The sequence below is a fragment of the Lycium ferocissimum genome, unplaced genomic scaffold, assembly GCF_029784015.1.
Source record: "Lycium ferocissimum isolate CSIRO_LF1 unplaced genomic scaffold, AGI_CSIRO_Lferr_CH_V1 ctg653, whole genome shotgun sequence".
In the NCBI taxonomy this organism is placed as follows: Eukaryota; Viridiplantae; Streptophyta; class Magnoliopsida; order Solanales; family Solanaceae; genus Lycium; species Lycium ferocissimum.
Genome location: NW_026726392.1, coordinates 109,941 through 233,640, shown reverse-complemented (window position 1 = coordinate 233,640; position 123,700 = coordinate 109,941). Strand labels below are relative to the sequence as shown.

The 123,700-nt window shown below is 36.6% G+C and overlaps 16 protein-coding genes and 1 long non-coding RNA gene across 33 annotated transcripts; 10 read left to right on the top strand and 7 right to left on the bottom strand.

The window, feature by feature from the left end:
* Positions 1 to 9,217: 9,217 nt before the first annotated feature.
* LOC132045344 (uncharacterized) lies at positions 9,218 to 15,099 on the bottom strand. 9 transcript variants are annotated; one of them, XM_059435904.1, is made up of 6 exons: positions 12,014 to 15,099; positions 11,704 to 11,845; positions 11,481 to 11,522; positions 11,179 to 11,368; positions 10,330 to 10,515; positions 9,218 to 9,581 (listed from the first exon to the last, which is right to left on the bottom strand). In XM_059435904.1, the coding sequence occupies exon 1, from the start codon at positions 14,502 to 14,504 to the stop codon at positions 13,263 to 13,265; it is 1,242 nt and encodes a 413-aa protein (XP_059291887.1). In that variant the 5' UTR covers positions 14,505 to 15,099; the 3' UTR covers positions 9,218 to 9,581; positions 10,330 to 10,515; positions 11,179 to 11,368; positions 11,481 to 11,522; positions 11,704 to 11,845; positions 12,014 to 13,262. The 9 variants fall into 9 exon arrangements, with proteins under 9 accessions (XP_059291887.1, XP_059291884.1, XP_059291886.1 ...); XM_059435901.1 differs by lacking the exon at positions 11,704 to 11,845 and having other exon boundaries at positions 11,481 to 11,564; XM_059435903.1 differs by lacking the exon at positions 11,704 to 11,845.
* A 114-nt stretch (positions 15,100 to 15,213) lies between these two features.
* Positions 15,214 to 31,603, bottom strand: LOC132045343 (galactan beta-1,4-galactosyltransferase GALS1). The gene is given in 3 exon segments (XM_059435898.1): positions 15,214 to 15,767; positions 29,201 to 29,975; positions 30,451 to 31,603. Coding segments are annotated over 2 exon segments (1,401 nt in total). The 5' UTR covers positions 31,491 to 31,603; the 3' UTR covers positions 15,214 to 15,767; positions 29,201 to 29,614.
* A 2,956-nt stretch (positions 31,604 to 34,559) lies between these two features.
* Positions 34,560 to 36,076, top strand: LOC132045367 (uncharacterized). The gene is made up of 2 exons (XM_059435957.1): positions 34,560 to 35,110; positions 35,277 to 36,076. Exons 1-2 carry the CDS (start codon positions 34,663 to 34,665, stop codon positions 35,834 to 35,836), a joined length of 1,008 nt encoding a protein of 335 aa, XP_059291940.1. The 5' UTR covers positions 34,560 to 34,662; the 3' UTR covers positions 35,837 to 36,076.
* A 654-nt stretch (positions 36,077 to 36,730) lies between these two features.
* On the bottom strand, positions 36,731 to 42,875 carry LOC132045368 (chlorophyll a-b binding protein 7, chloroplastic). The gene is made up of 6 exons (XM_059435958.1): positions 42,389 to 42,875; positions 42,143 to 42,309; positions 40,771 to 40,917; positions 40,070 to 40,202; positions 37,985 to 38,077; positions 36,731 to 37,205 (listed from the first exon to the last, which is right to left on the bottom strand). The coding sequence occupies exons 1-6, from the start codon at positions 42,515 to 42,517 to the stop codon at positions 36,903 to 36,905; spliced, it is 972 nt and encodes a 323-aa protein (XP_059291941.1). The 5' UTR covers positions 42,518 to 42,875; the 3' UTR covers positions 36,731 to 36,902.
* Positions 42,876 to 44,019: 1,144 nt separating this feature from the next.
* On the bottom strand, positions 44,020 to 44,704 carry LOC132045369 (calvin cycle protein CP12-3, chloroplastic). Its single transcript, XM_059435960.1, has one exon. It carries the CDS (start codon positions 44,500 to 44,502, stop codon positions 44,137 to 44,139), a length of 366 nt encoding a protein of 121 aa, XP_059291943.1. The 5' UTR covers positions 44,503 to 44,704; the 3' UTR covers positions 44,020 to 44,136.
* A 1,488-nt stretch (positions 44,705 to 46,192) lies between these two features.
* Positions 46,193 to 49,936, top strand: LOC132045356 (uncharacterized). Of its 6 annotated transcripts, none has more exons than XR_009412400.1 (4): positions 46,193 to 46,772; positions 47,055 to 47,210; positions 48,640 to 48,748; positions 49,406 to 49,936. XR_009412400.1 is itself a non-coding variant. In XM_059435936.1 (3 exons), the coding sequence occupies exons 1-3, from the start codon at positions 46,638 to 46,640 to the stop codon at positions 48,667 to 48,669; spliced, it is 321 nt and encodes a 106-aa protein (XP_059291919.1). In that variant the 5' UTR covers positions 46,193 to 46,637; the 3' UTR covers positions 48,670 to 49,399. The 6 variants fall into 6 exon arrangements, 4 of the variants coding, with proteins under 4 accessions (XP_059291919.1, XP_059291918.1, XP_059291917.1 ...); XR_009412401.1 differs by having other exon boundaries at positions 48,637 to 48,748; XM_059435936.1 differs by lacking the exon at positions 49,406 to 49,936 and having other exon boundaries at positions 48,640 to 49,399.
* Positions 49,937 to 55,366: 5,430 nt separating this feature from the next.
* On the top strand, positions 55,367 to 59,312 carry LOC132045363 (mitotic spindle checkpoint protein BUBR1). 2 transcript variants are annotated; one of them, XM_059435948.1, is made up of 11 exons: positions 55,367 to 55,589; positions 55,673 to 55,732; positions 55,840 to 55,984; positions 56,066 to 56,223; positions 57,598 to 57,679; positions 57,768 to 57,834; positions 57,906 to 57,960; positions 58,308 to 58,476; positions 58,577 to 58,662; positions 58,788 to 58,865; positions 58,946 to 59,312. In XM_059435948.1, the coding sequence occupies exons 1-11, from the start codon at positions 55,390 to 55,392 to the stop codon at positions 59,007 to 59,009; spliced, it is 1,164 nt and encodes a 387-aa protein (XP_059291931.1). In that variant the 5' UTR covers positions 55,367 to 55,389; the 3' UTR covers positions 59,010 to 59,312. The 2 variants fall into 2 exon arrangements, with proteins under 2 accessions (XP_059291931.1, XP_059291930.1); XM_059435947.1 differs by having other exon boundaries at positions 57,598 to 57,688; positions 57,771 to 57,834.
* Positions 59,313 to 60,526: 1,214 nt separating this feature from the next.
* LOC132045355 (bZIP transcription factor 50) lies at positions 60,527 to 62,732 on the top strand. Its single transcript, XM_059435933.1, has 3 exons — positions 60,527 to 60,897; positions 61,856 to 62,079; positions 62,296 to 62,732. Exons 1-3 carry the CDS (start codon positions 60,569 to 60,571, stop codon positions 62,541 to 62,543), a joined length of 801 nt encoding a protein of 266 aa, XP_059291916.1. The 5' UTR covers positions 60,527 to 60,568; the 3' UTR covers positions 62,544 to 62,732.
* Positions 62,733 to 64,115: 1,383 nt separating this feature from the next.
* On the top strand, positions 64,116 to 70,838 carry LOC132045354 (pyrophosphate--fructose 6-phosphate 1-phosphotransferase subunit alpha). The gene is made up of 19 exons (XM_059435932.1): positions 64,116 to 64,304; positions 65,206 to 65,378; positions 65,764 to 65,876; positions 66,208 to 66,282; positions 66,366 to 66,479; positions 66,575 to 66,642; positions 66,798 to 66,881; positions 67,617 to 67,670; positions 67,883 to 67,963; positions 68,057 to 68,150; positions 68,239 to 68,312; positions 68,495 to 68,605; positions 68,704 to 68,748; positions 68,841 to 68,897; positions 69,389 to 69,493; positions 69,576 to 69,692; positions 69,809 to 69,912; positions 70,121 to 70,286; positions 70,405 to 70,838. Exons 1-19 carry the CDS (start codon positions 64,215 to 64,217, stop codon positions 70,528 to 70,530), a joined length of 1,851 nt encoding a protein of 616 aa, XP_059291915.1. The 5' UTR covers positions 64,116 to 64,214; the 3' UTR covers positions 70,531 to 70,838.
* A 1,002-nt stretch (positions 70,839 to 71,840) lies between these two features.
* On the top strand, positions 71,841 to 76,169 carry LOC132045346 (pentatricopeptide repeat-containing protein At1g25360). 3 transcript variants are annotated; one of them, XM_059435908.1, is made up of 2 exons: positions 71,841 to 74,732; positions 75,504 to 76,169. In XM_059435908.1, the coding sequence occupies exon 1, from the start codon at positions 72,199 to 72,201 to the stop codon at positions 74,614 to 74,616; it is 2,418 nt and encodes an 805-aa protein (XP_059291891.1). In that variant the 5' UTR covers positions 71,841 to 72,198; the 3' UTR covers positions 74,617 to 74,732; positions 75,504 to 76,169. The 3 variants fall into 3 exon arrangements, with proteins under 3 accessions (XP_059291891.1, XP_059291893.1, XP_059291892.1); XM_059435910.1 differs by having other exon boundaries at positions 71,841 to 74,876; XM_059435909.1 differs by having other exon boundaries at positions 71,841 to 75,093.
* Positions 76,170 to 83,977: 7,808 nt separating this feature from the next.
* LOC132045375 (uncharacterized) lies at positions 83,978 to 86,102 on the top strand. The gene is made up of 4 exons (XM_059435966.1): positions 83,978 to 84,458; positions 84,608 to 85,218; positions 85,348 to 85,637; positions 86,036 to 86,102. The coding sequence occupies exons 1-4, from the start codon at positions 83,978 to 83,980 to the stop codon at positions 86,100 to 86,102; spliced, it is 1,449 nt and encodes a 482-aa protein (XP_059291949.1).
* Positions 86,103 to 87,268: 1,166 nt separating this feature from the next.
* Positions 87,269 to 88,550, bottom strand: LOC132045361 (uncharacterized). Its single transcript, XR_009412402.1, has 3 exons — positions 87,838 to 88,550; positions 87,601 to 87,733; positions 87,269 to 87,516 (listed from the first exon to the last, which is right to left on the bottom strand). It is a non-coding gene; the product is annotated as an uncharacterized LOC132045361 (long non-coding RNA).
* A 1,291-nt stretch (positions 88,551 to 89,841) lies between these two features.
* Positions 89,842 to 92,630, bottom strand: LOC132045364 (uncharacterized). The gene is made up of 3 exons (XM_059435949.1): positions 92,019 to 92,630; positions 90,260 to 91,084; positions 89,842 to 89,943 (listed from the first exon to the last, which is right to left on the bottom strand). The coding sequence occupies exons 1-3, from the start codon at positions 92,367 to 92,369 to the stop codon at positions 89,887 to 89,889; spliced, it is 1,233 nt and encodes a 410-aa protein (XP_059291932.1). The 5' UTR covers positions 92,370 to 92,630; the 3' UTR covers positions 89,842 to 89,886.
* A 601-nt stretch (positions 92,631 to 93,231) lies between these two features.
* LOC132045334 (mogroside IE synthase-like) lies at positions 93,232 to 95,967 on the top strand. The gene is made up of 2 exons (XM_059435889.1): positions 93,232 to 94,138; positions 94,515 to 95,967. The coding sequence occupies exons 1-2, from the start codon at positions 93,479 to 93,481 to the stop codon at positions 95,253 to 95,255; spliced, it is 1,401 nt and encodes a 466-aa protein (XP_059291872.1). The 5' UTR covers positions 93,232 to 93,478; the 3' UTR covers positions 95,256 to 95,967.
* A 7,845-nt stretch (positions 95,968 to 103,812) lies between these two features.
* On the top strand, positions 103,813 to 108,905 carry LOC132045340 (protein FAR1-RELATED SEQUENCE 5-like). Its single transcript, XM_059435894.1, has 2 exons — positions 103,813 to 106,095; positions 108,344 to 108,905. Exons 1-2 carry the CDS (start codon positions 104,020 to 104,022, stop codon positions 108,506 to 108,508), a joined length of 2,241 nt encoding a protein of 746 aa, XP_059291877.1. The 5' UTR covers positions 103,813 to 104,019; the 3' UTR covers positions 108,509 to 108,905.
* Positions 108,906 to 110,018: 1,113 nt separating this feature from the next.
* On the top strand, positions 110,019 to 111,973 carry LOC132045342 (cell division control protein 2 homolog D). Its single transcript, XM_059435896.1, has 8 exons — positions 110,019 to 110,272; positions 110,472 to 110,613; positions 110,692 to 110,753; positions 110,851 to 110,962; positions 111,032 to 111,125; positions 111,249 to 111,318; positions 111,400 to 111,538; positions 111,632 to 111,973. Exons 1-8 carry the CDS (start codon positions 110,046 to 110,048, stop codon positions 111,722 to 111,724), a joined length of 939 nt encoding a protein of 312 aa, XP_059291879.1. The 5' UTR covers positions 110,019 to 110,045; the 3' UTR covers positions 111,725 to 111,973.
* Positions 111,974 to 112,248: 275 nt separating this feature from the next.
* Positions 112,249 to 118,914, bottom strand: LOC132045341 (protein PIN-LIKES 3-like). The gene is made up of 10 exons (XM_059435895.1): positions 118,777 to 118,914; positions 118,190 to 118,377; positions 116,751 to 116,830; positions 116,543 to 116,667; positions 115,103 to 115,224; positions 114,711 to 114,944; positions 113,972 to 114,064; positions 113,255 to 113,355; positions 112,709 to 112,947; positions 112,249 to 112,403 (listed from the first exon to the last, which is right to left on the bottom strand). The coding sequence occupies exons 2-10, from the start codon at positions 118,322 to 118,324 to the stop codon at positions 112,279 to 112,281; spliced, it is 1,254 nt and encodes a 417-aa protein (XP_059291878.1). The 5' UTR covers positions 118,325 to 118,377; positions 118,777 to 118,914; the 3' UTR covers positions 112,249 to 112,278.
* Positions 118,915 to 123,700: the final 4,786 nt, after the last annotated feature.

Sequence of the window (123,700 nt, the reverse complement as noted above, 5' to 3'; positions counted from 1 at the left end):
CTAAATATAAAAAGAGACGGACATAACCAAAATAAGATAAATTTCAACAACAATTGAGAAATTAAGGGAAAATATAAGACGAAGAGAAAAAAAAAATGGAGACTCACTAAGGAGAGTATACAAATCATAAAGACTAACTAAATTAAGTAATCAAATTAATCAAATCATAAAGACTAACTAAATTAAATAATCAAATTAATCATATTGAGCCTCATGCATAGCACGGGCAAAGTTTGCTAGTATATATAGAAAAGAGAAGGAAAGAAGAAGGAACGTAACGTGAGGAAAAGTTTAAATTACACATTTATGGAAAATTTTATTTGGAGATGGTCAAACATTAATTGTCAACAAAAAAGGAGTACAATTTTCTGTCGATTACATTGACCTCTTCTAGATTGCTATGGCTCAAGAAACTTCCTCTTTGGTATTAAAAATTATGATTGGGCTCTTTTCCATTTTCCTTTTCTTCATTTTCTCTAAGTTCTACCTTAGATTAGCGACACATGATATGAATTAGAATTAATGGCTAAGATTTAATTGACTTAAGCAAGGTCCTAACCATGATTTACATAATCAATAACTTACCCATAAATATATTAAAATTATTTTCTCTCTCTTCCTATTTTACTTTTCTTACGCAGTAAAATATCTTTTCTCCTTTACCCGATTATTTTTCCCACTTAATTTTATCCCTACGTAGAAATAGATCCCATTATTCAATTGGTGATATTTTTCATTTTTTTCAATTATGATACTTTCTAATTCACATAATATAGACCCCCATTATCCAATTGGTAATTGTATATTTCTGAAAGAGTTGTCCATATTCCGGAAAATATCACAATGGAATTAAATAGGAAGAGAGATAAAATATTTTAATATATTTATGGATAAATTATTAATTATATAAATCATGGTTAGAGAGACTTGCTTTTGTCAATTAAATTTTAGCCATTAATTCTAATCCATGCCATGTATCTCTAATCTGATGTAGAACTTGGAGAAAATGAAGAGATGGAAAATGGAGAGGGAGTCCAGAACCAAAATGACCCAAAAAAAAATTTTTAAACCAAAATACCCCAACAAAAAAAAAGTTACAAAATTACCTTTAATTAGCGCAAGAAATACAGCGGTAAAATACTTAACCGTAACGGCCCCGTTAAAAAAGAATTTTTCTCTCACCTATAGCGCAGTAAAATACTGCGTTATAGGACCCAAGATAAATCCCGTCGGGTTCACCACTGGTCCCTCCAATGGCAAAAAAAAAAAAAAAAAAAAATGAAAAACGCCATTGGAAGCGAAACCGAGGTAGTCCCCACATCCAAAGACATCATTTTCTATTAAATTTCGTCGGGAAAGTTTAGATTCTCGGTATATTCAAGTCAAGGAGTAAGATTCTAAGTTCGAATTTTGGAAAAAAGCGGCATACAACTCGATTAAAATAACTCTACAAAAAATCTTCGATTAAGGTTTTCTACTATGAACTTTTGTTATTATTTTGTTATATACATTATATTCTAAGCATGCTCAACATTTAATCCTTGCTATTTTCCAAAAAAAAAAAATCAATTTTTTTTTTGTTCTTGTTCGGATTGAGCAGTGGCTTTTGCCACTGTTCCTTTTTTTTTTTCCTGTTTAATTCATTATTTGTTAAATGTTTATGAATTGTTAATTTGTTAAATGTTTATGAATTGTTAATTTGTTATATGTTTATGAGTTGTTAATTTGTTAATTGTTTATGAATTGTTAATGAATTATTATTTTGTTAATTGACTATTTGTTAAATATTGATTATGAATTAATTAGTTGTTAAATATTGTTTATGAGTTGAAAGAAGTTGATTGGTAATGAATTATTATTTTGTTAACACTTTGTTTGGATGATTGTTATGTATTGTTTCATAATGTATCGCATTGTGTTGTATTGTATAGGACCAAATCAATGGTTACACAAAATTGGACCTTTCGTCGTTACATAACAATAAAATTAAAGTAACAATCAAAGCAAACATTGTATTTAAACTAACAACATAATATAATATAATAGGTAACAACCATCCAGACAAGTTGTAAATGATTATGAATTGTTGATCTATATTATTTTAAAAGCATGAATATATATGTTAAATAAAAAAAGATTATCTAAAAACAATAGTTAAAGTTCTTCTTTTCATAAATAAATAAGTTAACGAAAAAAATGTAAAGTTTGTAGGAAAATATGTGGTCGACGAATATACTCTTTTAGAGTAATTTTATCGTAGTTGTGTTGGCTATTTGGTCAACTAAAAATATATCACATATTCAAAATAGAGTTCTAAACAAATATTACTGTTGAATTTCGATTCCCAAACTAATTAACTTAAAAGTCTTTGCCATCACATAATTCAAAACTAATTAACTTAAAAGTCTTTGTCATCACATATGTGTCCTTACTATCACATATTAAATTTACTGCATATCCCATGTTAATTATTCACAAGATATAATACTACATAATTCACATCCCTACAAATTATTAATTAGTTAATATAATTTATCTTTCGTTTCAAGAATAATGACTAATTTAGTTTGTACAGACCGGACTCTTTCATGGATCCGAATATTCCCCCTGGGCCCGATGTTCCCCCGGGGCCAGATGATCACCCGGGGCCCGATGATCACCCGGGGCTCGGCCCCCATTCACCCGGGCTCGGGATAGATCGCATTGTCTTTGCAAGGCAATCATAGGTCGAGGAGTTATTATCGGTACTATAGAGATATCTACTAGGCTCCGTCTCCGTAGGCTGCAGAGAGCATAGACTCTTTTACGCGAGCACCCCCCACACCCTCGCGTCTTGGAGATATTGTTTCGGGGTGGCATCTACCGTTGCGTGTCCGTTGGTCGGGTACAGCATGATTGGGCGCTCATCACAGCCATGGTTGAATGGTTGAAGCCAGAGAAACATACCTTCCATCTTCGCACTGGTGAGGCCACGATTACACTTCAGGATGTAGAGGTCCTCTTTGAATTGCGGGTAGATGGAGAGCCACTATACACTCGGTACGAGCCTCCTCCTGGTCAGACGTGGGCGACAGAGTTGACTAGGCTCACTCACTTCTTGCTTGATGCCAAGGGCCATATTTCGGGACAGAGTCGGGTTCAGATTAGTGCACTCTGCACTTATTTGGAGGGTCTGGATCCAGTTGTGGACGGCACCCCGCAGGACGATGTTAATCGTCATGCCCGTTTGTACCTGCTTATTATATTCGGGGGCATCTTGTTCTCGAACTCATCGGGTGCCTTTGTCAGTTTACGTTAATCGATTTTCCTGGAGCATCTGGACCGCTTGGGAGACTCGGTACCGGGCGGTCTTTTTGACGTATCTTTACAGATGCCTGTGCCGAGCGTCTATTGGTGTTGTTAGAGATGTGTGTGAATTTTTTGCTCTTCTCCAGGTAATATTTTAAGTGTGTGTTCCTTTAATGTAGACAAACCTTTTGAAACGACGACTTAAAAATCGTATTTTCTAATATCGCTTACAGTTATGGGCGTGGGAGAGGATCTTTTTGCCTTTTCGGCCGTACCTAGGCATCACCTCGAGATTGACATGCCTTATGCGAGGAGGTGGACAACGGGTTTTGACCGGGATGTGGATACGCGCCACGCATTCTTCCATTCGGGACCGAACTTGATCACACTGACGGACGATGCGGTAAAACTATTTAACTTTACATTATTAATTTAATTAAACGTCTTTTCTACTTGGTGATCACCGATTTGTATTTATATGTTATGCCGGCTATTTATATGGACGTCGTACGCTGCTATATTAGATGGTTTGCCAGCCTTTTGCAGGGCAGGTCAGGAGGTTTAGAGGTCGCGGTGTCCATTGATACACCTGAGTCCATTGATACACACAACATCGTAGAGGACCACACGTCCGAGCGTGTCTTACGACAGTTTGGGCATACACAGAGTATACCCCCACCGACGTACGCTGCGAGCTCGACACTATCGGGGACGATCGGGGCCGCCATTGATAATGATTTTACTGGCTTTTATGGATGTCCGGCTCCACCGTTGGGAGAACGAGGTTGGGCAATTTAGAGGTGGTCGGCCATTTGACTCCCCATTGAGGATTACGTACGTATTGTATTATCGACCACACGCCGATTGATCGTTAACCCGACTTTGTATCCCCCTAGGGATGTAGGATACTCAGCACTCGCAGGGCAGTATGAGGCATTGGTAAGTTTATCGTATTTAGATTTATTTAATTGCATTAATTGTTACGTTCTAAAAAATAATTTTTTTATCTTGTTGAACACAAATGCGGTTGGTGGCGACAACTGTATTTACGCATCTTGGGGTTAGGGCATATGCCTTACCGGGGCTTGCGTCGGAGATGGTACGGATATCCGAGGGATGGTATCACGGCAGGCAAGAGATTAGGCGCGGGGAGGAGCACTGTTCGGAGGTTAGTGTCGAGCGAGCGCTAGGAGGAGGACCGGGTGCTCCGAGAGGAGGAGCCGTGGCCGAAGAATGACGCCTTTGCCGCCGAGGGACGCCGCGCGCGTAGAGGAGGCGGTGCTGCTGCTAGAGGACCTGGTGGTGGAAGACACCATCGAGTAAATGAGGCAGATGGGGCCGATCCCATTCCAGAAAACGTTCCCGGTCTAGTCTATCCCGCCGGTGTTCCGAGCCGGTGGCGACACGCACAGAGACTCACCTACGTTTACGCCCGGCGCTAACACACTTGCGAGATAATTGGGTCTTCATCACAGCCGAGCCAGAATGCATATATGGAGGAGCGTGATAACGTTGATTGGGCGGCGTTACGCGCTTTATTAGCTGATGAGCGGCCTGTGAGGAATTTAGAGGGAGCCAGGATTTTTGACTTCGATGAGTTTTTGATCCCGGTTAATATTTAAAATACTTATTTGTTCATTTAAATTTTTTATTTTAAATATATATGTTACTCATTATTTAGTAATATTTTATATTTTAGGATTCGGCGCCAGCGGGTTCACCAGAGCCACCCACTCAGGCGTTTTCTCATGGGTCTGCTGAGTCAGCGGTGTCTTCTCATGTGACTGTCGAGCCACAGGTAAGCTTTTTATTAAAATTTATTTTATTCAATACAAGGTCAATATTTAATATACATATTTGATTATTTAAAGTACTTATTTTAAATATGTACGTTACATATTATTTCATTTTTTTTCATATTTTAGGATTCGGCGCCAGTGGGTCCATAGGAGCGACCCATTTAGGAGCATTCTCATCACCGCCGAGAAAAGGCAGGTGTCTTCTCATGAGACTACCGAGGCGCGTGTAAGTTTTTTTTACTTAAAATTAATTTTATTCAATATAAGGTAAATATTTATTTAATTTTTATAACCTTTACTTGGACTTCGAACAGCATCTCGTCCAGGAGACTACCTCATATTCACCACCAGACCCATCTCAGGAGCCTACTCAGGCGCCCGTTGACACACATGTTTGATTATTCAACAAACGTTAATGTATTCAATATAAATAGAAAATGGTACTAATATTTATATACTTTTCAGGTTCATCCTTTGGCGCCTGCGGTGGCGACTCCCGACGAGGAAGAGTCCGAGTTTCCATCCAGGTCATGATGAGCTTCTCTCGCAGTGCTAGCGGGACCCGGATCCGAAGAAGCACATTCTAGTCAAGGTCGAGGGCGTACGGGCCGGGGAAAGAGGAGATGATCGACTTGGGCCGAGTTACATTAATTGCGAGAAAAAGGGCGATGGAGACAATGGCGAGGGCGGTGGGGATGGTATGAGCCTTAGCCCTAGGGATGGTCTCCGGCATACTACATGTGGGACCCATCCTCGATAGTGTATATACATTAGTGTTGTACAATTTATCGTAAATATTATATATTTTTTGCATATTTATAAATATTATCTTAGTCTTTATTATTGTTTATAGTTTCATATCCTAAATTGATAATAAAAAAAAAACACATTACGAAATATAGTTAAGCATTAATTTAAAAATAAGACGAAACCTAAAAGATAAATAACGTAAAGCTAATGACTACAAGTCTTCAAATAAAAAGAACTTCGGTACTTTTCAGCTAGCCACTAAAACGACAATCCAAAGTATTGCGTATTCTTGATGTATTGAGCCTATCTTATTAATTGTATAAATATAAATAGAGTTCTATATAAAATATTGAAGTTCCGGAGTCTCAAAGCATGATTAATATACAGCTAAACTACGTAAAAAGGAGTGAAAATGTAATAAGAGGCTGTTTTTGAAAAATGGTGGTGTCCTATAGCGCAGTATTTTACTGCGCTCAGGTTAAGTGCTTTAGCGCAATATTTTACTGCACTAAAGGTAGTTTTGTAACATTTTTTTTGTTGGGGTATTTTGGGCCAAAATGATTTTTTTTGGGTCATTTTGGTTCCGGACTCATGGAGAGGAGCTCAATCCTAAAAATTACAGTATATATCCCCTCGTAATAGCTTCTACTCCCCTGCTCACTGCAGACAATCACTTTTTAAAGCATGTTTCATCAAATAGATACTCCCAGCTGTTTTGATACATTAATCGATTAGCTCATATTTTCTAAGAATAAAAATGTGTAGTTTAATTTTCTTAGCATGAAATCAATATGTCAACAAAGGTTGAAATATAAAAAAAGGAGGGGAGGTCAGAAAGAAAAAGATTAAACTAAATGGGAGGTCTCTTCTCTTCATTTGAAGTCAGTGTACGTAGAGGAAAGGTCAGGTAGTTTACTCGTTTGATTTGGTTCTGAGTGAATAATTTAGCATTTATTTTACATTCCAACCACATAAATTCTTTCATAAGGATAAATCAATTGCTTCACCGCTATGAACCAAACAATCATTCAGTAAAATGTAAAGGGCAATTCGAATTGCCCTTCTTTTGGGGTGGTCATTAAATTTTGTCCCTTCATATTTAAAATCTTTAAATTTACTCCTTCGGCTAAAATCCGCTGTGGGTTTTGAGTTAACCCCCACTCGGTCAAAATTTTAAAAAAAAAAATTAAGACGAGTTTAAATTTCGCTTACTTTTTGCGTACATTGTCAGAAGGAATTACCAAAGTTATCTGGGACTAGGCATACTTATATTATAGGCAGACTTGGCATAAGTATGCGATGCCGGTAAGATAAACTGGTAATTTCACTTCACAAGTTTATCTTGAATCCGAGCATACTTATTGGCAAACTTTTAATGGGCAAACTTTTAGTTAAGCCTTAACTAAAGGTTTTTCTAGTTATGCCTTGTATGAGACAGGACTTTTAGTTAAGGCATAGCTAAGTATGCCCCCATAGGCATAACTTTTCCTTAAGACATAGATTTTTGTCTTATAAGGCAAATTTTTAGTTATGCCTTAAGGAAAAGTTACATCTTATGGGGCTTTTAATTCTGCACTATGGGGCATACTTTTGGATTTGTGCCTTAACTAAAAGTGTTTTAGTAAAACTCTTTAGGAAAAGGCTTTGAACAAAGACCCCTTATAAAATACAGCGAGGCATAAGCTTGTTAAGGAATTACCAAAGTTATGCGGATCCGTCTCTTATACCAAATTACGCCTAAGGCATGAGTATGCGGTCTAGGCATAAACTTTGGTGATTCCTTGGCAATTGTATGCGGTTCGGCATACATTTAAACCTCGCGTTGCAGATTTTTTTTTTAATTTATGGCAGAAGGCGGGGTTTCGAACCAGGAGCCTCTGATTTACGCGTGAACGCTCAAGGTTGCAATGCGAAGGGCAAAAATTAAAGACCAAAGAATATAGGAGTATAATTTAAAGACCGCAACATATGAAAGAGAATAAAGATACCCCAAAAGAAGGGCAATCCGCGCAAAAAAATGAAATGTAAATGTGTTCAATAGTTGGGCAGCAGAAGAGGTCCAACAGTGGATCCAATCCAAACCCTTTTGGGCTTAAGTAAAAAGAGTCATCTATGATGGAGTGGGCTTTCTACTCTTTCACTAAACCAGGAATATCAATTTTCGATGGTTTAGAGTCTGCATATGTTTTCTTTTCTTTTTTCTTTCGTTTGTTCATCAACCATGGAGATTCTGCTTGATTACGGTATCAACTGTCATCTGTCTGCTACTCCCTCCATTCCAATTGATGGGGCACCATTTGACTTTGCACATAGTTTAAAAAAGAAGGGAAGATTTTTGAAATTTGTGATCCAAAATAAGCCTTAGATATTTGTGTAGTTATAACTCATTTCATAAAGTTAAATTATTTTTAATATAAAAATATGACATTCTTTTTGAGACAAATTATAAAAAAAATTGTGCTACATAAATTGAGATAGAGGGAGTACTAATTAAGACATTTAAAACGTTCTGTCTCTCTGAGTATGGGTTTTAATCTTTCTAGCTTTTGTTTAGATGAAGACAGATAATATTTGTAATCCGTATAAACATGTGACTTGATTGTATTAAAAATCCTGTTAAGTATTACTTTAACATGCTGATACTAACGGAACATGAAACACCATAATCAACACTTGATGACTAATTCAATAAATTCTGTCATCTCTAATTATTGTTAGGAGGAAGGGAAATTTTGGATTCTTATATAGTAGAACTTGGGTATTTACTGCATGCTTTCGTGCGGTTGTGAATCAAATCAAATCTAAGATTTGTGTTCTTACGTAATAATAGCACTTCTTTTCGCTTTATATACATTGACCGATAATTTAATAAGTTGCGTAAAATATAAAAATACAATTATAAATTCATAATCCTGAGGTAGCTCATAAACAAAATTATTAAAGAAACAACCTCAAGATGCATTTTAAACTTTGTGATTCGCACCTTGTCACTTATACTCACAAGATAAAGGTATAATTTACATGATATTGAAAACTACATCTAACCATTAAGCTTAGCTCAACCTTTCATAAAAATATCAAGCCAAGTGACCTATATATGCACAGTTACATTAGGGAGGTAGCCAGGTGGAGCAACAGGATTCATCCGAACCCCGAATCCCCTTCGGGAGAAAATTACACTGTATATATAATTAAAATTACTTTTTATGCATATATAGTAGTTGTTGAATCTTGTTGAATTGTTTGTGTTTACTTCTTTATATTTTGAAACCCCTTAGTGAAAATTCTTGCTCCGTCACATATTACATGCTTTATACATAGATATCACCGAACCAATCCAAGAAGACAAATGGGAGGAAAGAACACCAATGAGGTAGAAGTTATGCAATAATAAGCAGAGATAGTAAAAAAAATAGATGATCTTACAAATTAATCTTTTTCAGAAAGGAGTTCACTTTGCAAATAAGCTAGTGCATTCATTAAATTGGTTCAATGTAGCTTAATTACAGAAGAAAGTAACATGTTATGTGAGAAATCACATTCAAGTTCTATGTAAATTGGGTAAGACACTGCCTTGCAAATGATCAATCTTGAAGTTGGAATCCAACATTCTCCTCCTCTTCTAAAGCAACCATTTCAATTTTCTCCTTCTTATGCCTTGCTTTTGTTTCTGTTTCAAAGCTATTCTTTTTGGGGGTTTTTCTCCGTGTAATTCTTGAATTTGCCACACAGAAAAAACAATAGCTGCTATACAGCGAAGCAAGTCAACTTGAATCCCAGTGAACTAACAAACACATAATTTTATCATAAAGTTGATAAGTAAAATTACCATCAACTCAAATTAGTCCTCATGTATCAAACTCATGTTTCCTTTTCCTACTCTAAAACTAACAAATCTGCATAGAGATATCGGTAGGCCTAAGGAATTATAAGCTCCAATACATAAAACATTTTACAAAAAGCCTATGCCAAAGGGAAAATGATCTACCAAGCAGCTATTCTAAGATGTCTTCTATAAGGATCTATGATTTTTACAATCTTACTTTTCTTATCATTAAAAATTCCTTGTCTAGAGCTCCAAGCCTCCAATAGGAAAGTGTCTAAAGGATGAAGTTTGAAAAACAACGTTGAATGCAGAGTATAGCATCTCCGTGAGATAGCCAAATGAATACAAACAAGGTAAACTACAAGATATAAGTTCTTTTTACTCGCAATATCATATGAAGCCAGCAACTTGAACTTAACAATATACGATAGATCAGGCACAACTAAGTAACTGTGACAAATGTGCTGCTAAAAGAATGTTAAGTCAAAAAGTATCATCTACTCAACATAGTTGTCAAATGGAAGGTGATAGAGCACATGACTACCCATTCAAGATATGAATTATTAAGCTAAGAAATACTTATCTTTAAAAAGTATTCAAGACAGGTTGGTTCTGCCACACATCAAAAGAACTTGCATGATAAAAGAGAATAATTTTTAAAGTAACTCTTCCCCATCTTCTACTTCTATCTTTAGAGATGTTTTATCAACGTTGAAAAAAAAATTAGCCTTCGGAAATTCTGTGTGCAAAGCATGTGCCAGAATATCAATAGTGGCTCGTGATCACACTGTTTCAAGTTCAGGAAAGATTTCCAACACTTCCCATACGTTGCAGAAAGGCTTTGACATATACCTTCAAGCAATTGCAATAACAATCCAATAAATATCAAAAATCGCAACTACTTCTGCCCAAATCGAAATTAAAACAGGGAGAAAAATTTACACAAAAAACCACATCTCAGTCTACATAGTTTCAGAAACTAAAATTTAAGAATTTGCAAAATTACAGGACAATACTTAACCCGGACCCAACAAAATTAAAAAGTAAAAAGAACATGTTCAAACAAAATTCAAGCCAATAATATTTGGCAGCAGCACCACAATCTTGTAGGGCCCTGATTTCTTATAGAGCTTGCAGTTATGAAGACATTAGTACGAACATAATCTAGAGGACACTTACGACCAACAAAAACAACATTTCTCATGAGAAGTATTCTGTGAGGACTTAGGAATATTTATCCACAAAAAGTTTATTGGAATTTCAAATATTAAGTCATTAATTTCGGTTACCAATAATTTTTCTTAATAAAGTTCTCGTGTATTTATTATTGGCTAAAAGCTAAAAGGTGATGGAACAAATTTGCATCTTCTGCTAACCTTGTCAAGCTCAATTAACTTTGTTTACAAACATTGTATTAATTTCCATAGAAAGTTGTATCTTAACTTATTTTCACTAAACTATTATTAACTATCAATTTTTTTCCTAACAATTTCAAATCGGAAAAAGTGAACTTACATATCGGGTGCCAAAGTGGTGAGAGATAGGTTGGACTATGGGCGATATGGGTCTTTGAAAGTTATGGTACTTTTCATCTTCATTATTTCTTCCTTAAATGCAACTTTTTTAGATGGATTTCATTTGCAATTGTCATAATGAATGATGAAGAAAATTGATGGCTAATTCCTTTCCTCTATAACAATATCAGCTGGCAAAAGAAAAGGGAATATCAGAAATCAAATACTCCTAATTTATAGAGGAAAATTTTGATATAATTCAAGAGCTCTAAATGTATTAGTAATACACCAGTGGAAAAATACCTCTTGCTAAAAGCCTAAAACCTCTTCTTTCCTTTTCACTTCCTATAAGAATAATTGCAAAATAAATTCATTGCACTAATATTTCTGCAGCAAAAACATCAATCCATCACTCTTAAACAAACTTTCTATGTAAACCAAATATTAAAATAGTAATAGCGTAAAGAAATCCAAAAGAAGGAATATAGAGAGGAGAAAGAAAAAAATGGAACATATATAGAGAGACCCGAATGAATTGGATCCCCTAAGCCCCAACAGTCGTCAATACTCAAAAATCAGTTTAACCCTTGATTATTAGATCCATTTATATCATTAATTAAAGTCTAAAACATGGTTCTGACATTGAGGAGATCCACCTGCATTTCATTCTTCAGAATGAATGATATGATTCAAATTAGAAAAACACGGAATTAAACAATACAAATAGGATAGATAGAAATTAAGGGAGAAATATGAGAGAAAGGTTAAAACTAACAATCAAATATGCATTTAACTATTAGAATAAACCAAGGAAGAAATGAAACTTGAACTCATACTTGGATTCACTCATCCAAAGTAGTCAAAGGGTTCAAAAAGAAAGAGGAATTCTTAAAATCCTCACAAAGAGCACTTGCTCAATTTTTCATACATCAACACAATCTAACCCTCATAAAATGACATAGTGTAGTATTTATACTAGGTTAAGAATAAAGACTAATAATAATTATTACAAAATTGCCCTTAATGAAATAAGGGTCGGGTCTTCTTAGTCTTCTTTGGCATATGAGCTTGTTTTTTAAAAATAGCCCCTTTGCACAAATGACCTCTTTTTCCATGTTCCGTGTATTCTTCCAAGTGGAGTCTTCTACTTCCATTTTAGCATCCCTTCAAGCCTCAAATCCTCCTTCCATGCATTTTCTAAGTACTTCAAGCAATATTTTGATACAAGGTCGGATCCGCAAGCTTGATAGCTATCTTGGGGTGTATCATTCCCTCCTTCTTTGAAGAAATTCGTCCTCGAATTTTTGTCTAACATGATAAATTTAACAAAACCCAAACAAGATCCAAGGACTAGCAAGTGTAATCTCCAAGACGGGTTAGCAATAATAACACAAACAAGAGAAGCATCAACAAATTTTTCCCAAAATGTACTCTTATGATATCACCAAGCATCTAGAAATTCAACAAAGGGCATGTATGACACAAAAGATGCAAATACTTGGCTATCCACATAATTATGAACGAAGGGTGAATAAATAAAACCAACAATCTTAAGAGAACAAATTGTGAAGTTCATGTTGGCTCTAGTGATCATAAAGAATAATTCTCCCTCTAATTCAAGTGAAGAATCTACTTTCTTATACATGAATGCATTATACTCAATATTCCACACTCTACACAACACGCCAATCCATGTCCAAGAAGAATGTACAAAAACTACTCCGGGATCAAATACAAAAGTATCCCCCACACAAGACTCAAAAAATATTTGAACCATATCTAAGCATGAGTCAAGAATCAATGACATGGAATAATCACAAGAAAAGGTTCTATTTTTAAGCTCACGTATGCCATGCCAAACTTCATATGTATTCTTCTTACTCTTTAAAGTAGAAGCTCTAGCATAGTCCATCCCAAAAGTATATTTAGAATCGGGGATAGAGTAAGTAAAGAAACTGATATTAGAGCTAATATCTCTTAATTCACTACCCTTGACCCTCAAGTGTCCCTCCTTCTTTAAGAATCCTTCTTCACTCTTGAAGGATTGCCTCTCACATGATTTGCTTTCATCAAACAAATCATGAGTTAGCTTGCTAACATCCAAACATGTAGAATCTTCCAGCAACTCTTCACACAACATATTCCCAAAATTATGCACTTTTCATATTTTAAAATACTATTTTCACCAAGTGCAAATAAGTCAAAAAGAAAGGTTTCACTTAATATAAACTCATCAATGATGCCCCCATTTTCAAGCTCACTTTTGGATTCATCAAAATTAAGCACAAGATTAAGATTAGAACAATTCAAAGGAGTATCATGTTCTAAGCAAGTGTTATCTTCTTTCAAAAGACAAACATTTTCATCATGACATGAACCACCACTTGAATCAAGAATGTCATAATTCAAGAGACCACAAGAATCAAGCAATTCATTTTTATCTTCATCAAACAAAGGTGGAGAGTCATACAAAGAGTCACTATCAATGCCAACATTGTAAGAATAATCTTTAGTTGGATTTCTCAAATAATCAAGCAAATCAAATTCTTCCTCAACCAAAGGATCATCCTTTTTCAAGAGAGAAAGGTCCATATCAATAAAGGGATAGTTACCACAATCTTCATCCAAACCTATGTTCTTAATGGAATTCATGAAATAGAACAAAGAATGAATTTTTATCATGTTGTCTTTCTTTTCAAGCAAAGTACTCTTTCTAGTCTTGCCAACACATGACATTGCACTTGCATTCTTCAAACTCAACTCAAAGTTACTTGCACAACTAGAGTTCATGCCTTTGCAAGATAAGGAATCAAGACAACTAAATTCACTTGCAAAAAGACAATCATCCTCTATCAAGTTAGCAATAAGAATAGTGTTTCTATGAGAAAATGTAGCAATAGGATCATGAATTAAACAATTACTCAACGAAGCACTTTCAAGCCCACTAACGTTCTTAAATTGCACATCACTAGTTTGTAACTTCACAAGCTCACAAGAAATAGCTTCATTAGCTACACAATTGACATCAACTAGTGGATGCCTATAACAATCACTGTGGTTCATATTGCAAGAAGACGAATTATCAAGATTACACAAATACAAGCCACCACTCACATTCAAGGTGTCAACAATATTACCATTCTCATCACAAGTGTCAACACTAGGTGGACACAAATTGATCTTGCTAGAAGATTCAATTCGATCATCAAAAGGATCAACTAGTGTATGAGCACTCTTATCACATGACATTGCACTATCATTCATATCACAAGTGTCAACACTAGATGGACACAAATTAATCTTGCAAAAAAGAACCAATTCGGTCATCAAAAGGATCAACTAGTGTATAAGCACTTTCATTAATAACATTATAAACACTTGAAGTATTAGGGATAGCTATTTTACCTTGATTCTCAAGAAAAGGATCTTCTTTACCTTGACTTCCCAATTTCAAGTTCACTTGACCAATTGAAGAAATGGTCTTGGCCTCCATTTTATCTTTCAAGCATGGGAAAATTTCGGATTCTTTAGGGGCACTCCCGCTGGATCCTCCAATAACGATTTGCTTCCAAAAGTACCTACACAAGAGACATCACAAATAGGAGAAGAAAAGATTGAAATTGTTAGAGTTAGAAAAGTGTGTATAAACTTTCTCACATCACTTCACACATTCTCTCCTTTTTCCTCTCTTAAGTTGCCACTTTTCTCCCTTACTTCTCTCAATCTTTTGTCTCTCATCTTTGGGGAAGTTAGGGTGTACTCCAAGAATACCCTTTGAAGGGTTAGGATGGCCCTTCAAATCAATTCCAAGCCTTGGACTTAGAGATCTATCTTTTGACTTCTTTGACTACTTTATTTTGGATTGGTAACAAGACTTATAGCTCACCTCTTGAGTAGTTCTCAAGCCAACACTTGTTTCATTAATTTCTGTGGCTTGAACTTGTAGGACTTCTTGATGTGTCATCGTAGCGAGGACTTATAGAAACTTCTACTTGAGTAGATTAAGAAGACACATTTCTCCTCTCTTCTTGTAGGCTTCCACAAGCTTACTCCTTTTGTGGTTTTTTGATAGGCAATTCCTTAAAGAGACGTTCATTAAAACTCCAACGCAGTTGTGAACCATGAATCTTCTACGCACATCTTCATAAACAAGATCATAACCACGTTTATACCAAGGAGATCCCAAGCATAGGTCACAAGTGGCCAAAGGAAACACATATGGTGAATTATAAAAATATTCTCCTTTACTAATATATACATTATCCATTACTTCATTGATCCGTGTCCCATTGATGAACTTTGAAGTAGACAATTGATAACATAGTAGCCCCAACCTTTTTACAACCGCGGGACTAATAAGATTTTCCGATATGTTTCTTCCCACCTCAATAGTGTATCCCTTTTGATAGTTGATGGCCACCTTAAATCTACAAATCTCTTCTTTCACATCAATTACCCTTAGATCTTGAGGATTCTCATTCAACTCATCATAACAATATTCATATGATATTCTACTAGTATGAGAGTTACGAGAAGGAATATACTTCAAAGCTTCATAGCCATCCATCTCTCCCATATAACTCCTTGTACCTATTAAAGACATTTTAAAACAAAGAAGAGTGGTTAGTATAAAACAAGGGCCTCACAATCACACCCTCACCTTTATATGTGGTACTCAATCAATTTCACTCAATTTTCGCTTGTGTATCACTCAAAGGCCGATGGCTTTTGTGACCGCACTTAATTGATCTCACCACTCAAGCCTTTTCGCACAAGTAGCCTATATCCTCAATCTCAAGAACCACAACTTTAACTGTCCTTTGAATGAGCTCCAAGTATCGGTTCTGAGTGGAGTTTATGTGACACGAAGAACGGACAAATGAAAGCAAACGGACTTGAATCAAACAATTAACAATGAAGCAAAAATGAGAAAAGCAAGCACAAAATGATAAAGGCACACAAAATGAACTAGACAACATTAATATGGACTAATACCGATGTCGGCTTCTTGAAATAATCAAAATAAGATGAAAAGGAAATGAAGATAACAAACTAGAAAAGGTTATATATTAAATTGGACAGAAATTGGCTCCTGGACTCATATAGACTAATTAGGGCTATTTCTGCAAAATGGAAATTAGAGCGGTTCATCTTCTTCAAGTGAACTGGACTAAAAATGGATCCATATGCACTTCAAATCTCCCCCAAACAGCTCCAAAATTTGGATATGAACTATTGCCGGTGTTGCGGTTCTTTTGATATATTACCCACTCGATTCGATTCACGTTTGCGGCAACCCGAAATTTGAAATGGAAGCTCCGAGCTCTTTCAATGGTTATCAATGGAGATTTCAGCCTAGTACCTTAAATGGAGACCACGAAACCAGTATGTTCTTCCACCTAATGGTCTCCAAATCATTGACAATTCAACACAAAGAGGTTCGGTGAAGCTTCTCGACAACAACTTCGAATAAACAATAAGACCAACAACTTCAAAGAAATATATATATTAAAGCTTCGTCGACCTTCAATGGAGTCCAGTTTATAGGTTTCTCAGATCAACAAGGAAAACCAGAAGCTTAGCTCTTCAAACGCCCATATCTTTTCTCAGCTCAATAAACTAGTTCCAAACTTTCAATCCCATTCCTAAAGTTGATTTAAAAAAATCTAGGTCATACCCGTTTAATTTTCGAGCAAAGCTTTCCAGATCTGGGTTTGAACTTCAAGCTAGAAAATACAGGTAATGAGTTCAACAACTAATTAGCAGCTCCATCCACTAGTAAACCTCACAATTTACTTAGATTCGGGATTTTGAAGTCGACCAGTTCGTCGTGGGTTCTTAATGGATGCTAAAATCCTTTTTGAATATCTCAACAATAAGAAAAGATTCAAATAGACTTACACAACCAGCTACTCAATCACATAGACACAATTTTAGATTCAATATTGATGTAAACAAGTCAACTAGATTTTTGGACCTTTTCAGTAAAGAACACCAAAATAGATTTTCGATAAATTACTATCAACAACACGGAAGAAAAGAACAATTTTTCAAATCTTTTTTTTTTTTTTTTTTTTGTAGTTCCCAAATCCTGAGACTAAGATTTGTTGGAACAAACCTAAACTAGGCTCTGATATCAAATGATATGATTTAAATTAGAAAAACACGGAATTAAAGAATACAATTAGGATAGATAGAAATTAAAGGAGAAATATGAGAGAGGTTAAAACGAACAATCAAATATGCATTTAACTATTAGAATAAACCAAATGAAATAAGGATCGGGTTTTCTTTGTCTTCTTTGGCATATGAGCTTGTTTTTCAAAAATAGCCCTTTTGTATAAATGGCCTCTTTTTTCATGCTCCATGTATTCTTCCAAGTGGAGTCTTGTACTTCCATTTTAGTATCCCTTCAAGCCTCAAATCCTCCTTCCATGCATTTTCAAAGTACTTCAAGCAATATTTTGATACAAGGTTGGATCCGCAAGCTTGATGGCTATCTTGGGGTGTATCAATGACGAAGAAACACTTCATTTTGTCTCTTCCAAATGTCTCCTTTACTACCCCTCTTTTATGTTGTGTATTGTAAGTTTTGACTTGACCCCATAATTAATCATATTGACGCGACACATAATGTGGCTGCCAAATGCAAATGCATTATGGAGTGCATGACAATATTTCGAAGCATCACAATTAAGAATTCTCATTCATGGTTCTTATTCCCTTTGTGGATGGTTTAGAAAAATGATCTATCATCTATCAACTAAACGCTAAACACAAACATGCCTAATTATAAGCTTCCATTCGAACAGAAATTATCAAATAATTAACACAATTTAAACACCTATCCCATCCTTATATTGTCTCACAAATTTTTTAAAAAAAAAAATGTTAATCAGACTTTGAAGTACTATTAATTATTGAACCACACAAAAGAGGGGCGAAAAGGTAGCATGATTTGGTTGTTGAGTAACGTTCTTAGCACAGTGAAGATCCGATTCATAAATTGTGTGCGCAAGCCAATTTGATCTCAAAAATTTATATATATTTTTTTAATGAAAATAACCTGCAGCCGCTACCTCACAGGTGGTGCGCACAGAGGTAAACCCATAACTCCCGCATGGCATAGCCAAGTTATATTGGTACACGTGAATTGCATTCTTAGGCCCTGATATAGTACTAAAGCACCATATGCATCACTTGAGAACAAATGAAAGTGGCTAATATTATCTTCTCCCTAATGCAACAACTTTGTCAATTAACATAAATAATAAAGGTGCTAACCAAATATGAAATATGCATCACTTGAGAACAAATGAAAGTGGCTAATATTATCTTCTCCCTAAAGTAACAACTTTGTCAATTAACCTAAATAATAAAGGTGCTAACCAAATATGAAATTCAGGTTTATCAATTAACATCATAGACTAACTATTTTAGCATGTTATTTCTCAGGCATTTACTAATAATTTCAAGTTGCTCATAAGGGCTTGTGTAAGGCTCTTACTCAGATGGATGATATTAGAAGAACCACTACATTCTTCATCACATATAAATGAAATTCCATATGTCAATCATGTGCCGTAAAAGATCTGAACTGCTTGACGCCTAGAAAAAGTGTATTTCACAGGGATACCTATTAGATGAAAGAGGAAAAGAAATATAAACTATTAGATGAAAGAGCAAAGAAAAATAATACCAAACCTGTATCCGTCTCCTAGTTTGCACAATTATCATGATCTGATCTAAAGAATTTCATACATGGAAAACATGTGACTAAAAGGAAACACTTTTGGATCTCCTAAGTAAGAGAAAATTAAAATAACACACACAAAAGACACATATGAAATTAAACTACATAAACAGGGAAGGATATTTTACCTGTAACTCCTTGCATAAATTGGTCGAGGATAAGCAAAATTGCAAGCGGCCTTGAGGGAAATAAGAATCAAACAGAAGCAGAAAAAAGGGAAGAGATGGAGGCTCTTTGCTTTCATCAACAGATGTCATAACCGGTTGTAAGCAAGCGAAATAAGAAGAGAAGGGAATGAAGGGACTGTTGGTGGTAAAAATGTAAAGCGACGACTGAGTTTTCAATTTTAAAGAGAATCGGTTACCCTGGGGCACAGTTGTTTGACGGGGGGGGGGGGGGGGGGGGGGTGTAAAGAGCGAAGAGGTGTGTGTTTGGTGTTTAGTTTTTAAGGTGTCTTTTTGTTTTTTTTTTTCCCCTCAAAAATCTGTAAAAAAAAGATAAATACAAATATTGGATTTCTGTGATGCCACGTCAGTAGGCCTTTGGCCTGCTTTTATATATATATATATATATAGATTTCCTCCATGCGTTTCAATAAGTAGATATAGTTTAAGTGCCTACATCATAGGATGTCAAATATAATTCTTGTGAGCATAGAATGTTACCGTACATTTTGTTACTTCTACTTTAGATTATCATGAGTTGGTAACAATGGAGTGAAGTTGAGGCAAAAAAAGAAAGGCAATTTGTAGAATTGCCCTTCGCTGGGGTGGTCTTGGTCTTTAAGTTTCTTCCTCAAAGTGGTGGTCTTTAATTTTTGCCCTATGTCTTTTTAATTCCAGGTGCCTAAGGCGTACGGAGCGGGTGTCGCGTGTGTCGCTTCATCAATTTTTTTTTTTTTTTTTTACAAAATGTACATATATAAAAAATAAATAAAACGAAAATACAAGATAAAAGTACTAAAAATGACACTGCATATACACAAAGTTGCGCGCGGCCTGGTGGTTGGGCGCTACAATTTTGCGTGGGAGGTCGTGTGTTCGAACCCGCTCGGCCTCACCTTTTTTTATCTTACTCTCTTATTTAAATCCTAAAAGAAACCGGTAAAAGAAACTCACACAGTGGCACTTAAATGAGTTTTATTATTAATATGATTTGAATTATCTTTTTAGGATATTATATCATTATAGTGATTTATTCACTTGTTCACTCTTTTACATGTTGACAGTGTTTATGAAACATCTTGCGTACGCCATTGAAGGTAGAATTTGGGCCTTAAAGCAAAATTTGCATGGCCAGATTTATAGACCGCCAATTTGAAGAGCAAAAATTAAAGATCACCCCAAATGAAGGGCAATCCGAGGAAAAAAAAAAGAATACTTTTCTTTTTAACCTTCTTGGGGCTTGGGCTACATGATGTGGACCTAACCCATCTCATGGGTCACTATGGCAAAGCTCACTTTAACGAGTTTATCCCTCAATAATTCACCCAAATTGCTAAATTTTGGATGGGTTATATACCCGAATTGACTATTGGAAGAGACATAATCATGTGATTTCTGAACTCAAGAAGGCGGCATAATCTCGTGGTCTTAACCAATGGGCTAAAGCTTTATAGGCTATACTTGTTAACCATAAATGTTATGACTTGGATGATCATGCAAGGGGATCCTAGGGGGCAATTGGCGCGAATGCCCCTCTTTTGGGCTGGTCTTTAGATTTTGCCCCTCAAAATGGTGGTCTTTAATTATTGCCCTTCCGAGCAAAAGCAACATAGTAAAAAGACATTATTACCCCCGGCCGTTACATATAAAAACAAATATCGTTATTCTCAAATCCTTGCTTCTTTCATATCGTTAACCCGTGCCAACTTCGTTCCCAATTTTTCACATTATTCAAATCGTTGTTCCAAGCCGTATTTCTCAATTGATTTCTTTGCTACAACATCCGTAAAAGGTACAAATCTTAATTCAACTCAATTTAACGATTTTATTGAGTTTAGATTGTTAATATTTGAAAAAAATCATCTTCTACGACCTCGATTATTAAGAAACGGATGACATACAAATTCCAGTTGAAAATTGCGCATGATAAAATTAATCAACAAAAATAGAATTGATTGGATTTGTTGCTTTGTTCGATTTTAATTACTTTATACCTTAATTAAATTAGTATACAATGCTTATTTACTTGAAATTGTAATAATAATAAATTCAATTTAAATCGAGCAATGCTTATCGATTTAAACTTGAATTAAGGCAAGACGTGTACGGGAGGCAAAAGGTCAATTTACAAAAGCGTACGGTATCTTGTTACTGGGCAACTTTCCGAAACCAATTTCATAACAAGTATCCGGAGAAGGCAAAATTTACGGTTTATATAGAAGTATAAATTAGTCCGGTTCGTCAATCCTCTAATTGCAATAAGCGGCTGCAGGCATTTGATTTAAATTGGATGAAGGTAGAGGAGGTTTTCAATTTTTTTATTTTTTAAACCAAAAAGTTATTGCATTATCATCGACAAAACAAAAAGTGCTCATGCGGAGGAGGCAAAAGTTCAATTTACAAAAGAGTATAGTATCTGTCATTATCGGCAATGTTATGAACCAATTTCACAACAAGTATGCGGAGAAGGCAAAATTTACAGTTTATATAGAAGTATAAATTAGTCCGATTGCATCGATCCTCTAATTGCAATAAGCTGGCGAGCATTTGATTTAAATTGGATGAAGGTAGAGGAGGTTTTCAATTTTTTTATTTTTTTAAACCAAAAGCAGTTATTGCATTATCATCGGAAAAAACAAAAGTGCTTATGCGGAGGAGGCAAAAGTTCAATTTACAAAAGAGAATAGTATCTTAGTTATCGGCAATGTTATGAACCAATTTCATAACAAGTATCTTTGGAGAAGGCAAAATTTACGGTTTATATAGAAGTATAAATTAGTCCGGTTGTCAATCCTCAAATTGCAACAGTTGCGGCATTTGATTTAAATTGGATGAAGGTAGAGGAGGTTTTCAATTTTTTTATTTTTTTAAACCAAAAACAGGCATTATCATCAGCAAAACAAAAAGTGCTCATGCCGGAGGAGGCAAAAGTTCAATTTACAAAAGAGAATAGTATGCGTTATCGGCAATGTTGTGAACCAATTTCATAACAAGTATGCGGAGAAGGCAAAAGTTAAGTTTATATAGAAGTATAAATTAGTCCGGTTAATCCTCTAATCGCAATAAGCATTTGCGTGCATTTGATTTAAATTGGATGAAGGTAGAGGAGGTTTTCATTTTTTTTATTTTTTAAACCAAAAACGAGTTAGTGCATTATCATCAAAAACAAAAAGTGCTCATGCGGAGGAGGCAAAAGTTAAATTTACAAAAGAGTATAGTATGCCGTTATCGGCAATGTTGTGAACAAACTTCGAACAAGTATGCGGAGAAGGCAATACTTCTATTTAGAAGCCATTAAAGTAAAATTCTACAAACCTACGGATACTTACACTTCATTACACATACATTTAAATATATATATGTCCACAAAACATAAAATCCTAACTTCATAAGTACATCAGTTCTAATTTCATGTGTACCCATTCCAAATTGCCCCATCGTCAATTTGGCCAGTGTGCTGGAATAACCTCTGCCTTACAAATCGTAATTCTCTTCGCAGATCATCATTTTCTCTGCTTAGAGCACCATAAAGAGCCCTCGAAAATCTATGTCTCTTTTGATATCGGCAATTTCATGAGTAATTTGCAAATTTGCAATATTAGGATGAATTTGGTTATGAAGATGGGCATGTTCATGTGCTTGCCGTGGACACCATTAACATGTACAATATGTTGATTTTGGTTCATTTTGTATGTGATTATATCGATTTTCGAAGTAAAGTGTTTTTTTTTTCCTTCTTCCAAAAGTTGTGTTGGTTTATATAGAAGTATAAACCAACGCGAACCGTTGGATGGATTTGATTTAAATTGGATAAAGACGGAGAGAGGTTTTTCGGTTTCATGAAAATAATCAAGTTGCAATCTCATTGGAATAAACTGTTGCGAAACGGTTACTCCGTTTTGAAGAATCTTTAGTAAGCGGCGGGAACTTGTTTACAAAATGGTAGAGTATGCCGTGTCGGCATACATCATGACTTTACATGCAAAGTCTGTGGGAAGGGCGGGAACTTAAATTTTCAAAACTAACAACTTAAATACATTTCATTTTGGTTTTTCTCAAGTGAATCTTTCTTTATGCGGGAAGTTTAACAAAAAAATGACACCAAGATGCATCTACGTAGCCTTCACGGCAAATGGGACGCCACCTACAATTATGTTAATCATGAAACCAAGCTAATACTTGTCAATGATGGTGTAAATTTTCAACAATTCACTCGACGAGATATTTGCGGGGCATACCTGAAGATACTCGGCAAAAAGAGACCAACATATGGTTTGACACCGGTGAGAAAACATCCAAAGGGATGCGTGTAACAAACGACATTGATCTTCACACTTGCTTGTACCGCTCAACAACAATGACAACTTTAGAAATTCCGTTTCATATTAGAGTTCAATTCGGTGCGGAGAACAACCCATTACAAGAACATCATAATGACTCTATCCTAATGACGGAAGGACAAACCATAGAGGAAATTGACAAACAACTTTGCATTGCTTATGAAGAAGACATGTCGAAATTGGCTTGGATGATGAACAACACAACCACATTGGACATAACCTTGGGATTCCACGAGCGGAGCGAGATAGTAACTCCTAACCGGACACCTCGGCGGCCTACATGGCAATCGCCAAACATTGAGCAAGTTGTAAACAATGACCTTTCTCGAAAGCATCCAACTTCAATGAATGTTGTATCACTTACTCACGAGCATGACGATTGAAGAGGCGAAACACTGACCATGCAACAAAAGAAAGACACTCGAAGGAAGAGGATACAAAATGATACACAAATTTTGACACCTAGTGCGTCGATTGATCAAATAGAAGTTGGCATTTTATTCAAAGACAAAGATCTGGTGAAAAAGTGCATGAATAACATTGCAATTACTCGTCGTCAACGGTACAAGGTAGAAAAGTCATGCACGCGACGGTATTACATCGGATGTGTTGAACTTGACTGCGTTTAGCGTTTCCACGGTTCAAGGTTCGGAGGATCGAACTTTTCAAAGTAGTTAACTTTGAAAAGAGACATAGTTGTTCAATAAATTTCATCGCATCGACATGAGGAATGCAACTTCAAAAGTCGTAGCGGAATACATTACGGACCTAGTACGCCATACCTGCTACGAGAGATAACACCCAATTTGTCATTGAAGAAATGAGAAGCGGATATGGCTTGCACATTGGTTACCGCAAAGCATGGCGTTCCCTCCCGACACGCTTATAATGTCATAAGAGGAACGCCGAGAAAATAACTACACACTTCTACCGCAATATCTTCACATGATGAAATTAAGAAATCTGGGACGGTTGCTAACATCAAATGGGTGCTGACAATAAGTTTAAGTATGCTTTTTTTCGCTTATGGAGCATCGATTGAGGGTTGGAAACACTTTATGAGACCCGATAATAATGGTGGATGCTGACATTCTTGAAATCAAAATACCGCGGTGTGCTCGTAAATGCTTGTAGATGGAAACAACAACATATTTCCTCTAGCGTTTGGTATTGCGGACTGCGAGAATAATGAATCCTACGGGTGGTTCTTCGGACACGTGAAAAAGGTGTTTGGCACGCGCGAAAGACCTGTCGATTCTTCCGTCGCCACGCGTCGATTGCGGCGCAATCAAAAGAGCGTATCCGGATACCCGGCATGGAATATGCATCTACCACGCTGGAGAAGAACTTGCAAAAATATTTCCCGTACGAAGCGATCCATCGTTGTTCTACAATGCGGCAACTACTGAAACGGGCGAGTTTCGTACCTATGTCACGGATACAACAAATCGACCCAAAAGGCTGCCGAGAATACATAGAAGAAGAACCACCGAGAAGATGGGCACGTTCGTTCCACACCGACGGGCGTTACAACGTACTCGCGACGAACAATGTCGAGACAATGAATTACGTATTGAGGAAAGCAAGGGAGTTGCCAATAATGGCATGTATTGATTACATCGAGAACAAGGCTGAAAATTGGTTTTTCCGAGAGAAAATTGGATACGAACGGAACGATCACCGTGACGACATGTTGGGCTGAAAAGATTAACGAAAAGATAAGTAGAGGCTTCATGAAAGTAAGTACATTTTCCCAACATACGGCTTCAATATTAGTTTGGTGAGCAATGCATAGTTTAATTTTAACCAAACACAAAAGTTATCTTTGGATAAAGGAAGAACTATGACCCCGTTTTTATACTTCGTTATGGGAAGGAAAGGATTCTTATTTTAACTAGCATGGAATTATGCGGTAAGGGCATAATTATGACAACGCTTTTATACTCACAATGAAAGTAAGTAGATTTTACCAACATACACTTAAATCTTAGTTTTATGAACAATGTATAGTTTAAAATCAAACAAACACAAAAGTTATCTTTGACAAAGGAACAAGCGTGACCTATTTTTATATCTTACAAGGAAGGCGGACTCTTATTTTCAGCAGGAAGTATGCGGAAAGGGCATAACTCTCGCGTAATCGAAAATTGCCGAAAAAATATCACTCATTTATATTGTCAATTTCCACGGGTAGAAAACATAACTCCGTCAAATTTGTTGTGAAAGATGAAGGATATCAATACAATGTAGAACTTTGAAGAATATGACTTGTGAGTGCTTGGAGTTCAAAGCCCGACGAGTTACCGTGTACACGTACGATGGCGGTTATAGACAAAGAAGTTTGCCAAAATCTACATATTGTGCGGGGATCGGTTCAAGAAACAAGCACGCGAGACATACAAAGGTGAAATACTATCGGTTGGAAATCAAGACTCATGGATTATTCCACAAAACATTATGGATATTAAAATAATGCCTTTGATGTTAAAATAAGACACTGGAAGAAAACAAACAAAAAGATATCGCCCAAGAAGAGAATCGACAAAGTACACGTACGGATGTGGTAGATGCGAGTTCTTTGGACACAGGGCAACACAGTAACCACGATCCGGCTCTCGATCCATATTCGAACGATACGGGGAAGAGAGAAATTGTCATCTAACATCACGCTCTTATACATGGTTTATATGAATTGATCTTATGATTCTTGACGCATGTCATGCTTTGCTGAAAGAAATGGCAAAACTTTGGTAGTACTAAGGCGAGACTTCAAGCATCAATCACACATTTATTCTTCGTCCATTCTTTCTTTTATTATTTTCTTTTACTAAGTTGTTATCTTCTTGTTGTTGATAATAAAAAACTATATAAGAAAGAGATAAATGTCCACTACATGAAATCTACAATTCTCTACCATAAAACATTGAGGAAAAAAAAAAAAATCATCAAATTTAATTATCAGGTTTATAATTTATGCCTCTTGTGGCGGGTATAACGATTTTTTGCTTGGGGAAACAAAATTGGTATCTCAAATACTACATCTGGTAAGTTTAATAGATGTATGCCTTGGGACATAACAATATTATTCTCTCTTGTTTTTTCATGTTTCACATTTATCTTGGACCGGCGGGTCTTTCGCTTACAAAATAAATAAGTATGCGGGTAGCGGCATACTTATGGGCTTTGTTGCTTATATAACATTTTAAAATCTTTGGAAAATTGGATAAAACATTCGGCACAATACAATTAACACTAAGTAAAATATTTCATTCATTCATAGAAAAAATTCATTCATACTAAAACAACCATTATGGCGTCTCAACTAATCCCGATAAAATGCGTTATTTGTTCGAGAGAAAAGTTAAAAACGTTTTATCTTTGTTGGCGATTGATTACGGTATGGGTGGAACTACTTGTTCATAAAATGAGGAACTATCCGACCCCGGCAAACTCTATTAAATAACCACCATAAATTTGGTTTTCAACAAAAAAACGATTTCACAAATAATCCCCATAAATGCATTTTGGGTTGGTCAAATAACTTCAAATGGTTTGTCTTTGTTGTTGGTTATGGCAAGTTTTCTTAACTTAAATTACTGCTTGGAATGGGCGGAACTTCTATTTACATAATGAGAAACTATGCCGACCCGACAAACTTCTATTATATAACAACCATGAAGTTGTGATGGAAAGGGTATAACTTGGATTTTCAACAAAATAACAGCTTTTATGAACGGAGAAGTTGAGATTAAAAATGAACACCATCAAATTACAAAGGTGGTTAAAGTTGAAATTTATAACACAAAACAAACTGTACAATCTTATAACATTTACAAAAAACACAAGGGCGCACCAAAAAAAACAAAATTACATAGTGCAAAAATAACTAAGACAAACTATTTTTTCCTTTCTTCACAGATCTTGCTCAACTAAAACAATCTATTTTTTGCTTTCTTCATGAGATCTTGCTCTCTTTTTTTCATGTCATACTCACAAATACACATAATAGAAGAAAGAACCAAAACACATAAGATTGCATAAAAACAAAAATTATTAACAAGAAAACACCAAAAAACAAAGACACACATAAATTAACTTAATTCATGAAGTTATGCGGAACGAGCATAACTTTATCTTATCGACAAACTTTATCACATGTAGCATAACCGATTTCAAAAACCAATAACTCTCTTAGGACCGGCATATGTTGCCTCGGACAAACACGATCTTCATGAAAACACGAGGTTACTAAACAAAAAAAACACCAAAAATCTTAAACTAAAGCTTATAATCGGAAAACATATAAACTATCATAAAAAACCAAAAAATCATAACACGTACAAAGTAACTTAAATCACGAAATTATCTTAGGAATAGGCATAAATGTAGTTTCAAAAAACAAAAATTCGCAAGCAGGAGCGGCATATGCGCCTCGCACAAACACATTCTTCACAAAAATCGATTATTAAACAAAAACAACGGCAACAACATAAAACGGTACATTCCTGAGTAAAACTTCAAAGATTCAACGAAGAGAAAACCAAAACGCATATCAAAATCAACTAAAACATATTACGACATTCATAATACGACATTCAAAAAACCAAAATATATACATGGGCAACGAAAACTAAAGTTCAAAAAATCATACGGACACTTTAACAAAACACTATAATTTTAAATAAAAAAGGATCAATTAAATATAAAAAACGACGAAGACAAAGATATCAATTCAACAAACAACAATTTAACATAAAAACAAATATTGAAAGGAGCAAAAGATCCAAATTCGTACTTAAATTTTAGAACAGATAAGACAGACACAAAATAGAGGAGGAACGAAGAAGCAAAAAAAGAAAAGAAAAGGGCAAATGACAAAATAGAAAGGATTTTAATGGGGTAAGAGTAATTTCGTCAAAAAATTAAACAGGTGGCAGGGGCAAAAATTAAAGAAGGCATAAATGAGGGGCAAAATATAAAGACCAGCCCAAAAGAAGGGCACTCCGCGCAAAAAAATGGATCCTAAGTGGGGCAAGTTGGATGCATCATTTTAAGTGGAAGGATTAGAGAACTAATTAGGTACTTCCTCCATTTCAAAATAAATGTCTTTTTTAATTTATGCACATTCCTTAAGAAATTACTCATTCCTAAAAATTTAAGAGTATTTTTACTAATTTATCCCTAATTAGTACTTAGAAAAAGAATAAGGGAAAGTTTGGAAGAATAAAATTAATTTCTTCTTAAAATCCTAAAGTGTCACTTATTTTGAAACAAAATAAAAAGCCTAAAAGGACACTTATTTTGAAATTGAGGGATTATTAAAAAAAAACTAGTACACATGACAAGAAAAATTACATGTGAGCCTTCATCATTTGTTGGGCGATTTTATGTTATTTTAAGAAAGAGCAAATCGGCTACCCATATTCAATCATTACAATCCATCCAAATTAACAATAATGATCTTTAATAGGGGTTCCCCAAATTAATAGAGATTCATGTTAATATTTATACCCAAGTCAGTACGAAATAATATTCCCTTATTGCAAACAGACAAAAGAACAACTGGTGAGAGCTTCTTTACATCGGGGTTTCTTTCTATAGCTGTGGGCATTTAATTTTATTCTAGAAAATAACTTGTTTAAATCCACAAACTGCTACTTCAATGAGAAAAAAACAATCACTAGAATGACAAATCAAAAGCAGGAAATGAAATGAAAAAGGAAGAACTGAAAACATAACAGTCATATAAGAAGATGTAACGATTACCATTTACAGACAAATCTCCTGGTGGGGACTTGGACGGCCCCTCATCTCTCCCTTTTCCCAAATCAACCAATAAACCTAACTTCCCCTTCTGGCAATTTGTGGATACAAATTATTTCATATTAACCAGTTAAGTCAGCAGAAGCCAAGTGTGGTGAGCCTCATGTCCCAGCCCCACAAAAGTTGGAGAGTTACTGGCAAGAATTAGGAGCAGGGCACACTTCAGCAGCAATCCACATGATACGAAAGAGGAAAAGAAGAGCTCTGTTACTCTACTACACAACACTGTTCATCAATTCCAGGATTTAGAATTCAAGGTTGTTCCTTCTCTTCATTGTGGTAAGATTCTATATAATCAGGTAAAATGATTTAATACTGTACTATGTAATGGCGAAAGAAAGAAATAATGTACTGATCCTATGAGTTGGTGGTATGGTCGGGAGCTGCATTAATGATGCTGCGCTCAAAATCCTTGATGGTTTGGATGAGTTTCTTCATGTTGTCATCGTATACATATGGTAGCTTATCGAACAAGGTAATGTTATGCTTAGCGGATATGGGTACAAACTCACGACAGAGCTCCTCGTGTACAGTGATGGAGTTGTGATAATGATAGTAGCGGATCTTGGTTTCTGTCTGGTGCAACGTTCCTCCTACTACATTTTCTGACATGTGTACACCTGTTGCATATGCATTTTTTGCCTGTATGGCATACTTCCGATCTCTCCTAATGTTAGTTCTCGAGTCCCTGAACAGTAACTTCTCAAAGCCCCATTGCCTGTAACAACCACCATATATGAGTAAAGGAAAGGCCCAGGGTTATCAAATGGGTAGTATGAAAGAAAGGGCAAAGAACATTAATTTCATTGCTGATGTGCTGGTCTATCCCACAATTCTTTGAGACTTTGACAAATTATAATAGTACAATGCAAACTCTATTCTTCTTTCGCTAACACAGTAGTCTTACTAAGAAGGAAGTGTGAGTGTGTGACGATGCAACAATGCTATGGCATCTTTGACAAGATCAATCAAGTTTTAGTTCCTGATTAGCTCTAATTGATAAATGCATTTACAGAATGCCTTCTGGTTCCCCAAGAGAGACAATTGGAAGCAATTAATGAAGCAGCGTGGTAACAGTAGCAACAGCTATTAGGATAACAAGAACAACAATGACTAAAGGCATATAAATGAGAACAAGGCAGATTATTAATCAGCTCAGTGATGAAGTAGTATCTATAGAAATTGTAGAATACCTGGAATAGTCCTCATGAGAGGAATCATTCAAGCAGAGCATGCTGGACATGGCACTTTGCTCAATGGTGAACTGAGTATTGTTGGAGAACTCTCTTAACACAGATTCTAGAGTAGTGTTGCCATCGGGAAGATACATGTACTCGTCCACATCAAAGTAGAACGTCCAATTGGCAGCGTGTCAGTAGCTATGGAGACAATCATTCACCACCAAAAACTGGTTATAATAGTAGCCATCGAACTCGGACTGGTCCCTTATGTCCTGAAGCGTGACTCTACCAGCACGTATCCACAGCTCCAGCACCGCCCTTACCTCGGGCGACACTCCACCTGCGTCATGAAACACGAAATGGGAGCTGGGCCCGAAAAACCAGGCGTGATAGGCCATCCACTCCCTCATCCTGGACGCGCTCAAATTCCCATACAAGGACGAACCACAATACAAATACTCGTATTGATATGGGGGGCTGAATTTGGACTCATTGTAAGACCCAGGCGCTTCCTCCAATGCTGTGATTTTCTCGTATCTTTTGGGAGACTCACCGTAGTAAGCATAGAGAATGAGCTTCCCTCCCTTACTATCAGCGTTAGGATTAACTGAAAATGTGCAGTTGACAACAACGACAGTGTAGACAGGACCGTAGCCCCAGTCAGGGAGGATCTTATAAGCCTTGGCCTTGAGGTTCTTAGAGGAGTTGGCATTGTCATTACTGTTGGGAATCCACTCACATTCATACCAGGGGCGGCCAAAGACGTGAAGGGGCTTGGAAGCGAGACCCACGATGGCGAAGGTGGTAGGACCGCCGCGATAGGCGCCCATCTGGACGAAGAGAGAGGCGGCACTGCCGTTTCGTTTGTTAGGATCAGTAATGGAGAGTTTAGAAGTGGGAGTGGGAGAGGCGGGGGAAGTAAGGATGGTATCATAGTAAGGTTGGAGATTCCAGATGAGCATGACAAGGCTGAAGGCCAGCAATGTGGCCACCAATGGCCTCGTGTCGAAGCACAAGAACATTTTTCCGGTGCCTGTTGGGTCTTTAGCCATTAGGGAACTGCAAACAGAGTGAACTAGCACTAGTAGTATAGTGAAGTGAAGAGACAGCAAGACAAGTGTCTATGGGAATGGTGGACCGACACTAATCTTTGCAATCAGATTTCTCCTTCACGCTTTCCTCCTTCTACAACAAGGCACTTAGATCTTCTCTTTATTACCATTTTTGCCATTTCCCTTTCCTCATCATCTGGATATCGTGTTTAGGTTTATTATATTTGCTACGGAAAAGGGCCAAATATACCTCTAAAAGGGCTAAATATACCCTTCGTTATACTTTGAGTTCAAATATACCCCTCCCGTTATACTTCGGGTTCAAATATACCCCTCCCATTATATTTTGGGTCCAAATATATCCCTCCAGTTATACTTTGATCCAAATATACCCCTGCCCGTTAAAATTATCCAAATTGGACACCAAATCGACAAGACCGACAACTGACAATGAGATAGACACCACAATATGTGGCGCTGCCACCTCACCGCCCAACTCATTTACCACTCTCTTCCCCTTCTTCACTCACCACTACCGTCTCCTCTCCCTTTACAACCACTGCTACCATTAGCACCACCGCACGAATAATCTAAATTTCTTAACTCTGACGACTTCGTAGTTCTATAGCATTGCTGGACCTCACTTTTCCGATCAAACACCACAAACTTCTCGATTTTCTCAGATGAAAAAAAATCAAAGTGATTGATTTCTTCAATATTCATCAATACTAAAATATACAATTTTGCAAATGCATATATATAAATTGTATATATATAAATCAACTCATTTATATTTATATGTATAGACCATAGGCGATGGTGGCTTTGGAGGTCGAACACGACAATCACTTTATTTATTCACTTTTCATTAAGAACATATCTTCAACAGTAAAATACAAAGGAACTTCCTTTTCTTACCTTAATTTCGACTTACAGTTAATCCAAATAAAAAATAATGTAACAATTTCGACCTTCTTCTTCCTACGGCTTGATTTTTCTATAATGGGGTTATTATTATTGGTAAAAGGTATGTATGGGCTTAAGCACAGTGAATAAATTAGGGTTGATGTTGGCCGAGGGAGTGAAGGTGGAGATGGTGGTGTGGCGGGGCTAATGGTGGCAGTGATTGTAAAGGGAGAGGAGATGGTAGTGGTGAGTGAAGAAGCGGAAGAGGGTAAATGAGTTGGGTGGTGAGGTGGCATGCCACATTAGATTTAGTATCCACCTTGGACAAGTTTAACGGAGGAGGGGTATATTTGGACAAAAGTATAACTGGAGGGGCATATTTGGACCCAAAATATAACGAATGGTATATTTATCCCTTTTCCAATAGTACAGGGGTATATTTGGCCCTTTTCCGTAGTTGCTATCAAGAAAATATACAAGTACCTCTACCTTTGTGTTCTTACAATGTGTGATAAATTGAATATTATGGTGTGTCAAAAAATTCTGTTAGTAGAATTCTGGAGGTCTGGAGAGTGATGACCTCCCTAAAGTTTAAGTAGGAACATCCGATTCTGATTGACCACGAGTTAAGAGGAGATGTATATAATAATAAACGTAACAGAAGTTAATAATTGATATACAAGTTTATTTGACAAAGTTAGGGAGCAAATGATTAATGCCTTTATTACGGAGGAAAATTTTCTATTTGCCTAATCCAGGGGAAAAGAGATTAATTATGCATTGACCCTAACTCTTATTTAGAACTTTTATATTTATTTAATTATTCAGATTTAAATTTTAATATGATGTCTTATTTGTTAAAAAACTAGTTTTAAAGAACATTTCAGTATTTCATGTTCTTCTCTTACTAGTTACTACTGCTGCCAATACAATTGAATGGCTACTTCATAGTTTAGACTTCGTACTAAATTAGTGTCACGTCAAAACAGATGCAAGGACTGAAAAAAGAGGGGGATGTCTAACGAGAAAAATGACAACATAGTAATAGCATCATCGTCTAATATACTATAGTCTTTTTTTTTTTTTTCTATTTCTGGGGAGGTGGTTGGGTGGGGGGGGGGGGGGGATCGTTTGGCATTAACAAGAAATAGAGATCTTCAGTTTTTGGCCTTGTGGGCATTCGAATATTTGAGAATGAAAATTACTATAATGACATTAATATGTAACCAAAGTGGGAAGATGACAATCAACGATGGAAGACAAAGTGATAAATGCAAGCTAAAGAACTTTAAAAAGATCAATTTTCAACTTTCTGATCCTTACAGTAACATTGTGCATATATATTGGAAGTACATATGATATAGTTAAATGTCATTTATTATCTTCATATCAAATACACTAAAATGAAGAAAAAATGACAGATATGCTGTAGTAATAAATCATCTAGAATTGGAATTAGCAATAATTGGGTATCATAGGGAACACAAACTCCAACCAACTACTGTAAATCATTAATCATATAGAAGATTCGACAGCAGAGAAGAGGAATGCTCAAAATCTACCATCTACAGTAATAGTATTTAGCTTTTTATGCAAATTGGAATAGGATAAAGATCTTGATCTTTAATCTATAATTTATACGATGCCACTTAATGAATTTGGCGAACTCTTTTAAGCAATTTCCTAAAAGAAAAATAAGATTATGGCCTTGTTAACATTTTCTACGCCTCTACTTTATAACAGAATAAGTATCTTCCCAGAAAGTGATTTTGATTCGTGCATGGCTTTTATTGTCTACTGAACTGTAGTAAGAAAGAAAAAGAAGCCACGCTTTGGTTGGAAAATATTGCTCCTTCTTGTTGCAGGGAATAAAAGGTACTGGGGAGGGGCCTAATTCTCCCTCAAAAATCAAACTTGTCCACTACCAAAGAAATCCTTAAAAGCTAATCTTTGACTTTATCAAGCAAATGCAATTGCATCATTTTGGTTTTACTTGATAAATCAATCAATTATTATGCCTCAATTCCAAATTAGTTGTATCAAACTTTAAGATTCATCTATATCTATTCATTCAAAAGATTCGTCGAATTAGATTATTTTTACGTTGTCAATCAACCTACTGTTTCCGTATTTAATTTAACTTGATAATTTAGACGAAATTCTCCGTAGCCGGGCAATCCAACCAAGCATAAATATATGAGCTAGCTCACACTCAACTAACTCATTAAGGTTCTTCAGAATTTCACTTTTGGAACCAAAGTAGAACATGATGAACAGAACCAGCACAAAACCCCTGAGGAGATCAGGGACATCTCTAGTAGCAACGAAAAGATTGAATAATACCTCTTCGTTCTCAATGGGACAAGCTCCACTCTCAGCTGCAAAGACCAAGGATGGTAACCAGCCATCTCCCACTCCAACCTACATAGAGTTCCCAACATCTCCCCAGCCACCTGATGATCACACCGGGTATCATGCTAATCACAATGGAACCATTGTTCATCATACTCACTCAAAGCACCCACTTGCAGAGATTACTCTCTCGGAACTATTTACTTGCTCAGGTTGCAAGGAGTTTGGCACTGGCCGTAGGTATGCATGCCAAGATTGTGATTATCAGCTTCATCACTTCTGTGCCTTATCACCACCCTCTCTTAAGGCTCATCCTTTCCATGGCCAGCACCAACTCGTCTTCCATGCTAAACCCAGACAAGGTACACATGTTTCCTACACAAAGTGGTGCTTTTTTTTTTTTTTTTTTTTTGCAAGATATATGCTTCTACAAACTTAAATGCATACATATGTTGTTTGGCATATGTTCTGTGGTATGGTTTTTCCCATCTCCAGAATTTTCACATGATCTTTTTCTAAACAAATCAGTTAACGCTGGAATAGCGTGGCCAAGGTGTGATGTCTGCTCCAAGTCCACCAAAGGATTCACATTTAGATGTAGAGTCAACTCCTGTAATTTCCAGATGCATCCATGTTGTGCCATGCTTTCTACCGAGATTAAATTTCCCAATCATCAGCACCGACTAAAAGTCTTACCACCAGGAAACGCTTTGTTGGGTGGCGCTGGTGGTGGTCATGATCAAGCAGGAATTGTATGCGGTGAATGCAAGCAGAAAAGATCATCAGGTCGCGTGTACAGCTGCACAGTCTGTGACTACCATCTTCATGCACTGTGTGCTAAGTCCATGATCAATGGCCTCCAAGAATATGGAATCAAGCCTCCTGAGAAGCCCAATATGCTTGGGACTGCTGCTCGTGTTGCTTCTCAGGTTTTTATCAAAGCTATTGGCGGTCTTATTGAAGGATTTGGAGAAGGGGTCGGAGAAGTTCTGGTTCAGAATATTGGGAGAGGAAGAAGAAGGAGTAACAGAAGAAGAATGGATGAAGCATGCCCCAATCCACAGGCAGCACCATTCCCTCCCAAATAATATTTCCAAACCCCTTCCCCTCCATTTTCTTTCACTCTCAAGAAAGTGGAACAAAATGCAAATAAATATTCCTTATCATTATTATGCTTAAAAGAACATAAGAATTTCTTTGTTAAATTGTTTAATAGCTTAACTTGTTGAAGCTTTTTAATGATGCAGAATGAATAAATTTCTAGATATTACAAAAAGGATGCATGTCACATAATATATAACAAGAAGTAACATTTTGCTTCGCTATCATTACATCGCATCATAAACAGAAGTTATTTGGTTAATTCAAGAACATGAGTCTTTTTTACATCCCATTATAAACAAGACCATATAAGCAGAGGCAATTTTATGCTTAAAATTTGGGTTACGTGAACACATGGTCACTTGACTAAACTCGATATATTATGTGTATAATTCTAAACATATATCTAATATTAACTGAAGGAACACATGGTCAAATTAGGCTGAGTAGAGCACTGGTTAGGGAGGGACTATGTATATTTCCTCAAGGTCTTGGGATCGAACTCGAGCTCTTGCACGTTTTTGTTTTTTGCTTTTATTTTCTAAAGCAGCCTTTTAACTTTCATTTTTATATTATTCTAAATCTTTTTTCTTCTATAATTCTAATTACCCAAAAGTAAAAAACGTGTTTTTTTTTTAATATTACATCTAATGACTTTTTTTTCTCCCTATACTTCTAATTACCCCAAGTCCCAAAAGACAAAAGAAATATAAAAAAAAACCATTGGCGCTAAGCTGCAACAAACCAAAAGCAAAAAAAATCAAAAAATCCCATAGCTAATGGTGAACCCATTCTCTTGAAATCCTAGATTCGCCTCTGCATATAAGCTTAATTTCCCTGGGTATGGACAATCTCGAATACTCTTCTGGGCACAACATGTCTTAACCTTTTCGAGGTATGATATTATTTTCCAAAGAGATTTCAGATAAATTAGGAGCTCTCATATTACAGCCTTAAAACATAAAGAATACAGAACAATTATACCTGGGAGGATGCAAAACCACAGGCTTAACCACCACTGTCAACTTTGGGTAGGTGAATTTTCTAAAATATTTACAGAGACTTTAGAATTGAGAGCAAGTTATTGTGGAGTGGATCTGAGATATGCTCCAGCAGGTTTTGCACTGGGCCTTTACCTGTAAGAGCCGCTTGGACATAAAAGCCTAACCAGGCAACCATAGCAAGGCGCCCGTTTTTTATTTCTTTCACCTTTAGCTCTTCAAAAGCCATTGGATCTTTAGAGAGATTCAGTGGATCAAAAAGAACGCCTCCAGGATAATTGACGTCACCAGGCAGGTAAATTCCTAAGGGTTCCAAAGCCTCAATCCCACAATACCTTGCGTATTCTGGTCCAACCTATAACAGAAAAGTATGAAAGAACAGTTATTGCAAGAAAAGAAAAAATCAAGTCAAATTCCCATTGTTCATGTGAAAGAAACCATTTCCTAAGTCAAGTTCAAACAAGATAGTAGTTTCTTTTGTGAATGGTCAAACTACAGACTACAGTTACAGAATTTACGGTCCTATTTCTTCTCTAGGCATGGGATTGTCTCCATGAGAATTGTTTCAACATGTTCACCAGCTACAGCACACAGGCAGGCATATTAAGAGGAATAAGTAGCAAACTGTCCCTTGAATGCAAAAACAGACACTTAATTCGAACTTAAGATCAACATTTGCACTTTATCTCAATGCCCCATTAAAAGTATTCAACAGAATATTCACTCTCAAATGCATTGATCGACTGAACAAAATGGCTGAAGGAAGCAGCCATCTATTAATCATATTTAACCAATCAAGCATAGCTGTATGGGTGCAATTTGAACACAAAGCTACATTGTACTTCTTTTCTAGAAAGAGCTTGATCTATAGGGTTGCTAACTTGCTATCTTAATCTTGGAAAACTGTATCATGAGCTAAAAACTCAGATTACCTTCAGCTCATAGATTCAATGTACTATCAACCATCTCCATGACTGCACAATGCCTACCTTTTTCATACAATGAGTGCATTGCAAGAGATAGAATGCACCTTTTACAAGAAGAATTCAAATAGTAACCAGAAAGTGTTTTTCGCACTCAACACATTTAATTAATTACTAGAAAGATCCACATAAAGCAAGTGTTTACACTCACCATCAAAAGGGCTTGGCAAATGGCTATGACAATGACTCCTTGACTTCCAGCTAAATGGAGTCCAGGGATCCCTAAATAGTCAAGTGTATCTCCCTGGAAAAAAATGGAGAGAAATAAATAAGAGAAAAAAGACACCTGCAATAAGCGCTGGATACAGAATTCATAAGGTTATTAGGAGGTCAATAATCTAATAGAACAACACTTTGATAAGAATATGAAGCAGGTGGGTGCTAAGAATTAATTATTGAAAGGAATACTTGCATGTTAAACACTGGATTCCAAAAGCGGAAATTTCATAAGAAAATCATATCAGAATTTAAGTGAAATTTTCTATGACAACTTTGTGAAATCATTCCAAATTATGTTTACTCGGAAACCTGAGATCAAGGAAGCGTTGGATAATAATTTTGCCAAGAAATAGTATTCTAGTGGACGTTTGGCTTATTATAAAACAAATCCATTTCATAGAAATAGTTGGAAGACATTAAGTTACTTTTGGAGTATGTTACTCTAGTTTTTATCTTACTTGCAGCATTATCAAGTCATCTGATTCTCACCTACTTGCACATTTGACATGAGTTGTTTGGGTCGACAGACAAGGGTCGGATAACTGGAGAGATGAGATTGGTCCAAGTATGTCACACCTCATACAAGTCTAGACACAACCACAATCTAAATCTTTCTTATAGCATTTTTACAATGGAAAACCCCATGACAGTTTCACTACTTTAGTGATATAGAAATTGTATATTCAATAGGTTAAATTTTAAGGAACTAAGTGCCCTTTGTTAGCTCTCTCCACCTTCTTCTTTTTTTTTTCTTTTTTTTTTTTTTCTGGTACTCTCCATTCTTCCCTCCAGACTATTCTCTCCTACTCTCCTGTTCTTCCATTTCCCTGGCTGCTAGTCAAATTCTTCTTCCTCTCATCCTCTTCTCTACTTAAGGCACTACTGCTTCTTCTTTCTTCCTCCTTGTTATTTATTTCTAACCGGCTGAAATCTTTCTAAATTCCTCTTCTTTCTATAATTTCTCGAAAATCCTCTTCCTGAAATCCTTCTTGCTATTTTAACATTTTTGCATACCGCCAGTTATCTGCCATTGCTTTCCACTCCTATATTTGACTTCTCATCTTTCTCCTTTCCCCTTTTTAGTTTCGCTCTTCTGCTGCCAGCCACTTATACTTCTATACATATGACAAAACTTATGTTGTTCTCCTCCTCCGCCTCTTTCATTCTTTGCTTTGCTATCCTTCTCTGCTCTCCTTCTATTCTCCAACATTTCTTCCTTTCTACTCCCTAGTATTCTCGCTACTGCTGCAGCTACTTCATTTTTGTCTACTGCTTCATTTCCATCTTACTCATATTAAGCAGTGAGGTTTTCAACCCTCATCCCTTCTTTATTCTTATTGAATCCAGGTATTGCTCCTCCTAAGTATCAGAACCCTATCTGCATCAGATTAATATTTCAAGAAACTAAAGAGCCTCATGCCTTCAAAGGATAAAGCAATAACTATTCCGCAATCCCAAAATAATAGGGGTTGGTCATAGGAATCCCCTATCTCTGTTCTGCTCTACTTGATCAAATCCTTTAAAGGCTATTTGCATTTATAGATCTGAGTCCCAGGAAACCTGCTTATATACCCTTCCCATGAAGAAGTCAGTAGTAGCTGCTAATTGAGCTAAAAACTCCAAGCTACCAACTAAATCAATGTCTCAAATGAAAGAGATCACCATAACTAACTATACGCTCCAACAGAAGAAAACTGATTTATCCTTTCAGCAGTCAAAATAAAAGGTGCATGATAAGTAGAGACAAGTGGACCGAAGCTTGTTAAGAGAACTTTGGCTTGGACCATCTGAGTGCATCAAATAGAAGGAAAGCTTAGAAGTTTTGGAGAAAACACAAGTAAAGAATCTAACAGTCGTTAGCAGACGGTAGGAGAAAGGGTGATCATTTGGTCCCTTAATTTAGAGGGGAAAGCTCAAGCATGGGATCATTTGGAACTCATATATCAATAGCTAAGGGAAGCATCATCTATTAACCAAGGGAAGTCTAGCAACAGCACATGTATGAAAGATAACCAACCTTAAGCTTTGAGTAGCCCACTCGCCACCAAACAGGTTCCACAAACTGAAAAAGTCCCGTCAGGTTTAAAATTTCTGGAATCAAAGCACCAAGAGCAGCCAGCATAGCCCAACGGCCATGCAATATTTCATAACTGTGAAGTAACCATAACAACTGAAATAAGTTCGAATGGAATTTAACGGAGCTTCTGTGTGGTTTCTGAACAAATAGTTTGTATGAGTGTGTGTTTGTTGCTACTTTTAAAATTCCAAAAGCTCCCCCAAAAGATTACACAATGGGATCTCTGAACATCCACGCTGGAAAATGTTCAATCTCTCATCCCAAACATGTCTGGCAGTAGAGCAACTTCCATGTCTATGCATGGCCCTAAACACTGACCAGGTACGCATTTTGCAACCCTTTGCCCCCCTTCTCCTCAAATACCGATTTCTAATACATTTTCTATTCCAACTAAAAGAGGATCCGAAATGTGTCCAATCACCTAATCCTAACTTTCGGGGTTATTTCTCAATAGGTTATTGAAAGCACTGACTTTGTTCATTTCTTTTATGGGAAGCTCCAGTCTTTAAAAGGATAAATGTGCTGAAGAAGCATAAATGGTCACAAATCATTTAATGGGACATGAAGTAGTACATCACCATTATCTACTTAGAATAAAAGCAATTTTGAACTAGCTAATAGAAGCAAAATCTAATCCATACTTAAAGTACTTTTGAAGGGCCACGGGATCCTTGCTCAACCCCCAGATATCAAATCCATAGTCCCCTGGTAGCTCCCCATTAAGATAAGCAGGGTAGTCATAAGAAATTGGACCAAGCCAGCGGGGGCGATCTTCTCCATACCAGATACTGCAAAGTAGAGATAATAGATCACAGGTTAGTGAATTCCCTGCAGTTGTGAAAACAAAGTGGATATGCATTAGTGTATGCAGACAAAAATTTCAAGCATGGCCAGGTGCAACTTCAGAGATTTATACAGTATAATATCTAGCAAAATTGTGGTTGTCTCCATAAGGGATAAACATTTTCATAGTCACGAAAAGTACATGGTCTGAATGCAGTATTGCATTACTTATAAGAAAGTCTTGTTTTTCTCCACCATATTATACTGATTCACTTCCAGCAGCAAGAGACTGCACGCTGAAGTATACATTTGAGAGTAATTGGATGATATCTATCTCAACGAAAGCATTTTTTGGGGGGTGGGACTACCAAAAGAGTGGTAAGTATGTCAAAGCTGGAAATAACTTATGGCAAAAAACATCTACAGTCAAGTGAAATACTTACCCCCTGTTTGGATGGTGGTTTCCCGTGGTTCATTAATGTATGGTTTTCTATGAAATCATGTTTGTTTCCATTGTTCTTAAAATTATGTGGTATGGTGTTGTAAACCCGTGGTTCATCCCATGGTTATATAACCATGAAAAGTCCCAATTTTTGTAACCACGGATTTGGTGATTTTTCCGTGGTTACATATTTTATTTCTCCATTATAACCCACCCTCCACCCCACTCCACCCCCATCCCTGCCACTCACCCCCTACCCCACCCCCGCTCTACCACCCACTCCCACGTCAACTACCCCACTCCTCTGCTACCCACCCTCACCACCCCAACCACCACCCACTATCCCTCACCACCGCCCAACCCCACCCCACAACAACTCACCCCCACCCTACCACCTACTACCCCCACCCTCATCCCACAACCACCCACCCCTCTACCACCCCCAACACTACCCCTCACCACCACCCAACCCCACCCCCACCCTCATCCCACAACCACCTACCTCACACCACCCACCCCCAATAACTACTTATTTTTTAAAGTTTCTATTTTATTCTTTACCTAAATTTTATTAGTAAACTTACGAGTTATTGTACAGGACCATAGAGTCAAACCAAACAATACAAATATTATTAAACCACAACAAACGATACAGTCTATGCAAACATTGTGTTCATTAATACAGTACAGTACAATACAACACCATACCATACTGTAGGAACCACGGGAAACAACCATCCAAACAGAGGGTGGCGCTGCTTACCACGTGATAGGGATAGAATGATTACCTATCGTTTCTTGCCATTTGTGCAAGTGCGTTGAACTTTGCGGAATTCTGTACCGCAACCTTCTTTTTCTCTTGCAAGCGTTTACGGAGTGTTTCGCCGAAGCTACTGTTGGCGATAGCTTTGACGGCGGTGAAAGGAATCGCTGAGAATACCACAACACCCGCGAGCTTCAATGAAGAAAATTGGTTAGTCTTGGTATTCAATCGCTACCGGAAGAAGCAAACACAAACAGACACACACACACACCTCTTGCCATGAAGCTTTGTGGCGCGAAAATGAATCGAGTACACTTGGACTGCGATAAAACCTTTGGTGGTTTGAGACTATGAAATCGGATCCAATGAAAGTGGAGGATGATGGATGGAGCAGGGTCATGACTCCCACTATCTCCTTTGCGCTTTGCTATACATTCATTCAGCACTCTTGTTATTTTTGAGAAGATCCTGACGTGGTTCCTTCCGAGCCTCTAAAACCGTAAGTAATTCATAATTATAGTACACCCAATCAAGGCCCTTCGGATTCGACCACCTCACACTAATTCAACTGGTTAAATGAAGTATACTTATCACACAGGGTTATTTTAAGTTTCGAATTATTTTTTTGATATATTGAAAAGATAACAAATTCCTTAAAATCTTTCAGTGATTTGAATTAACCACAAGGAAAAGAAAATCTATTTCCTTGAACCCAACTTTTAAAATGATCAAATCTTTATGTTCGTGACCTTCAATTGCCAAAAAGTCTGTATATTTATTCGCAGCCTTGTTGACAATTAGATAAGCCTGAAAACAAGTTTGTGTTCAGTTTTTACCTCTAATTCTTTATATTCCTTTTTTTCTTTTTGCTAAGTTTGGCTCTTGTTTGATGTTACATAACTAGATAATGAGGTTTGAAGTTGACTTCATCTTGAATAATTCAATAATCAATTGCCTTGTTTGACTTTGTAGTTTGTATCGCATAAAAATCGTCATGATACTTTCACTTATCTAATACTTCATTTGCTTTATGAAATTCAATTAGAATCTATCATAAATAAGCAGTGAAGGCATAATATAACAATTTGGGAGAACCTGAAATGATCGAAGTTGAAGAGCCGGTAGATAGAAACATAAATTTCACGTTGAAAAGCCATTTCAAATTTAAATATTCTAATTTGTATGAGAATGTCACTAAATCGAAGTGTCAGCCCACAAATTAGAATTTATCTAAATTTGGTTAAACATATAATTATACGAGACGAAAGAAAGAAGCAATTAGTGGTTCCAATCATGATAAAGGAATATTTATATAGTCAATTATCTATGTGGTTTGACGTTAGCATTTTATTTTAGCCTCTTAAATATATACTTCAACAAAACTAGATCAATATTTAATTTAATTTTTTTTTATCTAGAGCTGAAGTTTAACTACTTTAAGTACCTTTACAGTAAATCATCTCAAGAATTATACGTGAAACATACGTGATGAAAGAAAAACTTATACCTAAGGGAGAAAGTTTATTATATGTACTTCAAAAAATGGCTAAACTTACCCATATAATTTGCCTATACCGTTGGTTTCGTTAGAGTAAGAAGTATATTGAACAAAAGTCGTCTAACAGGGGACAAATTTATTCGGAAAGTATAATGAAAGGATAAATATAAATTAATTTTGAAAGTAAAAGGGTAAATTTAACCTTTTGTTTTATAGACTTGCTCAGTGCACCAATACGAAAAAACGTTGGAGTTCCGTCCTCGGGTGCGTCAGGAGTCTGCATTTGCTAAAGGGGAAGATAGAACAGCGACATAAACTAAACCAAGGATGTTATGTTAATAAAGTGAGGGCCAAATTGAGGGCTTGTTATAATAACTTTAGTGATCATAAGTAATGCTCGTAACTTGTGAAGATGAAAGCTCGGACTCTCCATTTATTAAGTAAACTGCTGCAGTACGCAGGAGATGAGAGAAATACAGTAGAGATCAACTAGAAGTACAACAATGAAAGAGCGTAATTAATTAATGTTCATAGATACGGCACTCATCGGTCTCAGGGTTATCTTGACAGTAAGGTTCAAGGGGATCTTGATTGAGCTGAAGCTTGATGCGCAGATGGGCCTTAGCCTGACTGACTTCTTCGACCTCGTCCCATGCCACCTTGCACTCGTCGGACCTGGCGTCTTCCCCGCACACCTCCTTAGCTTCCTTCACTTTCTTCTCTATCATCTCCGTCAGCTGTTTCTCTCTCATCTGCGTCCCCTTATACTTGGGTACTCCCGCCCCTCCGCTCATCATCACTTTTTGCACCCCTTTCCTAGTGGATCTCAACCCACTTCTACTCGGAACATGAATTAGCATTAATGATGCCTTCAAGTTCAGCGCCATCACTATTAACTGAGGTGAAAATAGCTGAGGTTTTGGGATCGGCAGATCAATTAAAAGATGTGTCCTTTTTGGTTTCTGGATCTATCTGGAAAAGAAAATGTGCAGATTTCTTGTGAAATTATGACAATGTCATATCTCTATCACCATTATTTCCTCAGGACACGAAAACAAGCAAACAGCATCACTGCTCAACTAACATAAAACGACATATCCAATATTTCTGTGTTTTGGAGATAAGGTTCCCACTTTAGGTTGGACCCCACGGGAACTGTTCTTCCAACTTTGGCTTTTCCACTCCCTTTTTTCATTTTCTTTTTCAAAATTCGCCCCTAGTTAGGAGTGGGCATGGTACGGTATTTGAAATTTCGATACGGTAATTTCGATTTTCTAAGTTCTAAAAATATTATACCATTACCGTACCAAATTAATTCAGTATGGTTCGGTATTTTAAAGTTCGATTTTGGTATTTTACAGTACGGTAAATCGGTACCATAATTTGTCCCACTTTGCCTTGCATATACTCATATCGTAGAGAATTATTGACTTCCGGTACTTAAGAAACGTCCTAATAAAGACACTTAAATCAAGATAGAGTAGTCAAAGTTCCAACGTTTAAAAAATTAGTTTTCTAATAATACTAGTTAATATATTTGTTAGTATAGAATACTAAGATATATGAATTGTATATGTAATTATATACTTCGGTATGATATTCGGTATTTTCTTTATGAATACCGAATACCGTATCGAATACCAAAAATTTTAAAAATGCTAACCAAATATCGTATCTAATACCATAATACCGAAATCGCGATATAAATTTTTTTGATTTCAATATTGTAATCGATATCTATTATACCGTGCCCAACCCTGGGTGTCCATCAGATAGAGCACTTCTTAATGATTAATGGCATGTTTACTCATTCATAATACTCTCCTTGAAAAGAAAAGTGAAATAGTAATAGTTTTACTATATCACCCCTAATTATTATAAGTCATGTAAGATTGAAAAATGAATTGAAAATAATTAAAATGTTAATAATAAGCGTAAAGTAGATATAAATAAATTATTTCTTAATTTTTCAAAGTGGACTAGTTCCTAGCTTTGCAATTAAATCCTTGAGTTTTACCGTCTCAATTTATATGACACTCTTTCCTTTTAAGTCAGTGCAAAAAATATTGACATCTTTCTATATTTAGGAAAAAATCAACTTTAAATTCACCCTTTTACAATTAATGAAATGATTTCTAACCACACAAATTTATATGATTTGGTTTAGAACCAAAATTTAAAAGTATTTCTTTATTTTTAAAATTCGTGCCAAGTCAACCACCTTCATATAAAATGAGACGGAGGGAGTAGTATTGTTCTAAAAGGACAGTTCAGTTCATGATATAGTAACCTCTCCAATACATGCAAAAATCTATATCTATATCTATATCTATATCATATATATATATAAAAGTAGGCAAAGGGCCCGCTGACGTGGCATCCCAGAATTGCAGGGTGTGTATTTATCTTTTTCCACAATTTTTTGTCAATTAATTCTATTTACTCAATTTTTCCATAAAAAAAGGTGACCCGGCGCTTAAAAAAATTTGGCCAAGCGTCGCTTCCTTCCCCTTCTCCTTTTTCCCTCGCAGCCTGCCCTCTCATTTTATGCAAAAGTCTTCTAAAAACGCCTTAATCGCTCTGATTACCTTTCTCCTCTTACATCTCATAACCGCCATTATTTCTGTCAATCATATCCACAGCAGCCACATCCTCTCTGAACAAGGCTCTGAGTCACTATACAACCCCTTATATGAGTGCCCAAACCTGGCATTCTCACTGGATGGCCATGGACTTGGCTTCGAAACTTCTAGGTGCTCTTTCCCTAACTTTGTAATGCTAGGTATATTAAATCTGCAAAAAATCAATCAAATTTCAGTTATAACTTTACAAAAGATGCGCCTTTTAAAATTCTCTAAAAACCTTTCACACCGAAATCTTCACCCTTCAATAATAAACACTCAACAATCAACAGAGAAGATTCAAACTCAACATCAAACTTATATCCATCTTCTTCTCCACGTCATTCTTCCGATTCTAACACCACCGATTCTCATTAAAACCCCAAAACGGAGTTTAGTTAATGGAGTTCAGTGGAGGTTTCTGGTTTGGGGCCCAAATTTTCCAGTCAGTTTTCAAGGTTTCTGTCGATTTGAGGTCTCCGATCGTGCATCCTTCATTCCTATCGAAACTAGCAGATTCAAGAGATTCACTTGAGGTCCATTCTTTCTTCTTACACTCTCTTTTAGATCCTGCTCATCGGAATGCGATTATATGACTGCATTTGAACATGCTTGCAAATCTGATTTCATGAATCTCTTTCTTGCCTTATATCTTTGACGAATGACTTTGGATCTTATTGATACTCTATTTGTTACCCCTGTTTCATTATAAATATCTTATTACACTGAGAAAGTTCCAACACTAAGAAGCTTCATGTTTTATTGATTTTGTCCTCTTTTTCTTTTCTATTTATATTTATATTGTTTTTTCGTCATAGTCACCGGAGCGACAAGTGGGAGGCAAATTTTCCAGAGCAAGGAATGACGTACGAGTCAAATCGGAGATCCTGGTAATGCTTCTACATGAGGCGGTACCCCCTTTTCATGCTATGGCATATAGAGCGAGAATGAGACTACGATTGCCACATATTACAGTACGTATGTTTTCGTTGTTTCAAAACATTTTCTTCATTTTTCCGTAAATATTCTTTATTTAATAGTTAAGTACAATATTTTGATCGTTTGTACACAATGTTCAATGAAAGGGACGGTTGCAAAGCATACAATCTTCAATGAAAACAACAGGCTGCAAAACGTGCAACCACAACTAGAAAATCTATTGTAAAAAAAAACTGCATACATCTTAACAAGTTGTTTGATGTTTTAAGTAGAAGCAGCCATAGAAATCATTTGAAGGCCTCTACTTCCAACTCTGTTATGGACTATTCATGTTCGCTGGTTGTCAGAATCCTCCTCTTTACATTCATAACTATTTGCCTTTGAAAGCCTAGAGGACTCCTATTATCATCTCTACTGTAGGGTTTTTAAGAAGGCCAACAGTCAGTTGAATTAATCGAATTTGATTCCCAATATGGTGAAGGGGAAAGCCAATTTCCCTCTCTGCTGTTGCTTCCTGAAGATTCTTGCTCTTCCATGTCACATACTCCAGCAGTTCCCCTTCTGAAGTACAATATTTTGACCGGCGAATTTATTTCGTTGCTAATTATATTATTGGATATATCTAATATCTTTACTTGAGTTTTATTGGTTCCTAAAATTTATGTGCTACTAAAACATGTATATTTTGAGATTTGCTTATATTTTATTGGGGTTTAGTTAATACTTTTAGCAAACTTATATGACCGGAGAAATTTACATGTAATAAACTATGGGTTTGCAAACATCTCTCAGTATTACGAAACGCGAGCAAATACACTATTGTACCTATAATTTAAATGGGAAAAAAATGAATAGTTTCATCATGAAATACTACTATAGATGTTATTATTTTTTTTGTTGCTAAATCGAGATTTTATAAGCTTTTATAGTGTCAGTATTATGCTGGGATTTGTTGAATATGTTGTGGTTTCTGTTGGTCCAGATGTTCCAGAGGAGGTAAGGAAGTAGAGTGGCAATGGGCATTTGAATGTTAATGGGCAGAAGTATATTTGTGTCGGGTAAAATTAAATTAAAATGATCATATGAAATATACTCTTTTTAAACATAACCGAATGAGAAGAAAAATTAGTCAAAAAGAAATTTTCTAAATGTGAGCTCTTTGATTTACTCTTTCAATTTTTGCCTCAATGTAAGCCCTTAGATTTACTCTTTCACTTTTTGTCTCCTCTTTTATAGCCTTTTTAATTCCAAAACTAAATAATTTAAGTGGTTTCAGGTGAAACAATAAGATTCCTGCAATTGTGTCCAAATAAACAAACATGCTTTCTGATGCCTGGTCTTGAAATGAGAATGTTAGTCTTGGTATATTTATCATGGCTACAATTTAGAAAGTTGTAATGAGAATTGGCCTTTGTGTTTATTGTAAAATGTTGGTTTGGAACTGATTTTGTTCATAAATAGCAGGTTTGTTCACGGCATTGCAGCCTGGAATAAAACAACTACTGCCCTCTTAAGGCAACAAAATAAATCATTGGTCCTGCAATCATGGATGCTGCCTTCTATTGACGTCAAGGTGATTATTTGTATATATTGCAATAGTTCAGGTAAAGAATCCAATATATTCTTCTTTCTCTACTTGGAAAAATAGAGAAGTTTAAAAGCTACATTAGTACAACTAAAATAAAGCAATGTAAACTTATTTTCTATAATTTACAAGCGGTTCTACCTTACAGAATCGTCCTTTGTCTTTTCAAAGAAATATAGCGTCCATAATGCTTCGTTGAGCAGGCAAATGGAAAGCAACCCATCACGTACCATCCAAATCTATTTGTTATTTCCAGCTTAGCTTTAGTTTTGTTAAATTTGTAGATGAAAGTATGAATAAAGTAAGTTGCTTTTTGTCCAATATTACTCAAGTTTTCTCATAGTTGTGATGGACAATCTTATACTTTTGAGAAGTGATAATTCCAGGAGATAAAACAAATCAACAAAAGATTACGATTTGAGAGAATCAAAGAAAAGATTCCTTGAAAACGTCCTAAATAAAATATCTTATTATTTGTTACGGATTCTTAGTTTATCAAGAGACGACTGATACTATTAGGCTAAGTTGGTTTGATGTTTCATTCTATTTGTGCTACTCATATGGAGATGCCTTGCCGGATTCCTTAATTGATTAATATGGCTTAGAACTGCCATAAAGACTAGCAGACAAGGTCTTAAAATGCAGATGAAACTTGTGTCAACTTGCAAGCATTGGAGTTGGATATGTGTGAACCATAAAGACTTACTACAAAGTCTTGAAAACTGGACAAATTAGCAGACGAGTGAGAAATAATTAATACTTCCATTCACATAAAGATTTAGAAGTTCAAAAGATCAGTTGATTGATGACCGGTCTAATGGGTCGGAGTTCAAACTTACTCTGATTCCATGTTGAATATGAGAGTTTAACCCAAAACTTTAAAAGATTTCAAGCAAACATTCATTTTTTTTTTTTTTTTTTGGGTTCAATATTTCTGCAATACTTGCTAATTATTTTAATGCAAGTAAAAAGGTAGATCTTTAGAGTCGAGAGCTTAGTTTGAAATCAAACCTAATATGTGATGTGTTAGTAGTTAATACCATGTATACGGAGAAGAGCATATATGGGAGGAGAAATTGCTTGAGGTTGTGGAAAAAGAAAATAAACTGAGACTTAATTGCTTAAACAAGAGATACTAGCATGTCCATTCACTTCCTCTTTCTCCTTATTTTATCCAAACAGAGCCAAATTGGGAAGATTAATTTGTTCAGTTGAGACCTGAAGATAGATCCTTTAAGTTTATTTGGAGTTATCAGCAACATCATAAAAGAGATACACAAGACCTATTGCTCCAGCAACCTGCTTCCATTTTCTGGGTGCCTACATCACAAGTGTATGATCCATTAGAATGCAAGGGCCTTCCAGGAAAATCATATCTACTTTTTACTTGATGTGCATTTGTATATGGGAAGGATTTTCCTAAATTGAATATTCTGATCGAGAACTCTTTCCTTTTACCTTCTCCATGAAGCATAGAACATCTTTTGGTATTCTGCTTGCCATTTTGATGATGGATATCAAGCAATTTTTATTATAGTCTTACATGTCTGATGTTACTGGACCTTAGTAATGACACAAGTATGATTCTTATGACTTTTGGCTTATTTTTGCTATTTTGACTTAAAAACAAGTTCTTAAAAGTACTTATTTGTTTCACCCAAACACCACAAAAGTACGATTGCCAACATGAGACACCAGTGAAATAGGAAACGATTATGCATAAAAATTGTAGAGACTATAAATGCTTCAGAAAATGTGTGCCAAAAAACAAAGAAACCTTGTAACCTTTGGCTGAAAGAACACTAAATTGGGGAAGGTGTTATGAAAAAAGCTCATAAGCATCACATAGTCCAAGAAAATTAATGTATATCATTCTGTTTGGGGAAGGTGTTATGAAAAAAGCTCATAAGCATCACATAGTCCAAGAAAATTAATGTATATCATTCTGTTTTTTATCAGAAAACATATCATTCTTAAATTAACACATCCAAAAGAACATTCAATTTTATGATTTCTATTTACAGTGAACTCACCGAGCAAACGAAAATTATTTATGCTGCTCTTGCATTTGCTGCAAATGCATTACCTCCAAATTGGAAACTTGTATTAAAAATAAGGTTAGCCATCCTCAGTTGATTCATGATTCCATGATCATACCATATGAAGCATTAAGATATCTTTTATCACTACACATGATACTTTAGTTTCTACTTCCTCGGTTAATTCATGATCCATGATCATACCATCTTAGTTCTTAATGTCAATTTTTTTTTTTATCTTTGTGTTTAAAATTTTATATCTTCTATCTCAATTATATTATAGAATTATATATTTCATGAATTTAAAAATGTCTTTTATGACCGTGCGAAGCGCGGGCAAATTGACTAGTATAATATAAAGCTAGGCAATAGAATGATGACGTTGCATCTCTCTTTGACCAAAGATTCTATTTATCTTTTTTCTCCTTTTTTTTTTGACATTTTCTCTTATTTTATTTCAATTATTTTATTTTAAAAAGACATCTCCAAACTTCTATTTTAATGAGTACATAATATCCATAACTCACATTAAATTATTTTAATTATCCCTCTTCATCTTCTTTCTCCCACCTTTTCGTAGCCATTATTTTCTATTAAATATACAATTTAGCTAATGAAACGATTACCATGACTGAATTGAAATTAACAGCGATTGAATTAAATTACTAACTGATCATTAAAGTTGATTTCATTCAATTCAAATAATGGGTCATTAAATCTGTATAAATAAAATACAAAGAACCTTTTCCTTCCTATAGTTTGTCTGTTCATGATGCAGTAATGTCCGATGCAACATAATTGTCATTTTCGTTCTTTATTCATGGTTTCAGTTTGTTGGATGGCTCCTGCATGCATGTATATATATACAAGCATGAAAAGCATGTGGTTGAAGTAAAGAATGGTGGGTATATGCTCTATATTTTATTCCTTTATCTTATAAGCAAAAAGGAGATGCGGGTGCCGAATCTACTATACATTTACACTTCATACTTCCTTTGCACTCGGAAGATGGTCATTTCAACAGAGGAACGTTAACAAACTGAAGATTTCTTAAAGATGGCATGTCCCAAGATAGCGATAGAAACGGAAAAATAGCACCAATTTAGAGGAAGGAAATGTGGAAGATCAAGAGCCATAAATTTTATTGGGTAAGCCTGCTATCACCTTCATTTTTTTAAAATACCATAAAAATGCAAACATTTAATAGATGTGCAGGGTAGACACATTGATTTTAGTGTTTATATAAGATATCAGTCTATTTGTTGTTTATAGAACTACATAAATCGACCAATCTTTTCAATATTTCTAAAACTCATTAAAATCAGCGATATTATTTTACTTAGTGTTTCACCATAATGATTGTTATCTTTGGTTCACAAGAGGAAATTGTCTTCAAAATACCTAGATGTTCATATGTTCTTTTCCTTATTAAAATTTTATTTTTGTGCTATAAATAGGTTCGGTGACATACAGTGGGAACTAGGATTTTGATTTAAAAGTGATCTCAAAATGTAATTAAGTAGACATACGAAAAAGTCAAGAAAATTCAAAGTATAATGTATATACATAGAAAGAAATTTATCTATCTATATATAGTGTAATTTTCTAGCTAAGAGTGTCAGTTGACACCCTTTTAATAAGGACACTCCTTTAATAAGAGCGGTTCCGCCACTCGCGACTTGTATTCAGTTGCTTTGCAGGGAGCATATCTGATTCTATGTTACCATCACATATACGCATCAAACACAGATGCTTTCAATTTTTCAACAAGTTTTAGTTTTTCTTGAAGGATTCCGAATTAGTATGCAGCATTGGCCCATTGACCTTGATGAGTTCCAGGCTTGTTATGCAATTAATACGTTTGCACAATTGCACTACACCGTCTTGTGTCTCCTAGAGAAATCAAAGCTAACATATTTTGATTACCATTTTTCACGAATGGTCGGATATAGTCCCAACAGTTGTTTATGCAGTATATTTCATTCAATACATATACTAGTCCATCTACTTTTCCTGGGCAAGTGCACATATAGCCAAATTGAGGAGCGCTATTTAAGTATAACCGAAGTATATATATTTTTGTAAGTTTAACCGCTTCATAAACAATTTTACACTTATGTAATTGGAGTAAAAAGTATTCTCATTTGAAGTTTGAAATATTCACGTCAGAAATTTGGTTTGACAGTCTCAAACTTCAAACATTTTCGGTTAAAATTTGGTTTAACGTTCCAAACAATCAAACTCGTATATAAACTTTGATAATTAATTCATTTCATTTCACTCATGGAGTCACGGTACCTCATTCATTTATCACCCGAAATTAATTTATTTATCTATTTCATAAAAATATATTTCTTTTTATGTAATTTTTTTTGTCTTTATTATGTGAGAAAACACATAAAATCCTCCTCAAACTTGTCACAAAACTCACTTTAGCACTGTAACTTTACTGGCATTTATGTACCCCTTATTTTTGTTTGAATTTAATTTAAGGCCAAACCCATGACATACACACTGGTCGTCCATTTTAACTGACTTAAGATTTGGTAATGCCATTGTTAAATTTAAAGTGGTCATTCCTATTCCACTGACATTTTTTGCACCGTTATCGGAGCAAAACCAACACCAAAGTGGGCGCCACCTCACGCACATCCAACCAAACCCAAAAGCCCCAATTTTTAATGGTCAAAACTCCACGAATTTACAAATTAGTGAATTTACAATTAAAATGAGTTGGCACAATTTAATTGAGTTGCACAATTTAAATGGTATGCACAATTTAATTGGCCACTTAATCCACGTAGGAGACGATCGGTGTTGGTTTTGCCTCCGATAACGGTGCAAAAAGTGTCTAAGTGGAATGGGAAACAGCCCCACCTGAAGTGTCTAAATGGAACAAGGGCCACTTTAGGTGCTCAAGTGAAAGAAGTGGACGACCACGGGTGCTTGTCGATGGGTTTGACCTTAATTTAATTACCCCTTAAAGGATGACGTGGCAATTTCCTATAAGCGCGTGAAGAGAAAGAAAAAAAAAAGCACAAAATTGAATCAAACGAAGAGGATGAGGAATCAGAGAAGGGGGAGATATAAAGGAGAAGAGAAAGGAAGCGTTTGGGGAGATACACATCGTTGTCGAAGTACTTTTTGAAAACGAAAATGGATACGGATACCGATATGGATAGTTCCTCGGATGGGAGTTCACTGATCATCCGAAATTGGGATTCGCCAAAGATGTGTGTTTCCGGTGGGACAAGAAAACCTTTGAATTTTGAAAAACAATTGAATTAAAATCAGTAGAATTCTGACGTGGCACTAACACGGTGCTGACATGGCGGCGCATGAAAAACACCATCTACAACAAGATTGACTCTTTTTTTAAGGGGTATTAAATTCAACTCAAACAAAAATAGGAGTACATAAATGCCTGTAGTGGTAAGTGAGTTTTGTAGACAAGTTTGGGGGGATTTTATGTATTTTCTCTTTTTATGTAATTTGATTTGATGAGGTAAACATGAACTAATTTATATGTACACGGTAAAATTCCTATAACCTATATGTGTAAATTCTAACGTACTAAATCTAAAGGCTTAATGCATATGTAGCCCTCTAAACTTGTCCTTTTTTTTTTTTTTTTTTTTTTTTTTTTTTTTTTTGATTTTCAATCCAAGTCATTAAGTGTTATTCTGTGAACCCCTGAACTTGACCTCAATTGTGTTTATCAAACACAATCCAACTTATATAGTAACATATATGGTGAGTTTCATTTTCTTTAGCCGTGCGCGTGGATGTCAATCGCATCCTACGTAGACAATTCAACCAATTAAAACACTGCATCCCATTTTAATTATACACATCAGATAGGAAGAATTGTGCTACTGTGTTATACAAGTGAAGAAATACCACTTAAACCAATTAAATAACAAAACTGGAAAATAAGAAATCGAAATCGGAAACTAAAACTGAAAACTGAAAAATAAGAAACCAAAACTGGAAAATAAGAAGCCAAAAATATTAAGCAACACCAGATCCTATTATGTTATTTCAGAATCCTAAAAAAAGCTTCAAAATCAATCTCAAAAGGCTGGTCTTCAATTCCTGGTTGGCTGAATTGCTTGGTTCTTGAAAAAATATGGTTATACACATATTTTAATGATATGTATAATTAAAATGTGTGGAGGGTTTTAATTGGTTGAATTTTCCACGTAGGATGCGATTGACGTTCACGCTAAAGAAAAATGAAACTTACCATATATGTTATGTAAGTTGGATTGTGTTTGATTGACACACTTGAGATTAAGTTTAGGAGTTCAATGAGAACAATACTTAATTGAGATGCCAAAATGAAAAATAAAAGGGCAAGTTTAGGAGATGTATTAAGCCAAATCTAAAAGAAAAGTAAATTGTGTAGTGGCCCCACGCTGTACTTGTCAAACATATAGTGATGGTGGGACCAAAAAATATAGTGAATTTAAGCGGTGGGCCCTAACTCCAACGGCTATGAAAGGGGTTTTGAGATTCACTAAACACAAATTTGAAATTTGAAAGAAGGGCTCTTTGTTCTGTCTGTGTGGCGCAAGGAAGCAAGAAGGAATGGAGAAGGTAGGAGATTATGTTGTATTGGACCCAGAAACGGAGTTCCTAGCGTCGAAACAAGAGACAGGTCACGAGTGGGAACTCTTCAAGGAAAATGTCAGACCTTTGAAGAGAGGCCGCAACGTTAATCTCCTCAATAACGCTCTTAAGTCTAGTACCGATTATCAACTCAAGAAATCTCTTCTTCACAACCGAAGGTTCCTTCTTTTTCAATGAGATTTACAACTAGTTGTTGTTGCTGCTGCATCCCTAATTCATTTCTTTCTTTCTTTCTGATTAGGGCATTCATCGAAGCAATTGACCACTACAAAGGTGAAGATCCTCTTCAGCCATGGCTCCAGTGAGTCCTCTGCTTTTTGTTAAAACACTTTTCTTTACCCTAACATTTTGAAATGTTTACCCTCTTCATTCAGCTACTGACATGATTTTTTCATTAAAATTGTGAAGGTGCATCAAGTGGGTGCAAGAGGCTTTCCCTCCCGGTGGGGACAGTTCTGGACTTGTAGTTATTTATGAGCAATGTGTCCGCACCTTTTGGCATGATGACCGATATAAGGATGACCTCCGTTACTTGAAAGTGTGGCTCGAATATGTGCGTTTTCTTCTTCACATCCATTCTTTTGCCCCTAAATCTTCTCATCAAGCAATTTTGCTTATTGATGGCTCTTTGCAGGCTGAAAATTGTATGGATGCTCAAGTCATTTATAGCTTTTTGGAGGCTAACAAAATTGGGCTGACACATTCTTCCTTCTACATAGCCTATGCTTTGCACATGGAATCTCAAAGTAAAATTAAAACTGCAAATGACATCTTCAATCGGGGGCTATCTGTGTAAGTACTGTTACCATTGGGCCCTTGGTTTAATTTTAGCCGTAAAGTTATGTTCTTGCATAATTAATGTTGTGTCTCATTTGGCGCTAGGCAAGTGAACATGGCTTGGTTATGGAGAAGTTATGCATCAGATGTTGTCTGATATTTCTGTTTAAGTAGCTTGTGATATGTTAAGTCTAAAGACGTCTACGGTAGTTGCATTTGCATTAATTGTATGCTAGTATTGTGTACTATGGGAGGGTTTTGGAGGGGTGGGGGGGTGGGGGGTGGGGGATTTATATCTTAAGCTTCCCAAAAGGTCTTGTGTTGTCCCATTGCTTATGGTCCCTCATTTTATGTTCTTTCATTATTTGCTCGTGATCGAATAACTAACTAAAGACTGATCGTATGATATGAGTAAGAAGAACTCCTTATATCTTTTTGAATTACGAAATGATTGGTTCCTTTATATGAAAGATAAATCTAGGCATCGGAATATCGCTAGGATGTCACAGTGTAATTGAATCAGATAGCACCATGTCATATGATTACGTTAAGCATTTCTTTATGTAAGACATAGGAATCAGCATTTTCAACAATTTGCAAGTGTTTGAGATGTTAACATTGAGAAAGTTTTGTTCTGAAATTAATTATTTATCAACTAATATAGATGTTTTAGGTATGGCAGCATGAAAAGTAGCCACAGCCACAGTTCGTTGAACTTTGCTTGATTACACAACCTAATCATGTTAATAGTTTGTAAATTCTATAGCACGATTTTCTACTACGAGCATTTCATGCCTTTGAACGACAAGCCTCTAATGTGTTTCTAATAAAATACTCTAGCTATCAATTGATGACATTCTTGATATATTGAAATCTTTATTTCTTGTTTGCATTTGCCTCATTCTTGAGGGTGACCTTTTATATTCTCTTTCTACTTGTTTTAACTTCTGATGGGATGGAACACCATGATGCTTACCGAACTTGCTGGCAGAGTAAGGCTACAGCAAGGTCAAGATTCTGTTACATTTGGCACGATATTATTGCGAATACTCATTGGTTTCAAAATTATCTTCTGCTAATACCATTAGGCATTAGTTGCCTCATGAAGATTGTGCACTCTCCTTTTCGAGCTCCAACCTGGTTTTTTTCTTACCCATTAATGGGTCTTTTCTGTTATCAATTTCGGGTGTAAAACTTAAAAACGTGTGTGTCGATATAATTTACCACGAGAGACAATATTCATGAACATTTCTAAAGATACAGTTAATATAAATACAAAACCTGGTGACACCAAATAATGTTCCTGCTTGTTCTCATCCATTGATAAGCCTATTTACTGAATCTCTTAGCTGGTTTATGATTTAAATTTCCTTGTCTTCTATGAACCAGGAATGCAGAACCCGAAGAGAAATTGAAAGTATCCTACAAGAAGTTTCTCAGCCGTTCAATGGGACGCCCTAAAGCAGCAGAGGTATCAACTGTTTCAGACTTATCCTCTTCTAAAGTCCATTGTCGTTTGCTTTAATTTGAATTTGTGGTGACTTACTTCGTATTTTCAGGAGGAGCTAGCAGAACACCAGCATCCAATGAGAAGCTTTGGAACACTGCTGGCTAGGGGTGAAGCTCGTAAGTGCATTTCTATGTCGAAGATTCAGGGTGTCTGCTGGATTTGCCTAACATTGTTCTTGCCTTTGCAGGAAACCAAACAACAGGAACTTCTGAATTGTCCAGGAAGAAAATGAGACAGGATAGGTAAGTGCAAGTCACCACTGTTTTCTCCCAAGTTACTTTCTTGTGTCCCTGTGTTTTTTCATAGTAACACTGTGCTTTAACCAAATCTATGTCGTTATTACTTATTACTATTATTATCACATGGTTCAGCTGCTATGTCAGGTAAGAGTTCAGATTCTGACAAGTTTTTGCTTTAAGTACCTTAAATCTTGCAATATGGAAATGAACTTTTGGGTGTTATTGCTGCCTAATCCATATCTTAAAGGAAAAGGAGTGAAAGGATGCCAATAACAACATTGCAGGAAATATTTAATTTGTGCATGCCTCGTTCTAGTAGAAACACTTGCTCATTCTTATCCATTTTGCAGAGCTCACGGGAGCCTATTTTCCATTTACAAAGATGCAAATGCCGGAATGTCATCAACTCTTCAATCAGAAATACCAAAGCTAGAGAACACATCATGGCACTCTCTTGGTGCTCGAGCAGATAGGAACAAGGAGAATCAGGCAATTCCTTCGAAGTGGACATCCAATAAGGTCTGTTTGAGTCCAGAGAGTTCTATCTGCAATATTTGAATTTTTTTTAGTCCGGGCAGTTAGGAACAAGAAAGCTCATTAACAAAAATATTTCTTACAGATTCCTCAAAGGCACGGGCTTAGAAATCGAGGAGCTACTACCACCACTCCATGCCTAGAGATCTTTGTGGATGAGGAATGCGCCAAGTGAGTACATAGATATACAATGGTCTTTTCAGTATGAGTGTCTAGAACACATGGTTCCATTGTGATGCATCAAGCATATATTCACAACTGAATTTACATCAAAGTTTCCCCTTCATCTTTGACAGAACACAGGAGAAGGACTCTGCTGGTGTAAAGGTTTCTAGTCTGCAGCTTAGACGAGGAGATGACAGAGACATTAAAAAGTAAGCATCAACTTGGTATCATTTTAACTCCTCATTTCAATAGCAAGAATGCACCTTTTTGATAATGCACTTATTTGCAGGGAGACTGAGTTGCTCAGGGAGAATCCACTGCGTCATTTTCCACCAAGCTCATTACCTAGATGATCGCACAGAAGAAAGTTATCCTCGTGTGCTAGAATTTCTCTATCTCACAAGTTTCTCAACTTGTATCTTAAAAAGTTATCCTCCTCTTTGCCCAGTGCAAGGGTGTTACAAATTTTCTAGTATATTGAGGGGAGTGGAGTGGTTAAAGGAGACATTGTATCTTTGGTTTTGGCAGGCTTGAGCCAAATCCTTCAGTACTGTTGACGATTTAGAAGGAATGATTTTATATGATTGCAAGGGTATGGATGTAGTTGACAACGTGCTTTATCATAATTTTTCTCTTGGTTGAAGAGTTCTGCTTCACTTTTCGTTTGTTTGTTTGTTTTTTTGAAAAGTATGTTGATAAAGTTAAAGAGGATTAATTGCGTTGTTAAAGACCAACAAAACGAGCAAGGAACAGACAGAGTTTTTCTGGAAACATGGTTTTCTTTAATTAGAGCCCCGACCAACAATTTGAACTTAAGACTTACCTGATTGAAAGGTGTGTTCACTATGAATTATTTCCTTCTATTGAAAGAGCAACTAAAGATTTTAATTTATATATTACAATAATACATGCAGTAGTTCAAAGTTCAAGCATGAACATGATAAGTACTAACTACTTTAAAAATCATATCCAAGTTCTAAATGTAAATTGTGAGCCTCTGAAATGTGTAGAAAAATGAGATCTTAGTCAATTACTATAAGCAATCGAGACAAGATACAAAAGAAAATACTCTCTAAGATCACTTAAGTTGAAACTTGAAAGAGGAGGTTGTCACTAAGCAATTAATGCGAGGAAAAATTGTGATAAATAATACTCCCATGTTCACTTTTACTTGTCCACTTTTAATTTTACGCGCCCCTTAAGAATTAATAAATAAAGAATGTAATTTACTATAATATCCATCTTAATTGGTGTATAATCTCATTGATCTGGAAATGAGTAATTAATGTAAGGAGAATATAAGATAAAAAGTTTATCTTTTCTTGATATGTTGAAGTTGACAAGTAAAAATGAAAATTTATTTTTAGTATACTGAATAAATAAAAGTAAACGGAGGAAGTAATATTCATTTGACCTAACAACACCAAGTAATGCGTTATTTATATCTAAAGTAAAGGCTTTCAGAGTTATTTTTAAAGAGCTTAAATATGGACAAAAAGGAGGTAATATTAATTATTATCCTTTATTGTTAACACGCAAAAGGAGAAAAGTAGAATACAAAATTTACTACTCGTAGGTTACTTTTTTCTGGAAAGATAAATCAATGAGGATTTTATAATTTTAGCAGGAGAAGGAATATAGTTAATAATTACTGAAATGGTGCAAAAGGTTAGTGAAATATGGAAAAGTAGAAGGGAACTCGCATTGTCATTGGCTGGATGACGAAGTAATACATTAGCTGTAATTTCCTGGACATTACTTGTGCGTTGGAGCCTTAACCTGTAAGTAAGAAACATGGATTATTAATTGGCCCATCCATGTACAGGCAGGCAGGTCCCAAAAAGTCTAACCCTCAATCTGGGTGCTCTTTCAATCAATCATCCCATCCGCGTAAATAATAGAAGAATAGGCGATGGTCGACAACATGGATGATGTCGTAGCACAAATCAATTGGGACGATGTAGATCACATATTCCACGACAATTATGAGCCGACAATGGAGGATATCGAGCAGCTTCTCATGAACGACGACGATGTCTCGGCTGATCCTCAATTTGCTGCCGACTTTCTTTCCGATCTGCTGGTCGATCATTCTCCCTCTGCTGAAGCCGTCGATTCCAAGGTTTCCAGTGGCTCCGAGGACGACAAAGACAAGAACAAGGTTTCCCAGTCGCCGTCTGAAGGGGAGGAGGCTTCTGACCAACTGAACAACGATGACCCCCTCGATAAGAAGCGAAAGAGGTATCTCTCCTATATTTTGGCCTTTCTTTTGTAATATTGGTTTCCTCTACTTTGACTTAAAGGTGATTCTGCTTATTTACATAATATTTCTTTTTGCTCAAAATTATTGTGTTTTGTTTAAAATGATTGCCTGAAATATTCCTAGTCTTCATAACTTATACAGTGCAGCTCATGCTTATTATATTAAAACAACCCTCTTTGACTGATCTGATATTGCTTGATGTAAATATTTGGAGTTATGGATGGTGACTCAAAATCCTTTGCCATGTTTTTCTCTCTTTCTCATCAGTAGCAAGTGATTAATTATGCAGCAGCATTCCCACATTGTGCCTTCTCAGCCCAATCTTGAATCAGTCCTCTCTTATAACATTGCAATAATTAGACATTACATATCGATTGTGGTAACTGCTGAGTCTGCATTAGCAAATTCAGTTTATAATTGAATTGTGCTGCATTAGAACATAACGTTCGTTGTCTATTGATTATGAAACAGCAATCTCATTCTTCTGTTACAAGTCAGATTTGTTAATATGGATTTTGTCAAAGCACATGATGGTTACATATTTCTACGAATTTGCCACTTGTGAGGCGTGAAAGTATGCTGAACTGTGCGAATTTAAGCTACTCAGCCTTGCTGGGGTATTGTGAGGAGTTGAACCTGGGAAATACACATCGCCAAGTGGGTAATTTTGCTGACATAGTAAACTGGTGAACTGTTAGACTTTTTCTTAGAAGAAGAGACCATGTTCCGAAAAGAGTGCACTTATATAGTGTGTGATGTATAGTATATCGAGGAAGAACGTGCTGTTCATCATGCACGTGTAGTTCATCATGCTTATAATTTGATATCTTCATATGCACTTATCTAGATGATGAGAGGATTGCATTTATCTAATCTGTGATGTATATAGCAGCTTAGAGAAAATATTAGTGAAAAAATTAATTTTTGGTCTTCCAGGCAATTGAGGAACAGAGATGCAGCTGTGAGGTCACGAGAGAGGAAGAAGTTGTATGTCAGGGATCTTGAGTTGAAGAGTAGATACTTCGAATCGGAATGCAAGAGGCTGGGGTTTGTTCTCCAGTGTTGTCTTGCGGAAAATCAAGCTTTACGCTTCTCTTTGCAGAATAGCAGTGCTAATGGTGTTTCTATGACCAAGCAGGAGTCTGCCGTGCTCTTGTTGGGTAAGCATAAGAAATATTCATGTCATTTGGCTAAAATACATTCTTTGTACCACTTTTTGCTGCTAATATTTTCCGGACGTGGCTGTGGTTAATGTTTGAAGCAAGAAAAAGACCGACCATCTGACATTTTTCTAGCTTGCCATGGTTATGTTGAATAGGAAAGTTCATTATTTTCTTTCAAATGCCTATATTAATTGATGCAATATGAATTTGCAGAATCCCTGCTGTTGGGTTCCCTGCTTTGGTTCCTGGGCATCACATGCCTGCTCATTCTACCCAGCCAAACCTGGTCAAGTCCAGAAGAAAATCTGGGAAGCAGAAACCACGGGCTTCTGGTTCCGATAAAGGAAGGAAATAAGACCAGTCAGATTTTGGTGTTCGTGTCCTTCATGATGGGCAAAAGATGCAAAGCTTCAAGATCGAGGATGAAGTTCAACCCCCATTCTTTGGGAATTGTGGTGTGACTCGTTGTGATCAGATCCTTTCCCTTAGGTGGATCGATGGTTCTTTTGAGTTCTTTAGTTTGTATCAGAGATTTTCTGTATAAGTCTTGCTTTGACATCTGAAGGACGTTGTTCCCTGTTATTAATTAATGACTTATGAGCTGTATTTAGATTTATGCTTCTTTTTAACAGTTCCAGCCGAAATTTGCTCGTCGTTTGTTTTGCTTTTCCTTTTCTCCATGCTTTTTGCCCTATAGTGGTTGTTGGGGCATTGTGATTGGGAGCGGGTCAGATCATCTCCTTCCTAAATTTCCAATACTGTGAAGTTGATGTGAAGATGGGATCTCTATTAATCTGAAATAGCGTTTAGCATCTTGAAATATGTCCAACTTCAATGGTGGATCGAACCATCTTGTCTATAAAGTTGCAGACAGCAGTCTGTTTCTCTTATTTCCTTCTCTGAAGGGTTTGGGAAGGTAAAGTTGGACAGCGTAGAAGTATATGTTTATTAATGACGAGTTGAGGGCAATACAAAAAGTATGTTGAGAGGCAGGGTGGGATGCATTTTTCGTAATTGTATGCCCGCCTTTCCCCTTCCTGCTTTTGCATTGGAGAAGGAAGGAAATGTCTTTTGCAATGGGTAAGATTTTAAAAGCTAATGGTAAACTGGGGGCGCTGTTGGAAACTTGAGATGGAAACTGGCTCCTAATGCCATCAAAAAGACAAACTCTTTTTGTCGTCAAATAAGAAAAAGCTCCTGAGAAAGTTTTGTCCACATCGAGAAGTTGGTAAAGGGCATTCTAGATGAATATCCGGATGCTGTGCCTGCCTGCGGGACTCTGAAGTTACGTAATTATCCTAAAAGCGCATATTCCTTTGCGGATTCCTAGCTGCACGTTATTTAACATAAAAATAAATCTCTTTCATTAGGGTGCAAAATTACTACACTAGAATTATTTTATTTCTTTTTCATTTTTGCAGCAGAATGGTGATTTTCACAGTCTAATATTTTTGTTTATAAGTGTCAATTATAAAGGGATTAACAAATCATTATGAAAAGGAAAGAAAAAATCAAGTTTGACATGGCAACAAATCTTAGAAGGTACGTTCTTCAAAAAGTTTCATAATTTGTTAATATCAATTGAGATGACTAAGAAACAAGATAAAATTGGTTTAACACAAAATGTAGCGTACATTTTTATGAATAACAAAGAAGTACAAATTTATTTGACAGTATGTTTTGAGGATGGTGCAACCACATTCCCCCAATGAGAATTTTAACACAAATTATGCTTTGATCCTTTTTCTTTTGAACGGCATCGCGACATACAATTTGTGCTCTCAAGTCACACGTATTGGATGATTTTTAGTGGGAAAAGTGGATTCGATTTGTATGCGCACTCAATTGATCGAGCGAGTATATTTGCTTAAAAGCATACAAGGGGGTGGTTTCGTCATTGCAGGAAAAAAGCGAATGGCTGTATCGTCATATTGGAGGGAAGGCAAGGGGCATTTTTGGAGATAGAAGCACGGAAGGTAAAACAGGTTGCCTGGTTGGTCGTATCGCCCCACTAGGCCAGTGCTATATAAACGGTGTTTTCAGAGTTGCGAGAGACTGACAAACAGAGCACAGCAGTATAGAATAGAAAAACGCAATAAAAGGTGAGTGTAGCAGGTATTATTTGACGAACAATGGATGCAGATTACGGCATACCACGAGAACTGTCTGATTTGCAAAAGCTTCGATCTCAGTACCAGCCTGAACTTCCTCCTTGTCTTCAGGTTTCTTTCTCTCTTCATGTCTTTGTGCATGATACAACCAAAAATTCGTCCTTTTGTACTTGAATCCGATTGTTTGTATCGATTTAAAAAGAACTCATATATTTTCTTTGCCTTTTGGCAACCGTAAAAGTAGTTTAACATAAAATGTTTGGTTTCGTGGTATATCAGCGTCCTGAAGAATAGATCTAACGTGGTAGATCACACATATAATGCTGTTTTCTGGCGTCATAGTACCGTTTTGCTATCTGTTTTTCCTCGTGCTAGGTTTGTTTTATTCATATCAGATGTATTCTCCATCAGTCTATTTTTTGTGGGAGTCCAATTCATCTGCGTTTGATTGAGTATTTGAGAGAATAAAAAGTAACTTGAGAAAGTTTTGCGTCTTGTCTGTTTAGGACTTTCGACATGTATTGTTTTTGGATTTTATTTTGAAAGATTTTACTAGAGCTCACTCTGCTCCAGCATTATTTTTCACTGTCATATATCCTTTTCCTCTTATGACCAGCCAGCTGAAAAATCATGTCTTTACTTCAATTGAAGTAAACAACACATATAAACTGTCTTTTGTTGCCCTTTTGAAAACAAATTATCAGAAAAATGCTGGTAACCTTTTACAAAATTAACACTTAGAAGTTGCTCAGATGTTTGTCTGACTGCCCTGAGACATTTGTTCAAATCATCACACTATGGATTAATTACCAGCTTTCAGTCAATTGGTTCATTTATTGGTGTCCAATTCTTGTAGTTAAATGCATCACCACTTTGTTTTATTGTTTACATTTAGGTTATCCTGTTTAATTTTATCTATGATATTTAAGATCCTTGAGCAATTTTTCCTTTGATGTTATTGCTTTAACATCTTCAATCCTGACTTTTTTCGGAATTGCTCTGACTTATACAGGGTACTACTGTCCGGGTAGAGCTCCGTGATGCAACCACTGCAGCAGATCCCTCTGGTGAACACACAATCAAACGGTTCTTTCCACACACTTACGGTCAGCCATTAGCCCATTTTCTTAGGGCAACTGCCAAGGTCCCTGATGCTCAGATAATTACTGAACATCCTGCAATTAGGTACTGCACTTGATGATTGCTTCATAATTCTGCAGTTTACTCGCAAAGTAGATCAGTATTGTAATCAGGAGATGTTTTCTAAGAAATTCTATTTTGAATTAATTTAGGTTTATGGATCTACTTCTGTTTTCTTGATAACATTCGTTTTGTTGTCAGTGATTGAATTTCTCTTCTATTTACATCCTCAAAATCTTAACCCAAGGGAACTAATAGAAAATATTGGTATCCATGTCGCCACATTTCATTAAGCATTAAAAGCTAATTCACATATAGGTTACAATAAAATGAACTTGGTTGCGTTTTTGTGCACAATATGCACCTTTATCCCTAATCTCTTAGACAGGACTGAAAACTGTGCCCACTGATTATCCTCTTCTTATGTTAGGGTTGGGGTGCTATTTTGTGGTAGACAGTCTCCTGGAGGACACAATGTGATATGGGGTCTTCACGATGCTCTTAAAGTTCACAACCCCAAAAATATCTTGCTTGGGTTTTTAGGTAAGTATTTCCTTTATGGTGGTTCTGTAAGTTTTTTACGCATTTCTCATTGTTTTTCATTTGAGAACTTCTTTATGATTATTGAGACACTACAGTAATAGCTGATACAAGTGTCTATTTGCAAATCTATTTTACCATGATTACCAATTTGCAAATCTACTTCACCACGATTACCATGAGTGTCTCATTGCATGTGTCATGTTTAATAATTCGAGGTTAATGCCCTATTGTTGATCAAGTTTTATCATGTTCAAATGTTTCAGTTGTTAGAAACTTGATTCTCCTCAGAGAAGTCTAATGTGTTGAAGCTCTCTTTTTCAAATCTCAACAGGTGGTTCCGAAGGTTTATTTGCACAAAAAACTCTAGAGATCACCAATGATGTTCTTTCTACCTATAAGAATCAAGGTAATTTACATCTGGATGAAGTTTGAATTTATTTCTTATTTCGCCTTTTTTGGCTTATTTTTGTTGCCTTCTTTCCTATAAAGGTGGATATGACATGCTGGGACGGACAAAAGATCAAATTAGAACAACTGAGCAAGTAAATGCTGCAATGGCTGCATGCAAAGCTTTGAAATTGGATGGCCTCGTCATCATTGGAGGTATTGATACTGCTACTGTTAATGGTATATGATGAACCTTCAAGTATACACTATTCCACCTCATCTAAAGTCTAAAAATATATATTCGCTTGAAGGAGTGACATCAAACACCGATGCTGCGAATGTGGCAGAAAAATTTGCAGAAACAAAATGCCCTACGAAAGTATGTATTATTTCCATTGTATCATGTAAAGTGATGAATATCCTATTCTATTTTCTCCAACTTTTCATGCTTTTTTCCAAACTTTGGATCTTTTAGCCAGCATATTATCTTATTGTGTCAGCATTGCCACTAATTTGATGTCTTTCTATCTTTAGGTGGTTGGTGTTCCTGTTACGTTAAATGGGGATCTCAAGAATCAGTTTGTTGAAGCAAATGTTGGTTTTGACACAATATGCAAGGTATTAACACAATCACCATGCAGTATTAGCTCGTAACTAGCTTTCTTTTTTCCTTTAAAATGCATTTTCCTGCAGATTCTTCTTAATGCTTCCCATCCCTTGCTAGAGGGTGGTTCTTTTTGTTTTTAGGTGGGTCGAGGGTTTCATCTGACTTACTGCGTCTGTTCTTTTTTCTTCTTCTTGTTCTTTTTACTGGAATTTCTGCTGGCAGCTTTCCTCTTTGGTGGTGTATTCCATTGAGTAGATGTACGGTTTTGCAGTGATATTAGCGTTACATTGCGGGTTAATGGACTTTTAGACGGGGAATAGTCTTTCTTTCTCACCCGCAAGGGTGGCTCAGTTGGTTGAGCATGGGGCTTTCATAATGGAGGTCTCAAGTTCGAAACCCCCTGCGTATGACAGTATGGGATTTGTCTTCTGGGTCGAGATCATCACACGGGGCTTGCCTAGTGCGGGTTATCTCTCCTGTGTGGTTTGCTAGCTATTGCACAGGAGCTGGGTTTACCCTGGGTTTACCCTGTGCGCACTGAAAGGGTAGAGGCTGCCGGTTCCCATGTCATCAAAAAAAAAAAAAAAAGAGTCTTTCTTTCTGTTTGTGATGTTGCGCATGTTGATTGAGTAATACAAGCTTTGGACTTCTTAATTGAGTTGTGTCTTTGACGTCTTAATTTCTGGAATTCTACCCAATTGTGATGTAGATCAGGGAAATGCTCATTATCTGTGGTTTCATGTCAGGTTAACTCCCAACTCATTAGCAATGTGTGCACTGATGCACTCTCAGCAGAGAAGGTACCAACTCTATTTATATCCTGAAATGTTTTTCGTTGCTGCTTCCGAAATAGTTGGGTGTTGTATATACAACCTAATATACTTATCTAGTCTTATGCAATCTTTATGGAGGGTTGTTCTCGTTGTTGATTGTGACTTACCGTACATGCTTCACGTTACGCCTTTATTTTTGTCTTTCTATTAACATACCGTGGGGATATTTCCTTTTTCAGTATTACTATTTCATCAGACTCATGGGGCGAAAGGCATCACATGTTGCATTAGAGTGCACTTTGCAGTCACATCCCAATATGGTTAGTTTTATCTCTGAAATGATAAGCCGATGGACCTGGTGCTTCTTGTATAGTGTAAGTGTTCTTGTTTAAGAAGCATGAGCAATCTTGCAGGTCATTCTTGGTGAGGAGGTAGCTGCATCGAAGCTTACTATTTTTGACATCACGCAGCAAATTTGTGATGCAGTTCAGGCTAGGGCTGAACATGGTATTGAAACTACTAGGTCCTCATTTGTCTGTAGAGTGTAGAGTCATTTTTGAGCTTTGCAGTCAGCTGACTATGGTTTTGCATTCAGATAAAAATCATGGTGTTATCCTGTTGCCTGAAGGGCTTATAGAAAGTATTCCTGAAGTATATGCTCTATTGCAGGTATGATGTAAAAATAAATTGTTTAATATCTTAGCTGCATTCTAGGGCTCCTTCCTTGCCCAGATGCAAGATGACTGCCAAGATGATGCACTTCCCATGTTAAGTTTTATTGCTAGAAAGCTTTGTTGGGATGTGGATTTGGTTATGACGTTGCCTTTTCTGATTGACTGTATGAATTCCAGGAAATTCATGGTTTACTTAGGCAAGGTGTTTCTGCTGATACGATTTCCTCTCAACTATCACCATGGGCTTCTGCACTTTTTGAATTTTTGCCTCATTTTATCAGAAAGCAGGTGAAGTTTCTGTGTGTGTTTGAATTGACTGTTAAGAATTGGCAATAGCTCAGGTTTCATTAGGACAGCGCTAACACCCAAGACTTGTGATTTTGCAGCTTCTCCTGTACCCGGAATCAGATGACTCCGCTCAGCTATCACAGGTAACTACATTTTCTGTTTGGAATTTGGATGGGGCTGCTTGATGATACATGAACTATCTGTTAGTTGATTGTCTTTAATGCTTTCCTTACAGATTGAGACTGAGAAACTTATAGCTCATCTTGTGGAAACAGAAATGAACAAGCGATTGGTAAGTTAATGAAATTCAATATGTTGCATCTAATGATTCTTTGGGATCTCTAACAAGTGATTGGAGAGTAAGTTAGAAGTACAATGTCCTGCAAGGATTGAGGATGATATTTTGGAAATAAAGATATTTTGTAATATCTTGAGAGTTCTAAGAAGTTACCTCAAATTATCTATTCCTCCTAAATATTACTTTCCTCCGTTCTGCTTGTTAACTTCCACGGGATGATGTCAAGGGCTTAAACATCAGGTGGATAAAATTTCCTCATAGCACAAAATTTTCATTTTCAGCCATTCTTTATGTTTTCCTCGGATGGAAAGTCAGTCCCTGATTATCAATTATGCTTTTCTAGTTTTATTTTCTTCAAGATGCTTCTTGTTACTTCACGTTAACTGGCTATTTGTAGGTGAGAGTTAAAAGAAAAAGAGTGCAGCTACATACTATAACGATACTTGCTTCTGATCTTTTATGTATGACTGTCCTTTTTCTTACAGAAAGAAGGTACTTACAAAGGAAAGAAATTTAATGCTATTTGTCATTTCTTTGGTTATCAAGCACGGGGATCACTGCCATCAAAATTTGATTGTGACTATGCCTATGTAAGGTTTTTTCTCTGCAGTTGCTATATCTTCTTTCTAATTTCGATTTTCAGATACATAATTCCAACAAAACCAAATGCAGGTACTTGGTCACATTTGCTACCATATATTAGCTGCTGATCTTAATGGTTACATGGCTACTGTGACCAACCTGAAGAATCCTGCCAACCATTGGCATTGTGGTGCTGCCCCTATATCTGTAAGCTTCTTCCTTGAACTTTTTCGGAGATGCACCCTAAACTTCCACTTTTTTGAAGTTGAGACTATCCACATCCCCCAAAATGGTTTACTCTGTTCATTGCTTCGTAACTGCAGGCAATGATGACTGTTAAGCGTTATGGTCGTGGTCCCGGCAAAGTGTCAATTGGAGTACCTGCTCTGCATCCTGCTACTGTGGATTTGAGGGGCAAATCATATGAGTATGTCAAATTTCTGACTTGTTGCTTATATATATTTTCAGCTTAAATGAATGGAACTGTTGAAGTTCAAAAGGTAGGAAGTAGACATCAAATAAAAAGGAGATACTTCTTAGGAACTGGCATTCTAAACCAGCTTTTTGCATATGTTTCTACTGGAGCAATACTTATCCTCTTGCCGTACCTAATTTCTCTCTTCATTTTGGTGCAGGCTGTTGAGTCAAAATGCAACAAAGTTTTTGTTGGATGATGTTTACAGAAACCCAGGTCCCCTCCAGTTTGATGGCCCTGGTGCAGATGCCAAGGCCGTTACCCTTTGTGTTGAAGACCAGGATTACATGGGTCGTATTAAGAAATTGCAGGAGTACCTGGACAAGGTGCTGAATTTTGAAACAACTTCTCTTTTTACCGACTTCTGTTGGTTATTCATTTAACACCTCAATTTTCTGAAAGTCTTATAGCATGCTTATTATTTTATATTCAATTTATTTTCAGGTGCGTACAATTGTGAAGCCTGGATGCTCACGAGACGTCCTGAAGGCTGCATTAAGTGCCATGGCTTCTGTGACTGACATTCTTTCAGTGATATCGTCACCCTCAAGTGTGAGCACACCATTTTAGATGAGAACTTATCATCTTTTAACACAGAAGAAGATCTGGAGGAACTCTTCTTTTCTTTTATTCCCCTCCAATGATCTCTTCTTGGATTCTGAGGAAACTTGATCTAGGTGCAGAGCAGTCAGTTGATTGTGATAATATGATTTCCATCTTTGGCGGCTGTTTGCTTAGTTGTTTTTTCTGCCTTTTCTTTTCCAATTTTGTAAAAACCAAATAATGTTGAGAAGATTTTACTTTTAAGAGTTTGTTGAGGGATCCAAATAGTCCTGCGTGCTAAATAAGATATACTATAAAGTTACATGTTGAGGAGATAGGTATCTCGAGCCTCATGTTGACTGCCAGCCGGAGGTGAAGAATTATACTAGTAGTAGTTGAAGTTCTAGCTGGAAAACTATTACGGCGATCATTATATATACATCAATTTCTTTAAATGACTAAATCGCGGTTAGGCAATATTTGATCGACTTGACATTAAGAAAAAGTGCTCATGTTTGGACATGAATTTTATTTATAAAGTAAACGTTCAGTATTTAGAAAACAATAATTGTGTTTGCATGTGAATTTTGTTTATTAAGTAAAGTTGGAAATTTATGAGTGCAATCATTATTTCACTTAAAATACTCTTTATATATTTCATCAATATAAAAGTACTGATGTTTGAATGCATAATCAAAAACAATATTTATAGACGGCCATTCTATTATTTAAAAGTATTTTACATCAATAATTTACGACGTCGTTACAGTCAATCTTGTCAGCATGGGATGAGTAATTTTGGAAGCCTTTGACTAGACTAGTACCGCTCTTCGGGAATTGAATTTGAGTTTAGTCAAATTTACCCTTGAATTATTCAAAATAGAGCACATTTACTCTTCGTTTGATTTTGTTATCAAATATACTCTTGCCGTCTAATAAAGGGATCACAAACATTCACAGTTCGCCACTAGAGCTGACTAGGCACTTCAGCTAGCTAAAACTGCAGACACGGCTATCCAACTAGGTAGTCTAATATGGCAAAAAAAGTTTTTCTCGACGAAAAAAATACATAGATCAGGAGCCAAATTTTAAAACATTAAATGACAAGTTGTAATTTAAAGAATGTGCATAATTTAGCAGATAAATTGTTAAAAGAAGGATAAAGCACTAATTAAAAGGAGCAAAAGTGGCACAAACTCTGTTTATTTGGCCTTTCCAACAGAAGTGTAGAATATTTACAGCAGACAAGATGGTAGAAACAACCGTTTGTAAAACCTCCCGAAAACCCGTAGTCTATCCGAACCCTAACACGAGTGCAAACTATTGTGCAGTGGTCAAATGAACAAACAGTCAAGCACTGCATACCTACCATTTCCAACACACTCAAGGTATTTTGATAATTGATTTTGATGTTTCAGGCCATCGCCTAGGTGGAAAGCATCATTTGATTGGACAAGAAATGTTGGACTGCCTAGCAATTTTAGCCAGCTCTAGTGGCAAACCAAACTGACCCTTTTCCGTTATCACTGAAGTATTTGAGTATGAACTTGGACAGAAGAAAGGGCATTTGGGATACATTGACTAGTTGTTGGGAGCAAGATGAGATGAGGCTGGCTACCTTTTCTTAAGTCTTTGAATTCTTGTTTGAGCTCTCATCCTAGCATTGTCCTCTTCTCTATCTTTACCTTTTCAGTCATGAAAAATGTGGTCAAAACATCTTTGCAAAACCAACCAGATACTGTTGCTACCATTGCTAACTTTTACGCAGTCCAGCTCCAACTTCTTTGCCGACAGAAAAAGCATGCCACCTCAGCTTTTGCTCTTGTCCGATCAATCCATGCCAACATGATCACCTCCGGATTCAGGCCGCGTGGCCACGTCCTTAATCGCTTAATTGATATTTACTGCAAAAACTCCGGCCTTGTTTATGCAAAGCGCCTGTTTGATAAAATTCCCCAACCAGATGTCGTCGTAAGAACAACTATGATTGCTGCATACTCTGCTTCCGCAGAACCCAAGCTTGCGAGAGACGTCTTTGACAAAACCCCACTAAGCATCCGTGACACTATTTGTTACAACGCTATGATTACAGGCTATTCACACAACAATGATGGCCATGCTGCTATTAAATTGTTTCTTGATATGAGGTGGAAAAGTTTTCAGCCTGATGAGTATACCTACACCTCGGTGCTTGCAGCTTTAGCCCTTATAGCTGATCATGAAATGCACTGCCGGCAGCTGCATTGCGCTGTTGTGAAGTCAGGCATGGCTGAAATTAAGTGTGTTGTCAATGCACTTATATCAGTTTATGTCAGATGTGCTTCGTCACCCCTAGTATCATCCTTGCTGTTGATGGACTCAGCAAGCAAGTTATTCTATGAGATGCCAGAACGGGATGACTTGTCCTGGACTACGATTATCACAGGGTATGTGAAGAATGATGACCTTGATGCTGCTCGAAAGGTTTTTGACGGTATGGATGAAAAATTGCTTGTGGCATGGAATGCAATGATCTCTGGATATGTGCATAAAGGTTTCATCTTTGAAGCATTAGACATGTTAAGGAAAATGTATCTAGCGGGGATGAAGCCCGATGAGTTTACCTGCACCAGTATCCTCAGTGCTTGTGCGGATGCTGGATTGTTTCTTCTTGGAAAGCAGGTGCATGCTTATGTTAGACGAACAGAAGAGGAAATTCATGTTTCTGTACAGAATGCTTTAATAACATTATATTGGAAATGTGGTAGAGTCGATGAGGCAAGAAAAGTTTTTGATAATCTAGTCTTTAAGGACCTTGTTTCGTGGAATGCAGTTCTATCAGCATATGTGAGTGCAGGACGGATTAATGAAGCTAAACTATTTTTCGATGAGATGCCAGAGAAGAATTCCCTGGCATGGACTGTAATGATATCAGGATTTGCACAAAATGGACAGGGGGAAGAAAGTCTCAAACTGTTCAACCAAATGAGAGTAAATGGGATCGAGCTGTGCGGCTATGCATTTGCAGGAGCTATTACATCTTGTGCAGTGCTTGCAACACTAGAAACTGGATGCCAGCTCCATGCTCAGCTTATCCAGCGTGGTTTTGATTCAAGCCTTTCAGCTGGAAATGCATTGATAACATTTTATGGAAGATCTGGGGTCATTGAAGCTGCACGCACTGTGTTTCTCACAATGCCTTGTGTAGATTTGGTATCCTGGAATGCATTAATTGCTGCCTTGGGACAACATGGATATGGTGCTCAAGCTGTAGAACTTTTTGATCAGATGTTATGTGAACATATAACGCCTGACAGAATAAGCTTTCTCACAGTTATATCTGCTTGTAGTCATGCAGGATTGGTTGAAAAGGGACGAGAATACTTTAATATAATGCAAAGTGTTTATAAGATAAATCCAGGAGAAGATCACTATGCCCGTTTAGTTGATTTGTTGTCTCGAGCTGGAATGTTATCAGAAGCAAAAGATGTGATCCAGAGTATGCCTAATAAACCTGGGGCACCCATTTGGGAAGCTCTTCTTGCTGGTTCCCGAACTCATAGGAACGTTGATTTGGGGGTTGAAGCAGCAGAAAAACTCTTTGAGTTGACGCCACAACATGATGGAACGTACATACTTCTGGCTAACACATTCGCTGCTGCAGGCCGATGGGATGACGCTGCTAAGGTGCGAAAACTGATGAGAGACCAAGGGGTGAAAAAAGAGCCTGGATGTAGTTGGATTAAGGTTGAGAATACCGTTCATGTCTTTTTGGTGGATGATACTGCACATCCTGAAATTCAAGCGGTGTACAATTACCTGGAGGAATTAAGACTGAAGATGAGGAAAATGGGATACGTTCCAGACACGCAATATGTGTTGCATGATATGGAGACTGAGCAAAAGGAGTATGCTCTATCAACTCATAGTGAAAAGCTGGCGGTTGTATTTGGGCTCTTGAAGCTTCCTCGTGGAGCCACAATTAGGGTCTTCAAGAACCTTCGGATTTGTGGTGACTGCCACAATGCGTTCAAGTTCATGTCGAAGGTTGAGGCAAGAGAAATCATCGTCAGGGATGGGAATCGGTTTCATCATTTCAGGGATGGTGGATGCTCATGTGGGAATTACTGGTGAATATGGATAACGATTAGTGTCACCTAACGAGTGTCTTGGCTTTGGAGATTTGAAGATGTCATTCTGGAACAGGTTGTGTTGCCAGGGAAAAGTTACAGCACCTTCGGACATTAAGTGTAAGACTTCAAAGCTAGAAGTAGGAATATGCTGCTACAACTTGTTTGTCTGTGGCATTTTGAATACGGATGTGCATGGTGAATGTTTCTGGTTTGTGGTTTCCTGGTGGTGAATGCTCATTGTGTTCCTTCTAGTTTCTTAAGGTATAATAAACTAATGAAATCAAGATTGTGTATACCTTATAGTTATACATGACTGAGTAATTATCAAGGAAAAGAAATCGCAGCTCCAGTGCTCCCACTGAATATTAGGATTTGCCTTGATTAAGAACTTTGAGTGCCAAAGGGTGGAGCTACTCTCTGCTTGTTTAGTGGTAGGGGAATGATACAGTTGCAATTTCTAGAATCCTCAAGCCTAAAGGTACTAATATCAAAGAACTATGTTCCCATGAAACAAGTTTCTTCTTTTCCCGAAAGACTATTTGAGCACTATATATTGAACTAAATTAGCTCTGTTCCGGGGAAAATCCACTCCACTTTTCTTACCTTAGGATTTAGTTTGTAACTAGCTATATTGTGCACGTTATTAAGTGGAATGGATTTAATTGAATGCGATTCTCTTTAGGTATCAAGTTGTTACTGGTTTCGACTTTGATGAATTCATTGTATTGCATTCTTTTTGTTGTCTGGTCTTTGATTATAACCACTCATCCCTTTTAGCTAGAGCTTTCATTTTTCTAATGGGTTCGTCACATTCCTGTATGTAAATGCTGAAAGTTACCTTACTTGTCTGTTTTCTCTGAGAGATATGATGCTTTTGTTTTATTGCAGGAGTACAGCTTACAACGCAGGCAAAGATGAGCACCTTCATGTCCTACACTGTGTACACCCCATTTGTCCTGATGATTTCTGCTAGCGTAGGGCTGAAGGCAGACTAGTTTGCTGCAATTTTCCTTGGTTGGCACATTTGTCTCTTTAGCAAGTGAACTGCTTTTTCACGTGCCCTTATTGGACTCGTTGAACTTGAGGGTTGCTCTTCGTTTGTGACCGTTCTGATCAGCTGTATGCTTTTTCGGGATGCTCTGTGCAGCAGATATACTTGTATTTCAAGGAGTTTTCCCCTAATATCTGGTGCAGAGCGGCTGATCTTGTTGCTTTACTCAACTAGAACAGCCACTCTCTAATAGAGTGCTTTGAAGTGGCTTTAACTAGGCTTGATCCCAGCCACTGAAAATTATTGTTTTTGGGATCACCGAAGTTTTCTTGAAGAACAATTGATCTTAGCAAACTCTGATGTCAAGCTCGCATTCAAATTCATTCTTGAGAAGAACCAAAGGATTTGACAGAGGTTATAGACACTTACAGTTATATCACTTTAGTATAGATTCATTTGTCATCATTTTTCTTATCTTTGTGGGATGGACACAAAAATTGTTTACATATTTGTTGTGCTCATCTCTCCTGGGATCATACATTTGAATGCAAGCACATGTTGTAATTTGAATGCAAGCACATGTTGTAATTCGACAATATGTTTTAGAATGGCTTCGCCAACCTTCATGCTGCTGATTGTTCTTCCGAACAAAGCAGAATTGTTACCTTTTCCATTACGTTCTAGAGTGATATTTACTACTATATAGAACCACCGTCGTCTCTGTTTCCCGCCGGAGCAACCAATTCATCCATATCTCCATTGATGCTGCCGTGAATCACCACTTCTGTTTCAGGTCTGCTTTCCTTTATTTTTGCCCAAATCTCTTTCCACTTCTATTTAGACTTCCTAGTATCATTTTAAAATTCATTGTAGTTATTATTTTTCTTCAGATGTTCAAAGACTGCTCTTTCGATTTCCTTCACAGCTTGCTTATACAATTTCAGGATGCTTTCCTTTTAATATTTGCCCAAATTTCTTCCAGTTTTCCTTATCTTCATTTTTTTTCCAAAAATCTCGGCGTTAATTTGAGTTTTGTTGTATCAGCGTACTGATATTGGAAAGTTTGATGGGTATTTGTTTGTTTTCTTCTTCTAATTATTTCTTACTCAATTAAGGAGTTAAATTCTTCATGTAAATTGGGTGTATGGGTGAGAATTTCTACACCTTACACTTGCACAGGTAAAAAGGGTTACTTATAAGTTAAAGCATCTAGAAAACAAAAAGAACCTTTCATAGTAACCAAAAATGGCGTCGATATCATGAAGAGTTAAATTCTTCCAGTAAATTGGGTGTGTCTGAATTTGTATACCTCAAGAATCGCACCAGTGAATTTTTTTTTTACTTACAGCATCTTCTAAAAGTTGTATCTTTTTCATATTCATCAAAAAGTAATTCATGCTTATGATCAGAGTTGAGGTGATAATCACGGACATTCAGCTTTAGTCGGTTTATGTAGAAATGTTTGCTGCTATTGTTAACTTTGAAGGTTTCTAGCTAAATCACTTGTGATTCTGGCACTTCCCTTTTCTATGTTTTTTCTTTACCTTTTTCAATATTTAAAGGTGTACCTGGTATATTAAATTTCTCATAGGATCTTTAACTGTAATTCATAGTTTTTTGGAGAAATGATGATACAGTTTTCAGTTTCAGTGATTCTAACTAAATCCTTTTGACTCTTGTACTTATTTTGATCTTGTTTTCTTGAATTCCTGTTGGACCATTTCAGTCTTGAAGTTTTAGGTTACTCTGGGCACATGAGTAATTTGTTACTCTTCCACACTTAAAGCAGTAAAAAGATTACTCATAGCATCTCCAAAGAAATTGAATCTTTTCATATAAACCAGTAAAAATATAACTCATTGTAGTAGCGTTTTAATTTTAGTTCAGAGAACTATTCACCAGAGAGAATTGTAGTTCTGATAGTTAGAATTCTTAAGACTGAACTAAAATTAAAAGATAAAAGTCTGTCGGTCAAGTTAGGCAATGTGACTCGATTTAAAAGCGAAGCATATTTAAACTGCTACCCGTATTTTTACTAAGGTCAATTATTACCTAATTTGAGTTCTCCAATCTATGAATTGTAGTAGAACATGTAGTACTTGCTTTTCTAACTTTCTACCCTAGGCATTATGTTGGTACTAATTAATTGAAGCCGGTAGTCAAAATGGCAAATTGTTCAAAGTTTCTGACAAGCTAGACCTTCTTAATTTCCTAGCACCATCATCAGCAGAATCAATACTCTTTTCAAAGTTCACGGCAAGATTATTAGGAATGAGCTACATCTTCTCTAGCCTTGGCATTGGAACTTTCACAAAATGCATGCTGATCGATTTTCATGAAACTCATCCCTGCCAGGCTTTACCTCCATTAAGTCTCCCATAAAATATAGTTGATATGTTTGCACATACTGAACAAACTTTTCCCATAAAACCTGTTTGATATGTTTTAATAGCAAGAGAATACCTTCAACCGGAAATTCATTCTTGCCTTATTGCCGTTATTATTTGATAAAAGAAACATTACTCTAATTACAATTACAATGAAATCTAAAGCAGCCTTTTTGGAAGAGAAGGAAAACAGTGGTGCCAGTTCATCCTTGCTGACAAGTGTCTCTTCGGTATAAAAATTTGGAAAGCCAACCTTGGGAGGAGCCCACATCTCCTTAACCCGAATATTTCCCCTGACGTTATATAAATATGAACACTATTCCAAAACCAAGTGCTCTGAGCATAAGGCGAACATCCTCAAGAGTTAGTGGGCATATTTTACATTCGTTCTTTCTTTGAAGCAACAGCATGTTTAATGTAAGTTGTAGGAGCAACCTCAGTATTGATATCTCATGTTGCAGTCCATTCTAGCATTTATCCTATACAACTATGTGGAATATTTTGTGGTTTACACATGATAACATTGCAGGAGTTTTTTTCAGCACCACCTCGCTTTTTTACTTTTGTTTAATTGTTCAACATGCAAACAATATTTAAAGTCACATTTCCCATTAAGCTTTAGAAAAAAACTAAAAAAAGGAAAAACTCGATTTGATAATCAAATTTTCGAAACTTTGACCATTAAAAGGTTTTTAAAATTCTCTGAATTTAAGTAGTTGCTATAGCCTTAGTCCAGTCCTTTATTTTTTAAGTGCATTCTCTTGTGCTCTATTCACTGATCTGTATACATGTCTCCTTAGCTGCAAGGATATGAGGATCATTTCATTTGAATAATTTTAGTGAAATTCTTGTATGACTGCTCTATGTGTGCCTGCTTTTCTTATTTTGGTAAATATGCAATTGGTGGAACTGATATCTTGGATATGGAAGTTAGCTCATATTATCATATGTTTTAAATGTGGAAAGGATTAAAATTTAAATACGAGGAAGGAGTCATTCTGATGATAATAAATGGAACAGAACGGAAATGAGACTTTTCTAATTACTTACATTGACTGTAGTTTTCCTAACTCTACACTCCAGTATTCACATGATTGCTTCATGGACTTCCATGCATTTCTTTCTCATTTTAATATAAAAAATTCTGCATTACTCTTTCTTAAATCTCTCGGTTCACTCTTTTTAATATATATGTGTCCTTTGATGATTGAGCATTTACATTCCTGTCCATGGCATTGGTTTGTGCATATGCCATGCAGAGGTTCATTACACTGCTGGCGACTTCATTCAGACCATTCAAGCTCTTCATATGGGGCTTATCATGGGAGGAATGACTCTTAGAGATGAGTCGAACCTCGCAATCCAAAAGGCATAAAAAGAGAGCAGGAAGTGCTCTCTTAGCTTCTATGGCAAATTGAGGAGAACAGGTGAATGCAAGTTTAAATTTGTTTCTCAAGAAACTGATGTAGCGAAGGTGAGTTCGTCACTCGCGATCTACTTTTGCTTAATTGTTCAGCTCGCAGTCGATATTCAAATCACATTTTCTCTAGCTTTATGAAAAAGACTTGAAAAGGAAAAGGTGACTTTAATAATTGAAATATAGAAATTTTGACCTGGGTGATGAGTGTATGTGACATAGCTTTCACCGGATTAGCCTGCAATCCTTGTTTGAGTAGTTTTGTTAGTCATTGACTGAAAGTGCCATGATGTGGGACACAACAGACAAAGAAGAGAACACTTAACGTTTGAATAGTATAATCAAACCATCCCCCCCAACAACACACACACACACACAAAAAAAAAAAAAAAAAAAAAAAAAAAAAAAAAAAAAGAAAGAACAGAAGAAATAACTGAACTTAATAGTTCAAAGTTCAGTTATCCTCATTAGTCTTTGTGCACCTGAATATACTGGAGACATTGCACGAAAACAGTATATTCTACTTTCCAATCAAAACTGGGATATTGAGTTAAAACATCTCTCAGATTCGAAAGAAATATTTGCGCCTAATATGGAGGCAAGAGCCAATTAGATTCTCTGAGTTACTTGGAAGAATCCAGCTGAATTATAGTGTGTCTGTGGAAACTACGTAGTTATGTCGGTTAATTCATTAGGTATTGTTTTCCTCTATATATATTTTCTATATTATTTTTAGGGAAAAGGGTCAAAAATACCCCTCTACTTTGGAAAAAAGGCTAAAAATATCCTCCAAACTTATTTTGGGTCAAAAATACCCCTCCCATCCTTAAAGTTTTCAAATATACCCGTCTTGACGGAAATATCCCCCAAAATAACCCGAAATCAGTTTTTAAACCCCTCCATCATTTAAACCCGACCCAACTAAATAATAACCCATAAGATCCCCTTATTCCCCCAATATGTAGGTTTGAAGTTTGAGGGAATTGGGGGAATAAGGGGATCTTATGGGTTATTATTTAGTTGGGTCGGGTTTAAATGATGGAGCGGGTTTAAAAACTGATTTCGGGTTATTTTGGGGGATAATTTCCGTCAAGACAGGGGTATATTTGAAAACTTTAAGGATGGGAGGGGTATTTTTGACCCAAAATAAGTTCGGAGGATATTTTTAGCCCTTTTTCCAAAGTAGAGGGGTATTTTTGACCCTTTTCCCTTATTTTTATCTAGAACTTATCGTTTTGGAATCAGCAGCTTACCGCGATAGCTAAATGATAAGTATGAGAGGTACGACAAGATAATGTTATTCCTAATTATTGTTTTGCTGGATATGGAGATATCAGGTTGCTTAATGCTTGATTTGGTCCTGCCGGGACTGTGGCACCTCTGTGTCATGATCGTCTACTTACTCAAGTATAGCCTTACTACAGATCACATTTTTACAATGAGGTAGACCTGAGCCAACTATTTCTTAAGGTGTCTTTCCCCTCTTTAGCTTTATTGGCAAGTTTCCCATTGATGTGTTGCTCATTTGATTTTTCGTCTTCTGGATCTGCTTGTGGCTTTATGTTAGATGCTTTACCACTTTACGTAGCTGATTCTTTCATCGTTCACAATAGTTCTGTTAATTGTGGCATCTATGATGAGAGTATGAGTTGAAATATGACCATTAACGAAATATGACCAGTAACAGTCATTAGTGCTACATACCTCTGCATACCCAGATATTAGGAGAGTCATATCTTTGTCTTAGTTAATTTAAGTTGGTAGCAGATTTTGTTGGTTGTCCTTTAACTAGTTGAACCTTTTCAATTTTAACTGTTATTAATTTGCTTTTTATGTCCAACTAGAGAATGACATTGGAATGTAAGATAAGTTTAGAAGATAAAGAAGGGGTACCGATTGCTTCCAACTATTAGACTTGAGTATTTTATTTTCTGTTTCTTGGGTTTGTAAATGTGTGAGCAAGCACCAACAAGCAGCCAGCATTAATTGTATATTGTATCTTGATTTGGATGAGGATTTGATTAATTGGTAGAAGAATCAGTTGGTGTTATACAGTGGAGATGATAGAAAGAAAGATGCAGGAAAGGAAAAGGAAAATGAAAGAAGAAATTCAAATTTGCTTTAGTAGTGTGAGATAGGCCGAGCAAGAAAGCAAGGCAAGGGTTAAAGGAGAAGTGCCCGGCCCAGCTAAGAAGGGTCTCCCAGTAACAGGTTCGTACCACGTAATCCTATTTTCCTTTGAATCAAAAGTCCAGAAAAATCAAGTAGAGCAAATCACATGTTAAAGCTAACTTTTTGCATGCTTACATCTTGACTAAGTTTTGTGTCTAATTTACACCCTACTTTCATGTGTTTGTAACGACTGCAAACTGTCTTCCCCGAGTTGTGGAATTCACTTGACTGATAAAACTTCTAGCTCTTCTTGCTGGTTGTCCTTCTGATTGAATTAGTTATATGTACATTTATTCCTTAAAATCCTTCAAAACCATGAATGGTCTGAAGTTATGCATATTTTTTCACAGCTACTCAACCAGTTCAATGTTATGAGGCCTAAAATAACCAAGGAACAATTACAACATAAAATCAGGACAATCATAAATGATTTTAAACATTATTCTTGTTTGCTGATTCTTACCCATGACTTATTATGTTCTCTGTTTCAAATCAATTCATATGTGGACAATTGGTACTTATTCTAAAAGAACTTTTGCTAATGAGTACACTTGAATGTAAAAGTGCATAATCTTAAACTATTTATCTTTCTTGCAGATGTAACTTCTCTATAATAGTGCACGTGAACAAGCATGCCAGCAATGTCATATTGCCTGATTATCAACTTTGACGTAATTCGCAGAAGGGAGCAAAGTTTACTATGCTTTATTGCACAGTTTCTGAAATTGTTCTCGTGTTTAAAACTAATATTAATGGAACAGGGCTTCACTGCTATCTTTGTAAAATCATAGCTTTGTGCCAAAGATTTGTTGTTGTTTAGGAGTTCCAATTATACATCATAGCTATATGTTATGGCACTGTTTTAACACACATATATACAGGCAAACCCAAATTGTTGGTCCACTCAATATTCATTGTTATTTTGGAGTTCCAATTACACATCACAGTTGTATCATATATGTATCGTGTAGTTTTAAGGGAAAATTTCATAAATGGCTACCTTTTAAGGGTTATTGGATCTGCATAGCTACATTTATGCTATGTACATCTCGTAGCAAAGTTTTAGCAAATTCCAGGTTTTGATTTCGGTGTATTCAATTTTCTGCGTCGCTGTATTCGTGAATACAGTAAGTAAAAATCTGCTGAAATCTTGGGATGAAATCTCCTAAACATGGCAAACAAAGTAAAAACTTCCTACAATCACTCTCAACGACCTGGCTTCCTAATTCTACACGGTTCTTTACTAATCCATCAACTCAAATTCGAATTCAAAAAATTGAAATAAAAAACATTAAAAAACAGAGCACTTCACCAAAAACGATTCAAAAAAATCAATTCAAATATACAAATTACATTCAGAATCTATTTCGTTCCGATGATTCCATTTTGCTGCTGTTCATATTGGTTTCTACAGAGTTGTATATAGAATTCGTTGATTCGACGGCATTAGATGCGTATATTGATTCTGCATTTTCAAGGTAAAAAATATGTTCAATTGATGTTCATGATCAAACTTGTAGTTTTACGTTGAATTTGTGATATTCACTTGCGTTCCTGAATTCAAAAAAAAATGTCAAACATAACAACAGTAATGCGACATTCCGGTTTTTGGAACGATGAAAATTGTTTTGTGAATTACACAATCGATGCAATAGTGTTCAAGGATTATGCTTCTTATGAGGAGTTGGTTGATGTAATTGCGAAACAGTTGAAAATAGATACGAGTAGCAAAACAATTAAGATCAAATACATGATCGAAGGTGATTCTATGCCTGTTGAAATACACAATGACATGAGTGTCAAGGTGTATGTTGAACTGAAGAAAGATAGTAGGCAGTTCGGGATGTATCCTCTATGTATCACTACAGCTGATAATGTGAGTGAATACACTGTGTCGGGTGAAAGTGTTGTTGAAGGTGAAATACCGCAAATAGAATACAATCGTCAATTACAGATTATGAATACAGATGATTCGATAGCACTGGCAGCATCAACTTCTGGTCAGCCAATAGTTTTGTACAATGATTTCATCATTTCAAATCGTAATCAAAAGGAGATAATGGTAAATCAAGTATACAGTGATAAGGATACTTTGAAGGCTGTGATGACGAAATATGCAATTGACAATAGGTTTCAATTCCGTACAGAGAGGTCAAATTCTATAAGGTCAGTTCATTAATAGTTTTTGATGTATTTGTACAATTCCTTACATGTATCCTAATATCTATTATTGATTGGTATATGAATTCTAAATTCCTTTTTTCGCATAATCATTTGATATTAGCTAGTGACTGAATGTATACATCTGCAATTGCGAATTTGCAGCTATACAATTGTATGTCTATCGGAAAAATGTTAGTGGAAATTGAAAGCTTCGAGCATTAACAAATCAGCAATGTTCAAAGTGAGAGAGTTTGTGGATAAACATACATGTCCGTTGAAAGATAATGTGTATTCTTGTAATCAAGCAAGTAGCAGTTTTATAGCAGGCATTATTAAACCAAAAATAACAAATTATAAGAGGAAGTATACACCAAAGGATATAGCAGATGATGTGAAAAATGAATTTGGTGTGGATGTGAACTACATGGAGGCATATCGTGCTAAAGAAAAGGCTATGACTGAGTTGAGGGGAGAGCCAGCAGATTCATACAAGAAGTTACCTGCATACGTATATATTTTGGATAAAACGTACCCAGGTTCTCATATAAGAATGCACAAATCGCCTGAAAACGAGTTCTTGTATCTGTTCGTAGCACTGTATGCGTTTATAAAAGGATTCGACTGGTGTCGACCCATCGTGGTTGTAGACGGCAGCCACCTCAAGCAAGAATACAATGGTACATCTGTTTCGGCAAGCACATTGGATGGTGCAAGTATTTCATATCTCTGTATTCATTTTTTTTTTTTTTTTTTTTTTATACAGTGCTTGCAGTTTTAGAAAAAATCAGATTTTTTTGCATACAGTGCTTACAGTTTTTGATACAATCAGTAACTTTCTGCATATATTGAACTGAACTTGCAGGGAATATATTGCCTCTAGCATATGGCGTGATAGATTCAGAAAATGATAAGTCTTGGTCATGGTTCTTTCAACGGTTCAGGGAAGCGTATGGGGCAAGGGATAACATGTGTATTGTATCTGATAGACATGAAAGCATCATCAAGGCTGTATGTAGAATTTATCCTAATGTTCCGCATTTAGCATGCATATGGCATCTTTGGAAGAATGTATACAATAAATATAGGAAGAGTCATGAAGTGTTGAGTGGGGTGTACTATAAATTGGCAAAAGCATACACGCAGAATGACTTTGATATGCTAATGGAAAAGGTTGAGAAGGAGGATATTCGTGTGAAGGAGTACTTGGAGTTAGCTGGAAGAGAAAAGTGGGCTAGGCTCTATTGTCCAGTTAATCGAGCATGGACATTGACATCAAATATTGCTGAGTCCATCAATTCGGCACTTGTATCTGCTAGAGAATTGCCAATTTATGATTTTTTGGAAGAAGTTAGGTTGATGTATGGACGGTGGAATTTCACCAACCGACAGAATGGTTCTTACACATTCACAACACTTGGGAAAAAATTTCAAGAGTTCCTATCCATCAATGAGCATAAATCTACGCGCATGAGGGTTTGTTTCCGTGTATCTGTTTATGTGTTTTGTTGGTTGTATACCTTAATCTGTATGATTCTTATACTTATAGCTTATACATATACGCTTAATGACTTGATGAAAATCTGTTTGAATTTTGTTGTTTAGGTAATTCCATCAACCGAATACTTGCACACGGTTATTGATGAAGGGAAGCGTTTTATTGTTTGTATTGAAAATAAAACTTGCAGTTGCAAAATGTTCCAAATGAATGAGATACCCTGCCCCCATGCTTGGGCTCTTAAGAAAAAAAATCTCACTGCCGACAACTTCTGCTCAAATTTGTACAAACCAGAAACTGTGATGAAGACTTATGATGTACTAACTTATTCTTTACCGGATGAGAGTGAGTGGAATGTGCCTGTACACGTTTCAGAAGAAGTGGTTTTACCACCGAGGTACAAGAGGCCGCCCGAAAGGCCAAAAAAGAAGCGCGATAAGTCTTTATCTGAGTGGTTTTCAAATACACGTACAAACTCGTGCAGTAGATGTGGACATGCCGGACATAATAGACGCTTTTGTAGGAATGAGCCTCGAAGAAAGTAGTTGATGTTTTCTTTTCCAGATGTCTTTTTTTTAAGTTCTTGTATTGGACCATGTCGGCTTTAAAGCACCATGAAATTTCTGTCCCTTTATGTCTATTTTGGATCACTGGTTCTGTTCTTGTATGCATGTTTGGATCACTGATATGTTACATGAATACTTTGGAAAATTTCCACTGTTTTATATTGCATTAATTCTGAAAAAACAGCAGTGTATATGTCTGAAAACAAATAGCCAATAATTATGAATACAGTGGAGTAAAAAGCACTGTATATGGCAGTGCAGGATTTCTGAATACATCAGCTACTGGTTCCCAGTAACCATATATATACTAGACTCTGAAAAAAGAAAAGATAAACTAAAAAATGTATTTATTGAACATATTTATCTGGTGTCCAAGTCACAACGCATACAGTGATTGTTTCGTCCAAACAGTCGCAAAGTTCAAGCAGTATTTTATTCATACAGCGGCTGTTTCTACCTCTTGCTTCACAATTAAACGTTATATTTAAGTAGCAACTATACTTAGTTGAATGCTACACCCACAATCCGACAAAAAAGTAAAATGAAAACCAAAGAACAACATTCAAATGTGTATTCATAACGATAAAAATGAATAACTGGACAATGTATTTCCTCTGAATAAAGCTATGTAGAAAGAAAGAAAAGTATAAATGATTAACTGCGTTGCACAATGTATAACACAACCATTGAATTCATAAAAATGTCAAACTGAACATTGTATATTCTGTTCATCACAATACCAACAAAATAGCCTTTTAGGCATCACAATACCACCAGAAAAAGATGATAAAACCAAACATATCCAGTTGCTACTTTTGTTTCAAATATCCAGAAAACTTAAGAAAAAAGAAGAAAAAAAACTAAAGCACTATGATCTTTTCAACTTGATTAAAATCAATCTTTGGCCTAGCTAGCTTTGGAGGTGCCTCGTTATCGCTTTCGGCATCGGCTTCTAACTTTCGCTGAGTGTATTCCCACAGAACTGCACCATATCTCATCCGGATTAATTCAGCATCAAGGTCACCGGTTGGAATACTTTCTCCTTGACTCAAATACTCCGCGAATGCAGCCACATACATCCCGCAATCCCTACACACAGGAAAGAACAAACAAAAATCTATATGAAAAAGACGAATTATCTGAATATATGTAACTGTAGAAAAAAAGAGAAACATCAGTACATGTTCCCCGGCCTTTGTTGTGGCAGATTGTCAACAAACACGACATCTAATTTATCAGCCGGTGCTTTGCCTTTGTATGCAGGGTGATGATTCCAATCAATTCCTTGCCTTTCTTGATAGAAATCAGATATGTAAGAACAATGGCAATAGCGAGGCGAGCTTGCCAATTTCGTACGTAATAGCCGCATCGTGACTGCGCAGCTGTGTACGAGTCATTTACGTATATTCGTCTGTCCAATAATGACAGAACTGCCAATAACCAGTGATTTCTTTCTTCAACGTTGACTAGAATGAATACATGGTCAACCAAATGCCACGGGAGACTGCATAGCAACCGGTGGCCTTTAACGTATTCAGATAAAGCATCTTCTTGTCGACCAAGGCTTAAGGCAGCATCCGGGTCAGCATACGCTTTGTGAATATCATCAATCTTTGACTTGAAAAGGCAGTCGACAGTGGTAAACTTGTATGTGTTGTTTGTATCATACTTGGATTTCTTTCGGAAGTAATAAAACATGACATCAATGTGCTGCAATAACAGAGACTACAAAACAATTATTATTGAATACATACAACTTTAAATTGTATGTGAAAAAAATAAGGTATATTGCACCTCGTCATTCCACATTTGACCATCCATTGCTAAAAGGTAGAACCAATTTTTGTCATTAATTTTCTTTATACCACAATCCAAGAATTTCGCCAGTGTTGCCTTGCCCTTCTTGTAATCGTCATCTTTGTTCTTTCTATACAATACATTAAAAAAACCGATTTATCAAGCATAATCAACACTATGTAAGATATATCAAAAAACAGGTCATGCCTGAATCTGCGATCAAAAAAAAATTACCTGTTCTCATGCCTTACAAGCAGCCCCTCCCTAATCCATTTTGAGAAATTATCGAAAAGCTTTGAATCATGTGGCCCGTTGATACAGTTATTCTCAAATGGGTGCTTTTTGTCAAATATTACTGTCAACTTAACTGAACTACCTGCTTCACAAAAATTAAATCACATTAAATAAAAGGAGAATTGAATACAATCTTAAAATGAAAAGTAACTCAATACTAACCGTGTAAGCCGACCCAAAATTTGTCCTATAGGGAGAAACTTGCAAAGGGCCGGGGCGCCTGTCTTTACGCAGTGTCATCACAATTTTTGCAATAGTTTTTTGAGATGGGAGTAAGTCATCAGCCAACTCAAACTGAGAAATGTGTTCCGTTTCCACTACAGCATCCCCGTCCTCAAACTCAACAAGGTAATTACCTTGTTGAATGTCAACTTTGACATTGTGCAGCGTCTCTCGATTTGAATCGGCTGCATGAACAACCTTTGATATAGAAGATACACCTTCAACACTTTTATCGGCAACTGACTTGGGGCTTCCTTCATTGGTAGGCATGACACCATGAGCTGATTCTTGATACACCTCGACAGGAATCTGAGATCCAAAACCCTATAAGCAAAAAGATGGAACATTTTAATATTATTCCGATTCTGAAATGCATTAAAATCTTTGAACAAATATTTGCGCCAGAGATTGTATTCATTTTAATACCTTTGATTCACCATGTTCACTTGTAATGTCGCATGCTTTTTGAATCTCTTCAGTGGAAGCTCTTAATGTATCGCCACTAGAATTAAGCTTGTTGACATCAACATCCTGTATGAATAAAAATGAATGGAAAATATATCACAAAACAAAATTAGTGTATACGGTTGGCATATATGAATAGATAGATATGAATACAATATTCATATATGAATACAGTCTTGTATACATTTTGCACATATACAGTCTTGAATACATATTCATATTTGAATACAGTGATATGAACAAACACATATACAATGATATGAATACGATGCTTGTATACGGTTTGCACGAGATACAATGTTGTATGTAGTTGGCATATATGAATACATAGATGTGAATACAATATTCATATGTGAAATAGTCACTTCACTAAAGTATAAAAATTCATATTTGTATACATTGCTATGGATACAATAGTCATATGTGAATATTGTATTCATATATACAACTGGTTCAACTGAAATGATACATATACAGTGATATGAATACAATCATTTATGCAATACCTCTGTTTGAAAATGAGTTGTATTAGTATCATTTTGTACAGGTGATTTGTGGAGTGTGTTCTGATCAACTGTACGGTCCAATCCAAAGAACATGTCGCTGAAATGGAGATTCGCTGGCAGCACACTATTGAAAAAAAAATCATTTATGATTGATTATTTCACTTGAATATAGTAGTGTGTTTAATTGTTTACTTTACCTTTTCTGAATGATTATCCCCTTTTATTGCTTGAAGGACTTTTGTCAGGTTGTCATTGATCAATATGCGGAGATCCTTGAACTCGTTCGTCACCTAAAATTTGAAAGAGATAACAATATATCATGCTTACCACGCAATATCAAGAACAGCAGAGAAAAATGGAAAAAAAAAAATATAAATTACACATACCAACTTCTTAAAATCATCAAGCTCTTTCCTCATGAGACACAACTCGTCTTGTCTGCTGGTTGTCGGGACATCACGCTTGACAGATGGTTGGGTTGGATGAACTTGTTCAGTTGTATTTGTAGGAACTGACTGTTTAGTCTGAATATCGGGCATCTTAGTCAACGTCTTCCTACGGGGAGTGTTGTTGGAAGTTGAAATTGTTTTGGGCTACATATCAACTTTCATTGGTGATGAAGACCCAGCAGACGTCTGCCTACGTTTCTTAGCAAGTTGAGAGTCTGATGCAACAACTCCCTTTTTGTGTGTGTCATGACCCATATGGGGTGGGGTAGAAGCAAAATCATCAAAATCATCATACGCAGGGGTTGGGACAGTGGTAGTTTGTGCATCGATAACAAGAGGGGGGGCGGTTAAAGGCAGGCAACCTCATTAACCGTCGGCACTATATTATCAAAAGTACACATCTCCTACATCAACATTATAATTCTATTAGAACTTGTATCAAACCAAATATAAAATACAAAGACACACATTTATAAATGACTTGGCATAGAGAACACAGGAAGTATTATTTTTTTAATACAAGCTGTGTAAAAGTAGACAGTGTATCAAATCTGTATACACTGTGTTATTGACTGCAGTGTATCAACAATATGACGGTCCATTATCAGCTTTACACTTGAATACATCACAATATACATTTCATGTGGAAAAAAAAAAAAAAGCAACAGATACAAGTAAACATAAAAAATGATATAAATAAGGTTGATTAAAACAAATTACCGGGCTGTTATCTTCTTTAAACATGCCATCCATCAGATCTTTGAAAGTTGGTTGGCTTTCTACGGTCCTCCAATTTAGCATTCTAGGGATGTCGTTGCCCGACTTGACTGCAAGAGTCTCATCAACATGTGAACAGCACTCGTATAACCAAATTTGCATCGCAAAGGGCATTCCGTGAAGCCTATAAAACTTTTTCTCCGAATTCATCTTGTGTGTCATACTTTTAACCAACTCTGTGAATGGTTTCTTACCCCATGGGTAATCTGCGTATCTTCCGATCTCTACCAACTCAAAATGTAGCCTTGGTATCTTTATAACCTTCTTCTCATTGGACAAAATGTAAGTATGTATGAAATACAATATCGCAATCTTAACGGCATCGGCATCATTGAGGCCCCAGTTTTTGTCTTTGAAACATTCCATCAAAGCTGCCTTGTAAGGCACGTTTTTAGAACCACCAAAATATTTCTCCAAAAGTCTGTTTTTTCCTTTTCGGTTAAATGGGAAAGCATTCTCATCGCCAATGCACTTCAACCCAGTTATGAGTGCAAATTCCCTGATAGAAAACCGCAATTCCTTATCATTGATATCAATTAAAAATGCATCTGGAGTACTTTCCATAAGCTCTTTCACCATGCAACACCTCAGGATCTGAGCTTGAACGTCACAGTGTTGCATCCGAAAGAATACACCAAAGCAAGTTTCCCCAAACATTTTGTACTGCTTGTCAGTAAGTTTGTCCTTTAGTTGTTTAAATACTTCTGTATTGGTGTAACAACTCATGTGCACCGGGTGAGTAGGAGCATCTTTCACAAAGAAGTTACTCTGCATAATTTCATTAAATTCAGCTATTATATCATATACATCAACACATCTGCTGGTACACTGTATTCATAAATATAATCAAGTATACAGTGTATCAAAAAAATAACATGTATGTGTATACATATATGCTATTGTGAATAACAAAAGTTAGATCTTCTAAGTGTATCCAAAACAAATCATTCTAGTCACATTGTTTCCACTATTAAAAACATATACAGGTAACCAAGTGCAGTGTATTCAAATAAAATAATCAAGTATTCAGTGTAAGCTATTCTAAGTGTATCCAAAACAAAGCATTCTAGTTGCATTGTATTCACTATTAAAAAACATATACAGAGAATTTTGTAGGCTCAGTTCAAATACAATAACCAAGTATACAGTGTATCCAAAACTTTTGTAGGCTCAGTTCAAATACAATAACCAAGTGCAGTGTATTCAAATAAAATAATCAAGTACTCAATGTAAGCTATTCTAAGTGTATCCAAAACAAGGCATTCTAGTCGCATTGTATTCACTATTAAGAAACATATACAGAGAATTTGGTAGGCTCAGTTCAAATACAATAACCAAGTATATAGTGTATCCAAAACTTTTGTAGGCTCAGTTCAAATACAATAACCAAGTGCAGTGTATTCAAATAAAATAATCAAGTATTCAGTGTAAGCTATTCTAAGTGTATCCAAAACAAAGCATTCTAGTCGCATTGTATTCACTATTAAAAAACATATACAGAGAATTTTGTAGGCTCATATCAATTACAATAGCCAAGTATACAGTGTATCCAAAATGTAACTGTAGGTGTATATATATACACAATTGTCAAAACAAAAATTAAGTTATTCTGGGTGTATCCAGAACAAATCATTCTACTTACATTGTATTCAATATTAAAAACATATACAAGATTCTTAGAGAAAAAACTGAAATACAGTACCTCCAATTCTTTGGAAGGTCCATCTTCAACAACATTTTTGCCCTTGCTAACTGAACTGCCATCGATGACTTTTCTTCGCTTTTCAGTACTTGGTGCGGGGGATTTGGAATTCGATGGATGAACGACCTCTTTTCGTTTGATAGATTTTGAACCTTCCTCATCCATTGTTTCCATACTTACAGGGTCATGTCGCATCTTAATACTACTCTCTGCAACCATTCTAGCAACTGAGCCTGCAAAATCTTCTTCATCTTGTATTATACACAAATCAAAAGATGGAGCATTAACAAAATTCTGTACAAAATTGGGTATACCTCTAAAGACTCTGCATGGAGTGCTTCCGTCCGCCATTAAAACCGAAAATTCAAAATTGAAGTTTGTTCAAAAACCCTAGCAATGGCGGAAACCCTTTTGCTTAAAATCATAAAAAATGGAAGAAGATATTTAACAAAATAACCGTATAAAACAACTCAAAAACTTACCTATTAGTGCGCAACTAGTATTTAGGTAAAAGAAATCTGATGGAGAATCGTGGGGAATGAAAATGGAGGAAAACACGGAAGAGATTGGGGTCAATGAGAGAGAAATTGGTTTGAATGGGGGTGATTTGTGCATACAGACCTTGAGTTACGGTTAGTTTTACTAATATCCTTATTTTTACTGTATTAGTTATGTATTGTTATTGAGATACACTACTTTGCTATGAGATGTAATTTAGGCAAAGTGTAGCTACTAAACATAAATAGAGCCTATTGTTCTCTATGCCATGTACATTTCCCTAGTTTTAATACATATAAAGATAAGCCCAAATTGTTGGGCCGTGCTGTGCACGGGCATCAAACTTCTAGTTGCTAAGAAGAAGCTCCTTGCAATGTTTCTTTGGCATATTTAATTGGATAAATTATTATCGTTAATATTTTAATGGGAGAAAGTAGAAGGAAGAAGAAGAAAAATAACATTGGACAAACGTATAATGTTCTACTTAAATAGACAACAAATATAACAAATGTCCTGTAGATCACATCTTTAATATGAAAAGAAAGGGACGATTTCTTATTATTACAATTTTATGAAGAAAAGACATGGACGGTTGCATTTTGGTGGAATCCATCTTAGTCACCAAAGTACTACAGACAGTTTCATTTCATCTAGAATAGAAGTCTCTTTCTTTAGTGCGATGGATAATTGCATAGGAGGTCCTAGTCGATGTTATCAATGCGAAAACACTGGTTTGACTCTGTCAACGTAGTTGGCTATGTTGCTGTCATATCAAAGATTACAAACAATAGGAAATGCGATACGTACTACCAATAATTTCTTGTTAGCGAAGAAAGGGAGGAGAGACTTGTGGACAGTTTTGAGTCTTTTGACAGTCTTCCTTACGTTCTGGTGGCGTGTTTAGTGAAAAGTGGTTGTTCATCACATAAATTTTCTGGCAAATCGGTTTGTGTTTCACAGACATGGAGCAAGAAAGAGTTGAGAAAGCACATCATATTGTGGTGCTGGCAGATCAGGGACAGGGCCATATTAACCCAATGCTCCAATTCTCAAAACGCCTGGCTTCCAAAGGAATCAAAATTACTGTAGCCACCACGCTCTCTAATGCCAAGGCCATGAAAGCTGCTTTATCGGACTCCATGATCTCTTTGGAATCCATTTACGATGATTGCTCTGAGGGCGGGGTGGTTGGTCCTGGAGGTTTCAGAGGATTTCTAGATAGATTCCAGACCCGTGGCTCAACAAACCTCACTAAATTCATCTTGGATCAAGAACAAACTGAACACCCTGTTAAGTGCCTTGTTTATGATGCTAACATTCCCTGGGCTTCCAAGATAACAACTCAATCGGGCATAGCTGGCGCTGCCTTTTTCACTCAGTCATGTGCTAGTGCTGCTACCTACTATCCCATGTATTGTGAGGTGTTTGAAAAGACTCCTCTTTTCATGCCTAGTTTTCCATTCATGACAGGATTGCCAAAACTCAGGTTTCCGAATCTGCCATCTCTTGGTTCCAGCACTGGTCGGTATCCCCCAATAATCATGCACATGCTTGGCCAGTTTGACAACTTTGAAAAGGCAGACTGGGTCCTCTTTAACTCCTTCGATAAGTTGGAAGAAGAGGTAGGTACACCATATTTCCTTTGCTCTTTCAATCCGTTCTAGCTAGTCTTGATTATGTTTGCACACCAAACTTGAGGACAAGAAGTTAATATTACTTCACGCTGCTAAGGTATTGTTTTCATTGTTGAAGAACATTAACTTAAAGACCTTATAACGCACATTTGATTTTTTGTTTCTCATGCTTTAAACGCTTATAACTACTATGCACATCAAAGTATATAGAAACAAAGAGGACAATTTTCTTGTCTATTCCTGTAACTTACTGGAAATTTTTAGAGTCAAGTTTAACCCGGTTGGACAGTACACGTTTGCTACATACCTGATTTTTAAAGATGATGAATTGTTTGCCTCACCCCAGCAGTTCATCTGAATTTAGGTTGTCAATTGGATGAAGAAGCTTTGGAATGCAGTAACGATAGGTCCAACTTTGCCATCATTTTATCTTGACAAACGAGTTGAAAATGATAGTGAGTACGGCTTCAATATTCATCAGCCAAATTCTAGCAACTGTATGGAGTGGCTTGACAACAAGAAGACTGGTTCAGTCGTCTACGTCTCTTTTGGCAGTGCAGCAAATTTGAGTGCAGACCAAATAACAGAAGTAGCTGATTCTCTCAGGCAAAGCAACATTATGTTCTTATGGGTGGTGAAACCTTATGAACAGAGTAAGCTTTCAAGTGATTTCATCAAAGAGACATCAGAAAAGGGATTGATTGTGACATGGTGCTCGCAGTTAGCAGTACTAGCACATCATGCAGTGGGCTGCTTCGTATCACACTGTGGATGGAACTCAACCTTAGAAGCAATAAGCTTTGGTGTGCCTATAGTTGCAATGCCTCAGATTTTAGACCAAACAATCAATGCGCATTTTCTGGAGAAAGTTTGGGGGGTGGGTTTGATAGCTAAAGCAAATGATGGTGTTACTGCGAGTGAGGAGATACACAGGTGCATCAGGGAAGTTTTAGAAGGAGAGAGAGGACAAGAAATTAGAAAGTGTATTACTAGCTTGAAGGAGTTGGCTAAGGAGGCAATTGACACGAGTGGAAGTTCAGACAAACATATTGATGAGTTCATTTCACAGCTTGATCCAGCCTACTTCAGACATAGATCAAACTAAAACTGAAATCGTATAATTTATCTGACTTGTGTTGTGAAGTATACTCTATTTTTGCTTAAACGGTCCTCAGAAAGTCACCATATTTCACCAGAATTTCAACTTTTTGTTTGTATGGTGAAACAGTGAAAAGGTTACCAGATTCTTGTTCCCTCCATATGACCAATGTCCGTAGTCAATTCACCGAAACGTTTGGAGATGGTATTTTAGGTGATATTGACATTACCAAAAAAAAAAAAAAAATGATTTAAGGATAAATCTAATTTTGTTGCATGATGCGTTTTGGAATGGAGACGAATTACAATTTCTTTATAGGAAATAACACTGTATGACAATTAGGGTAAAATAATTACCCGGTTTAGCCCACTTTTAATTTTTTACACGCGTTAGCCGTAATTTAGCCGACGAGCACTAGTGTCTTTACTTTCCTAATTTAGGCTTTCACCTGATTTCTTAGTTGTGTTGGCACTGTTGGACTTTTTTGTTCCTATATTTGTTTTGAATTTATGTTTTTTGCTTTTGTTTATTATTAATAAATATCCCACTAAGTTTTTTAGTGGTTACCAAAAAAAAAAAAAGGTAAAATGTGTATAAACACCTCTTATACATTATTATACACTTTTATACAGTCTAGAAGTGTGTTTATACACCTCTTATACATTATGTATAAACCTCTCTTATGTATAAACACCTCTTATATAAGTTTGTATAATATTGTATACTAGTTTAAAAGTGTTTTACACCTCTTGTATAAATTTGTATAATCTTGTATACCCAGTATAAAAGTGTGTATAAACACCTCTTATACATTATCATACACTTTATACAAGGTTGATAGATTGTCTACTCCAGGTGTATACTATTATTGTATAATGTTGTATACCGTAAAAAAGTGGCTATGCTGGTGTAATTTAAAAATATGACTATGCAAATGTAATTTTGTATGCTAGATTGTACATTATTGAAATTTATATTAATATGAGAAGAATTACCGCTTGTAGTAAATTTTTTGAATATTTTAAACTTTAATTATAAATATTAATTTAATTTAATTTTGAAATTAGCCAAACAGACCTAGTTACAAATGTGACAACTATTTTGGGAAAGTATCATGGGGCATTTAACTATAGGTGACTCTTAAGTCTTTTTATTGAGTGGAGGTGACTCAAGTTTTAATTATTGAGTGGAGGTGGTGTTTTTTGATTAGTGATTAGGAGGTTTTGACCTTGCCCAAAAGTTTTCATTTTGACACTTTGACCCTTAACTTTATTTTTAACACTTTGCCCTCAAGTTTTATTTTTAACACTTTGACCCAGCCAATATAAATCCTAAAATACCAAAATGGGTCCAAAAAAAAAAGGGCTCCAATAGCCGCACCCGTTTTTGCTCTTTTCCCTCCACTGTTCGTTCTTCCTCCTCCTCCTTCTTCTTCTTCTTCTTTTCCATCTGCCTGTTCTCATTCTTTTTCTCCCTCCATTCTTCTTCCCCATCTTCCATTGTTGCTTCCTAACAACTTCCGTCCGTCATTTTGAAGAATGCTAACAAAAGAAAAAAACTAAACCACTTTGATTGCAATTTTTTTTGTTGGATTTCGTTAGTGTCTACATAGGCATTACTTCATAAGTATTGTTGCTTCCCCTGCTTTTTCTTCTTCCATTGGTGCGGCATTTTGAAGAATTTGTTAACAAAGAAAAAAACGAAACCAGCAGATTTTGCAACAATTCCTGATAGTGTACTTGTTGCAATAAGTGCTAAAATTTTTATATAAGAGCTTCTAAATTTTTGCAACAATTTGTAGTTGAAGAAATTTGTAGTTTATCGAAGCTATTGTAGTTCTTTGCCACAATTACAACAGATTATGTAGTTGTTGCAATTTCTATACTAATTGTTGTTAAATACGTAGTATGAATAAGTTGCAACAGATTTGTAAGTTGTTGCAAGTAGTGTAGTACCTGTTGCAACAAGTATCTTACTTGTTGCAACAACTCATTGATCCGTCAGATTGGATTCGCTTCGATCAAACGGAACCGAAAAAGCGTGGGCGATTCCAACAGATTAGATTAGTTCTTTGCGACAAGTGTATTACATGTTGCAACAAGTAATATACTTGTTGCAACAACTCACTAATGGTTGGACATCTTGGCTGTCTTTGGATTAAACGAGAACTCAAAAAGCGGCCGACTCCAATGATTAGTTAGTTGTTGCAACAAGGATAGTACTTGTTGCAACAGGTAATCCACTTGTTGCAACACCTGATTCATCTGTTCTAACAAGTCATTAAGTTATTGTATTTTGTTACTATACTGTCATGACCTTTTTAAAAAAAAATATATATATATTCAGGTAGCATTAATGGGGGACTCAATAACAATAGGTGTTGATTGCCATCGCAAATGGATCGAGAAAAACGATCGATATATTTAGCGATGGAAGGGTAGTCACATGTTAGAGACGATAGCTATGAGTGTCCAAAGAGATGTTGTGTTTGATGATTTTGTGAACTTAATCATCACCTATTGTAAATTAACTTGTGAACCGAAAGATCTTGCCATCACTTACATGCATAGCTCTTTTGAAAACCGAGAGGGTCTTGCCTTTTAAGATAACCGATCGGGATCGTTTGCGTACTTATTTGAATGATGTAGCTAGGCCCATTTTAAGGGTATACGTGGTTGGAAGCCCGGTAGAGAACCATAATTTAGGTCAAGACCAACAAGATATGTTAAATGATAAATTAGATGTGGGTGGATATGGATATGGATATTCCAGATAATGGAAGTGGGGGTGAGCCGATTCCTACACCCGAAATTGCAAGCAAGACACCGTGTTCTACACAATCTTCACGGTCTTGACCGTGTTCAAGATGATGAAACGAACTTTTATAAAGGAATGTCATTCAAGAACAAGGAACAACTAGCAAATATGTTGAAACTTGCTTGCGTGAAGAAAGATTTTACACTCAAGAAGGTGATTAATTAGCGCACTGTGTATTGCTTTAGATGTGTACGTCCGGAATGCAAGTGGTGGCTGAGGGCTATGAAGTTTTTAAATTCTGACAGATTTTGTCTTACAACCTATGTAAAGTATCACACATGTGGTTCTAAGCATATTACTAGCCATAATCCACACGCCACAACGAAAGTCATTGGTGAATACTTCAAAGATAGGTTTCCCGACGGTAAAGGGCCCATCTACAAAAGATATGAGCCAATCATTCCGCACGAAATTGGGTTGTAAGGTAAGTTATTGGAAGGTGCGGAAGGGCATGGAGATTGCAAAATCTTTGACAAGGGGGACACATGAGCACGGGTATGCAGTGCTTGATACGTATCGTTATATGCTTCGTTCTGCAAATCCAGAAAGTAAGACGGCATTGAAGGTTGATGCTAACGGGAAGTTCAAGTACTTTTTTATAGCCTACAAGCGTACTTTTTTGTAGCCTACAAGGCTTGGATGCTTGGTTTTGCGCAAATGAGAAAAGTCATAGCTGTCGATGGGACATTCTTGAAGAGCAAGTACGAAGGAGTGTTGTTGTCGGTAGTGCGCAAGATGCGGAGAATCATGTTTTCTCCGTGGCATTTTGTGTAGTGGACAAGGAGTGTGATCACCATACAAATATTTTTTTGAACAAATAAGAAGCTTTATAGATGATACCAAAGAGTTGTGCATAATTTCTGATAGGCATCCAAGTATCAAAAAGGCAGTTTCAATTATCTTCCCTTTATCTTATTATGGTTGTTGCATGAAGTACCTTGGGGAAAATCTCCGAACCACGCTTTCACAATACGGTCGTATCTCGCCTTTATAAAGCGAAAAATCGTACAATATAGATGAGTTCAATGACCATTTCAATCAAATCGGATACGCCACCTGGGCATGCGAACATCTTGAACGTGTTGGATTCCACGGATGGAGCGGTATTCTTCCTCGAAAATAGGTATTCATACATTACTTTTCCAATAAATAACACATCTGTTGGAACAACTAACTCACTTGTTGCAATAGGTAAGTTAGTTGTTCCAACAACTCACTTAGTTGTTGCATTTTGGTATGACACAGAGACAATAACATTACTTTTCCAACAAGTAACACATCTGTTGGAACAACTAACTCACTTGTTGCAACAGGTAAGTTAGTTGTTCCAACAACTCACTTAGTTGTTGCATTTTGGTATGACACAGAGACAATAACTGAAGCTCTTTCCAACAAGTAACACATCTGTTGGAACAACTAACTCACTTGTTGCAACAGGTAAGTTAGTTGTTCCAACAGATGTGTTACTTGTTGGAAAAGTAATGTTATTGTCTCTGTGTCATACCAAAATGCAACAACTAAGTGAGGAGTTTACACGCTTTGAAAATATCAACTTTTTTTGGGGGGGGGGTTTACACGCTTGAAAATATTAACTTTTTTGACTTGTGCACAACTTCGGCGGGAGGAGTAGCAATAGACTTATGTGGAGTACTTGTTTTCCTTGCTACACAATCAACAAGTGTCTTGAAATTGTTTTTTTGCCTCTTGCGAATCCCAATAGGAGTATAGGGTGGCCGAGCTTTTTGATGGTTGGACACCCTCTTGGACATCAAACTCTTTATGGCTCGAATTTGTATCTTTTTATGCAGGCCGAAGCAACTCTTCAACCTTGTTTATCAAACCCTCCATTTCGACTGCAAGTGAGCATTCACAAGCACTGAATACACCTTGAGGAACCGGCACCCAACTGAAGAATATCTACCCAACCTATAAGGGATATCTCGTATCCGCCCACCACGCACTTTTGGGGAGTATATCCACCAACTCCACCACCAACTCCATCACCACCATCATCATCATCTCTTCTTTATCGACAAGACCTTCCAATCGCTTGTCTTGCAACATCAACAACGATTAATATCAACAAGATCACCATCAACAACAAAAGATTAACATCAACATCACCATCACCATCAACATCACCACCACCACCATCAACAACACCAACCCTTATAATGGTTGTGGCTCACCAATTCTTCTTACCGATCAATCAATTCATCATGCACGGATTCTATGCCCTAAACTAACAAGACATGGCGTATCCGCACCTCTCGTTTGTCAGGGATAAGCCTTGGGTGCAGAACCTACAACAAACAAACAGATATATTCAACGAATAAGTGTGTAATCTGTTGGAACAACCCCCACATATGTTCCAACAACTCTTGATTGTTAGCGAGATATTCTTTAGCTGTTGAAAAACCAAAGCACATTTTCGCCTCCCCTTGCAATCGTTGTGATATTTTCCAACGTATTGTAAACTGTTGCAACAATGAGTAAGTTGTTCCAACATCTTGGAGTTGTTGCAACATATTCACTATCCGTTGGAAAATATCGGAAACGATTGCCGCAACTTCCTCGTGACTATTTTGATTTTTCCAAGATATTCTGAGGTTGTTGCAGCAGATAAATGTATCTATTGCAACAAGTAGTTACTTGTTATAAAACTATTCAGGGATATTTTCCAATAGATTCTGACTTACTGCTTCCTTTGGGGGTTAAAAGGATCAAGATTCATTTTTTTGTTGCTGTTTTTGGTAGTTAACCATCTGAGGATCCTTGGAAAGCAAACTTCTTCCGAGTAGTCACTGACTTGACTCCATAGGTGAGGAATGGCTTCAAATGCCCAATCCTAGAAAAAATTATGCTACCAAAAATCAGAATAATCAATGAAGGAAAAGAATTAAAAAGATAAAACATTGAAGAAAGAAACTTTACCATGAAGGCCCAAGAGAAGCCATAGACGTTGGAAGTCTTCACATTAGGGTTCAAAGCTTTGGACAAATATTCAACAGTCAACTTAAAACTTTTATGACCCCATGGATAGTTATTGAATGCCTCGATCCTCCGAGAGTTTAATCAAACCAAGCTCTATATTATTCTTTACATCCTTTTTGCCCAAAGAATAGAATTCACAAACCAAACTAAGCACGATGACTCCTTGTGCTTTCTCGACATAGTTTCGACTTGAAGTCTACGCTAAAATCACTACCAGAGTGGCCTCTTTCCAACAACATCCACTAAATCCAAATTATCATCAACCTTGGCTTTGCCTTTCTTACCTTTCTTGGCTGCCTTGGATGACCTGGGTGTCTTGACCCCCTTGGATGACTTTGGTGTCTTGGCTCCCTTCTTTAATATAACTATAGGAAGAGGCTGAGAAGGAGCATGACACCTCAGTCCGGTGATTATGGCAAACTCCTTGATGCCAAAACAAATCGGCATCACCGTAGTAGTTTATCCATATCTCATCGGCTTTGCTTTAAAATAATTCTTCGTTTGAGTAGACCATACACAATGGTCATTTGAAACCTTGCATTGTTGTCCTCGGTAAATCTAGATACATGCCAAAACATGTGGCCCCGAAGAAATCCTCCAAAGTCCTCCTCAAGTATCTTAAAGTAATCAAAGGGCTTGCCCGTGATCCGATTTTACAACAAGATCACCATTCAAATCCACCAGTTTATCCATCTGCGCACGGAACTTCTCGAATATGCGAAAGTTTTGACAACTTCATCGATGGAAGGTGCAGTCAATATCGATCCCCGATAGAAGAATCGACGACCCGGTCGTCGACCTTTCAAAAGATGCAGTTTTATCCTCTTCATTGTCATCATTATTTACATCATGTTCTTCTTCTTCTTCTTCTTCTTCTTCTTTTCTTTCTTCTTCTCTTTCTTCTTCTTCTTCTTTATCTTCTTCTTTTTCTTCGGCTTCTTCTTCTTCTTCTTTATTTTCTTCTTGTTCTTCTTCTTTATCTTGTTCATCTACTTGATCTTCTTTACTTTCTTGGCCAGAAACTCCTAGAGAGGTTTCTGTTCGACGAGTTGTTCGGAAAGAATATTTGCGCAATTACGACAAGATCGTCTAATGATGCCCCCGCCAGCTCTTTTACTAACTCGTAGATAATTCCTCCCCTTTTTTTTTCATGAAGACATTTTATGCGCACGTAAGATAAGCAAAAAACACTTTCAATTGATTTGTGCACCATTTAAAGTAAACAAATAATGAATTTTTACAACAAATAAGATATGTTGCAACAAGTGTGTAATATATTGGAACAACTCCATCATATGTTCCAACAACTTCATAAGTTGTCGCAACAGATTATACATCTGTTGAAAAATATCAATACAGTTGTTGCAGCTTCCTCAGCAACTGTATTGATTATTTCCAACGGATGGATAATACTGTTGCGGGCGATTAACCGGTAAAGTTGTTGGAACATATGATTTGAGTTGTTCCAACGGACTAATCTATTAGTCCATCGAACGATTCTTTGCAATTTTCCTCGAATCGTTTTAACAATTTTCAACGTATTTTAAATATGTTGCAACAACATATTCACTTGCTGCAACAACCTCAGCAACTGTTTGGGTTTTTACCAACAGATTACCCAGTTGTTAGGTAAAAATAAAAAAAATAAAAAAAGGCAAGGCCCTTTTTCCTAAGCCTTACAAGGACAACAACATCTATTTCACTATCAGGGGGCAATATCAGTGTATTACAAACACACAACAGTCAAAAATTGAACAAAATACACAACATTGCATACACGCACCCATGTTCTTCCTCTTCTTCTTTAACCAAAATTCATCATTTTTGTACTTTTATTTCAAAACCCTAAATTTTGAACCAGAAAAAACATATGTTTCAATATAAACACACAACCATCACAAGTTAAACAAAATAAACCAACCTTAACTGTCAAACAAGTGCTGAAGTTGCTGCAACAACTTACTCAGCTGTTGGAAAAAATCCAAAAAAAAATTCACCCTTTTTTCGAAACCCCAAGGAGAACAAGAACACAAACAGTACCAAAAATCATAATTTCACAACCACATACACTATTTAACAACACAGAAACCCCAACAAGTGGAACAAATAGAGCAAATACGGGTTTTGTCAAGCCCAACAAGCCCTTTTTTCGAACTCCTAAGGAGAACGAGAACATAAACAACACCAAAAACTAGAATTTCACACCCACATACACTATTTACAAACACACAAACCCCAACAACTCGAACAAATACAGCAAATAAAGGTTTCTCAAGCATTGAACAACAAAATAAATAACATTGCAGACAAACCCATGTTATTCTTCTTCTTCTCTGACCAAAATCTTTGTTTTCTCACTTTGATTTCAAAACCCTAACTTTAAAAGAAGAAAAAGCTGAGCGATTTTACCTGAGGAGAGCAGCAGTTCATTTCTGAGTCGGCTTTTGAAGAGGTTGACGATGGTTTCAAGAAGCACATTTAGCAGTTGAGATCAGTTCGTGAGTTTGAACGTTGAAAGTTTGAAGGAGCAATTGAGATCAGTTCGTGTGTTTTGATATGAACCGATGTTGAGTTTAAAATAAATGGGGGATTAGATTAAATGGTTTGGGGTCCTTTTTATATTTTATAAAAGATTAATAAGTTTGGCAAAATATATTTTCAACCCTAATTTTCTTAATCCCAAATTTAATTAGATTTTAACTTGATGTGATCCCTACAAGTCACCCCTAGTAATTTCCAAACTTAAAATTCACCTTCAGTTAAATTTTCGAAGTATCATCCTGTAATAATGAAAAAAGCTCAAAATTTTGAGAGAAAGGAGGAGGTTGCCATTTTTTAAGATTAGTGAAGCTCAGAGCTAGGAGGTTGGCTGCGCTTTCTTCTGCGGTTCAGTCCATAATTTTATGTTGTGTAATCCCAATCTAACATACTACTCCAATCTCTAACTTTTCCGCTATTATGGAATCTGAACCCTTAAATTTGGAAAATGATGGATTGGAGTTCGATGTGGGTTCTGGCGAAGAAGAAGAAGAAGAAGATGATTGTGGCTTGGATTTAGGACCTTGTTCGGACAAGAGTGAACCCTACGAGGGCATGGAATTCGAATCTGAGCAGGCTGCTCGCATCTTCTACAATTCCTATGCTCGCAGAGTTGGCTTTGGCACTCGTGTCAGCGCTTATCGCCGTTCACGTCGTGATAACTCTATTAGTAGCCGTCAATTGGTCTGTTCCAAAGAGGGTTTTAACCCTAGGCCTGATCAACACAAACCCAAGCGACACCGCATTGTCTCTAGGGTCGGCTGTAAAGCTCACTTGACTGTCAAGAAACAGTCTTCTGGTAAGTGGGCTATTACTAAATTCGTCAAAGACCACAATCATGAGCTTGTGCCCCCTGATCAAGTCCACTTGCTTCGATCACATAGGCATGTTTCTGGTCCTGCCCGCAGCTTGATTGACACCCTCCAAGCTGCTGGTTTGGGCGCTACTCGCGTAATGTCTGTACTAATTAAGCAATCCGGTGGGGTTAATAATGTTGGTTTCACTAAATCTGATTGCCAGAATTATATGAACCAAACCAGGCAGAGGACTCTAGGGAGTGGTGCTCACTATATCTTTGAGTATTTGAAGCACAAGCAGGCTGAGGATTCCAATTTCTTTTATGCTGTTCAAGGTGGTCCATCCGGGAACATCTTTTGGGCCGACTCAACCTCCAGAAGGAATTATGCTTATTTTGGAGATACGGTTACATTTGACACCACTTATAGGACTCACCGATACCGGGTGCCCTTTGCCCCATTTATAGGAGTAAACCATCATTGCCAACCAGTTCTATTTGGCTGTGCCCTGCTTCTCAATGAATCGGAGTCATCATTCATCTGGCTATTCCAAAATTGGCTTGCTGCAATGTCTAGTCGCCATCCTGTTTCTATAACTACAGATCATGATAGGATCATCAGATCAGCCATTGCAGATGTATTTCCAGGCGCTCGTCACCGCTTCTGCAAATCCAATATTTTTAGACAAGTACAGGAGAGGCTCTCACATTCACTCCACTCATTTCCCACCTTTGAAGCAGAATTCCAGAAATGTGTCAATTTGACTGAGATAATTGAGGAGTTTGAAGTATGCTGGGGATCCCTACTTGGAAGATACAATCTCAAAGATGATGAATGGCTCCAGTCAATGTACGATGCTCGACAACATTGGGTTCCAGTTTACCTTCGAGATACATTCTTTGGGGAGACATCTATTGCTAAAACTAGTGATAGTACAAATTCATTCTTCGATGGATATATAGATGCATCGACTAACATTCACGTCCTAATGAGTCAGTATGAAAAAGCTACTGCAAGCAGGCATGAGAAGGAGGTGAAGGCAGAGTATGATACCATAAATATTGCTCCTATTTTGAAGACCCCATCTCCTATGGAAAAACAAGCAGCTAACATTTATACTTCGGAAATATTTTTGATGTTCCAACAAGAACTAATCGAGACTCTGGCTTATCCTGCAACTGTAATTAATGATACAGGATCAGATGTAATGTATCAAGTGGCAAAGTTTGGAGAGGACCATAAAGTTTATTATGTTAAATATAATGTCATTGAGAAGAAAGCTAGCTGTAGTTGCCAATTGTTTGACTTTTCAGGTATTCTTTGTAGGCACATTTTAGCTGTTTTTAGAGTGAAAAATGTTCTGAGGTTTCCATCTCATTATGTACTGAAACGTTGGACCAGAAAAGCCAAGAGCGATGTTGTTTTAGATGAAGACGAACTTGGGTTGCCAAGTAGTCATAATGAGTCCTTCACTGATCGCTTTGAAAAGTTAAGCCTAGAAGCAACTAAATATGTCAAAGAAGGAGTGGATTCGAAAAATGTGTACCAAGTTGCTATGGACGCTCTACATGAAGCTTCCAAGAAGGTTGCAGCTGCAACGTGCGGTACTCCATCACTACCACAGAGCTTAGACATGAACAAAGCAAAGGAATTCAACTTGAATGGAAATCAAGCTGATTGTGATGATCCCTGCTTGGTGGTAATTTCTTTTTCCTTGAAATGTTTGAGCTCCGCCCAGAAATTATTGGGATGTTCTTTCTGCTGGTGAATATTGTGCACTCTGTTTTCACTGCAAGTTCGTATTAACCTTTCTTTGCTTCCTTCTGATGATTAAGCATGGGTAATTGTCTGACCATTTGGCAGCGTGCTATCTTTGTTGTGGATAACCCAATCCTCCACATCCCGAAAGATAAAAAGGAAAAGGAAAATGAGAAAGGGATGTTATAAATTGTTAAGCTCCTTGAAAAACATTATTTGTGCATCAATTCCAGGCTTGTACGCTCAGTAATGGCTGAACAACCTAATTACTTAATTTCACTAGTTCTTTGTTGTTGGTTCTACGTTCTTTCCTTTCTATTAGGATAGCCAAGTTTTGCTGTTGCTCAACGTAAACATTCAGCTCTCAAGTCTCACGGCTTCTGATAAGGTTCTGTTCAAAAGTCATCTGGTTGCATTTGGTCTCAAATCTTTCATTGTTTGTGTTATTTATCTGTTTGGTTATTTTTTTTAAGAAAAGAACTCCATAGTTTCAACTAAGAGATGTTGAATCTGTCATAGCTGCTAAACAAGGGACTCTAAGCGATTTGTTTCTTTTTTGTCTCCGGAAGCCCACACCAAATGATTAATGAATATTGCTACTTGCATCTTGGTACCTTGTAGATATTCACTGGTCACATCTTCACATGCATTACTTTAGTTGGTGTTAGTTGACCTTGGAGTACTATTACATCTATATTTCCTAGATTGTGATTAGTCTAATGAATCAGCATCGTGACTGTTTCCAGGTCAGATGAAGTTTGCTAGCTATTTCTTTGTCCTCTCCTATATACTATTGTAGAATTTTATCGTCTCATATTTACGTGGGAGGATAGCTATGTTAAGATGCTTTTGTGATTATTGTTCTGATGATGATGACGACAACGACGACGACAACAACAACAACAACAACAACAATAACAAAACAAAACAAAACAAAACAAAAAACAAACAAAAAAAAAAAAAAAAAAAAGAAAAAGAGAGAGAGAGAGAGATGCTTTTGTGGGTAAGTTGATTTCATTTGAATGCCGCTAGGACTCTGATGCTCTCACAAGAAACCACTTCTCCTAAATGTTTTAAAAAAACAAACTTGTTTTTTCTGAAACCAAGAGCAGCTGGCTATTACTTTCGTCTATACACCTGAAACAAATGAATACAATTGTCTTATCTCTAATAGCTTAATCTTTTTAAATGAGGCGTTTACCAGAGCCAATATTTGGTCAGTTTGTACTCACTCATATATCCACATTAAAGTCCGAATTGCCTTGGCTCTTCAAGCCATCTAATGCTACCCACCCCTTTCGCTTTACTCCAACATATCTCCCTTGTAATTTTAACCGTTGCCGTCCTCTCCTTGCTCACGATGTATGGTCATATCCATCTTCGTTCTCTCCTTTTAGCAGTCCTATAAACCACTCTTCCATCATGTCCCAACAAAAACCATTAAGACAGAGGAGGAGGGAGAGAGAGAGAGAGAGAGAGAGAGAGAGAGAGGGGATGAAAGAGTGACGTAATTGGGGGCAAGTATGGCTGTATGGCCCTTTGTTTTCTTTTTTAAGTTAATTTCTTCTTTTCATTTCTTTACAGCCTTACTCTTATCTATTATAAATGTACTCTAGTCTCTTGTATTACTACCAAGGAGGAACTCTAATAAGGTTTTGTCTGAAACTAATGCTAGCATTAGCACCGAAGTTTTGTCCAGTTAGACGCCCAAATCACTCGTATGATTTTATGAGTTGACTAACAAACATTGACATTCACACTAGCCTTAGCAATTGTAGGACATGATTTTGGGGACTGGGTCTGACCTATGGTTTTAGAAACGAAATCCTGCCTGCCCCTTTACCATAAATCAAGAAGCAGTCCTATCATGGATGTGACCCATGAATATCTTGGGGAGATTTCTTCTAACTCACTGTCATGGTTGGAAGAGCTTCATCTTCAGCACCATGGCCTGTTGCCCTGTTGTTGAAGAAGTATGATGAATCATAAATTCAGTGGTCAAACAGGGAGATTATTTCACTAGTAAATCATCTTGAGACTGTGGGCTCTAGTATTCATTCATATTGTCGGGCGACTAGGTTTCCTAATAGAAGTTCAATAATTAGTTCTCTTATGCTCTTTTTTGCAATTCATGCGTCAATGATTTGAGTGTGCAACTGACACAATGTGCATTTTTTTACCTTTTGTAGAATCAAGACGAGAAAATTCAGGAATTAACAAATGCTGTGGTAAATGCAACTGAGATCTGTGAAGCCTATCGAGCAAAATTGTTGAGTATTTTGAGAGACATGGAGGAGCAGAAGCTGAGAATATCTTTGAAGGTACAGAGTACGAGGCTTAATCGAATGACTTGAGCTATAGAAGGGCACTTCAAAATCTTTGTATATACACTACTAGCGGAGAAAGTTGTGACTCCTAAGTAATCTCGAGCACTTTTTGCCTCTCCGGATTGCATGTGTTATCATCTTGCTATGGAGGATTTTAATGTAAGAGTTTCTGTGTATATGGTTGAGTTAGATCTGACCTGAGAGCTGAATTTAGGTAAAGGGGGTAACTAGGTGTTGTTTGTGTCTGAACTGCTATTGCATCTGCTTCGCAGCCTTTTGTTCACTTTTGCTCTACTAGTGTAAATACGGGTTGCTCTTCATAACCAGTAGGAATGGGGAAAAACTTACCGCACCAAATGTTTTGATTAACTCAATATTTACATGGTATGCGCCCTTTATATACACTTTTATGGAGTACTATTAATTATGTTCGGTTAATTGCCAAATATATCATCTAATCATGGTATATTTAATGTAGTTTTGGTAAAAACATTGAGTGTACGTAAGTTTTTTCTGGTAGTTTTTTTTTTCTTTTCTTTTTCAATTCACTCAATTTAGGAGAAATAACAATGTTTTCAGTTGATCTTCACATAAACTCAAAAAGAACAATGTTTTCACTTGATCTTCACATAACTGAAAAATAACAATGTTTTCTCTTGATCTTCACATAACTCAAAAATAACAATGTTTTCACTTGATCTTCACAAAACTCAAAACTAACAATGTTTTCACTTGATCTTCACAAAACTCAAAACTAACAATGTTTTCACTTGATCTTCACATCACTCAAACCCTCAATGTACATTGTTGGAATAATAGCTGAGAAAAAAGGGGTTTCTATCCTTACAAGTAAGAGAAAATGACCAAAATGGTCCTTAATTTATGAGCTTTGGTTTCATTTGCTTGTTAATGTATAAACATCATAAAATAGTCCTTAATGTATTCCAAAAAGTGATGAATTTGGTCACACACATAATCACTATTTGTCTTTCGAAATAAACTAAGGTCCTCGACATCTTCCTCCATACACAACCTACTCAGCGTAGTCGAAGATATTTTAGGCTTCTTTTCATACTCGAGTGAATAAATTCACCATAGAATTGCAATTTTCTTCAAGACTTACCCTGCAAGTTTTCTCATAGTTGTATCAAGATAGGATTAGAAATTATGGTGTAGGTTCTGAAATTGAATTGAATGATAGAATGAAGTAACCTTTGTAATACAATTTGATATCTTTACTTATGTAGCTTAGGTTCAAACTGACCACTTATTAGAATACAGTGAGGACCACTTGTATCATATTTATACATTAGGGACCTAATGAAACCAAACACCATAAAATTAAGGACCATTTTGATAATTTCTGTAACGTGGAAAAGAAAATAAATTAAGGCCGTTGTTGGAGTGAAAACTAAAAAGTGTGAACGAATTGGAAAAAAGGGGCAATAGTGGAATTAGGAAAAGAGAGTTTGAAATTCAAAAATGGTGCCGTTAGGGAGGCGCCGGTTATTTATGTATATAAAAAGGGTTACTGAGACGCTCCATCATCAGAAATCAAAGAGCGATGGAGGTTGGTAAAAAGAGTTCATCGGCGATGGAGGCATTTGAGAAGCTTGAGAAGGTGGGTGAGGGTACTTATGGGAAGGTGTACAGAGCGAGAGATAGGGTTACTGGTAACATTGTAGCGCTCAAGAAGACCAGGCTTCACGAGGACGAAGAAGGTGTTCCTCCAACTACTCTCCGTGAGATCTCACTCCTCCGAATGCTCTCTAGAGATCCTCACATTGTCAGGTCTATTTCTCTTCTCTCCCTACGCTTTTACATTTCATTTCTCTCTTATTCATTCTTTTGCGCTTCTGATTGTCATTATTTTTATTATAAAAAACGAGGCTTCTGTTGTTGTTGTTACTCTTTAGGTTTGTAATTTGTTATTGATGTTCCATATCTGTATCTTGTGTTTTCATACCATGTCCTATAATTGTACAATCAGACTGATGGATGTTAAACAAGGCCTCAACAAAGAAGGAAAGACCGTTCTTTATTTGGTGTTTGAGTACATGGATACTGATGTCAAGAAATTTATTCGTACTTTCCGCGCAAAGGGTGAAACCATTCCCCCTAAAATTGTTAAGGTTTGTAGCCTATATGCTCCATAATTAATTTACTACTTTGCAGTTTAATATTCAATAATTCGGTTCTCTATGAAGCAGAGTTTGATGTACCAGCTCTGCAAAGGGGTTGCTTTCTGTCATGGCCATGGTGTCTTACACAGGTAAAACCACTGCTGTGCCATTTGGTTACACACAAAAGTCATAAGAATGCGTTTTTCATGGGTTGTCTGGCCACTTGTTTAATTTTTTGACATTCAGGGATCTGAAACCACACAATCTTCTGATGGACCGTAAGACAAATGTGCTCAAATTAGCAGATTTTGGGCTTGGCAGAGCTTATACTCTGCCCATCAAGAAGTATACCCATGAGGTATTCTACAGCAGCAGCTATCATCTTTAGACCCACTGTTCTTGAATAATGAAATTCCTTTTTCTTCAGATATTAACCCTGTGGTATAGAGCCCCTGAGGTTCTTCTTGGAGCTACTCATTACTCCACAGCAGTTGACATGTGGTCCGTTGGTTGTATATTTGGTAAAACTCCTTTTCATCCTTCTTCTTCCGAATGATCTTTTCCTCCCTTTAGATTGTCTAGTGTAATATACTAGACATGGAGTTATAATGGTTCTCTCATTTGTGGTTCGTTTTCAACCTCAGCTGAACTTGTCACAAACCAAGCCCTCTTCCCAGGAGACTCTGAGCTGCAACAGCTGCTACACATTTTCAGGTTTGGAGCTAAAAGTCACCTGCTTTGAGCTTGGTTCCTCACCTGTTCCACTATTTTAATATTAACAGAACTGCTGCACAGGTTGCTAGGTACTCCTAACGAAGAACTCTGGCCCGGGGTGAGCAAGTTAGTTAACTGGCATGAATACCCCCAGTGGAAACCACAGCCACTCTCAACTGTTGTACCTGGTCTAGATGAAGATGGGTTTCACCTTCTCAATGTACGTTTCTAAACTTTGAGATGACTGTCTGATTTGATTAGCCTGTTAGAATGAGTATATGATTTATTGTTTGTCAACAATTTGTGTTTGCAGGAGATGCTGCACTATGAGCCGTCTAAGAGGATTTCAGCAAAGAAAGCTATGGAGCATCCCTATTTTGATGATCTCGACAAGACTCCTCTCTGAAGTCTGCACATGACCCATCTGTTGAAGTTCAACTTGATAACTAATTTCAACAAATCCATCTAACCCCCCTCATCGCAAGCTTTTATTGCTTTTCTCAAGCATCTTTTAGTAGTATCAATTAATATGATTAGTATGATGGTGATGCATTTCACCTTAAAACCTTGTCTTTCGATATTAATCGGATCAATGTAAGCACAATTATGTGCAATGATACATTTTGCTATGGCATACTTGAAGTTCTCAGCTGCATATTGTCTCCAAAATTTAAGAATCTTTGTGCCTACTTTTATTTTGTTTTTTTCTTTTCTAAGTGTCATGTTCAGCTGAACAAAACTGCAATATTAGAGCCAGAACACAAGATGTCTTCTCCACTCCAAGAATGTCTGCTTTAGAGCAGGCAATCTATGATTGCTGGGGTCTTGTTATTAATGACCACATCAAACAGGGTTAAACTTTTAATTCCAGTTTTTGCAGATTTCCGTTTGTTATGAGACTGATTTTAGCAAAATAGAACACTGCACATGTCAGCTTTTACGTCTGATTAAAAAATGAAGTCAAGCTACAAGCCACATGAAGAATGTTGTCCACAGAGTTAGCGATATTGAAGCCAATGCATAAGCCCAAAACATAATCACTGAACACTCACTCTCACCAGCTCCAAATAACTGTGTTATGGTACCTGCCAAGTGAAACAAGACATTGTGTCATCTCATCTAAGACTTTGTATTGCAACAGTCACATTTGCATTAATGCCACAAGTGGTTACTTTGTATCCCTACGTTTCCATTCCCCATCATAAAATTTTAAGTGCTAATGGGGAGAAGGAGAATCACGATAGTGGGAAGCTTTGAAATAACATTTTGTCAACAGAGACATCTAATGCAGAGCCAACAGAGAGATCTCTAAGTTTCTGAAAATGTGGTCAGACATAAAAAGAAAAAGAAACACGAAAAGAGTAGGACAGACAACTAGTTGAATACATACCAATGTTCATTGCTGGTGGAAGTGCAAATTGAAGTAAAAGCACAAATTGATATAACGGATCATGTTGCACCAAACCCAAGTGGATAGCTCCTTTGACTACAACAATACCAATCAGGGGTAGGGCAATATATCTGACAACAATAATGCCAACAAGTAGCGATTTCTGAATCCCTGAGCCCGTCAAACCCTTCAAAAGGTTACCTCCCATGATCAGTGTTAGAAGTGGGATGGCTCCATCCCTGCAGTCATTTCAACAAGTCAGCACAAGTTTTGACGACTTGGTGGGACACAAATACTATTAGATAATTAGCAACTGCAGACAACTCCATTCTAATGTCTCCATGCGTTAAAAAAGATTGTGACATTATATCCAGTATACTATCTGTGCTAGAAAAAAGCACATCATATACGGCTGCATGATGACATTCTAAAGCCATTGCACTTTATGCAGGCACTTTTAAGGTATAGCAGATTATTTCTTGATTGAGTTTCAAAAATGAACCAATGGTTTAAGTCTATTCACACAGACTAGTAGATGTGTCATACCCAAGTAAAATAGCTGAATTTTCGATCACACGTAGAGGAGCTACCTCACCAATCATCAACTTCCTTATCTGAGGTATAAGTCCAACTATAAAACCTGCAATCTGTAGAAAACTGACCACTTGTCAGTGCAATCGGTGCAAGGTTGAACAATGATCCCTTAAATTTGCGTATTTATTCAGCAAGTAGATACTGATGAGTGGTGACTGCTAAAGTCTAGAGCACCTATAAAATGCTAACATAAAATAGTCCTTTCTTATCCCAACCTAAGTCATGCGTCTCATTGCTTTTGGAACCATTTATTGACAGATGACATCAATGAACTACTCCAATGAGGTGTATGTGTGTGCTCTTGCTGCTACAGATGCCAATAACAATTAAAAAAATTAGAATTTAGACACATTGAAAACCAACCTACAGATAACGAGCTAGGTGCTTGTACATTAATAGTTGCCAAAATACTTCTTCTCATAAGAAGAATTCTTGAAGGACAGAAAATATAAGAAAGCCATTTTTCATGGATAGTTTTAAAACATGTCTTGCTATTACTCCTTAAAAATAGGTTTGAGGTTTTATGTCATTGATCAGTAGCAACTGCATGACTGAAGAGCTTCAATGTGTCCTCCTTTTACACCTAATATATTAGAAACACTAAAGTAGAATTAGCGAAATTTTGCAATATAAACGAGTTCCGAAAAAGGAACACCAATAGAACAATACCGCTCCAGTGGTAGAAGGGGCCAATAACCTCTTCAGGTTGATCTTCCTTGAAAGAGTTTCCATGTACTGCTTTAGTTTAGTCCAAGGGTGTTCCTGTTACAAAAATTCAAACATCAATATCCAAAATTGATGCATAATTGTGTTTATTATGATGCGTAAATAACTTATGGAAAGAAAAATAAACATATGCTATAGAGAGCATCTTCATATATTGTGAAGATCCACTCTTGAGCAAATTAATTGATATGAAACTTCTAAACAAATTAAGTGAAATTTGTATGGATGTGTGAAAGTGAAATCCTGTTGGAATCGGATTCTTAGAACACTCAACCAATCAAAAAGAGACCAGAGTGCATCATTTAAACTTAAAACCGGAGTGCACCATCTCAACCACCTACTACGGCGTAATCAGCAGAAATGCAGAACATTAATGTTGCATAGCATAATGTGTGATAGCTCATTTGATGACTCCTATACAACAACTTCTGGCTATAAGGTTAACCCTATTTCACCATCTCCATTTAGTCATTTCCCAGTCATAGAGGGCCTCTCTTCATTTTAATCGTATGCATCAGCTCAGTTTTCCTATCTAGGATATCCTCCCTCACTTTTGCTAATTAGTTTTTTTTTTTTTTTTTTTTTTTTTTTTTTCCTGTCTGTAGGTTAAGAGGTGGAAGAGGACTCTGATTGTTGCATGGCCAGGAGTATCCAAAGATTGAGATATGGAGCAAAAACTGACCTGATTTTTGTGATCAAATCTAGTGGAAGGAAGCCCAAGTTGTTCTGGCGACTCGGATCCATGGAAGGCCTTCGATGGAAGTAGTGATTCTGATGATGTCCCAAGTTGTGATATAGAGCCATCTCTCGAAGATCTACTGGCGGAGGAATCATTAATATCAACTTCCTTTGAGCCCTTGCTTGAAGATATTCTCACGATATTATAAACATAAGACCATAGATAAATCGCCCCTACCTGAAGTAGAGCAGTCACCGGGAAAGCATTAGATTTCCTTTGCATCAAAAAATGGTCACGTTTGTACAAGTAATATGGTCATAATTTTAATGTTGGAGACCCTTCTAATCATGCAATAAAATCCTTGAAACTAACTAAAGTAGTTAAGAGACACATACTGCCATCGAAAGTGAAGCATAGCCCATTCCATACGTGTGACAAACATCAGGATCCCCAAAAGGGCTCCCTTTCTCTTTACAAACGGCTGGAATGATAATGAGAAGCATGTTGCCCAAGTTTCCTGTCCATTCAAAGGAAAAATATTAATTTAGATAACTTGGACACTACAGAAGCAACTCATTGTACGAGAGTGCTCTTTTGCATTCTTGTTCATCATATTCCTACATGAATTACTTGAAATAAGCAAGTTGATTTATTCCCATCTATATAAGTATGGGTGGACAAAGTTACCCAGTACATCCACCGCTGCTAGGCGGTACAGTTACGAGGTGAATTAGTCGCGAGGTGCGTGCAAACGGCACCGTTGTAAAAAAAGAAAAAGATAGGCTCTTTTTCCTTTGGTTCAATTTTGTGTCTTGGATACTGGAAATTTGTTATGCGTGTCTTAAAAATCCATTAACAACATTTCCCAGACCTCCGTGGTTGTTTCCTTTTTTGGTTAATACTCACAATGTGATTTGACCAGAAGAAAGCAGACATGCACCAAAAGATCAACACTGTGACCAGGAACACTTCTCCAGACATCCAGAGGAATGGTTTTGTTGAATTTTTCTCATTTCCGGGACCCAAAATGTACTTGTATATAAAGAGGGAAATTACCTACATTACAGATTTCATGTACGTCTACAATCTACTGACTGTCTCATTCCAAGGTAAAGTTATTTTGCCTATCACATTGGTTCTAAAAGTATCTGAAAAATAATCGATTTGCTTGGCCTTCCATCACCAGCACCTTTATGGTGAAATTTGAATGATCTCACATTAATTTGAATGATCTCACATTTCCTTTCTCTGCTTAATTAAAGTAAAATAGTATCACATCTGGAGCAAATACTCCAACCAACACACATTTTAAACAGAGCAATTCATATAAAATCTCGTGAGACACATCCTCATCTGAGTTGCAGAGTAGCAGAATCATAGGCTAGTCATCCTATGTTGTATATCTACTTTAATCTTGATGAGGAAATTGATATCAATTGAGTTGATAAGGTGCAAAAAGATTCTCATAACTTGGAATGGATTTGAAATCTCAAGATTTTATTTTAGCAGAATATGAAAGGGTAGCTAGTAAAACAGTCTGTATCTCCCATTTGGTCTACCTAATTAAATACACAGAGTCAATAGGAAGCTTCTCTGATCACGACCTGTCTTGGATTTTCAATTAAATTTAGTCCAAAACTTCGTTGTTACTAGTGTTTTCCACATAGTTCCTGAGTATATAAATTCTATTTCAGGACAGAACAACGTGTGCTATGCTGGTCGGGAAATTAGCCACGTTCCTCATAAACTAAAACAGGTCATATAAAATGTGCTCAGACTTAATCACCAGAGGTGCAGTTATCTTCATCACTGAGGTTTTCGCTGGCTTTACATACCTGCAGCACAACAGCCAACAACCAGTCCACGTAGATCTTTGGGAGGCCTTGTAATTTGAATGACTGCCCAACCAAGAATTGAACCAATAATAAAAGTGAAGAGGATATTGAAAGGCATGAACCACCTACAATTGCAATTGTGTGAATAGGAGAGACATATTTTTAAAGCACAGAGTTTTAAGTGAATTAAATGGACATTCAAACTCACACTTTTTTCAGGCTTTCATATGTGATTGTTTTGGCTAAGTTGCTGGAGACAAGGGCTGGATTGAATACAAAAAATACAATCTGTCCACAGAAGAAGTATCAGCATTAAACAACAAATTAGCACCACACCACCTCTTTTAAAAAAATAAAGAATAAAAAGTAACAGAAGACACTCACCATCTAGGCGAAGGTTTCACTTAGACAGGAGAGTAGATTGAGAAAAGCTAAAAGGTAGTTTAGATAGTCTATGATAACAAATCACACAAGACTCCCTTTTTTTTTTTTTGATCAAGTAAATGTATTTTCATTCATAAATAAGGCCACCCTTGCCGTATACAAGGGGTATACCATAAGGTAAAGACTTGCAGATATTGATTTAGTTGGTGCAGTCAGTGAAATACATTTGAAAACTCTGTAACAAAAACTATAGTTGGTAATTAGGCATTTAGGCTTGAGAATGACGTTCCATTTTCGCTTGTTATGTGGCTATATGAAACAACACTATGCTTTTGTTAGAAACATTGCGTATTGTCAGAGTACAATAAAAAGTTGTAATTACTCCTGGAATTATTTTACCCAAGGATGAGATGACAAAAGTCTCTGGTCTTTCCAATACTGAAGATGCTTTATGTTAAATACTGAAACGTTATGGAGGTTTGTGGCATAGAGTAATTTGGGATACACTTAGTAATAGGTATGGGCTCAAAGGGATCGAGGATGAAGCTTCTATTTCAACATCACGAGTGTAAGATCAGTTGTCTGAATATCCTAATCAGCTGTCAACTCTTAAAAATGATTGTTCCATTAGTTAAATACTGCCAATTCCAAACCTTGTATACTCTCCTAAGCAAAGTCCTTGGAATCCTCATCAACATGCCAATGCTACTAGTCTAGATTAATCAAAATGATATGTTCCAGAGTAATTGTAGGCGGTGCTAATTCTCCAAATCTCAGCCCAAATTAAACAAAATTTAGCTTGGCTTTAGTCCATCAAATTAGACTTTCTGTGTCTATTTGATGCGGGACAGGTTATCAGAAGTTAACATGAAAATATGAGCAACAACATAAAGTTATTAACCAACTGCAGTTTGAGCGAGTTATAATTTCGAAAGCAGTTTCTCTATCTACTTTAGAAAACCGTGAACGAATACGTTACCCGTTATTGTTTCCTTATGGTGCTAGAGGGAGTGAACCCCAAGTTTATTAAGGTTTAAGACAAACCATAAAGGTAACTAGAACGATCATACTAAGGTAAGCAAGTCAGCTAAGAAACATTAGCAGTCATGTTTTTACCTTGAACTGGGGAAAAAAATAGTTGAATTGCTCATTTAGTAAAATTCGATTCAACTGATCGACCGGAGATTCTGTAACTTTATCAAAAAAGATATGGTAAAGAGGAATTAAGGAGTAGGGAAAGGCAAAAAAGGAATATAAGCTCACATTATTCAAATGCTTTCTTGCATCCTCTCCCAACAAGTCAATGCGATCGAGAGCAAGTAGTAATCCAAGTCCCGTAACCAAAAGCACTTTGAGCACAGGCATTGATGCAGCGATGAAGAGATCCAATAGCCCCATCTCCCCAATCTCTTCTTGAAATTGCGATATTGCAGGCAGGTACAACTCCAATTCTATCCGCGGGAAAAAGCAAAAAAAGAGAGCGCGTGTGAAGATGAATAGAATCTACTTGCAATAAAACAGTAAAGTTGCCGTCTTTTCGTAGTTATTTACTCCATATTAAAAGATAAAGGCAAAAGCAAAACCTCGAGAATCTTTCGTGAATAAAAAACATAAGGAGCGCTGGTTTTTTATGTGGTCAATTTTAGGTAGCGGTGCAGAGTCAGAGAACAAATTGGTATGAATAGATATGGGAGAGGAGAAGAAATAGATAAAAAGACAAGTGGGAAAGAGGTGCAAGTACACCACTGTAACGACAAATAAGGGAAATCAGTTACAAAAACGCATGCATTAAGCATACGTGTATGTATGTTATCAATTATGGTACTGCACTTATAATTTAATCAGCTTACGAATTATAGGAAAGAGCTATTGGCAGGACCGGTAGCTGGGTGCACTGATGCTGAATTGGCAACACAATGCATGAGAAATGAGATTAATATATATATTAGTGTTTTCTGTTAAAACCTTCATTTGCCAGCTTTATTTTATTGACATTAGAATCGGAAGCAGCCAACTGCCACATCTAGCCAAATAGTCGTGTTCTATTTTGCTTCAACAACCTTCCCTTACTTTCCAAGAAAGTAATTACTCCTTCCACCCAATATATGTGACACTGTTTAATTAGCTATCAAATTTTATAGAAAAAAAATTAAAATTTAAAATAAATCTTAATCATTTTGTGAAGCTATGACTATCCCATTAATGATAAAATAAAACTGTTTTAATATAAAAAATTACAGTCTTTACTAGTAGTTTCTAAAAAAGAAACTGGCACATTACTATATGTTTTCACTTTACGTAGGAGGACCCCATGGGCTGTGTCCCTCGTTGTTCCGACCCATTGGCTGACGCCAGCGCTGTCGTCGCACAATTTGTTACTCATCCAATCATCAATTATGACAGAGAGAGGCGTGCTCCTTTTTTTTTCCCATGACTCATACAGATAATTACTCCTATGTTCTTTTCTGTCAATAGAAAATAAGAGGGAACTTTCAACTTCAACAATGCCGAAACAGTACAACGTACATAGAGATAATACTTTTTTTTGTCGCACAATTTGGTCATGACTTTCATTATCTCCTCGCATTTCGGATTGGGACGCTGGTGGAGGTGTTAACTACTTTTTTTCTTTTTCCAAAAGTGTTAACCAGTAGCATTAAACTACTCTTTTTGGCGGTCTATTGGGCTGGAGTGATTTGATGATGATAAACAAAAGGGGGCAAGTGCACATATAACCGTTTGGAGGACATACTAAAAAAATTATTAAGCATTTAATATTTAATAGTCTTAGAATTAACTTTATACCTACATGACTGAAATTGTAAATTCCAGGTCTGAAGTTTCAAACTTTAAATAAGGGGTCTAGAGTTTTGCTCGTCAAAGCCTATTTCAAAAATGTATGTCTGATTTTGAACTTCAAATTAATTGAAAATCCAACTTCAGACATGAATGTTTATCATAATGTCTGGAGCTTGCATAACTTCATCATAAGGAACCGAATTGTGAGAAGTAAATAAATAAAATTAACTATGACTGACAAACTTTGATCGCCATTGTGGAAGGCGTACAAAAATGTAGCCATCATTGTATTATGTGAAATAGCTACAATATTAATTCCGGCCAAGTGAATCAGTATTCTCTTGAATTGTTCTGTTTCAACATTGGGCTTTTAAATTTTCATGACGGAAGGAGATCCCAATTTTTGTAGAACTAGAAACAATAAGTCTTGCAACGAAACCGCTCGTCTCTTCTCACATTGCAGTGCTGTCTGTCAGTCACTTGACTAAAGGCACAACATTGCTATGCCATACTTGATTTCTCATCACTAAACGAAGTCTGCTCAAACTAACCAAAGTTAAATAATTTGGACAATTTAGATATAAACTTAAAATTGACTAGCCCATGCAAATCCTACAAATAGAAAGGAGACACAAGTACCAATCTGTTTTCTGCTGGGCCATTCGCAGTAATGCCCTATTTTGGGGTGGTCTTTAATTTTTGGCATGCCCTATTTTGGGGTGGTCTTTAATTTTTGGCCATCAAAATAAAATTATTTAACTTTTGCCCTTCGCCTAAAACTTCAAAATTTCGGGTTCGAATCCCTGCTCAGGCGAAAATTAAAAAAAAAAAAAATCACTAGGCAGAGGTTGCCTACATCGGACATAGTTTGCCTGCAAAACTCTACCTTAAGGCAGAGTTTGCAGGCAAATTATGCCTGATGGGACAGAATTTGCTTGCAAATTATGCCTTAAGATAGAGTTTTGGGAAAAACTGTGTAGGCAAACCTCTGCCTTGCAAATTCAAACCTCTGCCTTGCAAAATTCCTTCTTTTATTTTTTTTACTGAGCTGGAATTCGAACCCAGAACCTCGGGGTATTAGGCGAAGGCTAAAAATTAAAGAACACCCCAAAAACCCCAAAACAAGGTCAATCCGCGCAAAAAAAAAAAGTTTTCTTCCTGCTTAGTATTCGACCCATGACTTTAGCCCATACTTTGCTCAAGCCTTGAAGGTGAGTTTTCTCTTTATTTTCATTTTCTCCTGTCAAAATTCATAAAAAGGGAAAATATTGGTAGAAGATTTGGAACAGAGAATATGTCTTATGCTCATCAGTCTAACTTTATAAGGCATATTTCGATTGAATACTAAGGTGGATATTCCATATTAAATTTGAGATAATTTCATAATACTTTATTTGGTTAAAAGTATAAATTTATCCCGGATAATCCAAATTAATCATGGATTTCTCACCTTATTCCATCAAGCTTGGTGTTATTTTATCACAACTCCCAGGTGAGATAAATTAGTCCAAAGATTATAATCACAGGAGTATACTACAACGGCAACATACCAGTGTAATCTCACAAGTGGGGTCCGAGGAGGGTAGGATGTGCGCATACTTTATCTCTACTTTTGCGGTGTACAGAGGTTGTTATGATAGATCCTCGGCTCAAAAGAAATGTAAGTAATGCATGAAAGTAGAAAAGGGAAAAGACAACAAAATAGCAATTGTACAAAATAAATGTAGTAACAGATATCAATACACATTAGCAAAAAAAAAAAAAAAGACGTGGCTACCTAAATCATACGACAACACTATGTTACCTACTAACCTTCTACCTAATCCTCAATCTACATACCTTTCTATTCAAGGTCATCCTCAGTCAACTGGAGTTGTGCCATATCCTGTCTAATTACCCTCCTATTCTTTTTTAGTCTACCTCTATCTCTCCTAACTCCTGCTATAACTGTTACACCCCACACTTTCAGAGCATGAGAACACCATGTATTTCATCGTATTAATAGAGTATCGGAGATGTCCTGTGAAGTTTTGAAATGTACAAGCCATAGGGAGTATGTAACAATGAAGTAAAGGATGAATTATGATCTCGTAAGTCGTAACCGGGAAGGACAACCTTGGAACCAAAGGACATGACCATTATCAAGTATGATTAATGATAAATATTATGTATGGAGAGTTTTAGAAGATTCCGGGATCAAGCAAATCGAAGAAAATAAGTTTGTCGAAAATTTGGAAAAAATTGGTGCGAATTTTGGACAGAAATTTTGGGTCAACTTTAGAGGGGTATATCTCTTAGTATATCAAGAGTTTTGAAGTGAAACCAAAGCCTAAATTGAAGTTCAGGAAGTATAGTTTCCAACGCAACAAATCGTTCATCAAAACGACATCGGAGTAGGGAGTTATGGGCATTTCAAGATAAGCCTCCAAGCTGCCAAATGGCTCCCTGCGGGCCCCACTTGGAAAGTCGGTGGAACCGACTCTTAAGGGGTATAAATACCCTATTATTTCACTTTTTTCATCATTTACACTTCTTGAGAGTTATAGACACATCCATACACTTCTCTTAAACACTTATAACCCCTTAAATCTAGAATTCAACAAGATTACACTAAACTAGTTCATCAAAAGTGATTCTTCTTGTTTCTACTTGATGTTGTGGTGAGCTTGGTCTTGAAGAAAGTTGGTGTGGCTAAAGTTCTTCAAATATGAAGGTATGTTCTTTATCCTATCTCTTATGTTGAGTTGATTTGAAGGTTTAACAAGTCTTAAAAGTGAAAATAGTTATGGAGAAAAGGTCATAAAGTGTTGTGTTGTAGTTGTTGAGCTTATGGACTGTTTTGAGCATCTTGTGGCTATGTTGTTGGGCTAATTTCCATGTATATGGATGGTATCTAATGTTGTTGGTGTGTTGATGAGATTATGCTCCTTGATTGGAAAGAAAGGAAGTGTATATTGTTATTGTATGTTGACAAACATCGTGTGGGATGTTTTATTGAGCATATTGATATTGTTGATATTGTGCTGCTATTGTTGTTGTTTTGTTGTTATTGTGATTTCGGGCTAGAGATATAAACAGGGGAGATACTGCCCGAATTTCGACAGATTTTAAAGGGATTTAATTTGAAGACTTAAGATAAGCATATGACGATAAGCCTAACAGCAGTATGAATTCTCTTGAATGTAGATTTACGAGCTTGGAAGGATAAGCGTTAAGTAGTAGGAGACCAAAAAGGTATGTTAAGGCTAAACCATTTCTTTCTAAAGGCATGATTCTCTTCTTATGAACCTATACATGACTTCCATAATATCCTTATTCCCAAAAAGCTAAAAGTCTACGATTCTCAAAGTTCTTATGATGCCAAAGATAGATGTTGTCTATGATGATAATGATGATAATCCCATTCTAGAGATTCCAATGTCACGACCCAACCTGAGGGCCATGACGGGTACCCAGAGCTAGACTACCGAGCACCAACTATCATGCTTCTTCCCATCTATCTCGGTGGACCACATAACTAACTCTCAATTATCACAACATGAACGGATATAAATTCTCCAAATGAAACTCATTTACACGATAATCATCAACTTCATCTCATAAACATATATATATATATATATATATATATATATGCAAGCCTACAAGGCTACAAAAATGATATACATTAGTAAGGTCATGAAACTTCTAACTATCCATACATGACTACGAGCCTCTATCTGGGGTACTAGAAATCATAAGGACGGGACAGGACCCGGCCATGCCCCAAATATCCACAAAAGAAGTATACCAATAAAGTGCAGCTCCGAAATAAGTGGAGTGCTTCTGAATCTCCGCTGATGAAGCTCCTAAGGATCAGACCCGTCCCTCTGTCTACCTGCGGGCATAAACGCAGCGTCCACAAAAGAAAGGACGTCAGTACGAATAATGTACTGAGTATGCAAGGCATAAATAGTAACACGATAAAAGCATAAT

Coding starts and splice junctions, on each gene's coding strand:
- LOC132045368 (XM_059435958.1), bottom strand. CDS start 42,517: ATGACCCTGCTCCATCCATCATCCTCCACTTTCATTGGATCCGATTTC. Junction 38,078..40,069: donor TGGGCTACTCAAAGCTTAAG/GTTGGTTATCTT, acceptor ATTTTTTTCCAG/GGAGATACACTTGACTATTT. Junction 37,206..37,984: donor TTTGCCAAGCCCTTTTGATG/GTGAGTGTAAAC, acceptor TTTCTGTTATAG/GTTGGACCAGAATACGCAAG.
- LOC132045334 (XM_059435889.1), top strand. CDS start 93,479: ATGGAGCAAGAAAGAGTTGAGAAAGCACATCATATTGTGGTGCTGGCA. Junction 94,139..94,514: donor TCGATAAGTTGGAAGAAGAG/GTAGGTACACCA, acceptor ATCTGAATTTAG/GTTGTCAATTGGATGAAGAA.
- LOC132045375 (XM_059435966.1), top strand. CDS start 83,978: ATGTTCAAAGTGAGAGAGTTTGTGGATAAACATACATGTCCGTTGAAA. Junction 85,219..85,347: donor ATAAATCTACGCGCATGAGG/GTTTGTTTCCGT, acceptor TTTGTTGTTTAG/GTAATTCCATCAACCGAATA. Junction 85,638..86,035: donor GAAGTGGTTTTACCACCGAG/GTACAAGAGGCC, acceptor TTATGAATACAG/TGGAGTAAAAAGCACTGTAT.
- LOC132045364 (XM_059435949.1), bottom strand. CDS start 92,369: ATGGCGGACGGAAGCACTCCATGCAGAGTCTTTAGAGGTATACCCAAT. Junction 91,085..92,018: donor GACCTTCCAAAGAATTGGAG/GTACTGTATTTC, acceptor GAAATTATGCAG/AGTAACTTCTTTGTGAAAGA. Junction 89,944..90,259: donor TTAAAGAAGATAACAGCCCG/GTAATTTGTTTT, acceptor ATGTTGATGTAG/GAGATGTGTACTTTTGATAA.
- LOC132045367 (XM_059435957.1), top strand. CDS start 34,663: ATGATGAACAGAACCAGCACAAAACCCCTGAGGAGATCAGGGACATCT. Junction 35,111..35,276: donor CCATGCTAAACCCAGACAAG/GTACACATGTTT, acceptor TAAACAAATCAG/TTAACGCTGGAATAGCGTGG.
- LOC132045363 (XM_059435947.1), top strand. CDS start 55,390: ATGGAGAAGGTAGGAGATTATGTTGTATTGGACCCAGAAACGGAGTTC. Junction 55,590..55,672: donor TCTCTTCTTCACAACCGAAG/GTTCCTTCTTTT, acceptor CTTTCTGATTAG/GGCATTCATCGAAGCAATTG. Junction 57,961..58,307: donor AAGAAAATGAGACAGGATAG/GTAAGTGCAAGT, acceptor TCCATTTTGCAG/AGCTCACGGGAGCCTATTTT.
- LOC132045341 (XM_059435895.1), bottom strand. CDS start 118,324: ATGGGGCTATTGGATCTCTTCATCGCTGCATCAATGCCTGTGCTCAAA. Junction 114,065..114,710: donor GATTTGATCACAAAAATCAG/GTCAGTTTTTGC, acceptor TTTTTGTAACAG/GAACACCCTTGGACTAAACT. Junction 112,404..112,708: donor TCCACCAGCAATGAACATTG/GTATGTATTCAA, acceptor TTCACTTGGCAG/GTACCATAACACAGTTATTT.
- LOC132045342 (XM_059435896.1), top strand. CDS start 110,046: ATGGAGGTTGGTAAAAAGAGTTCATCGGCGATGGAGGCATTTGAGAAG. Junction 110,754..110,850: donor GGCCATGGTGTCTTACACAG/GTAAAACCACTG, acceptor TTTGACATTCAG/GGATCTGAAACCACACAATC. Junction 111,539..111,631: donor ATGGGTTTCACCTTCTCAAT/GTACGTTTCTAA, acceptor TTGTGTTTGCAG/GAGATGCTGCACTATGAGCC.
- LOC132045354 (XM_059435932.1), top strand. CDS start 64,215: ATGGATGCAGATTACGGCATACCACGAGAACTGTCTGATTTGCAAAAG. Junction 66,882..67,616: donor GTTTTGACACAATATGCAAG/GTATTAACACAA, acceptor GTTTCATGTCAG/GTTAACTCCCAACTCATTAG. Junction 69,913..70,120: donor TTGAGGGGCAAATCATATGA/GTATGTCAAATT, acceptor ATTTTGGTGCAG/GCTGTTGAGTCAAAATGCAA.
- LOC132045346 (XM_059435908.1), top strand. CDS start 72,199: ATGAAAAATGTGGTCAAAACATCTTTGCAAAACCAACCAGATACTGTT.
- LOC132045355 (XM_059435933.1), top strand. CDS start 60,569: ATGGTCGACAACATGGATGATGTCGTAGCACAAATCAATTGGGACGAT. Junction 60,898..61,855: donor CTCGATAAGAAGCGAAAGAG/GTATCTCTCCTA, acceptor TTGGTCTTCCAG/GCAATTGAGGAACAGAGATG. Junction 62,080..62,295: donor GTCTGCCGTGCTCTTGTTGG/GTAAGCATAAGA, acceptor ATGAATTTGCAG/AATCCCTGCTGTTGGGTTCC.
- LOC132045344 (XM_059435905.1), bottom strand. CDS start 14,504: ATGACCGAATTGGTTCTTTTTTGCAAGATTAATTTGTGTCCATCTAGT.
- LOC132045356 (XM_059435934.1), top strand. CDS start 46,638: ATGGAGTTCAGTGGAGGTTTCTGGTTTGGGGCCCAAATTTTCCAGTCA. Junction 46,773..47,054: donor ATTCAAGAGATTCACTTGAG/GTCCATTCTTTC, acceptor TTTTCGTCATAG/TCACCGGAGCGACAAGTGGG. Junction 47,215..48,639: donor ATTGCCACATATTACAGTAC/GTATGTTTTCGT, acceptor CATAAATAGCAG/GTTTGTTCACGGCATTGCAG.
- LOC132045369 (XM_059435960.1), bottom strand. CDS start 44,502: ATGGCGCTGAACTTGAAGGCATCATTAATGCTAATTCATGTTCCGAGT.
- LOC132045340 (XM_059435894.1), top strand. CDS start 104,020: ATGGAATCTGAACCCTTAAATTTGGAAAATGATGGATTGGAGTTCGAT. Junction 106,096..108,343: donor GTGATGATCCCTGCTTGGTG/GTAATTTCTTTT, acceptor TACCTTTTGTAG/AATCAAGACGAGAAAATTCA.